General features: G+C 42.1%; 1 protein-coding gene across 2 annotated transcripts; it reads right to left on the minus strand.

The window, feature by feature from the left end:
* Nucleotides 1-27,079: 27,079 nt before the first annotated feature.
* Nucleotides 27,080-107,009, minus strand: gabrg2 (gamma-aminobutyric acid type A receptor subunit gamma2). Of its 2 annotated transcripts, none has more exons than XM_056284441.1 (10): nt 106,892-107,009; nt 92,489-92,628; nt 84,076-84,143; nt 80,602-80,822; nt 78,491-78,573; nt 73,558-73,695; nt 40,045-40,197; nt 36,345-36,550; nt 30,566-30,589; nt 27,080-27,358 (listed from the first exon to the last, which is right to left on the minus strand). In XM_056284441.1, exons 1-10 carry the CDS (start codon nt 107,005-107,007, stop codon nt 27,080-27,082), a joined length of 1,428 nt encoding a protein of 475 aa, XP_056140416.1. In that variant the 5' UTR covers nt 107,008-107,009. The 2 variants fall into 2 exon arrangements, with proteins under 2 accessions (XP_056140416.1, XP_056140415.1); XM_056284440.1 differs by having other exon boundaries at nt 27,080-27,361.
* Nucleotides 107,010-144,179: the final 37,170 nt, after the last annotated feature.

Genomic DNA, 144,179 nt, shown 5'->3' on the forward strand with positions numbered 1-144,179 from the left:
GGAAGAGTGGGGTAATTGGCCAAATACATCTGGGGAGAAAAGGGAGGAAAAATCAAAAACAAAAAAAAAAGTGGTCTCTAAACCTTTTAACATATCTAGAGTTTGCCTGCAAGGAAGTCCTTTACCAACATTGCTATTTATTCTTGCAATAGAAACATTTTCTATAGTGGTGAGGATGCATAGTGACATTTATGGAATTCGAGAAGGTCGTTTAGAACATAGAATTGCACTCTTTGTCGATGATGTAATCTTGCTGCTAAAATATCTAAACAGTGCTATCCCTGCACTCCTAGATTTTATTACAATTTTTCGGAAAGATATCTGGATACAAAGTTAATCATTCAATATCATCTACAATGTTATTTAATGACTTAGAGAGAAAAAATAGCCATGTTTATGCTTCTATTTTCAACCCAACAGATAATTTCACATCTAAGTAGAAAAATTGTCCCTGAGGTGATAAGATCACTTAGATAAATGATGACCCAATTCTGGAAGCTACTACCTCATCAGTAGAACGTTGGACATCTTTACCTATCTCTGGTTCTATCGCTTCTTCTCCTTCAACCAACAGTAACATAGTTTCCATGGCACCTTGCTGGCTAACAGTACCGGTGGCGGGCCTTGACTGATCTGGTATGGAAATCTGATTTATGATCTGCATATTTGATTTGACAAAGGTTTTACGCTTGATGCCCTTCCTGATGCAACCCTCCCCATTTATCCGGGCTTGGGACCGGCACTAAAAATGCATTGGCTTGTGTATTCTCAGTGGTTGGTTTCTTTAATATTTTATAATTAAACTATTAAATTTGATGGAATAATCAGCCTCATTAAATCATTCTCAAAAAACAGTCTCATGAATCAGTCTCATAAAATTATTAACTTATTATTATTAAATTATTAATTGTTATTATTATTGGTTTTCAATAGGTAAAATTGAACCATTCAAGTTGATGGAATAATCAGTATTGCACCAACTGGAGTACTTTACTTGGCAGAGGATGGCTTCAATGAATATTGCAGCAAAAACAGGTAGGACAACAACTTTTTTCCAATGAAACAATTTATTAAAACAGTCAACACTAACCAACACTAATGATTTAACTAATACTGATCAAGTACAGTCAATGATCAGCAGCAACATAACAGACAAGGCACAAAGTGTGGGTGATATTATGAGGTAGCGAGGCTCTGCAAATATTGTATGGCTGTGTGTGTGTGTGTGTGTGTGTGTGTGTGTGTGTTATTGTGTTATTGTTATTATACAAACAGAGGTGCATGTGCACACCGAAATGAGGAGGTGTTTGTGAGAGAATGGCCCTGTGAAACCATGCAGACTATTTGCTATTACTGGTTGTGGATCAGCGTGAAAGGATTTTTGAAATATACATTATCTAAAAATAATTATTGAGGAAAAAAGGTGTTATGACATCTGTAGCGTTGGACTCGTATTATCATAGCTACATTCAGTTTGCTAACACTATATATCAACAATTTTCAACTATGAGATTTGAAAAAACTTGGAGATAGTGTGTCATATCGTTGAAATGCTCACCTTCTTAATCACATGTGACCAAACACCTGATTTTGAGGTGACAGATGGGCCATTCCGGAGTTCATCCTGAACACACTGCTCCACAGTGGCCAAAATCGTGCACACATGGCTACACACCTCTCCATTGCTGCATGGATCCAGATAGACATTCCATTATCAACCAGATAAATGCCGGCTGTGAAACGCTCCAGAGGAAATATTACTTTGAAAGCATCTGACCTGCCTTGAATTCCCCGTTAGCGACACATGTATTTCCATTCTTGTGGGTTAGGATAATTTTAACTTTTCTGGAATGAAAATAGTTAGAGGCATCAAGCTGTGATATGGCTTAAATGCCTCCCTTGTATATACACGTTCCCTCTCGACTACTGTAGGTATTCAAAGATGTGTATCTGACTGACCTCTGGTAAATTAGACAGGTCCATAGAAAAACATTCTTGTCTCAACATCAGGTAGCGTAACATTATCGCATTTTAGTTTGGCCAAGTAATTGTTCTTTTCTTCGACTGGTAACCCCAAATAATACTGACTAGACAGTTTTAATTTGCTAGCTAATGTAATTTACTCGTTATTTATTTTGCAAAATAAAATGAATAAAATAAACAATTATTTTGTTACCGTTGGGATAGGCCCCAGCATCCCGCGACCCTGACAACAAGATTCGGATAATGGATGGATGGATGAAAGTGTCAGCATCCGGGTAGTGTAGCAGTCTATTCCACTGCCTACCAGCACGGGGATCACCAGTTCGAATCCCCGTGTTACCTCCGGCTTGGTCGGGCGTCCCTACAGACACAATTGGTCGTGTCTACGGGTGGAAAGCCGGATGTGGGTATGTGTCCTGGTCGCTGCACTAGCACCTCCTCTGGTCGGTCGGGGCACCTATTCAGGGGGGGGGGACTAGGGGGAATAGCATGATCCTCCCACGCGCTATGAACCCTTAGTGAAACTCCTCACTGTCAGGTGAAAAGAAGCGTCTGGCGACTCCACTTGTATCAGAGGAGACATGGTAGTCTGCAGCCTTCAAGGCACAGCCAAGGTGAGGCGTGTGTCCATTTTGGGAACCTCAGAATTGCACCTCTGCTCTTTGCAGATGGTGGGTTTTTTTTTTTGGCTTCATAGAACATGATCTCCAGTGCGCACTGGGATGAGAGTCAACGCCTCCAAGTCTGAGGCCATGGTTCTCTACCAGAAAATGGTCGATTGCTCCCTCCGGGTTGGGGATGAGTTTTGCCTCAAGTGAAGGACATCAAGTATCTTGGGGGTCTTGTTCACAAGTGAGGGTAGGATGGAGCGGGAGATTGACAGGCAGATTGGTGCAGCATTAGCATTAATGTGGACGTTTTTCCGGACCGTTGTGGTGAAGTGGGAGCTGAGCTGGGTGGCAAAGCTCTCAATTACCAGTCAGTCTTCATTCCAAACCTCATTTATGGTCATGAGCTTTGGGTAGTGACCGAAAGGGTGAGATCTCAGATACAAGCGTCTGAAATGAGTTTCCTCCATAGGGTGTCTGAGCTCAGCCTCAGAGTTAGGGTGAGGAGCTTGGACATCCGGAGGGAGCTCGGAGTAGAGCCTCTGCTCCTTCGCGTCGAAAGGAGCCAGTTGAGCTTGTTCGGGCATCTGATTAGGATGCGTCCTGGGTGCCTTGCTTTGGAGGTTTTCTGGACACAGCCAACTGGGAGGAGACCCCGGGAAAGACCCAGAACTCACTGGAGGGACTACATGTCCAATCTGGCCTGTAAACGGCTTGGGATCCCTCAGGAGGAGTTGGAGGGTGTTGCTGGGGAGAGGGACGTCTGGAGTGCCCTACTTAGCTTGCTGCCACCGCGACTCGGCCCCGGAGAAGCAGCTGAAGATGAATGAATGAATGAATGAATTTCAGTCCTGTTTAATGTTATTGCCACATCATCTTTGCTGGAAAGAAGTAGTTTATGTGATCTCAGAGAATAGAGTTTTTAAGAACCCCTCCCTTACTTGATACCCCAACCAACATAAATAGGGATGAATGCATACAAATGGAGATCAATATTGTACATGTGTATACGGCTGCATAGTTCCAGGAAAAATGTAATACATATAAAAGTACTACAGTAGGGAAGTTAAGTGTGGTGAACATCTGTAAATCCAGTAATTGCTGATAATGCAAAAAAAAACAAAAAAACAACAACATTGTGCTAGTGCAGTATGTAATCAGCTCAAATCAACTGCATGTCACCTTGATTTCATCTGTCATTATATTCCTTTATTATGTGCCACTCAAATCACATCTTTTTAAAGTGTTACTACCTGATCCTGGCTTGAATGGGGTTGAGAAAATGTGTATTGCACTTTCAGTTACAAATAAAGTGAAACACAAGTGCAATTTGCAGCTGACATTGACCTGGATGTTGTGTTATTTTGTTGTATGAGCATGGATTAGACGGCAAGCAAAAGTGGTATGCTAACTTACAAACTGTGCTCAGCTGTCATTATTGGTATGATATAAATACACATGAACAGGACACCGTGAAATCCTATTTAAACTTTATCACAAGCAGGCAGCCAGTCAGCCATGATTTATTTTGCATTGAAAATGTGTCTATTTGGCATGCAAATGTAAAAATAAATGAGGTGAAAACTTTGCCTTTCACACCCAGGTGTTGTCCCGGGCAGAAAGCTACAGCTGAGGTTTTTTTAAGCATATTTTTTGACCCTATGGGATTTGTGTAGGTTTGGGCCTTAAAGCTACAATTCTGAGGAATTACATGCAAGCGGATGTATTTTTTAAAACATTATATCAAGAGTATATATAAGCAAAAAGCTACTTCACAAATATTCAACTCATAAATGCTTTTGTAGTAAGTCATTGTAATTGTTGATGTCTGGTGCTGCTTTATCTGGAAAAATGATACAAAGCAGAGCATTCAGTTTGTCCTTGTTATTGTAGTTAAATGCAGGAGAATAACATAGATAGTGTAAAGAAGGGATATTGTGGTAAGCAAGTAAGTAGTATGGCAGACCAAGCTCAAAAAAGACCTTTACCACGAAATGGATGTATCTCTGAGATTTGCACTTCTCAAAGACAATTGTAATTATCACATGTCTCCATAGATATGTTAAATCAACATTCTACAGGAATGTAGTTTAAAAAAAAAAAGACCCATTGGTTTTGCTTTGAAAACATGTCTGGGGGTTCAAAGACTGACTTACAATCTGAGCAAAGTTAGTTCAAATTTTAGAACGCTGAATGGTTATCTATGCAAATTACTGCAGTGTTATTCATTTACATACCCACTGTAGATGATGAGCACTGCTGTTATTAGCACTGTTAATACTTCCTTTTGTACCTTTCATAAAGGAGGTAATGTACCAGCAGGCTGCTTTTAGCTTTACTGATTGGAAAGACACAACCAGCAGCTGCGTTCCTAGAAGGACTGGGTTGGATACAACAAATACAGGTTCTGGTTCACAGCAGAGCTCAGACAGCTTCGTTGGGCAAAGGAAGAAGTTTTCCAGAGTGGGGATGAAAAGCTTTTTAAGGTGTCTAGAATGGGGTCAGTGCTACCAAACATTGATTCCAGGAGAAGCTGAATCAACCCTGCATCCATCGACTTGCCTTCAGTGTGGGAAGGCTTTTAGAAATCACTAACTTCAACAACAGGACACCACTCAACTGCATGGGTGACTGAATTCATCATGAGTTCTATGGGGGAATTGAGGCTACCTTCAAGATAGGCTGTGTCCTGCCTCGCCACAGCCCACATCCCTCCCCCTCCCTCCTAGCCATCCCCCAAACACATCGATATACAAGCCCCTATCACACACCATAACACACATGGTTGAATTTTAACAACACTTTTGGAGATAGGAAGTTCCTGGCCCCAGCACTTTCTCTGTATCAATAGGCAGTCTTGGGCTTTGCAAACAGGTAGTGCAATGATTCATTCATTCATTTTCCAAGCCGCTTATCCTTACTCAGGGTCGTGGGGATGCTGGAGCCTATCCCAGCAGTCATTGGGCGGCAGATGAGGAGACACCCTGGGCAGGCCGCCAGGCCATCACAGGGCCGACACGCACACACACACACACACACACACACACACACACACACACACACACACACACACACACACACACACACACCTAGGGACAATTTAGTATGGCCGATTCACCTGACCTACATGTCTTTGGACTGTGGGAGGAAACCGGGAAATCATAGTGCAAGGACATGAGGGGAAAAAACAAGCAATATATCTTCTATATTCTTTAAAAGACTATGCAAATTACTTTTTAATTGTTTACTTGTCTTTTTAGCCATTGCAACCCTCCTGAACCTTGCTGGCTAATGTCGACATTATAGTTTGCATGGTGGGGGTAACTCAAATCAGTTAATCAAAATCGATGAAAATTAAAAAAAACAAAAAACAAACACAAAACCATAAAATATACATCCTAAACATCAGGAAGTATTTTAAAATGAAATATTTTCTTAAATATTATTAGATATTTACATTTGTTTCAAAATTCCAATGCTTAAATCCGCGGTCCACCCTCAAGTGCCTTGATCACTAACCAGCTCCTTTCTTCAAGGACATTTACTACAAGTTGCTGGACCTCTGCATTCTGCCAGTGTTCTTTAAAAGCTCTACAGAATACCAGTCCTTCAGTCTGCGATCACAGAACTGAATGACCACAGACTACTGCCCTGATATCTGTATTCATGAAGACCTTTGCAAGACAAGTGCTTGCTCACCTCAAATCAATCACATAACCCCTGAAAGATTTGTGGAGGATTCAGTCGACATGTGCAGACATTGGCCAGCATACTGATTTTGTTCAGCACCATCCTACCAGAGCTTCTATAGGCTAAGCTCTCCCGTCTGTCTGTGCCAGACCTCATCTCTCTGAGGTTCACCAACCTCTTGACAGACACAATGCATGATATAATGGTGAGTGAGACCATATCTGCATCACAGACACTCAGTACTTAAGTGCTACAAAGATGTTTGATATTTCCAATTTTCTCTTCTTTGTACACTGTGGTGGAGAAGCTTGTATGTTGCATGCACTAATGATCCCAAGAACTATGCTGTCCAGAGCTTGACTCCTGTTAGGGTCACCCAAGGTGGATAAGTCAAGGAGGAAGTTCTAGACGAAGCACAATCCAACAAAGACCTCAACGGCGGAACTGGTGGAAGATGTCTCCAGGTCACAACGGCAGCGAATGGTTAAAGGCTGCAACAGAGGGTTGTCCCCAATCGTCTTGGTTCTCCATGCCATTGGAGTCTGGCCACCCCCTGCCAAGGACGATGTGGGGGCTGTAGGCGCATCTGAAGTTTGCTGATGACACGACAGCATTGATCGGCTTCACACATTGGTGATGAGTCAGCATACAGACAAAAGGTCAAGCAGCTTGGCTACCTTGTATAGGAACAATAGCCTGGAGTTCAGTGCTTTAAAAACTGAGATGACGTTTGCTGAACTCAGAAGCGGCCTTCCTCCCCGGTTCTGTCATTTTTTAATGACTCAACGGTTACACTACAGAATCATTCAAGTCATTGGGAATAACAGTCTGCCAGGACATCAAGTGGGAATGTGGTGTAACCTCCATCAACAAAACAAGAGAGGTTTTTTTGAGTGGCAGCCAGGGAAATAGAAACTGCAATAGACTTTACTAGTCTTACAAAGCCACCAGTGAGTCCACCCTAACCCATTCCATCACTGTCTAACTGTCTGGTTCAGTTCAGCCTCCTCGCAGGACTAAAACCAGACAGCAGTGCATCACCCAGTCTGTGGAGAAGAACATTGGCTGAAGACTACCCCCCCTCCCTCCCCCCAATACCTCTACCACTTTAGGTTCAAGAGATACATGACATGGATACCATCACCACCGATATGTCCCACCCCGGCCACAACCTATTGCAGATATCAGAGTACAAAAACAAGTACAGCCAGGGAGAAAAACAGCTCTTGATAATCATGATCAACAATTATGATAATTATAACATAATTATAATCAACAATTGAGCTGCCCACCTACATTGAGCGCGCACACACACACACAAAAATGCAAATGTGCATGTAAAAAAGATAAATAACATTTCACTGTCTTGGGCAAAGTCATGAAAAAAGAAATACTTTGTGGTACTAAAGGTCTACGAGAGGCACAGAATTCACTTATCAGGGCCATTGAACTTTTGTTACCTATAAAGTGAAGCACTTGCTAAATGTACCTTGAAGACAACATTGCACACTTCTAAAGATGAAGAACTGAAGAATTTTACTGTGCAGTTCAGATTTGTGTGCACCTCATATCAAATGACACACTGGAAGGGTATTGTCATTGTTCAAAAAAAAATAATGCTGCATTTTTTTTTTTGTTAAATCAATTCATGTAATTTTAGTGGCATTTTGAAAGGTTCAAGTTTACCCAAACTGCATCAAGTGCTTTTTGCTTTTCTCTAACCTGGGTCACCAGAGGTTTAATTAGTAGTTTCAAACAGGCTTTTAATACCCAAGAGCATCAAGGTTGTTTCTCTTTGAACTTTCCAATTTGTTTGTATAAGAAAATGCAAATTATTATTATTATTTTTTACCTCAACATGCGAAACACATCTTTCTCGAGCATTATATCCGGCACATAGCATACAAAACATTGTTTTCATGCAATCAAAATAACAACACACAGATCAGAGATTAGAATAACTGTTGACTAGCAGTCATCAACATTGTATGAACCATACCATGGCATTCGGGGGAGGGGAGGGGGGGCCCTTATGCATGCCTCAGAGAGGTCTGACTGTGACTTATTGCAACGAAACATTCATAGCTGCAAGCGCTTAGGCCTACTTGCTTTATGTCAGCACATCTGATGAATTATAATTAGTTAATAACCACATCAAACGTCCACAAAGGTATTGAATCTAAACATCACAGTATGATACAATACGGCCAACTAAAGCAGAGCACAGTATACTCACAGTATACACGGCACCAAGTCCTCATCAACAATGGTTAAAGTTACCCATCACATACAGATGAACACAATAATTTCTCGGTACAATTAAGACATAAAATGTGAGGGTCACATATCAACAAACCAGCCTTTAACAACACACACATCCATGAGCATTGTAAATAGCAACAAAAATAGCCCAGGCTGACTACAAGTTTTCCAGTCCTCATCAACACCCATTACATACAATACAGTGCTAACAGTCAAGTCAAGTTAATTTTATTTGTAGAGCCCAATACCAAAAATAACAAATTTGCGTCAAAGGCCTTTACAGCAATATACGTACATCCTGTCCTTAGACCCTCGCATCGGATAAGGAACAACTGCCCCCAAAAGAAAACCCTTTAACAGGGAGAAAAAATAGGAAGGAACCTCAGGGAGAGCAACAGAGGAGGGATCTCTCTCCCAATAATACTATTAATTGGGAATAACCATTACCTTAAAATAGAAGTTACCACAGAGGCCTCTGGTAGCTTTTCAGAATCAATTGGTTAATTTTTTTTTTTTTTTGGTAAATCGAAAATTTGCAAGTAAGCTTCCTTGTTTTCTTTTTTACATGTCTGTATGCATACTACAAAACAGAGAAAACAATTTAAGCGCTGTTTATGAGTCGTTTCAGAGATGGAGATTTTATATTATTTGCTTTGGGTGATATTCATGAATTTTGCCTGGAGTCACCCACACTCCCAAACAATCCAGTACATTTGTGGGTTTCTCTTAAAATATACAATGGACTCGCCAGACCCTGGGTACTACACTTTCCTCATGGATCTCTGACATAAATCGGGAGATATTTAGTATTCTGGTGATTGCAAGAAATGACTTCAAGAAAGTGGCTTATATCAGGAAAAGAGGGAAGAAAGGTGACATGCATCGGCATTTATGGAAGCAACTGCAAAACAATCACATCCCCCTGCCTTCCATGATCCTGGCCAATGTCCAATTATTGAGGAATAAAATGGACAGACTACATGGGGATATCAGTCATCTATGTGAATACAGGTATACCTGTCTCATGGAATTCATGGAAACATGGCTTACAGACTTGGACTCTGATGCTTCCTTAGATATAAATGGCTTCTTGGCTCCCATATGGCTGGATCGGGATAGTGAGGTAACACAGAAATCACAGGGAGGGAGTGTGAGCCTGTACAACAATCGCCGATGGTGCAACAATTTTACTATGCGGAAGCAGTAGTGTTTACAGGATATTGAGCTCGTGTCCATGTCGGTGAGGTCCTTTTATCTCCTGGGGGAATACCCTCAGGTGTTTGTCCCCATTGTTTACATTCATCCTACAGCCAATGTAGAAGTTGCAGCGAACATCATTTTCAGAGTGGTACAGACACCTCAATCTATCTCCCCTGATGCCCCCAATATTATACTGGGAGACTTCAATCACTGTAACTTAAATAAAATTAACAGTTTTCATCAATATATCAGCTGTCCTACATGCCACAACAAAACTCTGGAGCTCTGACTGGGCTCCATAAGTGGAGCATAGTATAAGTCCGAGGTGGGGTCTGCCCTTAGATCCTCTGATCACAATTCTGTGAATCTTACACCCGTTTACAAGACTGTGTTTAGGAGAGAGAAGGTACGCAAAAGGCATGTGAAGGTCTCAAGTGATGATTCTTCTCTTGCCCTGCAGGGGTGCTTCGACTGCATGAACTGATTGGTGTTTAAATAATCCTCATACAGTATAGATGAGTTAACAGACATTGTGTGTAGCTACACCTCTTTTTGTAGAGACAATGTAATTCCCACCAAGGTTCCCAAACTAAGGTACAGAGATAAAATTGAATTGAAGTTGAGCTGGGCAGTAATTATTTATCTATTTATTTATTTATTTATTTATGGATTTTTCTCCCCAATTGTACTTGGCCATTTACCTTATTTCCCGAGCCGTCCTGGTCACTGCTCCACCCACTCTGCCGATTGGGGCAGGACTGCAGACTACCACATGCTTCCTCTGAAGCATGTGGTAGCCAGCCACTTCTTTTCACCTGACAGTGAGGAGTTTCGCCAGGGGGATGTAGTGCGTAGGAAGATCACACTATTCTCCCCAGCCCCCCCCCCCCCGAACAGTCGCCCCGACCAACCAGAGGAGGTGCTAGTGCAGCGACCAATACACATACCCTCATCCGGCTTCCCACCCGCAGACACGGCCAATCAGCTCTATGCATAACTTGTCCACTGACTTCTGGTTTCTACTGCAGGTAAGAAAATCAAAGAAGGTTGAACAGTTCATCTGGATACAACGTTTATGACAGATACGTTTCATCACTCAACTCAGCTTGAGTGATTAAACATATCTGACAGTAAACGATGTATCCAGATGAACTGATTCAACCTTCTTTGATTAAGGTTTGACGCTGTACCACCGAGCTGACAACATCCCCACTGTCACAGTGGCCGGGGAAGAGGAGAAAGCCCACTTTAAATGGGCCCTGGTTAAGTGTGGCTATCCTAACTGGGCGTTTTTCAAAGTCAGGAAGACGCCCAAACAGTGCACCACCAAATAGAGGAGAAGGACAACATCTGCCTAAGCGTAAACCAGTGGTGATTCCATATGTGGCGGGAGTGTCGGAAAAGTTGAGACGCGTATTTTCAAACACCACATCTCAGTTGCTTTCCAACCCCAAAACACACTGTGCCAGAAGTTTGTGCACCCCAAGGATTGGGTCCCCCGGCACAAACAGAACAATATTGTGTACACTGTTAAGTGCCAGGAGGATTGCCGTGATTTGTACATCGGGAAACTAAACAGATGCTGGCCAAGAGGATGGCACAACACAGACGAGCTAACACGTCAGGCCAGGACTCCACAGTCTACACCCATCTACAGGCCAGTGGCCACTCTTTCAAGGATGAGGATGCGCACATCCTTGATAGGGAGGAATGCTGGGGGGGGGGGGGGACTAAGAGTACATCTGTCGCCATCTTAACATGCTGTGATTGCAGCCATTCCCAAGTCCTCTGTCAATAGTGCACATTGCCATTGAAACTCTAATTAATAGTCACAGCAATTTGCATATGAAACTGATCGTTGGTTTCGGTCGTTATGCAACTGTATTGTTTAAAAGGGTGGGGATACCTGCAGTCTGAGACTGAAGAAGTCACTTAGATGAGTGATGAAACATTTCTCTCAATAAATGTTGTGTCCAGATGAACTGATTCACCCACCCCTCTGTGATTTTCTTACCTGGATTATTGAGCATGCGTCAAGACATTTCACAAATCCTGTTTTTAGGGAAGCTCAAGTCTTAAGAAGAGGAATCAAGCCCCCCCCCCCCCCCCCGGCTTCCCCTGGCTCCCCTGTAGTTCACACCCTGACTCTCACAGGAAGATTTCTTAGGTGTATTAAAGCTGATGCATTGCAAAATACTAAATAAATAGTCACATCCATCACCATTTAACATATACATAATAGATGCAGTGATGCATATCAATGTTTGATTCAGTCTCTGGGATTTCTAATTTGTCATAAGGAACCAAGCTGTGCATGAATCAGTTGGGAGAAAACAGTGTGGTTGAACACAGTAATACAAATTAAATTGGGTCCAAATTAAAAGCTCATGTATCAATGATCTTTTCAGGCATAAAAATTGCCACTAATTACCCTGCTGAAGTTAAAAAAAATATCAAATCTCCCCCCCTATTGTTTTTTTCCTGAGCAATCCCTCGACAGTTCCTACATTTGGCCTCTAAAGCTGGAGATGTTAAACTTCATTTTGAGATGAGATGACTTTACACTGGGGCAAGAATATTACAGCTGTCACGGTGTGTGTGTGTGTGTGTGTGTGTACCCTGTCTGTGGTCCCATAGGGTTTCAGTGTATATTTATATCATCTGCCTGCCTGTGATTGTGAATCAGGATATCTTGACAGCAAGCCCTGGTAATTAATCCCTTTTTATACAGATTGACTTGGCCCAAGGAAGAGGTTACGCAACCAGTCCTCTGCAGCCCCACTGTTACCAAACCCAAGCAGATAACATTTGAGCTGTTAATGAAGCGGAACAATGCGCATAGAAAAAAACACACGACATTTATTGAAGACACAGGCACGAACAGATGCATGCAAGAAGATGGAAAGCAAATGGTGAGAAACAGTCACCCCCCCCCCAAAAAAAAAAATCCTCACACATGTCAGCACAACTGGGTGAGATAACTCAAAGGGCTTGATCTTTGTTTGAGATTCAAGACTAAATGACAGTAAAAGGTCGTATCAATTAATGGATGACATTTTTTTTTGAATGCGTATCATGAGTTGAGCAGTTCAAATGTCATGTAATGACAAGGTCACGTCCTCCATGCCGGCGCTTTTGGAATGACCTACTGTCATTTGATTTTGAAAGCAGTCCCTTTAATAAGCAAGTCATATAATTCAGTAGGCTCGCAGCTATGTCTGACCAACAGTAAAGTGTCAGTGGAAGAAATGCCTCCCATGATGACTTACCATAAGCTCAGATGAACATTTCAATTTAATAGGACTCAAGTTTAGCAGACAGAGTGCAGAATCCTTTAATCTCCAACAAGGCCACAACACATTACTTCAGTTCGTTAACCATTAATAATTGAAGGGATAATCATCCCTTGTATGAACTCTCCTGATAATGTTCAGTTCATCCATCCATTATCCTGCTGTCAGGGTCACGGGGATGCTGGAGCCTATCCCAGCAGTCATTGGGCAGCAGGCAGGGAGACACCTTGGACAGGCTGCCAGGCCATCACAGGGTGTTAAGTTCAGTTTGATCCAATTTTGTGGTATGGTTGACCATGCGTGTGCTCATCTCGCTATCTATCTATCTATCTATCTATCTATCTATCTATCTATCTATCTATCTATCTATCTATCTATCTATCTAACTAAAATACAAACACATAATCCTTTGGTAATGTTGTGCCGCTAATACATAAGAAAGCCAACCCAAGTTTTACCTTGGAAAATGTTGTGTGCAAGTTAATGTATTAACATATATCTTTCAAATTAATACTATGGATTCAGAGGACAGTTTAAAAATAGTACACCAAATTAGTGTTACATGTATACCTTTTACCATAGTTTAAAATGAAATGCTGTCAATATGGTGTAGCGCTGATTATAACACATTCCATTTGGTGTACTGTTGTACATGTATTCATGTTCATATGCAATACCAATATAGCTCAAAAAGGACAGTCTCACATTTGACAAACAATTCTGGAGTAGCTGGTAGTTGTACCATAGATGCATAGCATAGGTAAAGGTTACATACATACCTATGCTAAGCATGCATCTATGTATATATACCTATGATATGCATCTAGATGGCTATTGGGAAAAAGTAGGAAAACACTATATAGGTAGCTATAAACACATGCATGTTCTCTACTACTACTTTCGGCTGCTCTCATTAGGGGTCACCACAGCAGATCAAACGTTTCCATCTCTTCCTGTCTTCTACATCTTCCACTGTCACGCCAGCCCACTGCATGTCCTCCCTCACCACATACATAAACCTCCTCTTTGGCCTTCCTCTTTTCCTCCTCCCTGGCAGCTCCATATTCAGCATCCTTCTCCCAATATGCCCAGCATCTCTCCTCCACACATGTCCAAGCCATCTCAATCTTGCCTCTCTTGCTTTGTCTCTAACCGTCCAACCTGAGCTGTCCCTCTAATATACTCATTCCTAATCCTGTCCTTCTCCATCACTCCCAATGAAAAGCTTACTATCTTTAACTCTGCCACCTCCAGCTCTGCCTCCTGTCTTTTCATCATTGCCACTGTCTCCAAACCATGTAACATAGCTGGTCTCACTACCATCTTGTAAACCTTCCCTTTCACTCTTGCTGGTACCCTTCTGTCGCAAATCACTCCTGACACTCTTCTCCACCCACTCCACCCTGCCTGCACTCTCTTCTTTACCTCTCTTCCGCACTCCCCATTACTTTGGACAGTTGGACAGTTGACCCCAAGTATTTAAACCCATATGCTTTTATCACCTCTACTCTTTGCATCCTCACCATTCCACTGTCCTCCCTCTCATTCACGTATATGTATTCTGTCTTGTTCCTATTGACTTTCATTCCTCTTCTCTCCAGTGCATACCTCCACCTCTCCAGGCTCTCCTCAACCTGCACCCTACTCGATACAGATCACAATGTCATCCACAAACATCATAGTTCACGGAGACTCCTGCCTGATCTCATCCATCAACCTGTCCATCACCATTGCAAACAAGAAAGGGCTCAGAGCCGATCCTTGATGTAATCCCACCTCCACCTTGAACTCATCTGTCTTTCCAACTGCACATCTCACTGCTGTCACACTGCCCTCATACATATCCTGCACCACTCCTACATACTTCCCTGCCATGCCTGACTTCCTTGTACAATACCACACCTCCTCACTTTATCCGGGCTTGCGACCGGCACTAAGAATGCACTGGCTTGTGCATCCTCAGTGGCTGGGTTATGCACATGCATGTTCTGACTAATGCATATGAGAAATGTTCTTAGAGCAGCATTTTACATCTTGACTTTTAACTCTAGCTTTGATCCCAACCCTGACCCCAGTCTTCACCATATTTCAAACGAGTCTGACTGAATACATAAAATATGACAGCTGAGGAATATCATGTAAGATGTCAATCTGAGAACATCTCTCACTTGTGGAAAAAATGTTTTTTTAATGTATTTTTTATTTCTTTATCAAAAGTAACCGAAAGCCATTTAGTTTCCACTGCTGAGTGTTCATGAACATGTCGATATATATTTCATGTTACAATGTTGTTATTTTATTTAGCAGACACTTTTATCCAAAACGACATACATCTGAGACTTAATATGACACAAGCAAGGATCTAGTCAGGGGACAGCAATGTAAGTAAGTGCCAATGAACTAGGTTCAAGTCCGATAGGACATAGGTGTCAACAGGCAGTGCACAAAGGCAATGCATAGGGTGCATAGAAGCGATTTTTTTTTAATCAGGTGTGGGGGTGTTTGTGAAAGAGCTGTGTCTTTTGCTTCATCTTTAAGATGGAGAGGGACTCAGCGGATCGAATGGAGTTTGGTAACTCGTTCCACCACCAGGGAACTACAAAAGAAGAGTCTGGCTAGTGACTTAGGTTCCCATTGTGGCAGAAGTGCCAGGTGTCTTTCATTGGCAGAGCATAGTGAGCGGGACTGAGTGTAGACCCGAATAATGGCATTTAGGTAGGCGGGAGCCATTCTAGTTTCTGTTTTGTACATGAGCACCAAGGTTTTGAGTTTTATGCGGGCAGCTACTGAGAGCCAGTGGAGAGATATGAATAGCAGAGTGGCATGGGCTGTTTTGTATTGGTTGAAGACCAGATGCACCACTGCATTCTGAATCATTTGCAGAGGTTTGAAAGTGCATTCAGGAAGACCTGCCAGTAGTAGTCAATGCGTGATATTACAAGATTCTGTACCAGGATTTGTGCTGCATGCTCAGACAGGTAGCATGTATTTTCCTGATGTTGTACAAGGCAAATCAGCATGACCGAGCAATCGAGGCCACGTGAACCTTAAAGGATAGTTGGTCATCAATCCTGACACCCACATTTCGGGCAGACTTTGTGGGCATGAGCTGAGTTGATCCGAGCTAGATATTGATCTGTTGTTGTAACGATGGACTGGCTGGGATGACAAGGAGCTCAGTCTTAGATAGATTAAGCCGAAGGTGGCGTTCTTTTATCCATGCAACAGTATAAGCAAGGCATGATGATATCTGCACCGAGACTGTGAGGCCATCTGGCGGGAATGATAGGAAGAGCTGGGTATCGTCAGCATAGCAATGGTATGAGAAACCATGGGAGCGAATGATTGCACAGAGTGAGGTGGTGTATATTAGGAAAAGATGGGGAATGAGCACTGACCCTTGAGGCACCCCTGTGGATAAGCCATGCGGTTTGGACACTTCTCCTCTCCGAGATACTCTAAAAGGTCTCCCTGAGAGGTAGGACATGAACCAGTGGAGGGCAGATCCTGCGATACCAAGCTCAGTGAATGTGGAGAGGAGGATTTGGCAGTTAACTGTGTCAAAGGCAGCTGACAGATCTAGCAGCAATAAAGCTGAGGACTGACCAGCAGCTCTAGTCAAACAGTGATTCTATTACCGATAGCAATGTCTGTATGGTTATCCAAAGGAGTTGAATCAAGTGCAACTGGACTTGGTATATATCCGTGAAGACGTTTCGCCTCTCATCCAAGAGGCTTCCTCAGTTCGTGCCTTTCTGACTAGACCAAGCTAGTCTGACTGGCTGGTGATGAGACTCAGAATGTATCCTCTAGGAGTCGTTGTCAGAGCTATTGATATGCGTGGCTCTTAGTGATCCGATGTTTACCAACGCCCGTCGCTAACGGAGCCATAGATATGAGTGGCTCTTTTGTGTACCGACGTTATGGCCGCGCCCATCGTTATCGGAGCTATTGATATGCGTGGCTCTCCTGTGATCCAATGTCCAGCCGCGCCCGTCGCCATCGGAGCTATGGATTTGCATTTGTTTAGCAGCAATGGTCGTTGGGGGTGTTAGTTTCGACTTCATTGTTCAGTGGTCATGAGAGTCGTTGGAGCCGTTAGTGACCGACTGTTGTTCTTGGAGGCTAGGCTTCTTGAGTCTCCTGGGTAGAGATGAAAAGACGGCATTGTAAGTGGGAGATAGGTGGTGTCGCAGATCTCCTCCTCTGTTGAGGGATGGTTTTTCCAGTTTCGCATAGATGGCTTCCTTCACCCCTCTTTCAAACCATCTATCTTCTCTGTCCAAAATGTGTACGTTGCTGTCCTCGAAGGAGTGTGTCTTCTCCTTTAGGTGTAGATAGACTGCTGAGTCTTGTCCTGAGGAGTTTGGCCTTCTGTGTTGGGCCATCCGCTGTGTAGTGGTTGTTTGGTTTCTCCTATGTATAGGTCAGTGCAATCCTCATTGCATTGTACGGCATACACCAGATTGCGTTTCCGGGTGTGTGGTACACGGTCTTTGGGATGAACCAGTCTTTGTCGGAGTGTGTTGCTGGGTTTGAAGTATACCGGGATGCGGTGTTTGTTGAAAATTCTCCTGAGTTTCTCGGAGACCCCAGAAACATACGGGATGACTGTGCTATTCCTTCTGTTCCTTTTCTCCTTGTCGCTCACCTGGTTGGTCTTTTTGGAACATGTTGCAGTTTTCACAAAGGTCCAACTGGGGTAGCCGTAGGTTTTTAAAGCTCCCCTCAGGTGTTTGTGTTCTTCTCGTTGGGCCTGAGTGCTGCTGGGCACATTGTCAGCTCTGTGTTGCAAAGTTCTGATGACGCTCAGTTTGTGTTCCAGCGGGTGGTGTGAGTCGAAAAGTAGATATTGGTCTGTGTGTGTAGGTTTCCTGTAAACCCCAATGTGGAGGCTCCTGTCTTCCCCGATGTGGACGTCACAGTCCAAGAAGGGCAAACTGTTGTTCTTTACGTCTTCCCTTGTGAACTTAATGTTCTTGTCCACTGAGTTGATGTGTTTGGTAAATGCTTGCACCTCTCATGTTTGGATTTTGACCCATGTGTCATCCACATATCTGAACCAGTGGCTCGGAGGTGTTCCTCTGAAGGAGTTCAGGGCCCTGAGTTCTACCTCTTCCATATATAAGTTGGCCACAATGGGCGATACTGGTGAGCCCATTGCTCAGCCGTGTTTCTGTCTGTAAAACTGGCCCCTGAATTGGAAATATGTAGTGTTCAGGCAAAGGTCCAGTAGTTGGCAAATCTTGTCTGGGCTGAGGTTGGTCCTATTGTGGAGGGTGTCGTCCCGTAGCAAACGTTGCCTCACAGTTTCCAAAGCCTCCATGGTTGGGATGCAGGTGAATAACGAGGTCATGTCGTAGGATACCATGGTTTCATCCGGGCGTTGGTAAACATCGGCTCACTAAGAGCCACGCATATCAATAGCTCTGACAACGACTCCTAGAGGATAAATTCTGAGTCTCATCCCCAGCCAGTCAGACTAGCTTGGTCTAGTCAGAAAGGCACGAACTGAGAAAGCCTCTTGGATGAGAGGCGAAACGTCTTCACGGATATATACCAAGTCCAGTTGCACTTGATTCAACTTCTTTGGATTACCGATAGCAATACAACCTTAGTAGAGTGACCCTGCTTAAAGCCAGACTGATTTGGATCGTACAAATTTTTCTCACAAAGGAATTCAGAGACTTTGTTAAAGACTGTGCTCAAGTATTTTTGATAGAAAGGGTAGGAGTGAAACCGGTCTGTAGTTTTCAACTGGGCTGAGTTGAGTGTAGGTTTTTTTTAGCAGCCAGGTGACCTGAGCTTGCTTAAATGCAGTGGGGAACACACCCATTGTAAGTGAGGAGTTGATGATGTGTCTGACTGCGGGGCTAAGTGTGGGGGAAATGATCTGTAGGACGTTGGATGGTATTTGGTCCAGCGGACAGGTAGTGGGACAAGAGTCCAGCAGAAACTTTGGAGACTTACTCCTTGGTCAGGGGGGAGAGTGAGGTGAGTGAGGCACTGTTAGCTAGCAGCGGCAGGCAGAGTTGGTCAGGCTCAGATAACTGATGGCAGAAACCTTATCCGTGAAGTATGAGGCGAACATGTCTGGAGTGAGCAGAGCGGAGGTCAGAGGAGGAGGTGGATTGGGGAGTGAGTTAAAAGCAAAAAAAGTTTTTCGAGCATCATTGGCGCCACAGACCTTGTTCTGATAGTAAGCGGTCTTAGCTGTTTTTAAGCTGGAGGAGAATGGCGCTAGGATACACTGATAGTCACTGATGTCAGTGGACTCTAGTTTTACACAATTTTCTGTCTGCCACTACGAGCCCCATCCTTTGCTCTCTGATGACCTCGGTGAGTCATGGACTACGGGGGGTGTTATGAGCAGGTTTGGATGCTAGAGGGCAGATATTGTTAAGAGGAGGCTAGTGAGGAACAGAGTGTGTCTGTAGCCTCTTTGATAGGGAGTGAAGAGAATTCATTATGAGGAGTCATGGAAGCCAAGACCTCATTGGAAAGCCGGGTCGGTGTAAGGGACCGGGTGTTTCAGCAGAAAGGAGACCATTTGTGGATGAATGTAAGGATGTTCTACTAAGGAAGCCATGAATTGAATAAAGAAGTGGTCTGACAGATATATGTGTGTGTGTGTGGGGGGGGGGGTGAGTCAGATTTGCTGTGGAGCAGTTCCAATTGAAAATCACATCAAGAGGATTGCCCGTGGATATTCGGGTGGTGTGGCAGTCTATTCTGTTGCCTACCAACACGGGGATCAGTGGTTCGAATCCCCGTGTTACCGCCGGCTTGGTTGGGCGTCCCTACGGACACAATTGACTGTGTCTGTGGGTGGGAAGCCAGATGTGGGTATGTGTTCTGATCGCTGCACTAGCGCCTCCTCTGGTCGGTCAGGGCGCCTGTTCAGGGGGGAGGGGGAACTGGGGAGAATAGCGTGATCCTCCCACGTGCTACATCCCCTTGGTGAAACTCCTCACTGTCAGGTGAAAAGAAGTGGCTGGCGACTCCACATGTATCAGAGGAGGCGTGTGGTAGTTTGTAGCCCTCCCCGGATCGGAGGAGAGGGTGTAGCAGCGACCGGCACAGCTCGGAAAATAGGGTAATTGGCCGAGTACAATTGGGAGGAAAGGGGGGGGGTAGTATTGCCTGCTTTTTGTGTGGGAGGGGTGGGGACCCCCTTTGAGGTCAAAAGAGGACAGAAGAGACAGGAAGTCAGTCGCTTGAGTTTTGTCAGTAAGGATATTCGTGTATCCCGTGACAATCAGTGTTTTGTCATCATCAGGAATGGCTGAGAGTAACCTGTCTTGTTCAACTACAATGTTCCTCAGTTGACAACCTGGTGGGCGGTATATGACAACCACAAATAGCTTAATAGGAGCAGTAACCATGATTGCATGGTATTCAAAGGAGGAGTTGTTGCTTAGCGGAGAAAGCTTGGTGAATTTCCAGTCTTTGGAAATGAGGACACTCATACCACCTTCCAGGCCTAACAGAATGGGGTGTGTTTGAGAAAGCAGAGTCAACAGAGAGTGCGGCTGGTGTGAGAGTTTTCTGGAAGTATCCAGGTTTTGGTAAGGGCTAGTACCTGAATGTCTGACAGATTAGTAAGGGCTTGGATAAATTCTGTTTTATTTACAGCCGATTGGCAATTCCATAAACCAAAAGTAAAGGAGGAGTGAGTGTAACTGTGAGTATAACTGTTTCATTTCAATGTTACTTTAAACTAAGGTCGGCCAACGTTTAAAGGTGCTGTGTGTAATCTTTTTTACTTGAATCCTGACCTCCATTGTCCAGTGATGAAAACCGCAACAACACACTGAAGCAAGACAAACAGATTCAAACATAAACGGGCAGAAAAAACAGTATGATTGCAGGCATCAGCAAATTTTTTGAATCACCTTGAGTAGTAATCTTTACTGTAATTGCTGCATAGCTTGGTGAGGAATGCAAATTCACATAACGTCTTTTGAAGATGGGAAGTAGCAAAAACAACTGCGCTGACCCAGATCTTGTGATTTTGAATGCAGTTAACTGGGGCGGGGTGGCAGAGAGCCATTCACTTTGTTTCAATTGGTACCGCTTAGCAACCCCTGCTGATGTTTACGAGTCATGCTTATGCTTCAGGAAACCCAAAATATTACACAATTCAAAAAAAAATGTACAGATGATTCTACTTGGATTTCAGCAGCCGCTTGGGGAATTAATCGAATGAATGCATCACTATGTTTCATTGGTTGACAACTAATTGCGGAGGGACTAAAAACTTAGGAAGTTCTAAATCACCTTTTATGTACAAATAAACAGAGCAAAGAGTATATTGGGGCTCGAGGCATGCACAAGCTGCATTATTAATACAGCTCGCCACTTACTGAAGAGCTCGTACTTCAGTGGATGAAAGGGTGAGCTATGATGTTGCATCGCTGCGGTGCATTGCAGGGAGTTGTGTAATAATCAGAGAGATTCACTTCTTTTTCTGTCCCAGGCAGCTGCCACCCTGCCCAGTGGAGGGAGAGGTGCCAGAGCAGGCGGTCTGTGGCAGCCAACTGCTGCACTAGACCCAAGTTTACTTTACTGACTGGAATGCAGAAATCCACTGAACCAAAATCACACTGCAGCAGGCTGGATTACGCTGTTCCCACAGTCGTTGACCCATCAAATGAGGGAAATCTGGAAAATAGTTCTGTGGCAAAGATGAAGGTTTATCATAACTAAAATGCTGGCTTTCTCAAAACGTCTTACTGTAGTTGTGTGTGTGTGTGTGTGTGTGTGTGTGTGTGTGTGTGTGTGTGTGTGTGTGTGTGTGTGTGTGTGTGTGTGTGTGTGTGTGTGTGTGTGTGTGTGTGTGTGTGTGTGTGCAAATTTATGCGTGTCAAATTCTTCCACCCTATTAACATGTCCAATTTACTGGTGAGGTTTACCATAATTTGCCTAATTCTTATACAGTAACATTTATGAAAAGTGGACATTTAAATTAAAAACAGGATATGACCATGTGGGCATAAACAATACAATTATCTTACCAATTCTCCTGCAGCTTACATTTACTGATACATAGTATAATGTGATGCTCCTTGTGACATACTGCAGAGTGAACCTTTATACTGAAGACCAATTCACCCAACCACCACCAGTGCCATAGAGGACATCAGGGTGTACTTTCATGAATCTTGTGGCCATTTTAAAGATATGTCCTAAACCACAAATGTTAGATTCATTCAACCCTTAGTAGTGTATGTTTTTTTAGAGGTTATTCCCATCCATCCATCCTGTATACCCACTTAATCCGATTCAGGGTCGTAGGGGCTGGTGTCTGTCCCAGCATGCATTGGGCAGATGGAAGGGAGACACCCTGGACAGGTCACCAGTCCATCATAGGGCCAACACGCACAGACATTCACACCTATGGGCAATTCAGGGACAAATTATTAATTTGGTTATGTATAATTGCTGTATTATAATTACTGTAGCTAACACTGGAATTCAGAAGAGCGATACACATCTGTAAATGCAACCATTTTATTGTAAAATTCCACATCTGTGTGCAACTCCCTTATGAAAAGGATTTTTTTTCAGTACATGTATAGTATATTATGCAGACCCTAACAGAATTCATCAGTGCCCCTTTTATACAATATCAAGAAATATACGTAGATGACAAACAACCACCCTATCTATGGGAATCAGATGGATTTTCTTCTTCTTTTGTTGTGGAGAACAGTTCATTGGCTCTGTTGTTACAGTGTGGTAAGTTGTTTTGTTTTCTGCAGTCTGACAAAATATATATATATATGTATATATATTTATATATATATATCCATAGAAATTATTTACATGTGCTCTTCACATATAGGTCTCATTTGTGGGTCCTAACGTAAATTAAAACCACTTTCTGGAAAATAAATACAGTGCAATAAATATTCATGTCAGTGGAGGCAAAGGCCTGAGGCCAGATGGAATAAAGCTTAGATTAGGTCCTGATTCCTTACAATATCAGATCTTTTGTGTGACTGACCCATATTCTCTTTGCGCACAAAAGTGTTTTTTTTTTCCCAACAGTTCATTTTATCACCCTTTATAAAATCTTTTTTTTTGTTCATGTTTGAAGTTACAGCAGTTTGTCAAATGAACACAAAACAATACAGTAATAAGACAGGTTTTTTGTCATCGTAAAAAAAAAAAATGAAACACTGAAAGATGTGACTTGTTTTCCCCTCAATGTTTTTGAAGATATGACATGACAGACTCTCAGCACAATACAAAAAACCCCAAAAAAACTAATACATCCTGATATATTAGTCTTTAGCATTCTTTGCAGTAGTTCAAGGGATCCAAGGTCAGATTAAATATAGTGGAATGCCAGAATAACTGTCCTTTAACTTTGCTCTGTTGATTTTTGTTTTTCTAATATAGGATATAGCTACTAAAGGTATAGTAGCATGCTCAGCATTTGCAAATAATAAGTACCTCCATACGTATGTTGATTCCAGCAGTGAAACTACCACTTATGCAGGTAATGCAGCTGCATTGGGGCCCGCAACAATTTGGGGCCCGCACGCATGGTCTCGCCACTATCATATCAAAGATCTCAAGCACTAAGACTACGGTGTACTGTATGTTCGAAAATGTGCAAAGTGTGCTCACACGTAATTATGGACATACGTACTACTGTATAGCAAAATCCACACAAAAGAGTTAGCTAGCTGGCGAAGTGTCAAGACGGCGAGAGAGTGAGTGAGAAACTCACAAAATAAAAATAAAATAAAAAATCGAGCAATGGAGTACAAACACAAAAGTTGGTTTCAGTAGTGAAATTGAAAGAAGCAGACGAAAAAGCTTCCAAAAAAAGCTAATTTCTTTAAAAAGAAAGATGAGATAGCAAGCACTCGTTCCACTGAGCAAGCGCCAACATGAATAATGTTGTCAATGTGCGGGTGCGCTGTCACCAATTATGTTTACATCTGTTATGGTGCTCCGACACCAGATTTTGTTAAGTAGGCTAGTCTATCAAGTCTTGGCCTTGCTATTATGGCTCCACTTCTATAGCATGGCGGTCTGTTTTCCTAGCAATCGTTTCATTAGGCGCCAACTGTGTAGTGCATTTCACTGTTGCTGGTTGTTTTAAAGCTGCATGGTTTCACTTATCTTCACTACTGACATGACGCTATGTTATGTCTGATTGTGATGGGAAGGCCCCGGGGCCCGATTTGACCATCTTGCATTGGCCTGGCACTGACTCGTTACACCGCTGGTTACTTCTATCATCTGAATGCCATTTCTTTGAGTGTCATTTGCCTCAAAGTGGGTCTCCAGCATAATTGCTATTACATGTTTATATTGATATTCTCTGTTGTATGTGTGTCATTTTGGCACTATACAATGCTACTGTTACATACAACTACTATATGTAACATTGAGGATGACCAGTGTACATGACTACCATCACATCTGTTTTTTTCGAGATGTGAAAGATATGTGAATGGGTAAAACAAGTCAAGATTACTGAGCGGTACCTTTGAACACAAGACCACCCTGAAATACCTAAGAGGGGGAACTGTAGGACACATAAGAGCGCGATGAATAAAGTTAGGCAAGTATCAACACTCAAATCACAGGGATGAATTGCAATGGCAGTGGAAAACTTGACATAAATTAATGTTCACTTGGAAAACCAAAATTACTTTTCGGTTGCTCAGAAATTAACAACAATTTTGATTTTTTTCAGAGTATATTTAAGTCTGCAACTTAGAAGCTCCACAAATAGATTATGCTGCAACTTTTATCCCCACACTATTTTACTGTAAAAGTTTATTTTCAAGGCCTTTTTTTTTAGACTGTTTAGTTCATCACAACATAGAAAACACGAGATAAACAAGCTCAAACTCCATTACTACATAGAACAAAAATGTGTCTCTGATATAATGACAACATTCTGCATTTCTTTCCAAGGGGCTATGTGAACATAAATTGAATTTTTTCCCCCTAAAATAATTAGATAAATAATTCCACCCCCCCAACCCACAGTATCCTACATAGTTAGTCCAGCATAATACAATAAATCTAATATATGACGATATATACTGTAACAATGCTGAGATTACAAAATATATACCCATATACAAAAATTCCAAGGGTTTGATGTGTTGACTCACCTTTATACTTTTTATACATGAACAACGTGATTTGCACCTATTCGTCATGAGTTTCCGAGTCATATTGAAGCATATCTCAGGTTACAATTGCTGACCTATATATCAAAACTGAACTGTGAGAGGTCATGGTTCATGTGTGGATATGTACAACATTCGCTTCTCTCTTGTGCTGCTCTGCAGTCTTCACACAATGAGACTGCCTTGAAATCATCCTAGAATGAACAAATGAAAAACCTGCATGGGAATCAAACCAGAAAATAACGGAAATAAAGTAATCATTAACGTCTGCCCAGCTCATTCAGTGTATTTTCAAGGCTCGGCTGTGTTCAGTGTCAGTTTATTAAGGTGTACAGTTTATCAAGGCTTGTTCACCAATTTCAGTCACAAGCGCTTAATGAGGCATTCAAGTTCATCAATATTTTAAGCACTAAATAGCATTTTTTTATGGTTTTCTTAGTCTTAAAAAAAATGACAAACTGAATGAGTCCTGTTCTGCTGCACTGATTTCAGTGTGTACCTTTAACAGAGTAACATTCTGAGAAAACAATAAGAACATTTCAATTTTTGTTCTTAGCAGGGCAAAGGGACCTTCGACTGTTTGTCTACAACACTTATAATGCACTGATTTGTAATAAGAAACTGACTCGTTATTTATTTGAGACATTAAAAGTTGCCTATGCACCATTTCTCCTGTATGGTTCATGTTACCGAAAGATGCAATATCTTTGCCTTGTTATGTAAATGACTGATTTTAAAAGAGTAATGAACCTGTAGCAGATTTTGCCATCTTTACAGTTTGCTTAAAGCTGATGGGAGAATGGTTTTGCATTCTCGGTTGATCTTTCCATCTGTGAGCCCAGACACTTTTTTTTTAAAAACTTAAATAGATAAAGATGGGTACTTTTTTTATGCTTCCATTTTCAAAATTTTCCTAGAAAAAAAAAAGGATAATATTAATCCTGAATGAAAACCAACATCACTGAATTTCATGGCCAATGGTAGAAGACCTTAAAATATGTTCATTTTTTGGCCTGAAAGGTGCATGCAATAAATGTAAACCACTTTGTGACTTTAAAATATATACAGTGTCTGTACAGTTGACCATTGCTAATAAATAGCATCATCTAGCTTTCTGACCACACATGATAAATGTGATGTTTAACATTGATAGCCTGCTAAATAAAACCTACCCAAGTGAATCTTGGATCCATTCTTACTGTTAAACATAGCTCTATTAAAGTGCTTCAGATTTTGCTTGCTCGTTATGTCAGACGAATTTAAATAATACAACATTAAATAATGAATAACAGTGTGTGATGTTTTGTGATATGCTTGCTTTTGGGTTATCGGGATCTGATTTTAATATGTGTTCTTTTTTTTCTTTTTTTTCCTTGTCACCATAAAAACATGAAATTAAATGTGTTAAGACTTTATAATAGGATTTCTTCTGTGTAATGAAATCAGTGTTCAAAGCAATCACCAAATAGCCCATTGAAAAAAACAAACAAACAAACAAACAAAAGAGGAAGGAATTCCAGGAAGAAATCCCTGCATGGCAGAAGAGAATCTGTTATGCATTGATTCATGCAAAATAACTTAAATAAGTTTCTTGTTAATCCGAGCACAATGGTTATTTTCACTTAACACCCACAAGATCCTGTCATGACAGTTAAGATGCTACACCTGCCGCATTGTCCACAAAATAACCTAACTAAATCTGGAAAGAGATAACCGAAAGACCATATTTCCTAATTAAAAAAAAAGGGGGGGGGTTAACTAAAATCAAAACTTTAGGTGTGTCAGTGGGATGGTCCGCTCCCTCCAAATGTTCCTTTCTGTATCGGATTATGTATACAATGTGGTGACCTGTGTGATAAGGCTGGCTACACAACTGAACCTAGAGATAGAGATAAGAGACCCAGTAGACCAAGTTGAAGAGACCAAATGCGGTGGGGAAAAAAATGCGTGCATACGAGTCTATCTTGGCAATGCGAATGTGCAGCCTGCCGTGCCGCCAGGCTCCTGAGCGGCAGTCTTCAAAACAGCAGAAGAAGCTGGTGCAGTCCTTCCCATCCAGACACTCGTAGCCGTACTCCTCATCCCTCTCCTGCATGTGTGTGGCGTTGTTCATCTGGATAGCCGTGGCGGAGCGTGGGCGGATGTCCACTGTGGGTGTCTGCTTTTAACAGTAACAAAATAATACAGTTAGCCACCAGCGGTGTCAGTTTGAACGACTTCACCTCCACCACCAATAACGACAACAACGAGACCTAGTTTGAACCACAATGTTCCTTCGCGCTCAATTTTCTGTCATTAGTCAGTAAAATTTAATTTTCACCTTCGACTTGCCAATGGACCGTTTTACAGGAGATGTCAGGGAAATACATGTAGGTCCATAACTACCACCTGTGGTTGTAATTAGGGGGGCTTATAGCTGACAATGGGTAAATCCCTGTGGAACTGAGGATGCAAATTACACCTTTAGGTAAAGGCTGGGGTAAAGCTGGTTACTGAGGCAATGCTGTGATAATTAATTTTTAATATTCTGTTTGGCTTTATTAAGCAACAATATGATGCTAGTGCTGGGCAATTCAATTCAATTATTATACTTGTGATGCCGCTAGACAGCCATTTAAAACACTGTGAGGACAGAAAATATGGCAACAGCTGACCCAAATTTAAAGCATGATTTATTGTTCCCTTCGTTTATGCTTTGCAGACAATGACTTATTGGAATTACATAATTCTGGTCCTGTATCCAGAGATTCAGGATGTGTTGTAAGTGGCTTTGGAGGCATCAGAGATGTAAGCTTAGCAGTAAGGAGCGTTGGTTGTCAGACATACAGAGCACAGCTCAGTGTTTGTCTAGCCTACTCTTCCTGTCATTAAATGGGTTAAAACAAACTTTCCTTTCAAGCTCTGCTCACCACTGAAGGGCACATGCCTTTCATTTGTGAAGCGTCCTAAAATAGGACGGTGACTTCAGCGAGTCCTTTGGCTGTCATTCTGAGAGGAGACAATTAGTATTCAAATACGGCATTTTTCATCAGCTTTTTATCTCGAAATGCCACGCCACCTTTTGCACAAATTGGAATTCCAGCTGTTTGCGAGATTAACTGCCCCCCCCCGCCCCCCAACTGAAGTTTCCCTGACCTTGCAGGGAAAAAAAATCAGTGTTAACCCCAACATTTAGAAACTGTGGGTCTGGCATACTACGAAAGCAGACTCCCAAGAACTCTCAACATCATTAGTCTTTCATTCACAGATGAGGCCAACGGCACTTATTTAACAGTTTTGTATTGTGTTTGCCCTTTCACCGCAAGCTAACTCAAAAATGACTGTTAACAATTTGGACATTATAGATGCAAGTTTTATTTGTTGGGATTGCTAATGTGAAATTCAACTCTTGTAACTATTTATCAGATTCTTTGTTTGACCATAAATATTTCCAAACAGTAACCTTTTAATATGACATTAATTTTGCCTCATCACATTATTTTCTTATTTATTGATTTAACCACAAGCATTGTCGCTTGTACGTACATTTACGCAGTTGCAGCTTAAGTTGGAACATATGGCTCAGTGTGTAAGCATGCATCCTCAAACAAACTTAAGAAAAACAGTTGAACTCAATTGAACTGCACAGCACTTCATTTACTTCATTGCTTTGCATTTGCCCACCACTGGTACATGAGAGGGGGGGTTGGGAGGGGGGTTGTGGTCCCTTTGAAAATGACACATAACCAGGAGTGATGGCAAAAAAAAAAGGCAAAACATTTTTGCTCTTCATTAACTGCGGCCATTTAGACTGATGAGAGGATTAGCAAAGCAGGTTATGTGCCTCAGTTCTCAAAGGGGTCAGTGGCACTAGAGGAAGCGTTAGTGGAAGCTCAAACAGAAGGAGCACAAACTGCATACTGCCGTGTGGCCCGCTCAGGCCACGCTTTGCAAAGTCAGTGTTAGCAAAAAACAAAAAAACAAAACAAGAAATAGAGAAAAAAATAAACAATAAGAGAGAAAAAAAAACAACATAGTGGCACTAGCAACTTTAACTAGCTGAAAGTAGACAACCTCTCAGAGGAGACAAACAAATGCAAACAGTCATGAACCACGGTGTTGGGGTTCTTAATGCTCTGGTTCAAGCTCATTCAGGTTATTGTTCAAAGTGGTGTTTCCACTGATATAAAAAATTATACGCGTTACAAAGTCATTAGTTAAGTAAAAATGCATGTATGGCTCAAAAATGAACTTTAGCTAATGTTAAACAAACTAACATTTTTTTATTTTTTTATTCATTTCTTTTTGAAAGCAGATTATTATGTCTTGTGTGTAAGGTTGAATTTAGCTTTACCTAGCGCCCAACTACCATGTATGTTTGTCTGTTCTGGTTGTTTAAAGATTACCGTGTGCTAATCTTTTGAGTGGGGGGAGGCTGGAGGACGACCGCTAACTCTAATTAGACTTAACACAGCACAGAGGTTGTCTAATTCAGTCTGTTAAGGCTCTGCTGACTCTGTAAGAAGTGTCAGGTTGACAAGCCCCACAAACACACAGGTAAAGGCTTTCACTTGCGAGAGAAGAGGGAGAGGGTGGAGGAAGCTGTTGCATCAGCCGCTAGTTCACCAGAGGTTACCACAGTAGCAGAGAGTGAGACAGGACAGAGGGGGCCAGGACGAGTTCATACGAATACTTGACTATGGAAATGGGGAAGTGGTGTGTTTTATTTGAAATATAAAAAAGAAAGCATCAATAAGTCTGGCTGGCTTCCTCCACACTGCACTGCAGAGAGACCCTTTCCTCTTCAAATATCTCTGTTAACTCGTTAGTGACTGAGGCGGGATTACAATAATGTCTGCTTGTCTGTCTGTCTGTCTGTCTGTCTATCTATCTATCTATCTATCTATCTATCTATCTATCTATCTATCTATCTATCTATCTATCTATCTATCTATCTATCTATCTATCTATCTATCTATCTATCTATCTATCTATCTATCCATCCATCCATCCATCCATCCACCCCCTCTCTATCCATCCATCCATCCCACTCTCTATCTATCTATCTATCTATCTATCTATCTATCTATCTATCTATCTATCTATCTATCTATCTATCTATCTATCTATTATCCATCAATCCCACTCTATCTATCTATCTATCTATCTATCTATCTATCTATCTATCTATCTATCTATCTATTATCCATCAATCCCACTCTATCTATCTATCTATCTATCTATCTATCTATCTATCTATCTATCTATCTATCTATCTATCTATCTATCAATAGAAGCAGAAGCAGTGTAGTGTTGGAGGCCCATAGAGCCAAATGCAGCAGACACATGCAGTCAGTAGAGTGAAACTCAGACACAGGCAGTATACCTTTGAGGAAAAGAGCCGGAGGAGCTTTTGTCCAGACAGGAAACAAAGAAATATGTGGAATTAAAAAGAGAACAGCACACAACAAGGAAGGAATAAATGATTACAAAAAGACACACAGAGAGAATGTCAAAAATAACCACAGTGTTAAACTGTCTTACACAAAGTGGGACGAGTAGAATACTGTATAGAGACGTACATGTTACGAACACACCGAGGGGGGTTGGGATGCAAAGTTGGGAAGGTCGTACATGCTCTTTTAACTCAGCACAACCCTGGAAAATCCACAACTGATACAGAGTTGGAAAGGTTACGTTTATCCTCAACACACCTTTAAGTAAGACCTGTGAACCGGTTTTTGATTTATTTCTTTTTTTAACTGAAGTCACCGTACATCAGTAGGAGATGGAGAGATACATCTTGTTACATCACATTTTGCTTAAACAGACAGTGCTTATCAAGTTATTTGCATTATCACAACAAAATACTGTATTTCGACACTCACGGGATCTGTAAAAAATGTTCTGTTAATCTCAAACAATATGAATGTGTTTTGTTAATGCATAATGCAGTTTTTAGGGAAAAAATATATAGTTGCAAGACATCCCATTAGCGTCCTCAGGGTAAAAATGATCAAAAGAAATTCATTGAAATCAAATGAACATTTGAAATGTCTCTTTCGTCTCCAGTTTCCTATTCTTTCATGTTTTTACCTATTCCTGAAGATGAAAATGATTTACATCAAGGGCTTCCTTTCACTACTTGTAACCTGCTTTTCAGTATCTTTGCAGGCCAAACAGAGGAACAAGCCCTCTGAGATAACAAAACTGAACTCATCTTTCCAGTTCATTATTCATTCATTTATCTAGCGAGACAGTGTCTGCAAACCCGGCAGCAGTGCCTCACTTACAATGTAGGAAGCCCTCTACGCACTATATTCCAGGTGAAGGGTTCATCTAAAAAAGATAAAATACTGCACACTATCTGCACTTTATAGCGCTGAAGGATATCGAAAAAAAAATCAACAATGCAGCATTTTTTGTTTTTGGCGATACTTATTGTAATATTTTTTTAAACTTATATTTATTAGATTTTGCATTTTACAAATTACAGAATCAACATATTAAATAAATCCAGTATTATTCCCATCCCTCACCTGCTCCCCAGCATGTCTCCAACCTCCCCTCCCCCAACATCCTCCGAAATGATATCAAGTCAAATAAATATACGACAGATATAGAACGACCTCATTCACATAAACACAGACAAGGGAGAAAAGAAAAAAAAATACACTAATTTTTATCTTTTTTAAATTATTCTTAAATAGACTGCTACAGTTCTGCTACAACCAATAAATGCTTAGGTTATGAACTAGCCCAGTGTGTTATTTGGGTTAGGTTATCATAGTAGGTAAGAAAAGGCCTCCAGACTCTTTCAAATATTCCCCATTAATGTAATCTTTTTTTTTTCAAGCTTCAGGTAAAACATAATCTCTTTAAGCCATCTTGTATGGGATGGTGGCACCGCTCTCTTCCAATTGAGGAGGATGAGACGTTGAGCTAACAGAGTAGTAAAGGCAACCACATTGCACATTTCAGTCGACCACACTGCATCCTCTGGCCTCAATCCAAACAGGGCAATAATGGGCTGAAGTACAATTGTCATGTTATACATGTCACTAAGGGATTCAAAGACCTTTTCTGAAAAAGACTGAAGGCTTGAGCATGACCAAAACATGTGCAACCAGTTTGCAGTGGTAGTCTTACATCGATCACAGGTGGGGTCAATGTTTGGGTATATCCTTGCCAGTTTCTATCTTAGTGAGATGAAGACAATGAACTATCTTGAATTGTATTAGACCCTGTCTAGCACAAGGAGATGAGGAGTGTATTAGGCTGAGAATTGAAGTCCACTGGCACTCTGCAAACGACAGGCCTAGGTCTTGTTCCCAAATTGTCATTAGGTTGTATAGAGATTGTGGGTTAATAGTGTTAGTTACATCATATATCCAGGAGATGGCCCCTTTGAGACTAGTATTAAATCCTACAAGAGCATCTAAGGGGGTGCTTGGAGGTTGCTCTGGGAAAGGGTGATAGCCTTTTTGTACAAAGTGCCTAATCTGAAGTTATCGAAAAGAATGGGAGCAGGGCATACTTTTATGACAATTGTTCAAATGGTGCAAGTACTCCGTTTATATATATATATATATATATATATATATATATATATATATAAAAACAACTCTTAACAACTTTAACAGATTTTACTAAATTAACAATTTTACTTTTTTCTAAGTTCAACTTGTAACCTGAGAACCTTCCAAAATAGACAGGGCATGTGGTTGCAAAGATGATGGGTTGGCAATATATGAAAGGAGGTCATCAGCATAAAGCTGATGTTCCCACTCCACCCGATCAAAAGCCTTCTCGGCATCTAAGGATATCACAAGCTCAGGAACATTCAACCGAGTGTGAGTGTAGATAATATCAAAAAGCCTACGGATATTAAAGGAGGAATGCCTGTTTCTAATAAAGCCATTCTGGTCAGGCAGTATCAGATCAGGAAGAACATTTTCAAGCCACCTAGCAAGGGCCTTAGCAAGGGCTTTATAATCCACATTTAGAAGAGAAATTGGTCTATATGATTCAGACAGCAGAGGGTCCTTGCCCTTTTTATGCAGGAGACAAATAGAGGATTCAGGATTTCGGGGAGATTCCCATTTGAAAAGGATTCATTAAACATAGACAATAATAATGGAGATATTGCCTTGGTGAATTTCTTGAAAAATTCCACTGGGAATCCATCTGGTCCTGGGGATTTTCCAGATTGCATACTTTTGATGGATTCTGAGACCTCCTCCAATGTCAAGGGGCTATCAAGATCACCTTTCTGAGAGTCATTAAGGGTTGGTAAAATTAACTTCTCAAAAAAAGACTGATTTAGAAATATCATTGTCATATTCAGATTAATATAAATTAGCACTGAACGCCACTAAGGCATCATTAATCCCCTTGTGGTCTGTAGTAACAAGAGCCCAAGGTGGTCTTAATTTGGGATATTTGGCATAAAGCTTCCATTTGGCTTGGCTTGTGGAGCAAGAAACCTGCCTGCTTTGTCACCGAATTCATAAAATGTATGCTTAGATTTTAATAGTAATTGTTCCTCTGTTGAGGTAGAGGCCAAATCAAATTCTGTCTGCAGACGAATTCACTTTTGGTATAATTCTGGGGAAGGAGTCAAGGCATATTGGCTGTCTAGTTGCGAAATTTCAGCTGTGAGCCCTTTTAATTTGGCCACTTTTTTTTCTTTTTTTTTTGTTTTGGTATTTGATGCATAACCGATATTGCAATATTAAAGAATAAAAATGTGTTACATCATTTCACCACATACACAGCTTTCATATATACTGCTTTTAACTTTCAAAACTCAATTTTCAAAAAAATTATCACTCCAGTAATTACGTGTGATTAAAGATGGGGAAATCAGGCAGCTGTCCGAGAAGTCATTTAAATCAGATTCAGTTGTTATTTGTCATATGGGCATCAATATTTTTTTTCAAGAGTGGTTCTAAAAATGTGGATGTTGCTCAATTTTAGTTTCTGTCAAGCAATAAGAGTTTTGGTCTAATATTGCGCAGCCCTAGTACTTTGTGTGCGCATGAATTTATATATATATAGCGTTTTTTTGTTTTTGTATTTCCAGAATCCGTCAATGGTGTTGATTGAAGTGCTCAACTAATGGGGAGCGGACTATCAGTATAGATGTAGGGGAAAAAAAACAAAAAACAAACTTTGAATACATAGCAGCACAAGCTTGTTTCGTGAGTCGCTTACTCATCAGCTGCTAATGTGATTCAACAAAGAAAACTCACAGTTTACGTTTCCCCACATCACACCCCTAATTTCGGTGGACAGCAACCAATCAGAGGAGAAAACATTTAAACTATAACAACCAATGGGGTAGGTAGGTAGTTATGGTGCACAACAACCAATGGTGGGGTAGGAAACATTACAGCCAATGGGGTAAGGGGCTGGGGCTTGTTTTGAAAAAGCATTTAAAGGACTAGGGCACTGTTGAAATAGCATACATTTAGAATATAACGAGGTAATGTCAAATGGGGTAATTTATGTAAATCATATAGTGGGGTGGTGTTGGGGCACAGTTGGAAAGGCAGGCAGTTAAAATGTAAAAAAAAAAACATTTAATAAATGTCACATATGTCATATATATATAATATAACTTTGTTAAAAGAAGCACTCAACAGTAGGGAAAGTGCTCAACAAATGAGCAAATTAATCCAGTGAATCAAGTAAATTGTTTATGAGACAGTACAAGCCTGTTTCATGATTGCTTATAGCATGAAACAGGCTTGTACTGTCTCAATTTACTTGACTCACTGGATTATATGGCAGCTGATGAGTGCACGATGTATGAAACATCGGAAAAAAACTATATAATCCAGTGAGATTATTTTGCTCCTTATTTGTTGAGCCCTTTCCCTACCGTTGAGTGTTTGTTTTAACAAAGTAGATAGATAGATAGATCGATTGATAGATGTAGGGAAAAAAAACTTTAATACATAGCAGAACAAGATTGTTGAGTGCGTGATGCACTCAACACACTCAAGTTTTTTTTTCCCTACATCTCTCTTAATATTCCGCTCCTCATTTGTTGAGCACTTTTATCAACACCATTGACAGTTTCTGAAAAAAAAAACACCCTATATATATATATATATATATATATATATATATATGTGTGTGTGTGTGTGTGTGTGTGTGTGCGCGCACATATGGCCAAAAGTATGTGGACACCTGAGCATCACATCCATATGTGCTTGTTCAGCAACTCATTCCGAAACCATGGGCATTAATATGGAGTTGGTCCTGCTTTGCTGCCATAACACCACCACTCTTCTGGGAAGGCTTTCCATCACATTTTGAAACATGGCTGTGGGGATTCGCTCCCATTCAGCATAAATATCCCTGTTTGAATTCTATATCCCAGTATCCCTTAAGTAAAAGAAAGTCCATAAAAGGCTAAATTACTTCTAGTTTGGGAAATATAAAACATATTACTGTACTGGAAGAAAAAGAGAGGCAGAGATTCAGACAAGCGTCTACTTCAACTACAAGCCTCCATAGTGGAAACCATTATGGTGTGTAGGGTTGTAAGGACTCCCGTAGGACCACACTCGTCTATCATATGATGCTGTTCTAAATTACAGCTGTGACAGATGTGTGATGTGGATTAAGGACAGGTTCGGGCTGGATGCCTAATGCAGTAAGTGTCACAATGTGGTGTCCTCTTGGAAGATGCTCCCTGAGGGTGTGCTGAGCAGAGTTATAGCTTACCCTGAGGCTTAACCCTATACTGTAATACAGAGAGAGAGAGAGAGAGAGAGAGAGAGAGAGAGAGAGAGAGAGAGAGAGAGAGAGAGAGAGAGAGAGAGAGCGAGTGAGAGAGAGAGAAGGGGATGCATGGTTTCACATTGGGGGAAGGAATTTCAAGTGGTGACCTTTCACCTAAATACATTTTATGTTATAGGCATAAATAATGTTGACCCTTTAAAATTCTGTCAACTGTTTTCTGATGCATTATTTTGGTATCCTGCACAGTCAGTAATGCTAATGTACTACTGTGAGACACAGCCAGACTTGAATGCTTTGAATGTCAGGGTGAAAGCCTTCCTTAGTCAGGAAAAAAAAAAGAGAAAGAAAGTGATTTGTTTTTATTACTGTATTTTTCTTCAATAATTTTGTCAATTTAGAAAGATACTCACAGGATTTTTCTTCTTCTTGTCCTTTTTTGCACTGGGCTTCCTGTTGCTGACAAAGTAGTGCAGTGTGCCGTACTCTATCAGTGCGGCGAAGACGAAGATGAAGCAAACAGAGACGAACAGGTCCATGGCGGTCACGTAGGAGACTTTTGGAAGAGATTTCCTAGCGATGGTGCTCAGCGTGGTCATGGTCAGCACAGTGGTAATACCTGGTAACAGGAAGCAAATCACATTAAATAATAATGTAAAGTTATGCAGTGCCTGTGTGGCACAAAACAACAACAGCATCTGATGGAAATGCATGCCTCCGTGGTGGAGAGGGCAACTCGTTTATTTTCCGAATACGCAATCCAAGGTCTATGAACGCTGTTTCTCTACAGTCCACACAACACAATCCATTTTATTGGCTATTCCTTCATTAGAGTGACTTTTAAAGCACAGATGGCCTAATTAATTTTAGGTTGGCATTTTGGTCAAATTCCGTCTTCTAAATCTTGAACTACGCAAGCATATGTGCATCTAACATTTTCAGTAAACAAGCAAACATAGTGTTCTTTGGGAAAAACAAAATGTCACTGAAGTACCTTCTATCCTAAGATCAAACCAAGGTGGTGATCCAAGTGTATTTTTTAAATGAGCTCCCATGTTGATGTAAAAGCAAAGGGTGACAGATGTTCAACTTTTTGCAGTTAACAAAATGCTAACAGATACTGTACTTAAATGAAACACATGCAACCACCATTATTTCTCATAGATATCTGGGAGTGCATGAGACAGAACAAGGAAGTCAACTTATATTAGATCAGTGATCCTCTACAAATTAAAATTATCATAATTTTGCAGAACAGATGAGTGTATGCAACAGAAGTGATGACACAACCGGTTCTCATTCCCAGGCCGTCAAATACCGACACTTTGCCATGCCCCTCGGCGTCCGATACCGACGCACAAGGCATCCGTTTAGCATCTGTATGAGATGCACCGGGCTTTCAATGTAAATCCATCCACATAAATGTCTTCAATGTAAATCCATCCGCGGCCACATTTGACTCTGAGCAACTGCTCCGGCCATGCATTCACTCCAATATTAACCCAACCATGGCAATATAAGACGTTTTACTACCCAGAAGTATATTCCTCACTGTCAGTTCCCATTTTTAGGTTTTATTTTAATGATATGCTCAACATTTCTCAACACAAAAACACGAAAGTGTCCTTGCTAATTCAAATCCTCCATTCATAGTGCTTGCTTTTGTTAATTTGCACACAATTATAAAATATGGCATCAAATACGGCCGTGGATGGGTTTACATTGAAGTTAGTAAAGTGTACTATATGCGTCGGTATATGATGCCGAGGGGCGTGCCAGTGTGTCATAATTTGACAACATGGGAATGAGAACGGGTTGGATGACATTGTCTCCATTTTTTTTTCTCATATCTTCCAGTAACTCTTGTGCGTCTACTATCTGCTATAAAGTGCTATGTATATATCCAACGAGATTGTTGAGTATGTGTTTATAAGGACACAGCTGATCTAGTTACATGAGTATTATCCCTCAAATGCATTACTCACAGAAACCAATGGAAATCACATTAGACAGTCATAATAATGGCCAAACATTACTCTGGACGTGGACCAATGGAGTGCACCATGGATTAGCGCTGAGACGAGAGGATCATAGAATGTGTAGAAAGACACTTTTTTAATTGCAAACACTTGGTGGCTTGATGTTTTACCATCCCCTTGATTCGCATATTGTCCTGCTTTAAAGTTCAAGGGACGGTGAGCACCACACTGACATACTACATTTCCATATCCACCATCTGTTCATCTCTCTCCCTCTCTTTCTTTCTCTCGCTCTCTCTTTGTCTTTGTCTCTCTCAATTTCTTCTCTCATAATGATGCAAAGGGGTCAATGGCACATGATGAGGAAATGCTCTACTAAGCACACTGATACACCAGCAGATTAGCACTACCAACAGTAGCATCACAGCCGCCTAACACCAACAAAAGATCACTGCTCATCAAGCAAGCAAGCAACCAACCACATTGCAGTCATGTCATTTTGAGGACTCGTCCACAAAGTCTGTGTGTGTGTGTGTGTGGGGGGGGGGGTTGCTTACTCTGTGGGCTAATAAACAATACAGGGGGAGATTTGTGTCTGAGTTTAACATGCAGTGAGACAAACGCTGTGCCTCACATCTAAAGCTGCAGCATGCCAAGTGATTTGGATATTTTGCTGGATGGCATTGAAAGATTAAGAATTATGTCATCTGTGTTAATCTCTTCCCTTGCCAACTGGCTATGTGTGTTATCTTTCAGAGAGGAAATAAAGATATTTGACTCTGATTAAAAAGAAAAAAAGATGGCAGGCGACTGATTGTGCTGTTATATAGTATATGGAGAATCGCTTCTGTAGCTGGATTAAACTCACGCAGAAGAAACCAAAACAAACTAAATTTAGTGCTTAATAACTGACAATGTAATGATAGAGGTAAGGTTAAAAAAAGCCTTCTACCTGACGTGGCATTAAAGTCCACGAGTGTTGAGAGTCCGGGATTGTTTTATACATTCAGTGATGTTCACTAATGATCACCCCAGGAGGATGTGAGGTTAGGGTTTAGAGTCGTAAGAGGCTTAGAAGAAGCTGACTAAGGAATATGTAACCACATCACGGAAGAGCACCACATCCTCTGAAGAAGTCCTCCCCTAAGGGTACCAAGGGCAAGGTCAAAATCTGACAAAATTCCTCGAAATTTTAAGCTTTCAACCCCCCCCCCCTTTTCTTTTTAACTCCCCAGCTCGTTTTTGCCTTCAGTGAAGTGGCCACCTGTGTCATTATTTTGCTGAGGCTGCATCTGTGCATCTCCCCTGCTGTATTGCATAATTAATGCCTCATTAAAGCATGCATAAAAAACATATGTGCCCGGATAGGCCCTTCTAATCAAGATGGACTAGATTCCTCAGCAGCTGCCCTGTCTCTGAGGCACGGGGAGAGGAAGGCGAAGAAGAGGTGAGGATGAGAAAGGAGGGCAGTGATGGAGCGGAGAGCAGAGGAGAGGAGAAAGTGAAAGAGAAAGATAAAGGAGTAGAGAGATGATGATGAAGATGAGGGCTATGGGGGGGGAAGGCCATTATTGACCACCGCAGATTTCCTGTTGTGTTTAGAGTAGTGGAGAGTAATTTAAGACGGTATGAACAATAAACTGCACTGGTAAGGTTGCAGCAAGTGTGCATTTGGGTGAGGTGGGCGGTTTATGAAAACCAATTAAAACAGAAGCTTTTTCATTGGCTCAGTGGACAGTTACATAGGAACAGGATGGAAATGCAACAAAAAGCACAATTTGCACCTTATATTCTTGTTTAGCTACTGCAGCATTTAAGACAGAAAATAACCTGTCCCTTTTTCTACTTGGCAAAATAAGTATTTTGACAATTTTGTAAAAAATAAAAATAAAAGAAACGGTAACTATGTTTCAGTTCAGTAATGAGAATTTTAAGACTTGTAGCTGCTGTTTTTTCAGGTTTGAAAATGACATCATCTTGGAATTCATATTACCAGATGATCATTAGAAGCCATTCAAAGCCTAGAATAGACTATTTATAATCCAAATGGTCATACAATTTCTGGATGGAGATTACAAGAAAACCACATGGCTTCTAGGCATGACACAATTTCAACTAATAATGTTCCTGTTACCTAAGGAGGTCCTGGCAGGTACAGCATCCTTGTTAATCCAGAAAGAGACCCAGGAGAGGACAACGATCAGGGTGCAGGGGATGTAGGTCTGGATTGTGAAGTAGCCCATTCTCCTGCTCAGGTCAAAGAAGACAGTCAGCACCACATAGTCTCCTGTAAAAGCAAGAAAGGTGGGAAGGAAGAAAGAGAAGATCAGTATTAAATTTGAGCAAAAAGATACCGACCGGTAGTTCGTATTTTAAATTGAAATGTCTTCCATACTGTATTTGGTCTAATCCTTCCATGATTTTTCTTTTCTATCTAAGCTTTAAAGGCAAAAGGTTTTAATGCAAATAATTATAATAATAATAATTAGAAAGCTAGTGCAGACATTTTTTGTGATATTCTCACACAAAAAATATGTCATATTCACCTGAAAATGCATCATTAAGTGCTGGTAGTCATGTGTGAAAGTATCTCCCTCTTTTCTTTTGCACTATTCAAAACCTCAACGGATGCTGCGTTCAACTGATCAGGTGAGCACCATCCAACTCACTAAATTCACACATGGTTAACCACACACCCTTAGCTATAACAGTCAAATTATGGCTTTATCGCCTGGATGACTATGTAGGCGATACATACTGACGCTGATTTGATTGTGATAGTTTTATAAAAAAAATGAAAGTTTACAGCATTATAGTTTGACAAAATTTAGTTTTATATACTTTGTATTTGAGGTTATTATATATTGTTGTGGTTGAAGATATTTGACGTACATTACATTTGCATTTACTCATTTAGCAGAACTTTTTTTTTTTTTTAATTTTCCCCTTTTTTCTTCCCAATTGTATCTGGCCAATTACCACTCTTCCGAGCTGTCCCGGTTGCTGCTCCACCCCAGGGAGGGCTGCAGACTACCACATGCCTCCTCCGATACATGTGGAGTCACCAGCCACTTCTTTTCACCTGACAGTGAGGAGTTTCACCCAGGGGGACGTAGTACGTGAGAGGATCACGCTATTCCTCCCCAGTTCCCCCTCCCCCCTGAACAGGTGCCCCGACTGACCAGAGGAGGCGCTAGTGTAGCGACCAGGACACATACCCACATCCGGCTCCCCTACCGCAGACACGGCCAATTGTGTCTGTAGGGACGCCCAACCAAGCCGGCGGTAACAGGGGGATTCGAACCGGTGATTCCCATGTTCGTAAGCAACGGAATAGACCACCATGCTAACCGGATGCCCCCATTTAGCAGACACTTTTCGCCGAAATGACTCAAAGAGAGTCAGCAATTAGTGGATACCAACAGCCATCATAGGACGCTACACAGTAATCATATCATAGCCAAGCGTGTATGTTATGGTATGTATGTTATGTCAAGTGCATTTAGTCAATGCACCTTAGATTAAGATGGTGTAATTGCAAGATCGAGTTACAAAGTAGATGGATAATGTCACATGTCAGGATCACAGCCATATTGCTACAAGTGCACATCAGGTCAAGTGCAGGTATAGTAGTACAGGAGCACAATAGCAGACGCTGATAATACTGCCCAAGTAAACAAGGTCACAATAATAATAGCAGACACCCGTAATAGGTTTAACATTGTGATGCTGAATAATGCTGATTTGATGTGGAAGGTGTTTCAAGTGTGAACCTTTTCAACAATAAATCATTGTTTAAAATAATTTTAACAGGCATGTTGGCTTGGTGGCAATGGTGCACAGACACATTGACAGTTTCCCAGTGAGGTCTGTCAATCAGATAGATGGCTTCATTATCTTAACTGCATTGATTACATTGAAGCATGCTGACAACAACATAAATAAGACGTAAGGACAAGCTTTAAGAAAAAACGGAGTAAGAAAGAAAACAGGCTTTTATGTGCACAAGCGGTCAGTGTGTGCAGTACCATGATAATAACATGAAGTAGGACTGACCTCCTCTTAATTAATGCTGAGTTTCTCATTTTAACAGGCAAAACTCAGCAGATGTTTGTGTGATGTAGCTGCTCTTCTAATTGTATAAGAGCAGCTACAGCCCCCTTATAATTACCAATGGATCTCAATTATTACTATGTGAGATTCCTCAACAGCCTGAACACTTAGACCTTACACAAAATGACTTTACTCACTGTCCTTGTCAGGTGTACTTGTGATGTTTAGGTCTGTGAAGTAATTGTTTTAATGCACTTTTTGTTTTTAATATTTATTGTGTTTTTTTTTTTATGTGGCACTGAGGTCCTTGTGAAACGTAATTTTATTCCCTTGTATGTATGAGACATGCATATAAGGCAATGACAAATAAAAGCAGTCTTAAGTCTAAACATAAAACTCATGATATGAAGTCTTTCATGTGTTAAGTACATACCTTTCTGACCCCCCCCCCCAAAACCATCAACATTATATTCACTTATTTACAGACTTGAATACTTTCAAGACTGTAGAAAAGGTATCTATTCTCCAATCAAGGCGTCGGTTACTTGCAATTTTTGAAAATCACCACGGTAAGCTATGACTTGTGCTATCAATCATTCTGTAAGACCAGAAGTAATCCTATATATCTGTAAACCACATGATTCATCACATGGTCCTCTTATTTATGACGGCTGCCATGGGTGGGCATGGCTCAGGAGGTAGAGCGAGTCTAGTAATTGGAAGGTCGCTGGTTCGATCCCCGGCTCCTCAGGAGGGCATCTCTAAGTGTCCTTGGGCAAGACACTGAACCCTTAACTGCTCCTGATGAGCAGGTTGGTGCCTTACATGGCAGCCTCCTCCATCAGTGTATGAATGTGTGTGGCAACGGGTGAATTATGAAGCATACTTTGTAAAGTGCTATGAGTGGTCGGTAGACTAGAATAGCGCTATATACATAAATGCAATTCATTTACCATTTAAAAAAAAACAACAGCAGTAAATGGAGAGTTCCTATTTTTTCTCCCTGTTAAAGGGTTTTTTTTTTTTTAGGGAGTTGTTCCTTATCTGATGAGAGGGTCTAAGGACAGGATGTTGTGTTGCTGTAAAGCCCCTTGACGCAAATTTGTAATTTGTGATATTGGGCTATACAAATAAAATTGACTTGACTTGACTTGACTTGACCCAAACTAGCTAAGAGATACACATCCTTCCGTACTGCTGGTAGTTAGCATGAATGTTAAAGCCAGCGTTCAGCCCGTGATGAGCCACCTGTGGTCAAACTCTCTGACCCCAGCAGATGTTCGGGGTTAGGAGGATGAGGTTAGCCGAGTCCAGATAGACTTGACCCTGACATCCTGGTCAGCCGGTCTGCCTCTTCATGAAATACAAGCCAAGCACAAACACACACACACACACACACACACACACATAATTAAAAAAAACACACACGCATGGACACGTGTGTACATGTGTGTACATGTCCATATGTGTACATGCACTTACAAATAGATCTAAACCCAAAGCAGGTAGAACCAAATGTAATAAAGTACATATACACAAACCCACATCTAGAAAAACCCTACACTTATAAGCAAGCGTGAGCAAAATCAAAGTTAATACACACACACACACACACACTCTAGTGTTCTGCCGGCCTGCTATACATTGCTGTGATGTTCGGGCTGCAGCCAAAAACCCTTGTCTCTTCTGGTCATCTGCCGATGTGCCTGTCTGTCTTCCTCTGTAGGCTTAATGGCAGTTCACTCCTGGCCTCCAGCACAGCATGTGTTGTCTGCTAACTGATTAACACGAAACTGTTAGCGATGTCAGAATCCCCTCATAACCTTCTGCTATGGCACTCTGCTTATAGCCTGAAGGGCACTTACTTATTCTCTCTGCCCCGTGTTTGTGTGTGCATGTGCATGTGTGTTGGCTCTGCGTGTGTGTGTGTGTGTGTGTGTGTGTGTGTGTGTGTGTGCAAGTGTGTTTGTACAAGTGTAAATATGTACATATATGCACACACGTGTGTGTGTATATATGTACATTTGTTTGTGTGGTGTTAAGGAGCCCTTCGCAGTCGGTGAAAGAACAGCTGGGTTCTGTTAATGAAGCATGGAGAGCAATTTGGCAACCTGGCAATTTACCTCCCGAAAAACACATGCTGCACGTAGCTCACTGCAAAACAACAAACATCTGTATATTGGTTTATTACGGTGAGACAGGAGAGCGCGAGAGAGAGACAGTCTGTGTGTGTGTGTGTGTCCCTCTGGGTGTGTGACAGAGACCAAATCTTATGGGATCCATTCCAGCATGCACCTCTGTTCAACCAGCCATTGATAGCAGCATTACTGAACTAAGTTCGTTGATACCAGCAGCTCAACTCTCGCTGCTCACACCTTCTTTCTGCTGATGCAGGCAGGTGTGGGCTATATCACAACACACTGCCTCCATTAGTAGGGAAATCAGGAAGACACATTATGGCTGTTCTGAGTGGTCTCGTGGCCCACTGTTTTGTTTCCATAAAACATCACATTAACCAGGGCCAGAGGGTCCCACAGCCACACACCCCTGACAGCTGACTAACTGCGAGTTAATACAGTTATTTCAGCTTAGTCAGCAGCAGCACAAACCCTCGGCTGCCTCCTTCGAATTTCCTTATGCTCTTAATGATAATGGGCTTTCGACCACAAGGGCAAGGTTATTGGCTGGTGTTAGACGCTTTCACTATAAGCCTCGTCTGGTTTGTTCGCCAGTTTCAATATGAGGATAAAAAGCTCGGCAGGAGGGTGCTGTGTAAAGGCATTATCGACCGACGGCCTCCATCCTGACAAAGTGATACATCTGTATCAGTTACTTCGCCATTACCATTCTGTACTAATGTGTCCCTTCACTAATGACTTCCTGAACCCACTCGGAACAAAATATTTTACTTTTTTCTTACCGGTTTAACTGTTTGGCTTGGATTTTCTTGGTGTGGCCTTTCCCTAGAGGAAATATTTTTTTTCCTCTCGAAGCACAGTAGAAACACAGTAAAAACATCTAACAGATTATCTATGGCTAACCAGTTAGTCCATTCTATTACACAGCTGTACCCTTTGATAAATGTGTACCTACAACTGACTGCACGGTATTGATTTTAGGGGAAATTTAACACATTCATCAACAGTTACTATTGAAAACGTTAAAATTGATTCTTCCAGTAACAAATTAAGGTGTTCTTCTAATTAGCATAACTCAGTAAGGGACATAAAAAACATCTTTGGTAGAGTCAAAGAAGGTTGAATCAGTTCATCTGGATACAATGTTTATAAATGTTGTATCCAGATGAACTCATTCAACCTTCTTTGATTTTCTTATCTGGATTATTGAACATGTATCAAGACATCTTTGGTAGAGATGCACATCTAAATATTGCATGCATTTGTTTAGCAATACACACAATCTCAGTAATTATTCTGAGTCTCCTTCTGTAGGAATGGAGGTGTATCTTTGAAGAAATACTTAATTTCATGAACAAAATGCAGTAAATGGTTTGACAGATCGATTGAACTCTCGCTTAGCTGAAAACAATGGGATAGTTTAAGAGCAGCTATTTTATTTGGGGTTTCAGGTGAATACTTCCCACACACTACAGAGTCATTGAATTGGGTCCACGACACTTCCAAAGGGCTCAAGAATGAGATGCGTCAGACAACAGCTTCCCAACTCCACTCCTGCTCGCTGATTTCTGCTCTCTTTTTTCCACTTCGGGTGTGGGAAGATGGCGGTGCGAATTCACGTTTGTGGTGGCCTCAACCAATACCATCCATGTAGTGTCTTTGTCCACAACTGCGTCTAAGTTTTGTCTTTGTTTGATGGCTAGGAGAGCTGCTGGTCTGCTGTGTCCTGTGGGCTCAGGGATCACGGTCCTGCCTGGACCTGTGCCCAAGGAGGTAACACTGAGGGTGGTCTGACAGGACGTGGAAGCAGGGCAGGCTAAGATAACTGCTAGCCCATGCAGACTGGCAGTTCTGATAACACCAAGGGTGGTCTGGCGGCAGCCTCGCCTGGCGTTGACTGTGGTGTTTTTGGCAATATTGTGTGGAGTGTAGGGAGGTGTGTTGAGGGTGTCTGGCTGGGAGAGCTGGCATTGGATTGGCTGAGGGAGCCTGGTCTGCTGCGTCCGGTGGGCGCAAGGACCACAGCCCTGCCTGGAGCTGCGCCCAAAGAGGAAACACCGAGGGTGGTCTGACAGGATGCGGAAGTGGGGCAGGCTAAGCTAACTGCTAGCCCATGCTGACCGGCAGTTCTGACAGTCATCCTGGCTGGCGTTCGTTCCCTTGGACAGTGTTTTTTTTGTTGTTGTTGTTTTTTTTTTTTTTTTAGTTTGGGTATTATGTGTTAGTTTGGATATGTTTGTTAGTTTGGACATGTGTGTTCTTGTAGTTCTTGTAGTTTTGTTTATGTGTTTTTGTCTTTGTTTTGCACTGCTGTGGGCTGGGGGAAATAATATTTTATTTCATTTCATGTACTTGCGTACATGAAATGAAATGAAAAAATGTTACTGATTAATGATTCCTGATCAGAATCACAAACATCACACTTGGTGATTTATGACTTTGAGTCTTAACATCAAGCTGACCAAAGCTGCTTGAAAAGGCTCACTGAGCAGCCTTGGTGCAGAAGTGTACTGAGAAACATAAGGAACGGCACCCCATGTGGATTGTAATGACAGACTGATCAGCTAGGAAATTGAACAGCATCTACAAATGTGAAAAAGCCCACTCAACAGTACAAAAAAACTAAACTGAATCATCAGTGAAACAGTGTATGTTACACAATTACACCACTGACATCTGCTGCCACAGCTATGCCATAATTAGACATCTTATGACTCATGTCTTAGTCATGGGATGGATTTTCATACTTTGGGCCCCGACGGGTGTCCTTCCTTTCCAGCCAGCTGGATGCTCATCTCAGCTGCCTCAAAGGCTTCCCTTGCACCCTTTTGTATTGTGGACCATTAAATAACAATGACTGTCTTCCACCCTTTGTTGCGTCATGCCCAGCCTCCCTTTTTGTTGTGTTGTGCAACTCAAAAAGAAGTTTCGGATCCTGGGTTTTCATCAAAACAGTGTTACTGTTTTGCTCATTATATAGCACTCCTTGCTGCTAATAAAGAAGTGAAGCATTGCTGTCTTTCTAAAGTTGCCAGTTTTTTGACTGCCTCATGGCTACGGCCCTGTTAAGACAAAAAAAAGAAGAAAGAAAGAATGAATAAATAAAGATGGCAGCATTTTTAAAGTGGCCAGGAAGAGTGAAGACTCCTCAAAAGACCAAATGGCAAAGGCTTTGAAGCAGGGATACTATTGACTTCCCTCTGCATGGCAGGAGTGAGACTCTGTGATGCAGAGGATGGATGAGTGATGACAAGGTGTGAAACAAAAGCATAGAGCGATAGACCATACATTTTAATGACTTGGCTTCTTTTGCAAAGTTGGATGAACAGGGGGAAGTGATTTTCTGCTTGCAAAGCCATTATATGTGGATCAGAGATGCATCATATTGACTCTTTGCTACCATTGCTGCTAAATGCTGAAATCTCTGGGGATGATCTGAGACACAGCGGTTAGGACACTGGGTGTTCAGTGCATCTCACTGCATATAATTCTGGTCTGACGTATGAAAGGACAGGACAAAGGTGGTAACGTAGTGGCAAATGAAAGTTAAAACAGAGATGAGGTAAAACATGTGCATGTAACCAGGCCAGTTAATATTCACCATCAGGCAAACAACACAAATCAATGAAATCTGATTATTTTCAATGAGTTTTTATAGTTCGCTTGTATAGATGGTCCCTCTTATTTAGGTAACTTACACCAGTATAATATTCTTTATTATTTTGCTTTACATGAAGTAGTAGTATCATAGCTGTTCAAAAATATATATACTCTTTGTTTAAAAAGAAGGCAAAACATTTGATTATTCAAAAAATATGTGTTTAAACTAAAGCTTTGCCATTCTTACATTTACTTTTAATTGACTTATTATTTTTGATGCAGTTTGTTTGTTGTTTTATTTTATTTTATCTTTTTATTTTTATTTTTTTGCTTCATGGAAACATGGGTGTAGTAACTGACACTACATTTTCAGGAAATGTGGACATTAGGCCCTACATTATCCAGTGTAATTTGGGAGGTAAGAGGATCGAGGTACAAGTCAAGGTCACTATAATGGCCAAAATTGTTAATTCTCGATGACCTTGCCCAAATTGCCTTGATTTATTTCGGACCGACAACAACGTGTTTGATTATCCATTCCTAATTTATATTCCTATGTATTGATCTGGTGATACTGGGAAATGTGATGTTTTGGAGATTGATAGTGGTCAAAGTTCAGGGGCTCAAGAGGCGATGATGTTTTGTGCCTGGTACCACTTGTTTCATATCGTCCAGCCATCCATTATCCAAACTGCTTATCCTATTCTCTGGGTCATGGGGATGTTGGAGCCTATCCCAGCAGTAATAGGGCGGCAGGTGGGGAGACACCCTGGACAGACCACCAGTCCATCACAGAGCGCGCACGCACAGACACACACACACACACACACACACACACACACACACACACACACACACACACACAACTAGGGACAATTTAGTATGGCCAATTCACCTGACCTACGTGTCTTTGGACTGTGGGAGGAAACCAGCGCTCCTGGAGGAAACCCACACAGACACAGGGAGAACATGGAAATTCCACACAGAGGACAACCTGGGACGACCCCCAAGGTTGGACTACCCCAGGGCTCGAACCCAGGACCTTCTTGCTGTGAGGCGACTGTGCTCACCACTACACCACTGTGCCGCCTGTTTCATATTATATTGGATAAAGAAGCCCTGATACATTCACCATGTTGGTTTTATTTCACTGCACTCAACTTAATCTGTGGCTTTCTGTGTATCACACAAGAAAAATAATGATAAACAACAACAAAAAATGTAATAATAATAATAATAATAATGAAAATAATGACAATGATGAGAAAAAAATCGACATGTAAACAACATCTTGAAACCTGCCAATTGTGTCTGTATTGTATCTCTATTGTTTAGGGTTTTTTTTGTTTGTTTTTTGTTTTTTTTAGGATTGAAGGTATTTTATTGTGACCAGTATTTGCCTGGCAGGGCAATTTATGCTTCCAGCACACAGCCAAAGTAATACAACATGTCCCCTGCCATGGGCATTAGTGAGCAGGCCAGGCCGCCAATACTTGTGAACACCCACTTACTAATCCCCCGTCAGCAAAATGTGAATATAATATTGTCTAGTGAAAAGGGAAGCACATATGGCCAACAAAAAAACAATTTTGATGTATCATAAAATTACAGGTTTTCAAAAAAATCTTTATCTCTCTGTTTATTTTGGATAAATCAAAACTTAGTGCACCTTCATCTAAAGCTGGAAACTACCACACAATACCTGCGTCTGCACAAATACATGGTCTGACCAGGCGGAGATGCGTGTAATATTTGGTTTTATTTGACACCAAACTAGCACTGCAGCACCTGATATTGACTGACACACCCTCTACTGCGCCCCCATGCCCACTTCAGCTCAAGCCATGTCATGGCCAGCCCGGAAATTAGCAAACCATCTTGCGCCCAACGAAATTGTCAATACACCTGCATCAGCATTACCGCCAGCCTTGCATCGTCCGGAAACTAAAGCCCATCGTCTGATATATGTTGGTGTGGACCAGACCGTGGTGGAGTCCTTAACGGGACTCAAACATGTCACATTTCAGACTTGGAATTTGTTTTCTCTTTTAAGACTGGTTTGCATTCAACATGGGTGTAAGTTTCACCGAATTGAAAGGTGACTCATTGCGCGAAAAGACGAATTGAATTTTCATATCACGGGCTTTTTTCTCCAGACCTTAACGTTGCTGTCAGGTGAAAACCATCCCAGGTGACAACTACACCTCACCACCCTGGCCCACTCATAGAACATTTCTGGGGGAAACACTGGATTTAATAAATGGAAAGCAATAACAACTTGACAGGGGTGACTATTTATTAGCAAACTGTATAGGTTTGTTCTTTTAGTTACTGATTTACACCTCTTCCTAACACACACAGAGCCGAGTGCACTCCAGCGGATGGAGCGCGGACATTTGTCCACATATTCTTGAGACCCAGTAATTCGTTTTTGTCCACTACAGTGGACATAGCATTTTTGCTATGTCCTAGCATTTTTGCTCATATCTCTCATACTGTACATGCCACCTTGTTCAGTCCTGTTTTCCCTTAAAGAGGACAACTGTGCCTTTAAAATTATGTCAGATGTGTGGGGGGGGGGGGGTTGTCCTCTACAGTGGACATGTTATAAAATTTGAACAAAATTAAGTTTTAACATGTTTTTCTTTGCAATATGTGTTTTACCACCCCAACACTTAATTTATGTACAACAAATAGAAATTAAACAACATTATATTTCCTGGGTCTCAGGAGGCTACAGCATGAGCGATGGAGGGGATGTTTTGTTTTTTTTCTCGCTGCTTGTGATTTCACCCTCTGCAAATGAGTAAGTGTCTAAGTTATTTATTCATAACTAACGTAAATGTCTCAAGTTTTAATCATTTTCTCAATCATTTAATGTCCTTTAATTAATTAATGGCTGGAGTTTCTAATGACAGGAGGGGGAACGGAAACATCAAGGTCGTCAGCGTCAATGTTGACCAATGAAAATAGGTTGGAGGTGGAGCAAGTGTGTGACACTTTGCAAGACTAGAACCAGGGTGAGCGACGCTGCTCGCTTGTTCACTGATGCACACAGCAGCTTAAGACATCTTCATGGGGGAAAAACTGAAACAATATGGTTTGCTCGTTTGCATCGCATCCAGTTAGGAACTGCTGTTACACTCGCAGCACACAAGAGAAGCCTTTTTTGCTGACAGATATGGATTCTGCCATGCCAGCTATAAGACTGGGCAGCAAATAACTTCGGAGATGTTTCTAAATAAATAACTAAAAGTAATCAATTTTTTTTGAATTGTCAGAAAAAAGAAAATTCCAGAAAATGTTCTAAAGTTGATGGGCAGAATGCTGAAACAAGACAGAGCTGCAGGAATGTTGATGGCGGCACAGCTCTACATTATGTCAGAATAGCCGTGGGGGATGTTCATGACGGAGGATTCATCTTGAACCAGGATTGCTGACCAAGAGAGAGATAGAGATAGAGAGAGAGAGAGAGAGAGAGAGAGAGAGAGAGAGAGAGAGAGAGAGAGAGAGAGAGAGAGAGAGAGAGAGAGAGAGAGAAAGCTGTCACATGGGAAAATCATTCTGCTGGCAGCTAGGCTGCAAATTGGTGTGGATGTGGATAGGTCGGAAGTGACCTGAGGCACATGTTGGCCATCCAACTGCACGGGTAAAGCCAGACATGTTGCAGATCTGCTGACAGGCTGTCTCACTGAGCTCCATCGTTCCCGTAGAGGGTCATCAACTGTATATAAGAGGTGACAGTGGACGCTAACGAGTGTGTGTGTGTGTGTGTGTGTGTGTGTTGCCCTGAGACAGGCTCTGCTAATCATCAGGGTTACACCATTGGCGAGTTTCCAGGGTCAACTTATAAGTGCAGAAAATGTTAAATTGCCATTTTCAGTGACATGACCAGAGGCTATTTAAGTGATTAACTAGTTACTATGGCAGGGCACTCGCTTCCACAGGCGACCACATCTATTTCTACCCAGACAGTGGGTGGCAGTAAAATGACGCCACATCTGAAAATATGGCACTGTCATGATGAGTAACTGCAGCAAACAGTATCACGTTATCAAGAACACCAGCCAGGAAGCACAGAGTTGGGTTAGTTTTGTTTCAAACACAGTTTTTGGTTTTTTTTAACTCAGAAAAAATGATTATCCCTCTCTCAGACATGTTAATGGCTCTGAAATACTGAGGAAGATAGGATCAGTAGTTTTCAAAGTGGGGGCCAGGGATGCCAGAGGGGCCTCAGCAAATTAGAGGGAAGGTTAGGGAAAATTCTAAAAAAAAGAAAAAAAAAGAAATATAATATTGAATTATTATTATTATTCTTATAAAATCCACTTCAACCACTACTTTCGGCTGCTCCCGTTAGGGGTCGCCACAGCAGATCCTCCATTTCCATATCTTCCTGTCCTCTGCATCTTCCTGTCACGCAAGCCACCTGCATGTCCTCTCTCACCACATCCATAAACCTCCTTTTTGGCCTCCCTCTTTTCCGCTTCCCTGGCAGTTCCATATTCAGCATCCTTCTCCCAAAAAACTCAGAATCTCTCCTCCACACATGTCCAAGCCATCTCAATCTTGCCTGTCTTGCTTTGTCTCCAAACTGTCCAACTTGAGCTGTCCCTCTAATATAATCGTTCCTAATCCTGTCCTTCTTCGTCACTCCCAATGAGTATACTTTATAATATCTTCTTCTTTTGGCTTGTTCCCTGTTTCTCAGGGGTCACCACAGCAGATTTTACAGTTGCCATGAGTACCCTGTGAGGGCACAGCACCAATGGTGGTTGTTGTTAACCTGGGCCTCAACCGATCCGGTATGGTCTTGTCAATCCGCATACTGATTTGGCAACATTTTAAGTCAGATGCCCTTCCTGATACAACCACTAACCCTATGGACGGGGGCCCAGGTAAAGCACTGGATGCCATCCCAGTATTCATGGAGTTGCACCCATGCCTGTCGCAAAATTATGTAATTTATAATAATATATATATCATTGTTATATATGTTATATAAGCCCGCCCCTCCCACTAGCATGCTCTCTCTCTCTCTCTCTCTCTCTCTCTCTCTCTCTCTCTCTCTCTCTCACACACACACACACAAACACACACTTCCAGACACACACATGCACACACACACACACACACACACTGCTTATAATGGAAAACAAAAATATAGAATCTAATGGAACGACTGAAGATTTGAAATATGAATTTAATTATTATTGTTGCTTTAATAAAATGAAATTTATTCAGATTTTTTTGGGTTTTTTTTTTACATTTACCATAGTACTGTCAATGGGTTTTTGCAAAAGGGGGGGGCATCTAGGAGCCATTGCTATTTGGGGGTCTTGGCAGGGAAAACTTTGGGAACCCCTGCCTTAGATCATTTGAAGAGTTCATTGCCAACTTATCAAATATCTGTTATATTGGAGAAATCATTATCTGAAGATCATTATGTGCTTCTTCATGTTAAAGAACGCAGTGTCCAACTGATGATGCAAGTTAATCACTATCCCTAAAAAAAAATGTGGCACAAATTGGTTTTCCTTTCGCACAATAAAACACATTCATCCCCACAAGGGTGGAGATGGTTGTTAATTTGAAAATGTGAATGCAAAGCTCCACTTTTTTTTTGTCTTTTCTCTTCTTTATTTGCCTTTATTCGTGCATCTTATTGAACCCAAATCATAGCATTTCCCAGCAAATCTCCAGAGAAATCCAAAATGCATTCATAAATATGCTTTAGTCACTAAAGAGAATAAAAAAGCTTCCTTCCACACCTCCTTTTTCCCTGTTTTGCCTACACTCTTTCTCATCTCTACATGTTCTAGGATACCCTTAAAATAGGATCATTATTTTGTATTCATGCACCCAGACACGCATTTCACACTCATTATGTAACCACTGCATTATGAAATTCCACCTTAAGTCTCTCCTTCCTCTTCTCTTGACGTTTATTGCATTGCCTCGAGTTGTCTTTACTTGGGATTAACCCACATGGACCTGTTTTGGGACAGGAGCATGTGGAAGACTTATCTACCCTGAACAATGACAGGGGCGATGAGCAAGCTAGCTTATCCCAGATGTGCCACTGTAAGAAAAAAAAAGGGGGGATGAGAACGAAAGAAAGAGAGGGAAAGAGAAAAGATAGAATGAAGGAGAGAAAATCTGTGATTCAAATATACAGAAGATCTAATTGGCGAAGCGTCACAGGACTACAGCAGATGAGAAAATCAGGGGATTTGGCAATGAGAGAACGGCATAGAGCCACACTCCTATTCTGGAACAGCAGCTCGGAGAGCGAGGCTTTCCAGAGGCTTCTAAAACAGACGGCAAGCAGTCTGCCTGGGTATCATCTGTGCATACACGCGATCAAAGAAATACAAGATGAACAGATGAGTGGATAAAAAGATGCACATAGAACTGACAGACAGTTGACAAAACAAGCAGACAGAGGATGGATATAGGTAGACAGACCAAAAGACAGACAGACAGATAAATAGATACTAATGCTGATCAATCATTAAAATCATGGTTGAATTTTGATGATAGAAAAACTTACTGACCCACATTGGTTTAATTGGTAGAAACCCCACAGCTATGTTCACGTTCTTTTTTTTCCCGTTATTCTGAGCAGAAAGAAAATGACCTGCAGTGTGTACTATTGACTGTGAAGCACAGCAACATGCCTTCTAGCATTTAGCCTGCAGGAAACCGTAAGGCAGTAGTCAACACAGTTCAGCATCACAATAACATCAATGACCATAATCCACTGCAGACACCTACGTTTTACCCACTTTTTGCAAAGTGCTACTGCAGCAGGTCGCAGACATGTTGTGGCGGGAGGGAGAAGGAAAGAGATAATCCCAAAAAGTTTGGTTTACATTCATAGAGGTTGCTGGCTGGTATTTGTAATTTTAAAAGGCATTTTCAGTTGAACCCTGACAGCAGGAGAAGCAGTTCGGATAATGGATGGATGGATATTCAGTTGAATGATGGATATCTTAGAGACAGTTTTGATGGTGTATGGAAGCCATGAAAGGCAAGCAGAGATTCTTTTTTTTTTGTTTCCGAAAAATCCAACCAAACTAATATATGATTTTTTAATCTATTCTAACACACACACACGCACACACACACACACACACACACGAGTTGTTTGGGTGATTTTTTTTTAAACTGGCAGATTGGCAGATTAAAAAAAGAAGCTATGTATGCTAAAGTTAGCATGCTATATGCACTTCTGCCACAAGGAGTCAGAAGTTCAACACCAGCCTTTCAATATACTGTAATTGACTGATCCATCTGAGATACACATATTTATGAGATTGTAATATCTACAAAATCAGACAAGACCTTTAATTATTCAGCATTCATCTCATCTTTGCTTATAATTACTGGAGATACCAGGCAATGTACATTAAATTATAAATGCATGTGGAAATGAAATGAATAAAAACATCATCCTTCATCTAAATGGAGTTCCGCCTATATTAATTTCTGATTTATAGATAATATAGTGATACAAATAAAGAACATTATAAGTATTTGATATGTCATTAATAACCCATGAACTAAATTGGTCTTTATTATAAAAAAGAGTCAAGTAATCACGCATATATGTACACACACACACACACACACACATATATATATATATATATATATATATATATATATATATATATATATATATATATATATATATCAACACAAATACAGGAATATATTCCGCTCCTCATAAGTTGAGCACTTGACACCATTGACGGTTTCAGAAAAAGAAAAAAAAACGTTTTATATATATATATATATATATATATATATATATATATATATATATATATATATAAACCTCTTTTTAGGCTATTTAACACAAATAAGTGTAGATAGGAGACAGACAATATGGCAGTTAATTTAGCTATTCATGTTTCACCAAATTATAGCGTTTGTCAGGTAGAGGTTGTGGCAGTTTATCGTCAGGACAAATCAAGCAGGAGAGTTGAAATCAAGTAGTGACAACGCACTAGGCCTACTCTAAATATCACACAAACGCCAAAAAATTACAATCATAAAACCTAAAGCTATGTTGTAAAACTAGCTAATCTCAAAACATGCTCATTCTATTTAATGGTTTTTAATGCAACCTGGAAGACCGTCCTTACTTTGCTCACCTTTCTTTCACCGCCCTTCACCGGCAATCTCTTTCTCCTCACACACAATTCTTCAATCAGCCACTGGCCTCATTACTATTGTTTACACACAACCTGCCTATCTTGTCATTTCCATGTTATTCGCAACCCTACCTTGCCACTGCCCCACCCCACCTCCACCAACAGCAGCAGGGTTCAACCCCGGTGTGACTGATGCAGCACTAAAGATTGGCATGTCAATCCATTTTTATTTTTGAATTATATTGTTGCTGATCAGGTTGAGTCTCTCGGACGTGAATTGGAATTATACATACAGTCTTTTCTCTTACAAACCAGATGCTGAAAGTCCTTCGATCAATTACCTCCTTATTTCAATGAGCTTTAAGCTCTGAGACCCTGGTTGGTTGATTCGATAGTAGAAAGGACACCAGGGACTCTCGTGTGGAATCTGATACCAATTTTCTGAGCCACAAGGAGCCTGGCCATGGTAACATCACCCTAAAGAGCAGTATTAACCTTTAGACTCACCTCAGCCTTAGACATAGTCTGTCTGTCTCAACAGGGTAGCCAGTGGAGACACAATTAGGGGCAATTACAATGTGTGTGTGTGTGTGTGTGTGTGTGTGTGTGTGTGTGTGTGTGTGTGTGTGTGTGTGTGTGTGTGTGTGTGTGTGTGTGTGTGTGTGTGTGTGCTTATGTAAATAAGTGAGTGAGAGAAAGAGAAAGAGAGAGATTGTACTCTAGGTGTTGCAGGGGCTACATTTGATCTGACTGCATGTGTTTATCAATCCCTTTTTCAGTATATACCTAAAAAAAAAACAGTGACTGAGACTTTCAAAACACTGCCTGGCTCAAAAGTGGTACATATAAGCAGATGGCACACACTTGTGTTAATGTATAGCGAAAGTCATTAATCAAACTAATGCTGTGTGACTCTTAACAGATTTTAGAACCATTAAAGACAATTTAGGTATCTTTAAGCTGCAGATAACCCACTAGTAATGTCATGTTTTTCCTTCTATAATCGACAACTATCAGGTCTTAGCTTTTTGTGAGCTAATAACCGTAGACAAAGCCACATCTGTACCTAAAACTCTGCATAGAGGATATGACTATAGACTATCAAAAATGATCAAATAAAATCCAAGTTTTGATTTCTTGTTGACATTCAATAGGTTTGTCGCATTGTGCTCCAGGTGTCGGGGGTGAAATGCGTCATTATTTAGTCTTGCAGAGCTCAAGGAGACTTGGCCAAGACAGCGGCATCACATTAACTGCAGACAACTGCATAACATTAAAAAAGGCAGTATAAGTTAAAAAATATATAAGCACACTCTGCATGTGTGATTGTGTCATTGATAGCAATTGTAATCAGCTTTAACTTGACCAATTCCTGTCCAGACACAAAGCGGCCTCAGTGCCCAGTTGGGTTCCCAATTGTTTTATAATGTTATGGTGGGAACAATACTGCAGCCCCGCTGCACCAGCAGGTGTCACAGCTAACAAAATCCCCCAAGAAGGACATTTTGGCAGCCTTGGCCTGTTTCTGAATTGACCAAGCACCCTTGCCTCTCTTCTCTCCCTCTCTTTTCTGTCTTCCTCTTTTCTTACCTGTCTCACTCCTTCAGTCTGACCCTTCATCCCTATTGGGCATCCCAACCAGCACCAACTGTCACACTTATGGATTCCCATCATCTTTCTCTATCTGTTTGTCTGTCTATTTATCTATCTATGTGTCTATAGCTTTCTTACTCTCACGAATGAGGTGACTTTTGTTTTACTTCCGATATATTCCAGTACCCTAGTTTATGTGTCTGATATTTGGCGCACTGCAATTATTGCCTGTGCTGCATTCAGAGTATGCAGGCATTGAACATAACCAACAAAAGAAAGTCTTGATGATAGATGCAATGCAGTACCAGCGTAAAGAGTTGTGGAGATTTTAAGATTTGGGGGAGTGTAGGAAGAGGGAAATGCAAGCACTGAGAGAAATAGTCTGTTGCAATGATACAGCAGATATATACTACATATACATATAGACATAACATTATGAAGCCAAATCCGGTTGTGCTTGTTTGTCTGTCTGTCCGTCTCTCTCTCTCATTTCCTTCATTGCTCCCTCTCGCTGTTCTCCCTGTCCCTCCCTGTACTCCTTTAGGTTCCCTGCTGTGCACCGCAGGAGCTTTTTAATATGCAGGTGGTGGTCGATGGGGAGGAAAACAAGAGGCTGGCTTTCCCCAAAGCAATCTCTTTTCCTATGTCCTATCACCATCCCCAGGTTTCCAGGTGTTAATTACTGGCTTATTAGACTGTCAACTGAGCGAGCGAGAGAGAGAGAGAGAGAGAGAGAGAGAGAGAGAGAGAGAGAGAGAGAGAGACAAAGAGGTTGTGAAAAAACTGGGGCATAGGAGTAAAAACAAAAAAAATCTGTTTTGCAAGAGCGAGCAGGAGAAAAAAGAAATAGAGAAACAGCAAAAAACAGACATGGGAAAAAAAAGAAAGATGAGAAGAGGGGGAAGTAAAGAGGGCATTAGCTTCTTACGGGAGCGATGACAAAAGAGAGAAAGGCATGGTGGATGAAACTGAGAGAGACCAAACACTTGTGAGTGTTAAGACTCGGCCCGTATGTCATTTCGTGATGTGTGTGGATTTAAGGGCAGAGGGTGAGGATGGGTGCAAATTGGTACTTTACTTTGCACACGGCAGTTCTGGCTGAGTCCGAGTGTTTTCTCTTTCCTTCCGCCCCTGCCCATCATGACTATCACGCAAAAGCAAAAGAAAGAGAGAAAAGTGGAGACAGGGCGATTACAGAAAGCTACTGTTGCAGCTGCAGCGCTGCACCATGGGTTATGAAATATTTTACACCTTTTCACTTACTATTTCCAGCCATGTTGTGTCGTCCACCTTGTCGAGTTAAGATGTCCCACGTGTCAGTGCTTTGACTAAACTGTTTCTCCATTTCTAATATGAGGCCAGTCGATTGTTTTCATGTTTTTGCTACATTTCTAAATACCAATAACTTTTTTCTCTTCTTTTCTCCTCTGTTGTTGTGACTTTTTTTTTTATGTGTGAAATCCACAATATATAAGTACCTATACAGGTGTTGACAGAGATAGAGATCATCTATAAGCTTGGTTAGCCATGGCACAATCACTTCTTCATCAAGCTCATCACTGGGCATCCTGGTGGCGTAGCAGTCTATTCCATTGCCTACCAACATGGGAATCACCGGTTCGAATCCCCGTGTTACATCCAGTTTGGTCAGGCATCCCTACAGACACAATCGGCCGTGTGTGCGGGTGGATGCCGGATGTGGGTATGCGTCCTGGTCACTGCACTAGCGCCTCCTCTGGTCAGTCGGGGCACCTGTTCGGGAGGGGGGGGACTAGGGGGAATAGTGTGATCCTCCCATGCGCTACATCCCCCTGGCGAAACTCTTCACTGTCAGGTCAAAATTGGCAACTCCACATGTATCGGAGGAGGCATGTAGTAGTCTGCAGCCTTTCCCGGATCGGCAGAGGAGGTGGAGCAGCGACTGCGACAGCCTGGAAGAGTAGGGTAATTGGCCAAGTACAATTCGGAGAAAAAGGGAAAAAATCCACAAAAAAAAAAAAACATCACTACGACTTTGTTTTTCTGATTTGGCCTCTAGCATGAATATATAAAGACACTACGTATGTATATATGCACCATCATTTATCCTGACAAGTCCTGCCCAACAATACAAATTAAAATGAGCAGCAACAAACGGTCCATAATTTGGATATTTATGTATTGGCAATTTTCTGAATACACCAGTGATAAGTATCACTGTTTGCATAAATACTTTCAGGACTGCAATCTTCAGAAACAAGCTTTTTGATCAACAAGTCTGTAGGGCCTTTTTTCCACAGAAGTCGACCTTTCTATTCCAAGCACAGGGTACCTTATACAAGCCAGCTTTTGACCTTCTACAGCTGCACCACCATTTTATAGCATACAAAAACTTGTAATTTAGGTGAAATGTTGCCAAATAATTACCATTTTAGGCTTTAAAACAGCATATGGTGGTGACTAAGAGCTTATTTTGTTCCTAAGGTAACTGCTTCTTGGTTTCACTGAATCCAACTTAGTTGGACTTTCTGAACCTTCACCCATGAATATTGGTAGCATGCCGTACCTCTGTACATAATTACATAGCGTGCGCCACCATTTTGGAGATGATGCAAAACTACAACCAAACTTCTTCTCATATTACAATGTTTTGTTTTGGGGGTTTTTTAATTCTTAAAAAAAAAACTTCATACTTTAGGTCCATCCATGTGCCACTTCAGTTTAGTTCCGGGTTTAGTTTCATCACTCTAATTGAAATTGTTTTGAGAATCCATAGGTTCCTGTCTTAAATACCAGGCAATTGTCAATTGAAAAGCAATATTAATAATTCCTGTCTGACTCATAATGCACGTGTTGTCACTGGTGTTTCATTTGGCTAGGGATGTATTGCCTCTGATGAGGAAGAACAAAAAAAACGCATTTGACATTTTGGGTTTTATTGCTTCTCTGTCTCTCGCCAACTTTTCTTGATTAAAGCAGTCAGACAGTGACGAGACTTGCTGTCTCCTTGGCATGATTTTCTCAAAGAATTTGATAACACCATCCCCTAATTTGCTTTGGTTCTTCTTCCATCAAATCAATGAGTACCGTGCCCCCAATGCCACACGTTTGTTGGAAGATTTCACAATCCTCCAGACACTAAGACAATAATGCCACATGCCTGTTCTCCCCCTTCATAAGTGGATTTTCTACAGAGAATGGCCTCGCTGGTTGATATTGCTACTACACTGTGACGCAGCCTTGATGGAAAGCGAGTTCTGGATGTATCAAGCCAAACAATGGCCTTCATCTGTCAAATGAACACTCACCAGACATCAGAGCAATTCTGAAATTAGAAGGAAATAAAACAAGGAAGAGAAGGGAAAACAAAATAAATGCTTCTGTCCATTCAATGAAAATGGCAAATAATAATAGTTATAATGATGCTTCATTCATTCATTCTCTATGCCAGTGCAATCCTGTTATCAGGGTTACCGGTGTGTGGGGTGAGGGATGAGGGGGAGTGGAGCATTTGCTTGCAGGCAGTTGGTGAAAGGCAGAGACACCCTGGAAAAGATCACCGGTCCATCACAGGGGCTACACATGCATACAATCACTCAAGCACTATTTACGCCTATGAAGAACTTATTCTTATATGTGTGTCTTTGAACCGTGGAAGGAAAGTAGAGAACTGGGAGGGGGGGGGGGGGGGAGTGTAGAAAACATCCAAAGGGTTGTCATCAAACCCAGCTGTCTCACTGTGAGGAGACAATACCAATACGCTACACTACGGTGAAGCCTGATGATATTTATGATGATGACATCATAAACATGTTCTGGACAGTATTGCTTGGTACTGAGAGTAAGTAATGTACTAATATACTGTTTTGTAAAATTACTCTTGTCTTAAAGGACAATTCAGATTTTCTTTCCCCACATGGGTCTTATTTTCATTGTTTTTGCCTTAGTGTAAACCGATTATTATAACATTTTAGTCACCGGCTTCATTTTGAAGATCTTGGATGAGGGCCAGCACAACTGAAAATCATAGATAATGGGAAATTGAGTACACAATCTAATTGCAGACTTTTTTTGTTTTTTTTGAAGGGAAAGGTAAAAAAGAAAACCGTACATTGTGGCACCATAAGATGCCGTTGTGACGTTGTGGTCCTGTGTCCAGGATCCCCACAATGAATCCAGGGAGAAAACAATATCATGACCAATATGCACAATGGCAAAAACTGCAAAAAATATGACCTCAGTTGTAATCACGGAGTGATCCGTTAAAGTTACAGCTGAGTAGTGTCTTGGTTTGTTGGGCAGTTTTTGATGGAGGTTTATTTTATTTTTATTTTTTTTTTCAGTGCTCTGGGTCCCCATGTGCAGCACCGGAGGGCTAAAGTAAAGAGGATGATAATGCACTCTTCACTGCTATATGGAGAACCCTCTGCTAATGCCCTCAATGTAAGAGTGAATTTATATGGCTATATATACGTATATGCGCGTGTGTATATGTGTGTGTATATTTGTTTAGCTTGCTATTTCCCTTGCTCAGCCACTTCCCTTTCCACAATGCCTCCAAGATTTGTCCCGTCAAGGAATCCTCTGCAAACTGTGGAGTTCCATAATCGGGAAGGGGCTACTGATGTGTCCCTGGGCTTTCTGGACTCAAACTGAATCACACAGGCCGGCGCACATGGACAAAAAGAGCTGCACGCTACAGCATCTAGAAGGTCACTCCAAGAATAGCTTTCGAAACGAAAAAAAAACAAAGCAAAACAAAAAAAGAAAACAGATTATTCATCCAAAGAGGGGCACACTCAGGCAAATGGACAGAGCTACACAGTTCGTGCAGAAACACATGCAAGCAGGCACATACCAGAGCATTCTTGCAGATGTACTACTTGTGCACACACATACGCGCGCACACACACACACACACAAACACTCAGTTGAAGAGCTACTTAATCTTCCAATGTTGTGCTCAAATCACCCTGTGATTCACCAGGGGTGTGGGGGCCATAGTCACAGATCAAGACAGAAAGATAGCAAACCACATTGATTTTCTTTACGCTTGATGGGAAAGCCTCTTGCCCTTCTAAATGATGCTTTTTCAACTCGTTTATCCAATTAATGTGCCGGGGAGAAGGGAGACGCAAGCAGAGAGATCCCTGGAATAACATTCAATGGTTATTGTGCATAAATCTCAGCAGCATTGGCCAGGGTAGAGAGATGGATTCGGACCAAAATAATGCTTTCTTAATCAGTAAAATCCTCCCATTTACCCTCCTCTCTTATCATGCTGCTGCAATGCTTATCGTGTACCCTGATCTTTTCCTGAACCACTATTCCTCCCCCTCTATCTTTCCCTGTATCTGGCTTGTGTTTTAGTGTGAATGAATTTCCCATCCATGGAAGGAAAAATAAATTGTTTCTGTATTTTCTATCATGACTTTACCATCTCACAGCTTCATTTCCTTTTAATAACTCTACTGTTCCCTTCCGTGCTTTTCCCTTGCTCGCTCGCTCTCTCTCTCTCTCTCTCTCTCTCTCTCTCTCTCTCTCTCTCTCTCTCTCCTACTGATACAGAGCTGCATGCCCATCTTACCTCAGTCATTAAGGGGTTAACTTTGTCATAGCGTTACTGTATTATGTTTTCTCATTCCATCTCTTCCTCTCTCTTCCTCTCTCTCTCTCTTTATGTATCTGTTTCATTTGATCAGACTACTTTATAGGTTCCTCTCTTGCCAACGGTATCAGGGTGTGAGGGCGAGATAGGGATGCTGGAATAGATGCACCTAAGCATGTGTGTGTGTGTGTGTGTGTGTGTGTGTTTTCCTTTACTGGAGTGCATGTGGAAGTAAGTGTGTGTATGTGTGTGTGTGCGTGTGGCTGTCTTTGCTTGTGTGCTTAAGTCTGTGTGCGTGAGTATTTGTGAATGCAGGTATCAGCTTGCGGGCTCTCAGGGTAGATCTGATGTGAACTGACAAGGGACCAAGCCTTTGGACACTGGCTGAAGGAAAGAGAGAGAGCGAGACAGAGAGTGGAGGGGTAGAGATAACCAAATAAAAACAGACATAGCCTGCATTGAAAAAAAGAATAAAAAAACTTTAAACATAACTGCAGCACAGCGGCAGATGGCATGTCAACCCCACCCCCCTTTCATTTCAATATACACGGATGAGCCCAAACATTATGACCACCTGCCTAACATGCTGTTGGTCCTTCACATGCTGCCAAAACAGCACCGACACACTGAGGCATGGACTCTACAACACTCCTGAAGGTGTCCTGTGGTATCTGGCACCACAGCATTAGCAGCAGATCCTTCAAGTCCTGAAAGTTGCAAGGTGGAGCCACCGTGGATCAGATTTGTTGGTCCAGCACATCCCACAGATGCTCTATCGGATTGATATCTGGAGAATTTGAAGGCAAGGGCGATACCTAGAACACTCCCATCATGTCTGTCAAACCATTCCCAAACCATGTGTGCAGTGTGGCAGGGCACATTATTCTGCTGAACGAGGCCACTGCCATCAGGGAATACCATTGCCATGAAGGGGTGTACCTGATCTGCAACGATGTTTAGGCAGGTGGCACATGTCAAACTGACGTCCACATGAAAAGCTGGGCCCAGGGTTTCCCAGCAGAATAATGCCCAGAGCATCACACTCCCTTCACCCGCTTGTTGTCTCCCCACAGTGCATCCTGGTGCCATCACTTCCCCAGGTAAACAGTGCACACATACATGGCCATCCATGCAATCTAAAAAAAAACGAGACTCATCGGACAAGGCGACCTTCTTCCACTGCTCCAAGGTCCAGTTCTTATGCTCACGTGCTCATTGTGTGTGCTTTTGACAGTGGACAGGGGTCATCATGGGCACTCTGACCGGTTTGCAGCTACACAGCCCTATACGATGCTTTGTGTGTTGTGACACATTCCTCCCGTAAACGTCATTAAAATGTTCTGTGACTTGTGTAGCACAGTAGAACTCCTGTCAGTTTGGAGCAGACTGGATAGCCTTCGTTGCCCTCATGCATGGATGAGTCTTGGGTGCCCAGCACCCTGTCCCCGGTTTGTGCCTCCTCAGACCACTGTCGCCAGGTACTCACCACTGCTGACCGGCAGCACCTCACAAGCCTTGCTATTTCAGAGATGCTCTGACCCAGTTGTCTGGCCATAACAAATTGGCCCTTGTAAAATTTGCTCAGGTGTTTACTCTTGTCCACGTCTCCTGCATCCAACATGTTGACTGTGAGAACTGACTGTTTACTTACCATCTAATCTACCCAGACCTTGACATGTTCCCTTGTTTGGAGACGATCAACGTTATTTGGGTCACCTGTGAGTGGTCATAATGTTTTGGCTCATCACTGTATATTTCCTCTGTCACATAACATTACATTTAATTTTTCTGTTTTTATTGGAGGGAAAAAAAGAGAGAATAGTCCTGCTGCAAAATACATGAGAGCTGCAGTCTGACAGATTGAACCTTGAAAAGGTCGACTTATCGCACGGAAAATCTGACCCTGCGGTCATTCACCAGAGTCATCGCTGTCTGCATCAGATCGCCACACCTTCATGCCTGTCTGCCTACATGACTGTCTTACATTAACTACCCCAACTTTATGACCCATCTGTTACCTTACTTGACCCACTTCAGCACAGCTAGAGGAGACCGATAAACATACCAGTAAAGACTGATGGCGTTCCCTTTTAAAACTTTCTTGACTGTTACCAATTTTTGTTTTCTTCATAAATGATGCAGGAAAGAATCACGATGGTGTTAATGAGCAAACATGGTATGTTTTGTTTTTTTGCTTTGTTTTTTTTAAATCAAAGTGTTAACAAACCAAAAAAACAAGACATGCTCTGTAGCGGAGCGAGCAGGGGGGTGGCAACCCCAGGCTCATGGTTCTCTCCAGTTACAAAGGGGCCCACCTTGGGCCCAATCTACCTGACTGACATGCATTCTTTGTTGTTTAGTTGAATATCTTGAATGAAGCTTTCTTGTGTGTCTTGATTACGGCAAAAAATAAAAAGTCAGAGTCAGACCCAGACCATGTTTGTGTCTTCTGCAGAGCAGACGAGCCCCCACTGCTGCCAAGGGGTTCTCATCTTATGCAGAAAACAGCACCAGCAGGGGCACTGTGGCCTGTTTGTATTGTCATTGATTCCACCCCATTAGTACCCCTTAATTGGACCCCCCGCCACTCTGAGTCAATTTGGCTGCTGGGAGTTTCAAAGCTAGCAGCCTGTCCTGCTGTATATCTGTTTCCCTTGCTGTTTTTCATAACAATAAGTGCCTTCTTCTTCTTCTTCTTCTTTTGGCTTATTCCCTGTTCTCAGGGGTCGTCACAGTGAATTTTACAGTTTCCATCGGTACCCTGTGAAGGCACAGCACCAATGGCAGCCATTCTTAACCCAGACCTTGACCGATCCAGTATGGAGCCTTGACAGATCTGGTATGGTTTTGTCAATCCGCATACTCATTGGGCAAAATTTTACGTTGGATGCCCTCCCTAACACAACCGCTAACCCTTTGGACAGGGGCACAGGTAAAGCGTTGGATGCCATCCCAGTATTCATGGACTTGTGCCATGCCCGTGCCGTTACTATAATACACCATAAAAGTGTAAAAAAAAATAAATAAATAAAAAAATCCAGATCAGAGCATTTCTGAAAATAATTTTAAATCAAGAGGTGAAGTGACATCATCATTACCAGGGTCAGTGTTCGGGTGATTCTGTGCAGTAATTCTGCACCACTGTCCTGTTCTGGGAACTTTTCATCATCTGTAAACCCTTCAACTCTCCCTGTGAATTGGCTTCATACACTCTGGCCGGTGTTTAAATTCCACCGCAGGCTGACATGCAGGAGGCACAGTGCATGCTTGCCAGCCAGATACTGTGTGTTTGGCGGACAAACCCGGACTCTTTCGTGATTGTCCTTGGCGGCTTAAGCAAAGGAAATCTCAGCCATGAACTACCTAAATACCGTCAGCTGATTAAATGCCCGACCAGGGAGCAGAACACTTTAGACCACTGTTACACTTCAATCAACAGTGCCTACCACGCGGTCCCCCACGCTGCACTGGGACACCCTTACCATATCATGGTCCACCTGATTCCTGCATGTAGGCAAGAATTAAAACTCTCAAAACCTGTTGTTAGGACATCTAAGAAGTGAACCAGTGAAGCTATGGAGGATGTCCGCACATGCTTGGATTGTACAAACTGGGATGTTTTCAGCTGCTGGATAAAACATCATTGGTAAGTTCATAGTCATTATTTGTGATGGCATAGGCTTATCATAGATGCCAGCTATTTGGCCTTATTCAAAAATAGCATTGTTTGTCGCTGCTTGTGTTTTAGACCACCGTGTCTGCTTGGTTATTGTATTAACAGCAGGCCACACACATTGCTTAAACACTTGTAGGTTGTTGTCATGTGTGGGTTGATTGTGTAGGCTATATGGCTGTGTGGGCATTCAATATCACTGAATGTCAAATTGTGTATTCATTGACCTTCTATCCACGGTTGCCTGCCCTGCTAGTTTAGTCTGCCTTACTTTATCTATATCTGGCTGATGTTTGAGTAAATTATTGGTAAAATCCATAGCGCCAACCATGGTTCTGAAATAGCCTCTCAACAGTTGTGCTGCTTAAATAGCAACAGGTCACTGTTTAATGATAAATCCATGACACTGTTCATTTCTCTCCATTCTGCCCTTCCGTCTCTAAGTTTACCCTTGGATCTGTCTTGCATCTCCATACAGGCTGGATAAGGGCCCTCCACAGGTCCTCGCCTCCTCTACAATGAGCCATCAGCTTCGTGCCTGGACATACTAATTAGTAGTAAGATAGTAAATGTATGTTTTTTTAAATAAATGTTTTTTTTTCTTCTTCTTCTTCTTCTTTTGCACACTTGAAATTTCTGATACTAAGTGGGAGAACTCCCCTGGCAACATTTAATAGTTAAAAATCAAATGACGTTGAGCACAATAACTACTTTATAACTGTTTTTTCTATACTTTTGGATATATATGTTTGATACCCCAATGTGGTGGTGGGGGGATATAGAAAATATTATCATTTATCTCAATAATCATAGGGGACTTTACACCCTATGCGTCCAACTGTAGTTCCTCATATTGAACTGTAATAATTTCAAGTATAATATCAAACCAAAACGTTTTCCCGTAACCCTCTCAAATATTGCAGACCTCATTTTGTGAGAAATTTGAGGTGATGAATTATTATAATCATAGTTTTAGACAACAAAATGGTGCATCACATTATGACAATATCTGCATTTTCATTCCAATTCCATACCACTGAAAGATGATAAATAATATTCAATTATTGTCCAGCCCTACACAAAGGGGAGACTTTCTGCTCTGAACAGCAAGTGTGTGCAGCACCCTGCGATCATACAGGGTCAAATAGCTGTATAGGTATAGATCTATGGCATTACAGAAATTGAACCTGGACCCTGGAGTCAAGGAACAAACTTACCATTAATATCACACACACACATACACACACACACACATACACGCACACACACACACACACACAGAAAAGGACATTGTCTTCTAGCAGCCAGCTATCAATGCAGCCAAACCAGTGTGTATTTTCATGAGCACTGCCAACAAAAAGCCGAGCAGTTAAACGACTAGGTGTTAAGCAGGCAGCCTCTCCTCTGTCTGGTAGTTCTCCAGACAGATGATGTATTCCTAAATCTTCTAGGAAGGCAGATAGATGCCCAAATGGAGTCAAAGATAACAGGAGAGATCTCCCAGCCACAGTCAAGGTTCCCTAATCTGACAAGAGAGCAGACAGTTGTTTATATAAATAACAGACCAAAGAAAAAAAGAAAAAAAAAACGAGAGCAGGGGTGGGGGGTCAGTGAAACAGAGTAAATTAGCTCACATTCAGATCATTTTCCTGCCTGGTTTGAAGATTACAGATTGAGGTCAAAACAAAGCGAAAATCTTCACCGTCCTGTTTCTATCACCAAGGTCCCATTATCAGGTTGTGAGACTGTTTTACTGATGGTTGTTCGTTCTATCTCCCTTCTCGTCTTTTTCTCTCTGTCACACACTCTCTCTCTGTTTCTCCATCCGTGCGTGTGTATGTGTGTGTGTGTCTGCGTGGACATGTCGTTTGTGTGCATGGCAGCTGTAAGTGGTAAATGTTCATGTATTTGTGCCTGAGCCTGCAAGACAACACAAAGACTAAACAGCTGTCAGAGCAGCCATGCGAGCAGAGCAGACATAGCCGGGGTTTGTCAGCTGACACTGACGATAAACAGAGTGTTTTTCTCTGTCAGGGATCTAACTCCAGCGGAGAAAAATAAATAAGTCCATAAATGAGAATAACGCCTTTTTATGAAATAGCTAATTGAAACCCAGCTCAGACAAGCAGGCAGAACATTGAGAGGGCTGTTTGTTGTTTGCATCTCATCAATCTTTGCATTCAGAGCTTAAAAGCAGTAGCTTGCATAATTGGGGTCGATTAATTATTTGACTGAATCATGCAACTCGACTCAAAAGTGCTCTTTCAAACTTTTTTTTTTCTGATGAGGCACAGGTTTCCTGTAAATTTAAAGGACTCCGTGTTACTTTACTGCATGTAGTCCAAATGATGAGTACCACCTTCACAAAGCACCGAGTGATTTCACCCCGATAATACCCATTATACCTTTGTCATACAACTTTGAGTGTGAAAACACTATCAGGTTAAACCAGTCATTTGTACAGGACACTGGTAATTCAGTTTAACTGCCATGTCAACTACGGACATAAAAATATTAATATTATTAATGATATTATTATAATATTAAATATTAATATTGATATTATTATTACTACTTCTGTGGGATTTAAGTCCAAATCCTCATTTAACACACCAATTGACCCAAATACATGATTGACTTTATATCGAAAATACATATACACACACACACTGAGACAGTCATGCACAAAAACCAAACCTGACTCACACCATTTCTCTCCATATGAAACTTTGTTTTCTCTTATTGTTTTTCATTACAAAAAAAAATCAATTGAAGCGTTTTATTTCTAAAACAATATTTTTATCTTTAAAATGTTATCTGAAGTTCTCATTTTTATCATCACCCACCCATTTTTTTTTATTCTGTCATCTCAGAATTTTGTTAACCTACAGATATTACAAAATTGACCAAAAAACGTTTTCATCTATTGTTATCAATTATCAGTCAAGCAAAATTAGGTTTTGTTCTCATAAAATGGTTGATATATCATTTTTGAAAGAAACCCTTCAGTTTTATTGAAAATTATTGAATTTTTATTCAGTTATAATTATTATGTTACTGGGTTTGCAATGACTTGATGAACAATTCATTCCAACATATCTTTTTTTAATTCAAGCTCTTTCTCTGAGAGTTGACCAGTCAAGCCCTATAGTATAGTATAGTATAGTATAGTATAGTATAGTACAGTACAGTACAGTATAGTACAGTATAAAAAATATGTTACTGGGTTTGCAATGACTGGATGAACTATTCATTCCAGCATGCTTTTTTAATTAACTCAAGCTCTTTCTCTGAGAGTTGATACTATACTGTACTATAGTATAGTACAGTATAGTATAGTATAGCATGCTACCAGAACATCCATGCTGCCTCCACCAGACTATGCATGAAACATGCATATAAGGCAATGACAAATAAAAACAGTCTAAGCCTAAGTCTATAGTATAGTATAGTATAGTATAGTAGTATAGCATATCATATCATAGGATAGTATATAGTATAGTAATAGGCATTCTGACCTGAAGATAATTGCAAAAATAATGAGCCCACTACCACATTTTATACAATTACATCTACTCTGTCTAGTCTCCCAGCCTGTGCCCTAAATGGGTGAGGTACAGCAAAGAAAGATTGATTTCCTATGACCTAAGGTGAAGTTCTGTATCTGTTCCATTTTATGTGAATAATGGAGTTTGGCAGGGTGGTATTTTTTTCTCCTTTTCTTTTTAACGTCTTTAAGGATGATCTGTTAGTGTGAGTTAAGAGGCTCTGGAACAGGGTGCATGATTGGTAATTCTATCATTAACCACCTTATGTATGCAGATGATTTGGTGATTTTCTGTCCATGTCGTGCTGGTCTTCAGCAGTTATTGAGGGTATTTTCACAATATTTTACAGATTTTGGTATCAAATACAATGCAAAAAAAAAAAAGTCATATTATGATTGTCAGAAGTAGGGAAGGCAGACAATTAGTATTTCCTGATTTCTCTCTGTCTGGCATTTCCCTTAAAGTGTAATGAGACCAAATAATAACTGATGATCTATCAGATGGTAAGGAAATTTACAAACAGTGTCAAAAGTTGTACACACAAGCAAACTTGTTGACTTGTAAATTTAGTTTAGTGACTGTAAATACCTCTCTTCTTTTTAAAGCTTTTTTTTTTTTGCCTTTTTTCTCCTCTTTTTCTCCCCGATTGTACTTGCCCAATTGTCCTTTTCCAAGCCGTCCCGGTCCCTGCTCCACCCCCTCTGCGGACTACCACATGTCTCCTCTGATAAATGTGGAGTCACCAGCCGCTTCTTTTCACCTGACAGTGAGGAGTTTCGTCAGGGGGACATAGCGCGTGGGAGGATCACGCTATTCCCCCCCCCCCCTGAACAGGCACCCCGACCGACCAGAGGAGGTGCTAGTGCAGCGACCAAAAAACATACCCACATCTGGCTTCCCACCCGCAGACACAGCCAATTGTGTCTGTAGGGATGCCCGACCAAGCTGGCGGTAACACGAGGATTTGAACCGGCAATCCTTGTGTTGACAGGCAACAGAATAGCCTGCCACACTACCTGGACGCCCTTTTTAAATCTTTTTGTACCTTATTATATACTGCCCAGCTGTGGTGTTGCTACAGAAAAGGCAGCATGCAGACTCACAGTGGCTTGTAATGACAGTATGAGGTTGCTGGTTAAAGCTCTAAGAAGATGCAGCACAAGTCAAATTTTTGTTAATGTTGGCGTACCCACCTGCTCTGCTGTAATGCAAAATCTTATTTATAGATGTATGTGTAGGTTATTTGGTTCTGCAAATGGTATTATTTCAACCTGAACCAACCCTGAACTGAGATCCATCAGATTCTCATCTAGAAAGTGGAACCATTTGTGTTTCAGCCTGTATGCAAATGTCTGACCCTTGTGGAATGTCTTTTCTTTTATTTGTGGATTTTTCCTTTGATTTATTTTCTTCTTCTTCTTTGTGTTTTATTACGCTATGAAACCCCATGAGCCGTGTCCTTAATAATGTCTGAATTGAATTGAACTGATCGATGCTCACTTAAGGGAATAGACTGAATAAATTGAATACCTCTTTAAAAAAAATACAATCTCTGGCACTTGGAGCAAAAAAAAATAAAAAGTTCACTGCAACATCTATGATGGTAAAGAGAGACATATTATGATAGATTTTCTCATTTAATAATTTCTCATTCTGCAGAAGCTGCCAGTTTGGAAAAATAAATGCTGACACATCAGCCGATGTTTCCAAGTCATTAAACAGTAGGATTTATAAGGGGATCTTTGGTTCTGCAAACATAAAAATGCACTCGGTTGAGCTTTTTAGTCAGCTGGCCCTGGCAAACACAACTGATCTGATGAGGATAAATTTTACATTGGCCAAAGGGTAAGCTCTACGGCAAGTTTCCTTGATGTAAGTAGCAAATACAACTCTAGTCTGCATAAACAGTACATTCATTTCCATGTGCTGCGCAGCGTTACATATATTACTTACAACCTTCCCATGAAAATAAATAGATGCAAACCTACACATGCATGCATGACATATAGTTGGCCCCATTGTCTTTAGATATGATACTGTGAGAGCCGTCATTTTCTCCTCAAGCAAATATCCATATTCCTACTTCATTTTAAAAAATGGAATCAGCCATTAAACAACAAATGCATGACTAATGCAGCTAATTTATTTACTGGGCACCAATTTTTTTTTTTAAATTCATGCTAACCTTCCAAGGCAGTGGAATTGGTAGCAGTACTTCAGTTTAATCAGAGTGAGGGCAAAAGAAATGGATAGAATGGACCAGTAGAGCAGAACAGAGAAGAAAAGAGGAGAGGGGAGAAGATGTGGCTGCACAAATATATTGTACTTCACAGTTGGTGTCAGAGTATAAGATGAACACAATGCACAAGCTTTTAATTTCCTACTTCTGTCCTTGTTCTGTTGAAAACTTGTTGGGATGTTTCATGTTGTAAAGGAAGGAAGGACGTTTTCACACCTATAGTCCGTTTGCTTTGTTCCGAATCAGTGACTAATTTGTTACACTGTTGCACTCGCACCCTGATTCGGTTTTTTTCTTCACACGGCAACATTTAAAAACGGCCCAGAATTGTTAAACAAACGCCATGTGTGAGCAAACTTCCCTCATTGGTCAGAATTTTTTGCGTAGGAATTTCATCACTATCTTCTGAAGAGAAAAACATGGGAACAATGCACCGAAAATGGAGCAAACTCACGAGCTCCTCATTGCAGTTGTCACGATGCTCTGGCTGTTATACCAGTGTTATATCAGTATGAGTATCACATTCACTTTGAACGTCAATGTAGACTTCGTTTTGAAAATAACGTGTTGATGCGTTTCGTAGGAAGTCACACTTTTTCGAGAGAAGGAGAAGGCACACTTTTAAATAACACATACAGTGACATTCGCCCAACAATTTTTATTCCGAGGACACATCAGGTAAGCTTATTTTGGGCCATTGGGTCGGACTGCATTCTCACTGTAAACAAACCGCTCCAGGGTTCGATTGGAAGGAAGCTGAGACCACCCTTTTCTTGGCGATCTCGGCCCGTTGTTTTGTCCCACATCTGAGTGTGATTGCTGTGTCCAAATATTCCCAAATGAGCCGATCTTTGGGAGGAAATTCTCCTGGTTTTGAGACAACTGCTCCAAATGAGCTAGGTGTGAAAACACTATTGCATGGTGGGTGGAGCTGGGTTTTGTCAACTCAGATATTGTGGTCAATTCAACTTAATTGTTCAAACATAGGTATGTATACCAACTTGGCTTTCCTGTCATTTGGTCTGGATATAAGCAGAAGAGTTGCAGCCCTTACCTGAGACAGTCCTGACAATCTCAGACGTGTTCCTCAGGCCTACAAAAGAGAACTGGTAGAGCCTCCAGGAACGGATGTCCCCAACTTCCACTGAACTCCTCTTCCACTTGTACACAATCTCTTCCCTGGGATAGCCGTCTGGATGGAGCAAAAAGGAGATAAAGAGAATTAGATCATCACAGAACAGAATAGAGGGGTGGCAACATGGTTTAATGGTTACTGTTGTTGCCCCACAGCAATGGGGTCCTAGATTTGATCCTGGCCCTTTTGTGTGGAGTTTGCATGTTCTCCCCATGTTTGCAAGTGCTTCCTCAAGGTACTCTAACTTCCTCTCGCTGCCCAAAGATGGGCATATTAGACCAGTGATTCTCAATCTGGTTACTCTATAGGGAGTAACAAGTAATAAATGGAGATTTTGGACACAGTCATTATTTTGCGGCTTCTTCTTGTCCCATCACAAGATATTTGACAGTAAAAAGAGTGCACGTACAGAGAAGAGAAGAGGTGAAGAGTGGTATTTTTAGCATAAACTACATGTGTTGGACACTACATTTTCAGTTTCATTGTGGGAATTTGTTAGGGCAATACACAGTAAATCAATTTTACAGTTACAATTCAGACACTCAAACAAAATGGAGGGAGTTGAATATAGTTCACTATATAGCAAATAGGGAGTGATTTCAGGCAAAGCTCTGGTTTTCTATTCTACCAAGTAGTACATTCACCTGTGCTCCAATTTTTCCAGCCTCTAATCAGTGAGGTTTTAGACCTGGAACACAAGGTGAATGGCAGAATAGAAAACCAGCAGTACTGGCGATACCCGAGGACTAGATTGAGAACCACTTGGTCAGATGAACTGGAGAATCTGACCTGTCCATAGGTAAAAAAAAAAATGTATGTGATCGTCTGTGTGTTAGTCCTGTGGTGGACTGGTGATGTGTGCAAGGTGTCTTTCTGCCTCCCACCCTTGACTGGATTAGGCAGGTGTGGACAAAATGAGTGACTACAGAATACAAGTGGACAGAACAGAGCTGAATAGAAAGATTTGACCATTAAGCATGGCAAGATCTTTTGTTTGTTTTCCACCTGTTTTTGATATGCGCTCTCTTTCCTATTCTAACTTGCTCTGCATGCAATTTGCCTTTGATATTTATGTTTAATGTGTTGACTTTATGCTTGTGAATGTGTTTGATTTATGCTTGTGTATTTTGCAATTGTAATGGTGATTCACTGAAAGTAAAACCTTCTTGTAATGTTTAACAAAATATTAAGGGACATAGATCACAATATGTTATCTGTCAAAGAGGAAGAACATAATGAATAGCTTTGTATTTTCAAAGTATTTTACTTCCATTTTATTCACTTTCAACAGCACAACGTAACATGAAGACAAAGAAAGTTATGAACCAATGACACAGGTAAGACATAGGGTACTATCTTCTTTTTAACTAAATTTCTATGTGCAATCTTCACATTTTGTGGTTAGCTGACCATAACCATAACCCCCCCCATTCCAAAAAAAGATTCAACCTTAATCTTCTTACGACATTCCTTTTGACATTTCATTGGAAGTTAAATAAAATCATGGGTTGTGGAGGAAAACCCCATGAACAGTGGGATAAAAAAGATGTTGTTTTTAATGCTGTGCATTTTTCCCCAAGCACAGCAAGGATTTTGGATTTTAACTAAAATTTAGATGTTGAAGTTGGACCAAAACCAGTTGCCAGAAAGGTTCCTTTGAATGTGTTAATACTTCTCCAACTGAGAAATGAATAAATTCTGGTTTGGCTTGCTGTGCCATTGTTGCAAGCATTTCTGTGAATAAGTGTATGCTGCCCCGCAGTACATCCGCGTCCCCCCCACTTTTTTCTACCCAATTGTATCCAGCCAAATACCCCACTCTTCCAAGTCATCCCGGTGGCTGCTCCACCCGCAGGGGCAAGTTGCAGACTACCACATGCCTCCTCCGATACATGTGGAGTCACCAGCCGCTTCTTTTCACCTGACAATAAGGAGTTTCACCAGGGGGATGTAGCACATGGGAGGATCACGCTATTTCCCCCAGTCCCCCCCCCCCCGGGCAGTCACCCCAGTGGACCAGAGGAGGCGCTAGTGCAGCGACCAAGACACATACCCTCATCCGGCTTCCCACCCGCAGACACAGCCAATTGTGTCTGTAGGGACGCTCGACCAAGCCGGAGGTAACACGGGGATTCAAACCTGAGATCCCCGTGTTGGTAGGCAACGGAATACACCGATAGTCTACCCGGACGTTGCCTTGCAGTACATTATGAAGCCAAATGCATTGATACAATACATCATGAAACAATGCATGCATAACATACATGCTAATTTAATTAGCCCCCCTGTCTTTTCAGAGCAATTAAATGATTCACAAAGACATACTCATAAGAGATGTCTGGTCCTACATGAAACTATAATGTAGCTTACAAAAGAAAACTTTCATAAAAGTATCTCACCCTCCTAAGACCCAGCACCCCGATTTATAAAAAAAGGGGTTCCATAATTGACAGCAAGTTCTGGAGAAAATCACCACATATTGCACATTGGGAACTCCAATGTTCAAGCCTAACCAATGTGATTTTCTGTATTTAAGCTTCTTTTTTGTCACTAGATTAAAAAAGATAATTTCAGGTTGCCAAAAAAAAAAGTGTACATAATATCATGTGGTGCACAATCACGTGTCTCTGCCATTCTCTCATAGTTTATGAAATTCAAATTTTACTGTTACTAGACCTTAGTAAATGTGGACCCTAAGTCCCTGCCCCAGCATTCGTTGGAAATTGGACTGAATGTTAATGATCTCTATCTCGAGTCGCTTTCAGATTTCCGTCTCGTGGACAGGACATCAAAGGAAAGCCAGCGAGCGAAGTAAATGTGCTTGCATAATGCACATGAACTTCCCTCTATGCAAACTTTAATGGGCTTTTTGATTGAAGTGCTCTCGGACATCCGGTAATGTTGGACTTCAGAGGCACAAGGGATGGAAGGTTCTCTCATTCCCCACATTAATGCCAGCACAGCAAGCCAGGCAGTCTGCCCCCCTTCTGGCAACGAATCATAGATACATATATATATATATAATTGATTTAATTTTCTCTCGGAAAGTTCAGTGAAGAACACTCTGGCAGCTGGCTTTGAAAACCTACTTTTGTGTACTAACTGTTTGGTTAACTGTATTGCACATTATTAGAAACTGTGGCTCAAAATCATCTTTCAGCATCATCAAAAGATAAAAAAAAGACATTTTGATGAACAGTGGAATACTATATATAATTTCGGGGAAACACATGACAACTAGAAATTATGATTTTTATTATTTTATAGCTGATGATTATGATAATGGGAAACACAAATTGTCTGTCGCAACAAACCATTACACGGATGTTTAAAAATGCGTCCCGTTTTTCAGGCGTAGTGGGCACAGTTCTTGGCACGTGCTAGGAAAATATGCAGCGTGATGAATCGCTGGTTGCTGCGGCGCCTGCTGCTTTTCTGAGATGGAGCTCGTGTGCCTCACCCAGTCTCAGAGAGCTGGAAACATCCACAGCTTTCAGCAGTGTTAAATGGTTTATTTTATTTGGATTTTTTTTCCCATTTATAAGTCTTTGACCCCTCTGCTTTATGTTCTTGTTGTCCTGGAACTATTCAGGAAGCATTCTCTGGAGAACATCCTGTGGTGAATCTCTTTGTAGCTCCTCGACAGGCTCATTAGCATTATCTACCCTGCATTTACTCCTCGCATGGAAGACTGACTCTCTCTTTGGGAACCATATACTTGAAATGGCTTCAAACATGTATTGGCAAAATGGTGGAATGATTGATTTTAATTGTGAGAAGACTGAATAGCTTCAGACATCACTCCTTTGATTTTTGAGCTGTTCCATATAAATTATCCTAATCATGTACGTCTGGAATAATATGAAATATGTTTACTGTGTACTGAATGTCAGGTTTGCTTTGGGGATATAATGAATGAACAGAACAGCATATATAGATAGATATTTTAAACATGCAATGATGGGCTCATGTATTACCAGTTATCACACTATTATTCTGATTTAACTATAGGCAAAAGTAATACCATCATATATATATATATATATATATATATATATATATATATATATAATACACTATCAAATTCAAATAAAAAGCAAAAATGATTTCTAAGTGGCTAAAGCAAGCAATGAGGATGGCTATTTGTTAGGCTACCTCTGATATCACCAAACTAGCTGTTCTGACAACAGCCTGCATGCTGCCTGCCTGCAGCTGACCTGTCATTACAAATTGGTATGCGTTATTATCATCTGTTGTACATGGCAATGACATTAAAATGGCCAAAATACACGTAAAATTGTTCATCTATTTAAACAAGCAAATAAGCAAGCAAACACCAATCAAGAACTAAGAATAAATGGATATGAAATTCAGCTTGTGCCTTAAATTATGTGAATACATTATGAGTATATAATGTATTTGTGTGTAGCTAGCTAGCTAGCTAGATAGATAGATAGATAGATAGATAGATAGATAGATAGATAGATAGATAGATAGATAGATAGATAGATAGATAGATAGATAGATAGATAGATAGATATAATGAAAAGTGTGTTCAATGACATAATTTGAATTGCCTTTATTGGACACAAAAACAACACATTAGGTTTTGCATACTGAGGGAACTAATGATGTCTTTGTTGCCCTCAATCTGAGCTGCCTCATGGGCACAGTATAGGCGTTAACACCTATAAATATCAGTGTGTGTGAAAGATAGTGTTTGTGTGTGATTGATGAACTAGAAATATAGGTGGAAACAGAGAAAGGGTGAGAGCGATGGAGAGAGAGAGCGAGAGAGCGTGAGAGGGAGGGAGGGAGGGGGGATGAGACAGCAGCATATGGCCAGACTTACAGCTTGAGAACTCCAGGGGACAGGAGTGTTCATCCATTGGGAAGTTGTTCAGTTTAAGCTGGCACTCAGCATCTATAGTCAGCCTGACAACACAGAGACAATTTGTTTGTATCCATTGTGCAATTCAGTATTGTCAAATCAAGTTAACCAACAAACTAAATAACTTAATAGAACAATAAATAAAATAGTTAATGACATAGAAACAGTGCCTGGAATGCTACAAATATAACACAATGAAAACATTGATTGACCTATATCTTGCCAGTGGAGCTAAGTACTAAACTTAAAATGTCATATAAGTAGATTTTTGTTTTACACAACTTGTCTTCAAGTATTCACACCTGAGGGAGTTCGAAGCCAAATCCATTAAACTTTGTTTTAATGAAAGAGCGACCTTAAACGACTTCACCCATCCATGCACTCACTATTGTCATGTATCATCGTGCCTGGAATTGGAGCGGTCGGCCTAATTAGCCGTTAAAGTCTGAGTTCCTAAACGAATTAATGAAGTGAAGAGGTTGTGTTCTGCGTAAGAGAACATCCATCATGACTTGATTGAGTCCAGTAGAGTTCACCGTCTCTCCTATTATCATCAGTAATACAGGGACGCATCAGTACAACATGCTACTGTAGTAATAATGATCAATTAAACATAACAAACTGCGCAATTTATAACCCCCTCCCGGCCCACATACACGCTTTTCCCCGATAACTAATTCTCCCTTGCTGTCTTGGGTAAGACTTTATCTTTGTGCCTCAAACCAAGAGAATCCAGAGGAGCCCAGTTATAATAACCCAGCTCCAGTGGTCAGACGAGAGAGAACTGCCTGTCTCCTCATAGCACAAAATAATCCTGGTCTGCTTATTATTTCACATTCTAAAAATTGTAAAGCTAAAATTGATTTAGCAGTTGTTCGGAGAAGTCAATGAAATGAAACATTTAAGTGGACATGGAGTGACTTTGTGGGTTCTTCAGATGTCTTTCTTCAGGCTACTACTTCAAGGTTGTTGTGTTGCCCGGGAAGATTTATGGTCCCTTGGTGATAGGTCATATAGATCCTTGTAAAACTACATTTATAGAATGACATTTTTATCTAGCAACTATAAAGCAAATGTTAGCCTAGCTCACAGTAGCTTGTCAACGCCAGTTGTTCTGAACTGTTTACAGGCATTTTCTATAATGCTGTATATAAGTGTGGCCATCATATGGCCCTTTACATACACCCTTCAATGTGAAGCGCTTGGGTGTCTAGAAAAGCACTATATAAATGTATATATTATTATTATTATTATTATTATTGTTATTTTTATTGAAATTGTGTTATTTGTAGAGCTTGACACTAATTCAATATTATCATTTAACATTTTTTCAAGAGAATAGTTTTGGGATGAAATTCTGATATTGTCATATTGTGAAACACAATTTTGTTGTCTAAATTAATGTTAACAAGAATATATCACCTAACATTTCTCACAAAATGAGCTTTGAAACATCAGAGTGAGTGTTATTTGAAAACTAGTTTTGATTTGTTTTACTATGAAACATGAATGAATCAGTTTAATGTGATCAACTTCAGTTGGATTCCTAAATCTTGTATTTATGCATATGTAATACACATCATGGTATATATTGATGCTGTGTAAGATTTCCTATGATTATTGTGATAATAATATTTTCTATATCGCCCAGAACTTATTTGTTAATTTGTCAGTTGGCTGTGTCATTCCAGAATACTAATAAACGAACGTGATAGAAGAAATGTACTATTTCTTTTATGTCATATTGGTATTCATAAATGTACTGCTAGGTGAAAAAAAAATGCTTCAAGACATTTGAATTCTTCACTCAACATCCTTGTAAGGGCTCTGTTCTTTATTGCTGGGTTTATGGATACCAGTTATTATGTGAAATCAACCAGACACCTGGACATAACACGCAGAGATGACTGAAAATCAAAGTTTTCAGAGCTACCAACATTGTTCACAAAAGAGTTGAGTGATCCTTCAACGCAACCCTGTGGACTGCTGATGAATAAAACATTGGTATCACTGCTGCTAATGCTATTTTTCTACAACACTGCTGGCATCATCCATCCCTGACTTTTCAGCACCTTAGCGTGTAGAGAATTCTTCCATCGTTCCAAATGCGAAGCATGCGATTTGGAGTGGTGATCCAGTGTGCATCTGCTTTCTTCGAGTTTCGGAAGAAGGTATCTGGGATCCAGATCTTCCCAACCATGTTGCTGTTGAGACGCAGCACCTTCATTGTGCTGTTGAACTTTAATCTTCTGTCGTACCAGGTCTGGGCAAAAAAGATGTCGATGGTGTACTCCTAGTAGACGAAAAGAAACAGTTTAGGAAGCTGATGCGTACATCTAGGGAGGTAAACATAGCTGTTTGGGTATAGCGCAATATAGTTTGGGTTTTTTTTCTCGTCAACTGTATCCGGCCAATTACCCCAATCTTCCAAGCCATCTCGGTCACTGCTCCACCCCCTGTGCCGATCCGGGGAGGGCTGCAGACTACCACATGCCTCCTTGGATACACATTGAGTCGCCAGCCACTTGTTTTCACCTGACAGTGAAGAGTTTCACCAGGGGGACATAGCATGTGGGAGGATCACGCCCTTCCCCCCGAACAGGCGCCCCGACCGACCACATACCCACATCTGACTTCCCACCCTCAGATACGGCCAATTGTGTCTGTAGGGACGCCCGGCCAAGTCAGAAGTAACACGGGGATTCGAACCGGCAATCCCCATGTTGGTAGGCAACGGAATAGACCGCCACACCACCCGGACGCCCCAGCTCAATATAGTTTTAACCACATGCAAGATGAAAGTGTGCGGTATTCAGCACACACTGTGACAGCACACATAAACACACTGTGTTTACTCTGTGATGTCAGTGCTACATGAACTAGTAGACTGAGATTAAAATACTGGCTGCTTGAAAGAAAAAAAATATTTCAAAACTCAGTTTTAAATTCTCCATTCCCTGCCAAAAATTCTTCATCTGAGCCCCTTCTTTACCCCGGACATCAAACTATGAGCAACCCTTTGAACCGTCTCTAGTTTCATTTTGAGGTATCCAACTCAAATACACTGCCTGGCTATGTGAGCCCATTCACTGCATAAAGGTCTCAAGTCTAAGCCCCTATAAAGGCACAGCCTTTATGGAAATAGAATTTAATAAAAATTTAAATGTGCCCTGTAAAGCAGCCACCCAAAAAGCCCTCTTCAGGTTTCACAAAGTCACATGGTTCTGAGATAAATTATCTACTACGACGGAGACTTAATGCTGAGGCACAATCACTGCTGCCTCTTCTCATTCAAGATGGCCGTCTATTCAGGCCGTGAAATCCTTTTGTCTCCGTTAAAGAGCACTGTTTAACAAAACCATCTTGACGCCCTCAACCTTAAAATTAAATGTTCAACGGGGCAATTAATGGTTTCCCTTGTTTGGGTAGAGTACTACTGTATCTAACCTCATAACCTGCCTCGGCGAGGCTTTGTCCCCAGCCAGACAGTGTTTTCTGTCTCCGATTCGGTTCTCATGAGAGACGTGTGAGAGGATACATATGAGGAATGAAAGTGCAGTCGACGGAGGCATGGACATGCAGGAAAGGCTGAGGAGATGGATGCAGAGTGGTGTGGGTGGTGGAGGAGATGGGTGGGGGTGGAGGGGTGATCGTGAGCACGAACAAAAGAGAGCGAACGAGACAGGGAGAGGGAGAGGTCTCAGTCTTCCTTATTTATTTTGTTATATTTATGGAATGGTTGAGCCCCGAGGTTCAAAGCAAAAGAACAGGGGCACGAGAGAGAAGAAGAAGAAAAAATATGGGGGATTTGTGTGCAAGAGGGCATGGACACATTAACTTCCTGACAAAGCTTAGACCAACAATAAAGCCCAAATCCATGCCAAAGAGTTGTAAACGAGATTTGAAGCCCAACACGTTCATCCACGAACATTCCTGTCCTTTCAGCAAGCCGTTTTCTTTTAACGCCCTCTTTTCACTGAGGAGAGTCGGTAGTTCAAATCCTGTGGTGAGGATAGATAAGTGTTTGCAACTCTTCATTTGGGTCCCAGTGAGTTAAACTGATACATGCAATGTAACATTACCAATCTATCTATCTATCTATCTATCTATCTATCTATCTATCTATCTATCTATCTATCTATCTATCTATCTATCTATCTATCTATATATCTATCTATCTATCTATCTATCCATCCATCTAAAGCATTACTGCTCTGCAATTGTCTCTGACTTCCTGCCCACCTCTGCAATGTTGCCACATTTGATAAATTCCTTATGTAAAATTAAGAATTTAAATTTTACTGGTTGCACACCCCTGTGCCGACAGTGTATGCCAATATAATCCTCTCTTCTTCAGAAAATCTACCATCCCCACCAGATTTATCATGCGATTTAGTGTGTACACACTAGACCAACTCCACTGATTAGGTCTGAAAGCGAGGCAATCAATCAACTTTTCTTGTGAGCAAACAGAAGACGCTACAAAAACTCATGCTTGTGTGTATTCAGCATGCACGCCCACCAAGACATGTGATGTGACATGCACTTGATTGTGCACATGCATGTGCTTTCCAACTGTACGCGGGTTGCTTGGAACTAATAGTGAGCAAATTGTACCGGGCGCGCTCTTCAGGCTCTGCTCTGACTGTAGTTATTGACAGTAGCGGAGACTGACTCTAGGTGCTCAAATGGCACCGTGTAATCACACGGAGCCCTCTGTTCTGATGAATTACGATGGATTTGGAATCTCAAAAGGGTTTCTGAGATGGAACACAATAGAACACAACTGCTTGGATAACGCTCTCTCTCGCTCCCCCTCCCTCTCTCGCTTCCTCGCTTGCTAATCTTACTCCCCACTGCCACCGCCCTCTGTTCTGCCCTATTTTTACAGTTGCCTCAGCTTAACTTCCATGTTATAGGCTGCACTGTGTATAAATCTACAAATAGCATTGGGTTCGATAGTGTTAGAACCCATGTCTCTCTCCCTCCCTCTCTCTCTGTCTCTCTCTCTCTCTCTCTCTATCTCTCTCTCTCTCTTGCTCTCACACACACACACACACACACACACACACACACTGTGTGTGTATGTATATATATATATATATATATATATACAGCTATAGATGTGTGTGTGCGTGTGTGTGCGTGCATGTGTTTTGAATCATACAGCTACTTCAGGAGATGTATGAATGTATTCAACTTTTTAAAAGTGTCTATAATTTTTTGAGATATATAGATAGATGTAAAGCTGTATCGCAAAGATTGATGCGATTGAGCCAGCCTTTCAATCTACAGCAGAATGGGTCCGATATTATCTTTGATTACTGAGACCATCCTTTAACCAGGGGGACAGCAAGCATCAGGCCTACTCTTGAGCAAGAGACACTCATTCATTACTAGTGCCAGGGGCATTCGTTTAGCTGACTACTGTGCTTTGAACCATGTGAAAGGGGGCAAGCCAAAATATCAATGTCTTTTCAGGGATGAGATGACTGCCACAGAGCAGAATAATATATAATAATGTGACGATGATATGTGTTACTCACCATGTTGATGGCATTTACTGGCCCAATGCTGTTCACAAACATGTCTGTGTGGATCACTGTTGGTTTGACTGCAAAGAAGAGCAGAAAAAAGTCGTTTTAGAAATGAGTAATAACTGAAGAAACCCACTGTCGTGATTGCAGGAAACTGCAGTGTGGAACAAAACTCAGTCATGCTGACTATAAATTGGTATAATCTTCGTCACGAGAGCTGAGAATCACAGAGTGACTCACGATATGATACTATCATGATGCGTTGCCCATGATAACGATGGCATCACGATGCAGCGATTCTGTGATACTCAATACATTGCAAGACAATCATGTACGACACATCACGATACATATCTGTGTAATCGAAGAAGAAAAGATACCCCTAAAGAGGCAAAAAGCAGGAATTATGTATTTATTCACTGCACTGTGGTGTCAGTTTCACAGGATTTGACAACTGAGATGAAGCAGTGTACAGCGAAGTGCATAGTCTTAGCTACCTCTTTAACACGCACACACACATACACACACACACACACACACACACACACACACACACACATACACATACACATACACACACACACACACTACAACTTGTCCAATTGATATCTGGCATCAGTGTCGCGATACCGTATTGCAAGAGGAAGCATTACGATATATTCCAGCATTGATATTTTGCCCACCCCTAACAATCATCATGATTGTAATCATCATCATCATCATCATCATCTTCTTCTTCTTCTTCTTATCAGTTTGTTTCTTGTTTCTCAGGGGTTGCCACAGCGGCTTGTGCAGTTTCCATCCGTACCCTGTGAGTGCACAGCACCAATGGTGGCCTTTGTTAACCTGGGCTTCAGCCAATCCCGTATGGAGCCTCAGCTGATCCGGTATGGTCTTGTCAATCCTCATAATGATTTGGCAAAATGTAATGTCGGATGCCCTTCCTGACACAACCACTAACCCTATGGACAGGGGCACAGGTAAAGCGCTGGATGCCATCCCAGTATTCATGGACTTGCACCCATGCCTGTTGCTATAATTGTAATCATCATAATAACGAATGAATATGAAGGTGAGAGAGAGGAAGAAAAAGAAGAGGACAATGGTCGACTTAATTCTTTTTAGACTTAACCCCAAATAGACCGTCCCATTGGCATACAGACTATAAGCTTGACTAACTAACTAAATAAATAAATCCAAAAGGTTACTTTTTCTCCCAGAGTGTCATAAGAAATCTGATAGGAATGAAAGGCAGCCAAACCTCCTCCAGCGGGACTACAGTCTCTTCAGAATAAGCGTCAGTCACTGTACAGCATTGTGGACTGGGCTCCAGACCCACTCACCACAATACCATTCAGCTCTGTAATGTTACAACACTACAGGCATTCACTTTCCACCCCCGGCTTTTCTCTCCACAGACTGCTGATTACTTCCTGTCCCAGCAGACTGCCCTGCTGTTGTCGGCCCTGAGCTCGCACACACACACACACACACACACACACACACACACACACACACACACACACACACAGTGTGTGTGTACTTTCTGGACTCTGGCCCCGAAGTCCGAGCTAAACATGGGGCGGCAGCTCTCAGTTTTTACGCACCACATGTATGTGGAACAAACTGCCAGAAACCTGCAGGGCTGCTGTGTGAAAGAAAGTTGGTATGAAATGAACGATCATTTATTCATCAAATATTTGTTTCTTTATGCCTGCGTTGCTGTGTGGGCTAGATGCCTGCTAAAGGAGGTTGTGTCAGGAGATAGACACGGGCTGTCATACGACACATCATGCATAGACATCTTCCGGAGGCCCCGAGTCTTGTGTTTCTGAACAACGTGAGGCGAGTGTTGACTGTTGTTAAGACGTAGTTCTCCCTATTGCATGCAGGAGTGTGTCTATAGGCTGACTGTCTTTAAACAGCAAGGGGCCAAACACGCAAGACTGCTTTGTTTCGCTGTACCATAAGACACTCAGCTCCTCTCTCTATGGGGGGAGACGGATCCCTTTGACTTCTATGTCGGTGTGTTTCTCTCATATATATTGTGTAACATGTATTCTAATCCTCAGCCCGTCAATGTTTTGTGTGTTATTTCATGACTCCTGAGTGATTACCGGCAATGCAAAAAGTGTCTATGTGATGGTTAAAAACTCTCTCTCTCTCTCACACACACACACACACACACACACACACACACAAAGACCCTATAAGAATTTGAATTGACTTGAGGAAACTTGAAACTTTAGAATGTTTTAGCTCAAATGGAAAGAGTAGAGGAAGGCAAAGCAATGCCACCAAATAAAGGGGCTGTATCTTCTGAGCAGCAGGCTCATGGGAGACTAGACAGGAAGGAGCTTAAATCGAAATCTTCCCTTTAGAAAAGATACTCTTCGAGAAGGCAAGACACCAGTTACACATGCAAGTGTTTGCAACAGAAGACCACGGCAGCGGCGGTGTGATCACGTGGGCATGCTGCACATGTGCATGTGTGCATCTTCGGATAAACACATGCAGTTTACGCATGCAGGCTTTCACGTGTGTCTGTGAATTTTTGACGGAGCATCTGTACGCTCATCTGTCTCTGCGCGAGACAGCACCTTGTGTCTCCCTCATCCCACGGGCCCCGATGCGGTTGAGAAAGGGTGGGGTGAGATGGGCCGGTAGATGTCAGGCAAAGTATGGCTGAGGAAAGTGGACAGCTTGATGTCAAAAGGAGAGCCATGCTCTGTCACAGCCCCGTGGGTCAGTGTGGATCAACCTCCACAGTCTGCCGTCGTCTAATGGGCATGTTTATGGATGACTGGAGAGTACGTCTGAGAGGAGACGCTGGCTGAAGACTTGTCCGGCGCAATAGATCTGTGATTGTGGGGTCATGTGGATGCGAGGTATGGAGAACGGGAGTGAGGAGAGGGAGTGATAGAGAGAAAGAGAATGAGTGAAAGGGAGCAATACAGATAGCAAAAGAGAATATGTGCAAGTGAAGGAGACAAAGCAGAAGGTTTGCATCCATTTTTCATGTCATTGAGAGATGTACAAGATGCCACTGCCTACATGCACCTCTCTCTCTCTCTCTCTCTCTCTCTCTCTCTCTCTCTCTCTCTCTCTCTCTCTCTCTCTCTCTCTCTCTCTCTCTCTCTCTCTCTCTCTCTCTCTCTCTCTCTCTCTCTCTCTCTCTCTCTCTCTCTCTCTCTCTCTCTCTCACACACACACACACACATAAACATGCTCAGACTCATTTACAGTGTCCAGAGGCACAAACACAGACCCAAATAGCCTGTAATCCTAAACCATGAGGCTTCCATCATAAAAAAAAAAAGTTTTGAAACACTATTACTATTACACTAGTAAATTACTTTTATTTTACTGGGGATTTCTTTGAGTGAGCTGCCCATTAAGATAAATAGGAAGTCATTAGATTAATATTAACTGCTTCAACAGCAAAACCAGTTATGGCGTTGTATGCCAAAAAACAACAACTATAATAATAATAAAATAGTAATAATAATAACAATAATAATAATAATACTTAGACAAAAAAAATTAATAATACATTATGATAAATTATGCTTCATTGATCCCTCTTTGATCAATGCACAACATGATGTGTACAAAACAAAGTGTCAAGATGTCACTTGAGGGGCATCCAGGTAGCATGGTGGTCTTTTCCGTTGCCTACCAACATGGGGATCGGTGGTTTCAATCCCTGTGTTACCTCTGGCTTGGTCGGGCGCCCCTACAGACACAATTGGCTGTGTCTGCGGGTGGGAAGCTGAATGTGGGTATGTGTCCCGGTCGCTGCACTAGCGCCTCCTTTGGTTGCACGGGGGGCCTGTTCGGGGGGGGGGGGGGAATGGTGTGATCCTTCCATGTGTTACATCCCTCTGGCGAAACTCCTGACTTCCAGGTGAAAAGAAGTGGCTGGAGACTCCACATGTATTGGAGGAGGCATGTGGTAGTCTGCGGCCCTCCCCGGATCAGCACAGGGTGTGGAGCAGCGACCGGGACGGCTCGGAGGAGTGGGGTAATTGGGCAGATGCAATTGGTGAGAAAAAGGGAAAAAAAAAAAGATTGGCACTCGACATTATGGACAATGCTGAACATCCCTGTGGAGGAGTCCATGAAATAACCGTTGTGGGCATGTTGGTTGAAGGCATATGATAAATTGACCAAACACATTTATCATCATTTGTAACTGACAAAATCTGGCGATCTTCTTTTTTGCTGATCACTGTTATTTTTCTGCTACCCGTCTGTAAATCCCACATAGAAATGTCTCTCATCCCTGCAAGACAGTGTGACGCTGATGGATGAAATCAAAAAAATCACCATCTTTAAATTTTTCTCTTATTTACTTCACAGAGGCTGGTGTAGGAGTGTTGAATTGAACAAGCCTCACAATAGACTTCAAAGCCAGAGCGGTGCGACAGTGGCCAATGGCTCGTCTGGTTGTTTCCAATTTCAAGGCCATGTGGAGGTGGAGAGACGGGGGCTTTGCCTCGGCGTGGTTGGTTAGTGCACTACATCCGGCTAATTATAACCCCTCTGTATCTGTGTAACTTGCCAGCTGCTGGGAGGCTTACCCTGACAGAGGAAGATCACAGCACGTTTGAAGATGATGGCTGAGACGGTTGCAACCAGTAGCCCAGTTATACGCCCAGCTATGCACTTCATACGTGACCTTCATTTCACAGAGTAAGCCACTGCTCTAAGTCTCAAACATTTATACATAACAGGGTACATTGTTGGATGTAATTTCATCACAAATTCCCAAAATTATGATATTTAAAAAAGTGGACTTTACAATTTGATTGATATGATAATATAATAATTTCACGTTTGCGTGGGTCTTCCCTGCCAGGGAAGAGGAAAGGAGGAAGACCAAAGAGGAGGTTTATGGATGTGGTGAGGGAGGACATGCAGGTGGCTGGTGTGACAGAGGAAGATGCAGAGGACAGGAAGGGATGGAAACGGATGATCCGCTGTGATGACCCCTAACGGGAGCAGCCGAAAGTAGTAGTAGTAGTAGTAGTATTAGTAGTAATAGTAGTGTGTCAGCCCTGTGATGGCCTGGCAGCCTGTCCAGTGTGTCTCCCTGCCTGTCGCCCAATGACTGCTGGGATAGGCTCCAGCATCCCCATGACCCTGACAGCAGGATAAGCGGTTTGGATAATGGATGGATGGACTTTGTATGCATGCGTGTGTGTGTGTGTGTGTGTGTGTGTGTGTGTGTGTGTGTGTGTGTGTGTATATATGTATATATATATATATCCCACACATTGCAACTTAACTTTATATCCTACAAAACAGCATGCATGATTGATCACTGACTGATGATTGTTGTATATTAACCAAGTTTAACATATTATATTTAAGCAATATCACACAAGGCGTAGTGACATCATATTCACTATATATTCATAAGTAGCGTGCAAACAGAACATACACCTGCATTACTGCTGTGCTGATTTAACTTGATATTTTGATATTTACATGCCTACATACATAATTACATCTGATATTTTGCTTTCACATACATAGTAGGTGAACATATGAGGGAATATGCATTTTGCATGACATTTCGGTCAATTCCGACTTTTGCCAGCTGGGGGGAAGAGGAGCCCCTTCACTGCATACTGTGTTAAAAGATTACAAACAACTTCACTTGGGGCGTTGTGCAAAAATGCAGCAGTGCCAGCAACCAGCATCTTAAGTAAAGTGATAAGCCCCTATTGATGCCAATTTCACTTTGTGGCAGTTTGAACCACAGCCACTTTCTGTGGTTGCTCACCTAAATGTAAGCATAGGCCTAACTGATGATTTTCAGTGAGTGTCTTATTCTCTACACAGACATAAGCTGGTATGGTGTATGTGATCATTTCATTGTTTTTTTGGCAGCTTCCCATGTGTTTCAGTTAAACAGATCCAGTTTTGGGCGTTCGGGTAGTGTAGCGGTCTATTCTGTTGCCTACCAACATGGGGATCCTGGTTCCAATCCTTGTGTTACCTCTGGCTTGGTCGGGCGTCCCTGCAGACACAATTGGCCGTGTCTGCGGGTGGGAAGCCAAATGTGGGTATGTCTCTTGGTCGCTGCACTAGCGCCTCCTCTGGTCGGTTGGGGCGCCTGTTTTGGGGGGGGGCATGGGGGAATAGCGTGATCCTCCCATGCGCTACATCCCCCTGGTGAAACTCCTCACTGTCAGGTGAAAAGAAGCAGCTGGTGACTCCACATGTATCAGAGGAGGCATGTGGTAGTCTGTAGCCCTTCCCAGATTGGCAGAGGGGGTGGAGCAGCAACCGGGACAGCTCGGAAGAGTGGGGTGGTTAGCCAAGTATAATTGGGGAGAAAAGGGGGGGGAACACCCCCAAAAAAGATCCATTTTAATATAGGATTCAGCCAATCAGATCGAGCCTGGCGTGTAACTGGGTCAGTCACAATTGTAGACCAACGTGATGTCTGCATTCATGTCTGCTTTACTCACCCTGAAGACTGAGCATGATAGGCTGTGATTTGAACTGTTTTTTTTAATATTTCTTATTATTACTGTGTTATATTGAGCCACGAATCAAGTATTAATGGCAAGCCAGTTTTCCCTTTTTTCTTTCTCCTCTGCTGGAGGTGGCTGACAACAGGAGGACATGCACTGACATAGACATGGGAGCCCCAGCTAGCTGCCCGTTCAAGTCAGCGGAGAAAACCACTCCTCTGCTCGTCATGCATATAGACGCTGCCAACAGGACGATGATGGATTACTTGCCTGTCCTCACTGAGCACAAACACAAACGCATGTACCTACTTAAACTCACACACACATACGTGCATACATAAGCAGAGACACCCACACAGAGCCTGACTTAAACAGACTCCTCCTGCTGTCAAGCATGAAATACCAATGGACAGCACACACACACACACACACCGTGTCTAACGCTGTATTCTGAATACATGTGCAAAGTCATTCAGGTAACCTGACGGTGCTGCTACGGTACCAGTCTTTCTTCTACACCAATACAATGTCATATGATCCCCGCCTTTTCCAGCAAAATCCGACTGGCGAGCTTGACGGCGGCAACATAAGTAGTTAACAGGCTTAAAATAGATTTAGAATAAAAACAGATTTCGTTTACTGTCGATAAATGAAGAATGAAGCTCCATGTACAGAGTCATAGGGGAAGCTTACTTTCATTTCATGCCTTTCCCAAAGTTCATTAGCGATCATCCGGTCATCACAGAGCAATAACTTCCCCCTACCTCGTGATTAGTTAACCTATATGTCCTCTCTTCTGTCTGTTTAAACCTGACAACTAAACTACTCAGTGCTCCCTGCAGTTCCACTGTACCATGCTTCTTTGTCCCACCGCCACCCTGCCACCCCCAGCGTCACGGCCCCATCCATTTCACAATACACATGTCAGCATGTGTGCCTTAGGCTTATCTTATAGGTGGCCTCTGGAAATTAATTCCTAATATAATGTGGTCAACGTCAACACTTGGAATATCCAACATTTACTTCCTAAATAAATATTTCAGTACAAATCACTTCGTGTCTTTCTCGATTGAAATGAAGTTTGCAAGTAATCGGCATGTGCCTCACTGGATTTTTTTTTTTCTTTTACCTTCACATCCATATCTGTACAGACAGAATAGGCTACTGTGTAATGCAGCTTTAACAATATGCTCTGATTGCAGAGCATATGAATAAATATTTTTCATAATATTATTACTTATTTTTGGATGTTTATGATATTTTAATGTGGTGTTTTTTGGTTTTTGATATTTTTCTCCCCAATTGTATTTGGCCAATTACCCCTCTCTTCTGAGCCAGCCCGGTCACTGCTCCACCCCCTGTGCTGATCCCGGGAGGGCTGCAGACTACCACATGTCTCCTCCGATACATGTTGAGTCACCAGCCACTTCTTTTCACCTGACAGTGAGGAGTTTCACAAGGGGAAAATAGCATGTGGGAAGATCATGCCATTCCCCCCAGTTACCCCTCCCCCCTGAACAGGTGCCCCGACTGACTAGAGAAGGCGCTAGTACAGCGACCAGGACACATACCCACATCCGGCTTCCCACCCGCAGACACGGCCAATTGTGTCTGTGGGGATGCCAGACCAAGCCGGAGGTAACACATGGATTCGAACCAGAGATACCCATGTTGATAGGCAACAATGTGGTGTTTTGTGTGTGTCTTTACATGTTTGTGTTTTTGGTCGTGCACATTTGTAAGTGTGTGTCTGAATGTGTGTGCCTGTGTATGGCATTGTTTGTACACTATGTTTGTAAGCAAATCTTTGTGCATTTTACAGTTTGCACATTTATGTGTGTATGCGTGCATGTTGACTTGCTCTAGAAAGTGGGTATAATTCTACTTTATGATTCTGGGACTCAGTAGATCATCTGTGAGAAATCAATGCCCACCTCCGATGTCAGGCCTGAGTTTGTTGTCGTAGCCATCCAGTAGGCTGTTCAGGATGTGTGTGACATCACTCTCATACACTTTGGGGGTCAGCACCCACGTCTTGTTTGACACCTCATCGTCGTCATCAGTCTGAAAGGACCTGTGAGCAAGGGAGAACACAAGACATTCATTAAATCTCCCTTCTTTTGTGTTTATTTGTTCAAAGAGAACAACCATGCATGTTTTATCCTTCTTCCCAAAGTAATAACAGGAAGCAAGAGACAGAGTCAACATTACACGGGGTAGAATACCCTTTATGGATATAATCCAAAGAGACAAGGCTACATGTACTATAGGTCCAGATGTAGGCATTATACCAACATAAGTGTAACGACCATGGAAGACTAGACTTGCTAGCCCTTGGCTAACGGGTCAGAACCTTTAGTTGACTGATTAGCACAGTCGCCAGTGGTCCGGGCTAGCCGGGTTCGATTCCCGGCTGCCCCTGAATTCACTACATTGGTGTCAGCAGTGGGATGATGCGACCATGAGGCCATTAGAAGCGCATGTGCCCAGAGGCTTGAGGGAGCAGATATGTTGAAGCACAGGGATGTGCTTCCCGAAGGAGGGGGGTAGTGTAACGAACACGGATGACTAGACTCGCTAGCCCTTGGCTAACGGGTTGGACCCTTTAGTTGGCTGGTTAGTGTAGTGGCCCGGGATCTGGGCTATCCGGGTTCGATACCCAGCTGCGACAGATTCCCAGCTGCCCCTGAATTCGCTACATTGCAATGGGCGACTGTGCTAACCAGTCAACTATAGGGTCCGGTTCCCCTCCTTCAGGGGGCACGTCCCCACACTTCAGCATATCAACTCCCTCACACCTCTGGGCGCACGCGCTTCCGATGGCCTCACGGTCTCACCATCCCACTTCTGACACCAATGTAGCAAATTCAGGGGCAGCCGGGAATCGAACCTGGATAGCCCGCACCACAGACTACTGCACTAACCGGTCAACTAAAGGGTCCAATCTGTTAGCCAAGGGCTAGCGAGTCTAGTCATCCATGGTCGTTCCATAAGGCACACTTGACATAATGTTAAACTGTGTGCTGTTGTGGTGATGGGAAGACTGTGACTTTACTATGATTGGGGACACTAATCTGATGGTAATAATGCTCTAGCATGACTCCTCGGTCCTTTATGCTGGATGTATACATTCTATCGTTGATTTGTATGTTTGTTTTTTGTTTTTTTATCTATCAACCATATCAGTCTTCCCTTGTTTTGTTTAAATTTCTACTCGTAGAGCGAACTGACCCACAAAGATCTACCACCACTGCAGCTAGCACCACCACCACTGTCACAACTAAATGAATTGCAGCGATGCATCATACATACAAAATGTAATTACTGGAGCAGATTAAAATGTAAATCAAGCAAGCTGCAAACCAAATGTCCAGCTAGCTGTCCTTATTGGATTAATTTAGGGTCCCTTAGGGAAAAAAACAAAAAACAAAAAACAAGTTGAACAAAGCCCACTGACAAATCTTACATACCATGCATTTTTCCCCATTATCTCCTTGCATCAAAACATTAAAAGTGCACACTTTCAGCTGTGTGTTTTGCATTGTCTGTTTGCATTGTCCTTGTAATATGTGGGCCATCACACACTCGTATCATTGTGTTGCGCTGGCTGAGTGTCTGTGTAGCAGTGTCACCATGACAAACACCCAGTGCATTTATAGATGGAGCAAAATGAACAGGACTCACATAGAATTATGGATTGCATTTTTCCACACCTATAATACTAGAAGGGACCGAAAGCCTGGCGGCCTGTCCAGCGTGTCTCCCCACCCGCCGCCCAATGACTGCTGGGATAGGCTCCAGCATCCCCATGACCCTGGGAGCAGGATCAACGGTTTGGATAATGAATGGACGGATGGGACCGATGGCCACACAAAAACACTCATCGACAATGTCAACTGTAATCATAGGTACAGGACATAAAATATGTTTCTTTTCTTTTTATATTTTTACAAAAGCAAAAGAAAAACAAAAAAATGAAATCAATTATAAACCTAGACCGTTTACTGCAATGCCACTCCTAAAATAAAGCTGAAAGAGACTGGTTGTATATTGATAACGAGGATGCAAATTAAAATTACAACAGTAGTATATAAATAGCCTTTTAACTTTATGAGCAATGATGAGCAGTGATGAGAATTAAGAGTAACAGTTCTCAAACTTCTCTGTTTTCCTCTTTGTTTTTGTTTTTTTATCTTACCTGTACAAATGTCTTTTGCATAAATTATTTGTAGTTATTTTCGCGTAAGGTCTTATTTGCTCACCAAGCTGGGCTGTCCAGCTGCAGAAGTTCATGTGTGAACATAATCAAAAGCACACTAGAAATAGGACGCATTTGAGAATATCTATACAAAATAGCTGTCAGTGGAAGCAAAGGGAATTATGTATGAGAGAAATAAGTATTTTTGTAGAGTCCTATGTTGTCCTATGATTAGATAACAAACCATTATTATTTATCAATAATTTTCATTGTTCCACTTGATGAGTGAATTTCTACTTGGGATGGAAAATGGCTCGGTTTTAGTGAGACTCGTCATCCACAATACCCTAATAAAACACACTTTCAAGTACTTGATCATGATCACATTACGAATTTCCTCAGTTGAAGAACTACAAATCCGGACCTCAAAGGAGATTAATGCCAACTGTTTGTGAATAAAATTCCAACCCAGATTTGAGCGACATTTTTACGCTCCAACAACACCACAAACAAAATCAACATTAAGGACAACAAACACATCAGAAATATGTCCCCCCTTCCCTTCCCTTCCCTTCCCTTCCCTATTTTTTTCTCCCCAATTGTATCTGGCTAATTACCCCACTCTTCTGAGTAGTCCCGGTCACTGCTCCACCCCCTCTGCTGATCTGGGGAGGGCTGCAGACTACCACATGCCTCCTCTGATACATATGGAGTCGCCAGCCGCTTCTTTTCACCTGACAGTGAGGAGTTTTGCCAGGGGGGCATAGTGCGTGGGAGGATCACGCTACTCCCCATGTTCCCCTTCCCCTCTGAACAGGCACCCTGACCGACCAGAGGAGGCACTAGTGCAGCGACGAGGACACATACCTACATCCGGCTTCCTGCCAGCAGACACGGCCAATTGTGTCTGTAGGGACGCCCGACCAAGCCGGAGGTAACATGGGGATTCGAACCGGTGATCCTCGTGTTGATAGGCAACCCAATTGACCGCTATGCTACCCGGACGCCCAAGTTTTTCTTTCAATCCACAAACCCTCTGGAAATAATGAATAACTTACAAAATGTGAAAGCTAAGTGGAAAACTGCTGAGATGTTTCTTTTGTGTTGTGTTTCGTGGGGGGGGGGTATTTTTTTAGTGTTGATGTGATAATTTCCCCAGAAACTGGAGAACATGGTGAATATTTAAAGAACCCCCCCAAAAAACAAAAAGATGAATAAATAAAAAAATAAAATAATTTAAAAAAGGCACCTGGGAAGACGAGTGAGCGAGGCGTGCTTTACTCATTGATGAGACATTAGTGTGCAGAGGAGCACTTCAATGTGCTGAAAGCAACTTGCTGCTGTGGCGTTGGAGGATGTGAGTAGACTGAGAAAGAATGGAATGATGGTTGCCATGACTTCAGCGGAAAATCCTTTTAACTGCAACTGACCAGGACGTGTGTGTGTGTGTGAGTGTGAGAGAGTGAACGAGAGATGTGTAATGCATGAGTGAGAGAAAGACATGAAAAGACAAAAAGAAAAGAAGACCTTCATACTAGGTCAAACCTAGTATATGGCTGGACCGTGTATGGTGTTCGGAACTGTGGCCGGTTTGTTACAGGCATAGTTAGTGGTAGTTTCTATAACGTGAATTACTGGATATTAAATGTTCATCTGCAATTTTCTGTAGAGGCCCTAGTAATATTTGTTGTAAAAGTAATTATAACTGTTCTAATTATCTGTTAACTCCCCCTTTCATCTGTTACTATATTCGGATGTCTCTTGTTTTTCTAAGACTCACTCTGTATTGAGTGTTTTGTCAGAGTGATTATCATTTAGGGTGCTTATTCCGTTTTTAGCATTTCAGTAGGATCCACGAGCGGCAATATACTGTAACGTGCATGGATAAGTAGACACGTTGGTCCTTGGCTAACAAGTCGGGCTCTTCAGTCGACTGGTTAACGTTGTCGCTTACGGAGTCGGACACACGGGTTCGCGTCCCGGCTGTGGCGAAGGTCTCCCAGACTGCCCCCCGATATTCGCTACAATACTGTTTATTAGCGTGTGATACATCTGGAATGAGCTGGAACCGCTGTGCCGATTCATTTTGAAAGAGCAACGGCCAATAGGGAAGCGCCCACTTCCGCGTTTACCAGCGACGTCGTTGGTCGGCCGACCAATCGTGTAACTTCAGTGACGTCGTCCAGGTAGCGTAGCGGTCTATTCCGTTGTCTACCAACACAGGATCGCCAATTCGAATCCCCGTCCTGCAGGTGGGGAGTCGGATGTGGTTATTTGTCCTGGTAGCTGCACTAGCGCCTCCTCTGGTCGATCAGGGCAGAGAGGGGGTGGACTAGCGACCGGGACGGCTCAAAAACGGCGAGATAATTGGCCAGATACAATTGTGGAGAAAAGGGGGGGAGGAGGAAATTAAAAAAAAACCTTCAGTGACATCATTGGTCACCTGATTCCAGCGGCCCAATCGTGTAACTTGTTCACCCAGTCACTCTAACATATACAGAGACATTCGCGGTTGCAGGGATGGCCCCACTGGCTGGGTCCAGCCGAAAAAGGCGAAAAGGAAGGTCGCAAAGAAATGGAGAGAGAGAGAGAGAGAGAGAGAGAGAGAGAGAGAGAGAGAGAGAGAGAGAGAGAGAGAGAGAGAGAGAGAGAGAGAGAGAGAGAGAATGAATGTGATGAAGAAATGGGAAAGAGAGAGAGAGCATGGGTTTGGGTTAGTTTCAGGGTTGTTTTTCTTGAGCAACCATGACTCTGAATCGTTTGTGTAACCTTGAAACAATCCTGTAACCTTGCAGTGAGACCAAAGGATGGGCAAGACAACAACAGAGCGACCTTGGATAAGTTTGGAGTTTTCAGCACACATTCAAAAACAGCAAGGGGAGCAAAAACACTACCAAGTGCCTGAGTAAAAAAGGGGAAAACGGAATCAGATAGAGACTGAAAAATAGATTCAATGGTATGAAAAAAGACAGAGGGCCCTAATAGCTTTCTTATGCTCTCAGATTTGGGTTTCAGACATCATATTTTGACAGTAGTCTTCCCCAGTCTGCATTAAGTGCTATTAAGAGCCATCTACCCTCTGCCTAAAATCTGGGCCGAGCACATTAATTCTTCATTGTATTATTCTGATGGACTCCCCTTATATCTGCATTGCTGGATTCTGTGTGAAAGAAGAGGGTCTGGACAAAAACAGGTCATGAGAACAACTTTCTATGGACTCCTGTTTACATTTAACTCGACTTTGAGAAGAGGGAGAGGAAGAGTTATGTGATAGCCATCTAAATGGTGATCTATATCTATCTAGATAGATAGATAAATTATGCGATGTACCGTCATCATCTGTATTTATCTCTCTAAGCATTTCTGTAAATGTAAAACACTATAGAGACAGAAAGGCAGATAAAAGGGAAATGCTTTTGTTTTCTGTCGCAGATAGATCTGATGCTTTGCCAGCTAATTCTGTACCTGGGGTCTGCAGAGAGGCATGTGCCAGTAAACGTGCACATGTGGGTGTGTGCAAGGATATTAATGCATGTGTGCATGCATAACTGTGTGTGTGATGTGAATGTGTGCGCATGCACATTTCTATGTGTACATAGGGAAATGGAGAGCTCTGGAGTGAAGTAATGCACTCACAGCAAGCTCCATTAAGGGAGATCTGATGGTGTTGGTGCACCATATTCTTCACATTTAAACCTCATCAATAAGAAAACCTTTAACCCTCCCATCATATCCATTTGCAGTGTGAATATGGTAGCCATTTCATCGTAAGATAAATCCAAAAACCAAGTCTCTGCAAAATCTCATTTAAGATTTGATCACCAGTTTGTAAACCTTTTGGTAGCCCTGTTTTGTGTCTTGTCTCATCCTCTGCTGTTTTATCCACTCATAACTAGTTTAACAATATCATCAATATCAGTGATGAAAAGTGCCGTTTGTCTACCATCAGCATCCCCTTCAGGTTCCTTTAAGCTATCATCTCCCCATGTTTGTAATTGCAGCTAATGAAGGAAAAGAAACTAATGAAGCCTTTTGCTTATTGCTCAAAATTAGATAGGCCCTGTGCCCCCCATAAGCAAACATCACACCCTTCTCTGCACTGCACAATACATTTACACCAAAATCAGCCCTAAATACTGTTAAGAACAAAGAAATAACACAATATCTGCTTCAACAGAAATTCCTAATACATATGTATACTAATACAGCGTTCTGAGATGATTTATATTGAGTCTGAACGCTGTTGTAAAGTCGAGGCTATTTTTTAACATTGCCTTTGACATTACGGGTGCTAGATCTAAACAACCTACCAGAGGATTTTCAGCTGGCCACTTCACATTTAAATCGCTACTGAAAACTCATCTTCTTAATCTGACTTTGTCATAGGAAATTGTTTTTTTTTCAACTTTCCTGATTTCCCTTTTGTATTATTTATGTTCTTGTATTTGCAAAGATGCATTGTAAACTATTTTTAAAAAAGCAATACGTAAATATTTAAAAATTTGAATGCAAATGAGAAAATGAGATAGTTAGGTTACCACGTTACTAAATGGTCATCTATAATTGAGGCTGCACTAATCTTTTGGTAACAGCTCGCTTGACCTCCGGTGGCCCATGTGGCTCTTATCAACTGACCTCTGACAGTACAGACTGCTGGTCTGTTTAAAGACTGCTCTCAGTCTAATCTAACAGGATCACATAGATTAGAAACTTAAGCCCAATTTGGACAGACAAAACCAGCTCATTTCTGATGGCATTTAAAGCTTCAATACGTACACTACCGTTCAAAAGTTTGGGATCACCCAAACAATTTTGTGTTTTCCATGAAAAGTCACACTTATTCACCACCATATGTTGTGAAATGAATAGAAAATAGAGTCAAGACATTGACAAGGTTAGAAATAATGATTTGTATTTGAAATAAGATTTTTTTTACATCAAACTTTGCTTTCGTCAAAGAATCCTCCATTTGCAGCAATTACAGCATTGCAGACCTTTGGCATTCTAGCTGTTAATTTGTTGAGGTAATCTGGAGAAATTGCACCCCACGCTTCCAGAAGCAGCTCCCACAAGTTGGATTGGTTGGATGGGCACTTCTTTGAGCAGATTGAGTTTCTGGAGCATCACATTTGTGGGGTCAATTAAACGCTCAAAATGGCCTGAAAAAGAGAACTTTCATCTGAAAGTCGACAGTCTATTCTTGTTCTTAGAAATGAAGGCTATTCCATGCGAGAAATTGCTAAGAAATTGAAGATTTCCTACACCGGTGTGTACTACTCCCTTCAGAGGACAGCACAAACAGGCTCTAACCAGAGTAGAAAAAGAAGTGGGAGGCCGCGTTGCACAACTGAGCAAGAAGATAAGTACATTAGAGTCTCTAGTTTGAGAAACAGACGCCTCACAGGTCCCCAACTGGCATCTTCATTAAATAGTACCTGTTAGAGCCTGTTTGTGCTGTACTCTGAAGGGAGTAGTACACACCGGTGTAGGAAATCTTCAATTTCTTAGCAATTTCTCGCATGGAATAGCCTTCATTTCTAAGAACAAGAATAGACTGTCGAGTTTCAGATGAAAGTTCTCTTTTTCTGGCCATTTTGAGCGTTTAATTGACCCCACAAATGTGATGCTCCAGAAACTCAATCTGCTCAAAGAAGTGCCCATCCAACCAATCCAACTTGTGGGAGCTGCTTCTGGAAGCGTGGGGTGCAATTTCTCCAGATTACCTCAACAAATTAACAGCTAGAATGCCAAAGGTCTGCAATGCTGTAATTGCTGCAAATGGAGGATTCTTTGACGAAAGCAAAGTTTGATGTAAAAAAAATCTTATTTCAAATACAAATCATTATTTCTAACCTTGTCAATGTCTTGACTCTATTTTCTATTCATTTCACAACATATGGTGGTGAATAAGTGTGACTTTTCATGGAAAACACAAAATTGTTTGGGTGATCCCAAACTTTTGAACGGTAGTGTACGTCAATTTGGAGAAATGAGCAAGAGTGAGCTAGATTTTGAAAGACACAAACAAAAAAGAAAAAAAAAGGTCTTCACCAGACAACTGCCAAGCATTGGAGGTGCAAAACTAGGTCCAGAAAGAAAAAGTCCGAACCGCGTATTTCCTCCACCCATGTATTAAATCAGCTGATTTCTTTAAGTAGTAACTCTACCTAGCTGAAGGATGGTGCTGATTAGAATAAGCTAATTGAGTGCATTGGTGGAGCAAAATCATCACTCACCTCAGTGACTTTGTCAAGTCTCAGCGGACTGCAGGTATCCCCAACCTCATATACCGCACAGTTGTGTCACAACCGAAGTCAGCGATCGTTTCATATGCAAATTGCCAAGACAATTAGAGTTAAAGAGTTTGCTGGTTTCAGTGGTGATGTAACTGTGCCAGTTTTGGTCATTATGCAACTGTGCTTTTTATGAGGTTGGAGATACCTGCAGTCATCTGCGACTGACGAAGCCACTCAGCTGAGTGATGAAACGTTTCTCCCACTAAACGTTGTGTCCAGATGAACCGATTAAACTTTCTGGGATTCCTTGCCTGGATTATTGAGCACGCATCAAGACGTTTGGACTTTTACTTTCTGCAACTGCTTTTGCCATCTCTACCGAGCATGCATGTTGATTTGCATGAAAAAAGTTGATCAAGAGCCAGAAGTTTCACCCCTTCCATCTGAGATAATCTGATTGGTTAGAGGGGGCGAAGTAAGCTGTTAAACTTTAAATTGGAATGACTGCACTGCTGCTGCACTTGTCTATGAAACCTGCGCACAGTAGACTGTCAGTTTGTCCACTTTAAGATATATTCTGGAATAAAAGAAAAAAATCTTACTTTCTGCTGCTGTGAAATAAGGCAAGTTAGACTGATTTGACAAGGCAGCAGAAAGCTGAATCCAAATGAAATGTGTAGTCAGTGGGGGTTTGGGTGGATGGGAGCTCTGACCTGCTCAAGACGCCAGTGAATTAGGAGAAGAATCCTAATCGAATTGAACAGGAAACCTTCGTGATTGTAATACGCCCTTTCTTATGGGAGAAAGCAGACACTCCACAGGTCAGATCAGGGGCATCAACAAGGCGTTTGAGCAGAGTAATTTTAAACTTTAAAGCTACACATTACCCTCAGCTCGACCACTCCGTCCATACCTGAACCCTTTCAAAAGAAATGCAGGTATGAACACTGTTTGTTTTTTTGTTTTGTTTTTTGCAAACATGGTTTATTTGTAGATATTGCACATTCCCTCCGAAGAAAAATGCATACAAAACTTGTCAAGTAAAAACAAAACGAAGTATCTTCTTAGAAATCCATCCTAAAAAGGATGAAATTGGAGGGTGGCATGTTTCAGAATGGAGCTTGGTGACCCAAATGAACAGACTTCCAGAATGCACCACCACTTTGATTCATCTGCTTAGCTTTTCCTCAACATAAAAAAAAAAATCAAGGTTGGTCGTTTCAGCAAATACTGCTCACGCCCCGTATCATTCGATTTAAAAAGGGGAAAAAAAACAAACATGAGGGGTTGTGGGGGGGGGGGTTGGCGAAGGGGTGGGGTTATAGAATGACATGGCCACCAAGCAGATTTTTCCCCATTCATTTCTTTCAAAGGGTGTTCCACCCCCCACCCCTCCCCCCAGGTGGGTGAGTTTGCTAATGCGGGGGGGGGGGCATCGGCCCAGCCCCCCTCTGTTAAGGGTTAAGGAGAGCTTCAACACGTTATATATATATATATATATAGAGAGAGAGAGAGAGAGAGAGAGAGAGAGAGAGAGAGAGAGAGAGAGAGAGAGAGAGAGAGAGAGAGAGAGAGACTATATATATATATATATATATATATATATATATATACACACTATGTGAGTCTCTTCTTAGAATAAAGACACCTGTAGGGCTGAACAGCAGTAGCCAATGAAAGACCTTGCTGAGTATGCAGCCTTAGCTAATGGGAAAGAAATAAAGAATAGATAGATAGAGGTAGCTGTAACTGAGATCTACTTCCCTCCTGTCAAGTTATTTTCCACCAGGCAAACAACATTTGATGTCTGATTGTTGTCACCGCCATGTTGAAAGAGGAAAACAACTATCTTGGATGTACATCAAGATTTACACTATGACAGCCTGTCAGTTTGTCTGGGATATGCCAACAGCAGCATAGTCCTTAACTCTTCCAGATGAGCACAAGAGGCACGTACAAGAAGGTGAATTCAAGGGAGGATGTGGTGCAGGCTCCCCTTTTTTGGGGATTTTGAAATAAGGGTTAATACCGTTTTTATTTTTCTCTTTCCTATTCACTATCCAATTGTAAACCTTTTCCGGAGTTGGCCATGATAAACATTGTGGGCGAGTGGTAAGAAAACAGGAGCTGGGAAGAAATGTGGATGCAATGCAATGTGGTGCAAACTTCTTTTTCTGTGTTATTTTTTATGGTGTTAGTTAATAATATATGTGCTGTTTCAATCTGTGTATTATTTAATAGAAAATAACGTGAATGTTTGGGTAAAGGACTGTTAGCATATCCATCCATCCACTATCCAAACCGCTTATCCTGCTCTCAGGGTCACGGGGATGCTGGACCCTATCCCAGCAGTCATTGGGCGGCAGGTGGGAGACGCCCTGGACAGGCCACCAAGGCCATCACAGGGCATACCCACTTCACAAATCCTGCAGTATAATATTTGGAGCACCAACTACAAAAAGAAAATTGGTCTGATTAATCTCAATTTGCCTTTTTAGTATTGCAACAACATGCAATAAAACAAGAGTTCTTGCAGAGCAAAATTCTACCCCATGGCTCAACAGTTTACTCATAACATCCAACACAGACACCTTTTAGTTATTACCTCTTTGGCAGAGGTAACAATTAAAGGACACATGAAATGAGGAAATTGTGTTGGCTAGGTAAACGTGATGGCAAGGTTGCTACCAGATGGTTTTTTAAACTGATTTTATGAATTGGATGCTGACATTATCAGTTCTTTCCATTTCAGAAGATTTAAAACATTCTGCTATTCATTTCTATGGTGATTTTTTTCACCCTTCCCTCTGGAAAGAAGGTAAATGGTAAATTGACTGTGTTTATAAAGCGCTTTTCTAGTCTACTGACCACGCAAAGCACTTTACAATGTTTACCCCACATTCACCCATTCTCGCACACATTCACACACTGATGGAGAATGCTGACATGCAAGGCACCAACTTGCTCATCAGGAGCAGTTAGGGGTTCAGTGTCTTGCTCAAGGACACTCTGGCACACTCTCTGGAAGATCTGGGGATCGAACCAGTGACCTTCCGATTACTGGGCAACCCACTCGATCTCCTGAGCCATGCTGTGCCAAGGTAATTATCTCAGTTTGCAGCATTTCAACAACAAAGTTGTTCCTCTACTCAAGGCCCACTTGCTCACAAAAAAGCAGCTGGGTGATGAGAATCCATTATTATGAGAACCTGTCCATCTGTTCATTAGATGTCTTGTCAAACAGCATGGTATAAAAAAAAGCAACTCTCTTTTGGAGGAGGTAATTGCTGGTGATTAAGTAGTGTTTGCAAAAGATCAGCTTTGTTTAACCAGGGAATGTTCCATGTTAGGTTGCTGTGACACATTTTGCAATATTGTGATATGTGCAGGTTGCTGTTGAGGATAGCTGGCAAGCCGCCCAACATGGATAAACATCTGGTATTAAATAACAGGGAGATGCTAAACATCAGAGCATAGGCCTGCCACTCAAATTCAACTAGAGTGATGAGTGCAATGTGTTGATAATGTTGTAATTATCATAAGAGGTCCCGATCTAGAACTTGAGGTAGCTTTGCTGACAGTTACACAAATTCAACATTTCCCATCAAACTATCAGAACCATATCTGGCTATCTTGCCGTAAACGTTTGGGGGAGGCCTTCTTAAAGACACATGGGAAATTATTGTTTTGCAATTTAAGGCTATAGCTGACAATTTTCATATTCAAGATGAAAAACGTTTCGTTTTGTAGATAGAATTATGGTTTAAAAAAAAAACAAAATCCCAGCATGATTTAACCTCATGTCCTTGAACTACATCACAAACTACAAATGTGCTTGCTTCTGGCAGTCCCCATGAATATTTAGGATGATGATAAAGGCCCATGGGGAAATGGTGGCTAACTGCTATGAGAATGAATCAAATATGCAACAAAGCAAATTTCACCTGACAGCAGTTGAGCAACATCCAACCCTCCTTGCCATGACATCATCACCAGCTGACATGGCCTCCTTAACCTACTGGCTTTACAAACTTACTTAGTCATTATTCTGTGTAGATTTGAAGTGCAACATTTCATCGGTGAAGACTTTCCTCTGAAAAGTATGCAATTTAGTTGTGCAGTATTCACCAGAAAGACTGGTTACAGCATGTATATGTTTAAAAGCGTCGCAAAAGAGACACCAATAGACTATTTGATCTCACACAGTATGTTACTACTGTACAATACAAGGCTGAAGGTAATAATGTGTATGTCAAACAGGAAATCACACATCTGTATATCTGGTGTGACATACAAGTTTTATATCAACGCACTAGGTATATTAGCATTCTCATAAGGCTTCATCCAGTATGTCCCATACAATAATGACGCATGGTTTACCTACTCTGCTCACTGATTAAGTCAGTTCATTCGTTTATTCATTCATCGAACCTGGGGGCCAGTCCTTCACAGGGCCCATCAATGACATCCTATTCCCCCCTACAGTGCAACTTATAACATCAAAATCACCAAACATGCATGTCTCTGGACTGCATAAATGAAAACACTATAACTCTACAAATCATTTAGGGATACCAATGTGTTATCAGGCAAAGCAAAGGCCTAGGTGTATGACCTTCATGCCCAAATGTTGGCGCTGATGGGAAAAGGGTAAAAACAAACAACCTAATAAACACCAATGAAATTGCAATTTCCTTATTAATAGATAGTGTGTGTGTGTGTGTTGGGGGGGGGGGCAGGTGAACCTTTTGGTAAATCGACCCACAGGTAAAACGGCCCATGGTATAGAGTCCATCCTAGCCCTGGCAGGATCTGATTTATCAGCCTCCATTTCTTTTAACCCTCCAGCAGCAGCACCAGAAGTAAACGACGTGGAAACACAACCCCCCCCCCCCATTTGCTCTGAACTACTCCTGTTACCTGGGTAATAGGAAGGCGAATGATAACAGGTGGTGACAAAAGCACTTAATAGTTTCCTTCAACTAACTGTTTTGTTGTTGTTTTTTTTTTTGTTTTCGACTTCCGTGAAGTAACAACTGACACGGCAGCCCGCTGCGTGTCGTGTACATGCGCAGAGCTTCGGAACAAGTGCATATGTGTAACCCTGATCCTTATTGTGGCTTTACAGTTGTATTTTCTCGCGGATAGTCTGCCATTTTGACTCGTTCTTTGAGACGTGAACACGTCTTTATTTCAGCAGGGCTTGCTCACTAGGTCGCTCGGTAGTCGCACCGAGGACTCGACTTGATCTCATGATCTCGACTCCCCACAACAGAAAACAAATCCGACACATTCAGGAGAAGAAGAAGAAGAAAGATAAAGGGGGGGGGCTTTTGACTCTCAGAATAGACTTGATCCTTGAAGACGGTTTAAGCTAAATGTAGCTTTAGCCTCATTCATCCCGCTATGCTACAGGGGCATGACGGACAGGCTACCTCATGCTACGCAGGTTTTGCAATACACTGGAAGTAGGCTGACACCCAGATGGCCTCTTTACATAAATGATGAGGAGACTTGGTATTAAAAATGCACGGGATTCAGCCTCGTCTAACTGTTTGCATAGCGCCGTGTGTCCGTACGCCTGCCTCCGGTCTGACCAATCTACCCATTCCGATGTACATGACGATGCGGCTCACCGACTAAGACACAATCAACCGTCAAATCAGACAAATTAAGATTCAAAGCTGCGGTATATGTGACAACCCCCCCCCCGCTCCCAACACAAACGGTGACGCTCAAAACGGGACGAGAAATTCGTATCGTGCCGGTTTTTAACATACATCCTTTTCCTCTCTCTGTTGTTTTATTGTCGCCCCTCTTCCCGAGCGAATCCACACACACAAAAATGGCCACAAAGTGACGTGATTTGGGACTAAAGGCATCCTCGTGCGTAGTCTTCTTACCTTGCAGGAAGATTAGCGAATATAAACACCGTGAGAAGCAGCTTCAGCGGTAGGGAAGGCTTCGCCATTGCTGCCGAGCGTTCGGAGGCTAAATTTAGTGAAGCCGTCGTCATCATCTTCGTTTCCTCTTTATGGCAGGTGGACGTGTCCCGTTTTATTTACTGTGCTCCCTGCCTATGATACATAACGCACGCGGCGGCGGCGGCGCGGGTCTGAAAAACCAAGACCCGGGCGGAGAGCGGCGGAGCGACTGGCCCGGACACAATGGATGCCGGAGTCTGAAAGCGAGCTTGCTTCAAAATCACCCGTTTTGTTTTGCTCCGATGAAGCGATCGAACGGGCCCTAAAATGCCGCGATACACGTTATATCTAGGGACTAACACACTGGATCCCTGTGATGGGATCCTCTAACATCCAGCAGCTGGGGAAAGCATCGGAGCCTCGGTCTGCATGCAGATTGCCACTAGGGTCAGAGAGAGGAACTGATGCACGTTGCTGCAGCAAGGATCAACACATGCGTGGTTTCGTCAAGCGGAAGCGTGCATAGAGGGAATAGGAGGGAAGAAAATAATAATGTTGAGCTTGATGTTATAGCGATAGGTGCTTTTTTGTGCCGTTATTTAGTATTTCCGCTACGTCTGCATGCTATCTGAGGGGATTGAGATAATAGGGTGTATCGTATGAAAATACAGATGTTCTAGCCTACGTGAGACTTTTTGATACCGGCAGCTTTGTGTTCACCTATTCTGCTCGAAATAACGTCACACGGCACCTGCGAGACAGCCCGAACCGCCCACTCCGCCTTCAGCACCGTGGACAGCTCTGAACTCAGCCGGATTACACAGCGCTTTGCAGTACCGGAGACAGAGACCAGGGCAGCCCAGTTTCGGTTTTGCACCGGAGGGAGGGAGGAAAAAAAGAAAATTGGTTCTCACGGCCCATTTTGAAGTGACGGAAATAAATGCACCCATCCCTAAAAAACAAAAGCAAGGGATGTGATGGGGTTCTAAGCCACCATTTGTACAGTAGTAATGGATTGGTTTAGCCTATTGAAGGAGGTTAAATACTAATCCAGGCTCTGACAGCGGTTGCATATAGATAGAAATATGTTCTCTCTCTCTCTCTCTCTCTCTCTCTCTCTCTCGCTCTCTCTCTCTCTCTCTCTCTCTCTCATAACCGGCCCGAGTACCCTGACAGCGTTTGAAAGGGGATTCAAGCGCAGTATAGTCTGAGTCACACATAATGTGTTCTAGCAGCCATTTCAATATTCTTACATAACTGCCAATTACCCCGCCTTTTGGAACTTTTTTATTGCTTTATGTATTTATTATTTTATTCCGAAATAAGAGAAATATAAATAAAGTGCAATTCAGAAGAATCGCATGCAGATACGGATGGTACTGTCTCACGAACGTACCCCCACAATGTTGGGGTACAATGTGGGGGTGCGTTCACTTGAAGGGAAGCTGCTATTTAAATGTTACCCTCGGAGAGGAGGAGATCAGGGAACACGATAACACACGCAAACACACCTGGAGACGTGCGCGGTTTCGGTTTGTGTGTTTACGCTGTGCGCACATGGCTAACACGCCAACCCCCCCCAAAAAAAGTACCCCATTAAACTTCAATTGTGCTCGCCCTCTTTTCTTTCTTTTTTTTCAATTTTCTCCCTTTTTCCTCCCCAGTTGTATCTGGCCAATTACCCCGCTCTTTTGAGCCGTCCCGGTCGCTGCTCCACCCCCTCTCTGCCGATCCGGGGGGCGCCCCGACCGACCAGAGGAGGCGCTAGTACAGCGACCAGGACAAATACCCACATCCGGCCTTTCGCCCGCAGATGCGTGATTTTTTTTCGTACCCGTTTTCCGGGAACTCTGCCTCTGATTGGCTAGTACACGTTGCCTCCGTTGGTTAGGTTGGTTAAGGTTAGGGTTAGGGCTAGGGTGGGGTTAGGGATAGGGTTAGCTAATCAGAGATAGAGTAGGGGCGGGTCTTCCCGGAATCCTGGTGGGAAAAATAATAACGCGCTCGAAAAAAAATCACGCCCCGCAGACACGGCCAATCGTGTCTGTAGGGACGCCCGACCAAGCCGGAGGTAACACGGGGATTCGACCCGGCGATCCCGTGTTGGTAAGCAACGGAATAGACCGCCACGCTACCCGGAAGCCCCTTGCGCTTGTCCTCCTTAAAAAAAGGGACCTCCTCTGACGTAACTCATGACAAACAACGAGTCATCGCAGAGGAAGAGGGGCAAGAGAACAACGGAGGCTACATACAACTGTGCGTCTCTGGTGAAAAGAAGACAGGAGAGCAGCCAAGGCACCTTCTCAGCCCCTCTGAGCTGGAGGATGCACACTTTGTCTTCTCATGCAGTCAGTCCATTTACTGGTACTTTCAGTCCACTTACAGACTAAAACACTGATGGAGAGATCTAGAGACATTAGTTCAACTATATATACACTACCGTTCAAAAGTTTGGGATCACCCAAACAATTTCGTGTTTTCCATGAAAAGTCACACTTATTCACCACCATATGTTGTGAAATGAATAGAAAATAGAGTCAAGACATTGACAAGGTTAGAAATAATGATTTGTATTTGAAATACGATTTTTTTTACATCAAACTTTGCTTTCGTCAAAGAATCCTCCATTTGCAGCAATTACAGCATTGCAGACCTTTGGCATTCTAGCTGTTAATTTGTTGAGGTAATCTGGAGAAATTGCACCCCACGCTTCCAGAAGCAGCTCCCACAAGTTGGATTGGTTGGATGGGCACTTCTTTGAGCAGATTGAGTTTCTGGAGCATCACATTTGTGGGGTCAATTAAACGCTCAAAATGGCCAGAAAAAGAGAACTTTCATCTGAAACTCGACAGTCTATTCTTGTTCTTAGAAATGAAGGCTATTCCATGCGAGAAATTGCTAAGAAATTGAAGATTTCCTACACCGGTGTGTACTACTCCCTTCAGAGGACAGCACAAACAGGCTCTAACAGGTACTATTTAATGAAGATGCCAGTTGGGGACCTGTGAGGCGTCTGTTTCTCAAACTAGAGACTCTAATGTACTTATCTTCTTGCTCAGTTGTGCAACGCGGCCTCCCACTTCTTTTTCTACTCTGGTTAGAGCCTGTTTGTGCTGTCCTCTGAAGGGAGTAGTACACACCGGTGTAGGAAATCTTCAATTTCTTAGCAACTTCTCGCATGGAATAGCCTTCATTTCTAAGAACAAGAATAGACTGTCGAGTTTCAGATGAAAGTTCTCTTTTTCTGGCCATTTTGAGCGTTTAATTGACCCCACAAATGTGATGCTCCAGAAACTCAATCTGCTCAAAGAAGTGCCCATCCAACCAATCCAACTTGTGGGAGCTGCTTCTGGAAGCGTGGGGTGCAATTTCTCCAGATTACCTCAACAAATTAACAGCTAGAATGCCAAAGGTCTGCAATGCTGTAATTGCTGCAAATGGAGGATTCTTTGACGAAAGCAAAGTTTGATGTAAAAAAAATCTTATTTCAAATACAAATCATTATTTCTAACCTTGTCAATGTCTTGACTCTATTTTCTATTCATTTCACAACATATGGTGGTGAATAAGTGTGACTTTTCATGGAAAACACAAAATTGTTTGGGTGATCCCAAACTTTTGAACGGTAGTGTATATATATATATATATATATATATATATATATATATATATATATATATATATATATATATATATATATATATTAGGCTCCAGCATCCCCGCAACCCTGAGAGCAGGATAAGCAGTTTGAATGGATGGATGCATTGATATATACACTACCGTTCAAAAGTTTGGGATCACATTGAAATGTCCATATTTTTGAAGGAAAAGCACTGTACTTTTCAATGAAGATAACTTTAAACTAGTCTTAACTTTAAAGAAATACACTCTATACATTGCTAATGTGGTAAATGACTATTCTAGCTGCAAATGTCTGGTTTTTGGTGCAATATCTACATAGGTGTATAGAGGCCCATTTCAAGCAACTATCACTCCAGTGTTCTAATGGTACAATGTGTTTGCTCATTGGCTCAGAAGGCTAATTGATGATTAGAAAACCCTTGTGCAATCATGTTCACACATCTGAAAACAGTTTAGCTCGTTACAGAAGCTACAAAACTGACCTTCCTTTGAGCAGATTGAGTTTCTGGAGCATCACATTTGTGGGGTCAATTAAACGCTCAAAATGGCCAGAAAAAGAGAACTTTCATCTGAAACTCAACAGTCTATTCTTGTTCTTAGAAATGAAGGCTATTCCATGCGAGAAATTGCTAAGAAATTGAAGATTTCCTACACCGGTGTGTACTACTCCCTTCAGAGGACAGCACAAACAGGCTCTAACCAGAGTAGAAGAAGAAGTGGGAGGCCGCGTTGCACAACTGAGCAAGAAGATAAGTACATTAGAGTCTCTAGTTTGAGAAACAGACGCCTCACAGGTCCCCAACTAGCATCTTCATGAAATAGTACCCGCAAAACACCAGTGTCAACATCTACAGTGAAGAGGCGGCTGCGGAATTCTGGGCTTCAGGGCAGAGTGGCAAAGAAAAAGCCATATCTGAGACTGACCAATAAAAGAAAAAGATTAAGATGGGCAAAAGAACACAGACATTGGACAGAGGAAGACTGGAAAAAAGTGTTGTGGACGGATGAATCCAAGTTTGAGGTGTTTGGATCACAAAGAAGAACGTTTGTGAGACGCAGAACAAATGAAAAGATGCTGGAAGAATGCCTGACGCCATCTGTTAAGCATGGTGGAGGTAATGTGATGGTCTGGGGTTGCTTTGGTGCTGGTAAGGTGGGAGATTTGTACAGGGTAAAAGGGATTCTGAATAAGGAAGGCTATCACTCCATTTTGCAACGCCATGCCATACCCAGTGGACAGCGCTTGATTGGAGCCAATTTCATCCTACAACAGGACAATGACCCTAAACACACCTCCAAATTGTGCAAGAACTATTTAGAGCAGAAGCAGGCAGCTGGTATTCTATCGGTAATGGAGTGGCCAGCGCAGTCACCAGATCTGAACCCCATTGAGCTGTTGTGGGAGCAGCTTGACCGTATGGTACGCAAGAAGTGCCCATCCAACCAATCCAACTTGTGGGAGCTGCTTCTGGAAGCGTGGGGTGCAATTTCTCCAGATTACCTCAACAAATTAACAGCTAGAATGCCAAAGGTCTGCAATGCTGTAATTGCTGCAAATGGAGGATTCTTTGACGAAAGCAAAGTTTGATGTAAAAAAAATCTTATTTCAAATACAAATCATTATTTCTAACCTTGTCAATGTCTTGACTCTATTTTCTATTCATTTCACAACATATGGTGGTGAATAAGTGTGACTTTTCATGGAAAACACAAAATTGTTTGGGTGATCCCAAACTTTTGGACGGTAGTGTACGTATATACTACATACACACATATACATATACATATACACATACATATACATACATACATACATACATACATATAATATACATACACACATATAATATATATACACATATAATATATATATATATATATATATATAAACTGAAGCACTAAATTGCACTTTCACTATTTTATCAATGTGTCTTATAGTATGTGACTATAGGAGTGATTGGGAGCATATGAACAGACAAGGAATGAGATTGGTATTACATGTAGAAATGTACATGTATTACAGCTGAACGTTGACATGAATATATTACTTTCACCGTGCAGTTGTATTGTAGTATATCCGTGTCGGTTTTCCTTTGCACCACCTGTCAGAGCATTATATATGCGCGTTAGACCCATTTGCAGAAGGGGGGGTAAAAAGGGATTAAGAGGGAGAAAAGACCTTTCTTAACACGTTTGCTGCTATGGCATCACACTTTCTAACTGGCAGCCATGTTTGAGCCAGTCATTTTGCAGAGTCACCCCTTGATTCCAGTACGAGGCATTTCAGCCTGGATGGGTTTCGCCCACTTTAGTGTTGAATGGCCGATGCTTATCAGGGGACAGTGGACGCCGTCCCATCCGCCAAGATCAGACTCTGTCGAAGATAGTGAACATGTTCTCGGGTTTGAACATTTACCCTGTTTGTGATGAATTTTGTCTTGCAGATCCATTTAACACCAGGACACTTGGATTTCACAGTTCACATTTCAATGATCAATAGCTTATCTGAAATAAACACACACAGCTCATTTATCTATGCAATAGTAAATCATTACACTAAGCTGTTTCCGTGAAATGTTAAATGTGTTTTTTAATGAAGTACCCCCCCAAACACACACACACACACAAATACAAATTAAAGACAATACAAACTGATAGGGCATCTCAATAAACACTACCATAAATTAGGGGGGGGGGAAAGGTGAAGGTTAATGAGTGGATATATTTGTGAATGAATGGATTCATGAAGCTTAGAGAAAAGTGTGGACCAACAAGCTAACAGTGCATACACTGGACCGCTAAAGGGACACTGTGGTATGGTCCCTGGCTGTGGGCCTGCAAAAGGGACTGATTTAGAATGATTTAATTTCAGTAAATACCCAGCAAAGATGAAGAAACTGCACGTCTACCTCATCACATGGCATCTGGGGTCCGGTGGTATTTACCCCAAAATTCAAACAAACATCCCACACTGTCACTGTCAGCTACACCGTTAGCTTGTTGCTTCATACATTTTCTTTGCCTCCTTAACACACATCATTCATTCAAAAACATATCCACTCGTTAACCTTACACCCCCCCCAAATTAGCTCCAGCATCTGTTTGGTTTTGCTATGTTGCTTATAGAAATCTAATCTGATGGCATGGAAGACGAGGTAACCCTGATTTGTAAACACCCATCACGGGGTTATTAGTGGCAAGCGAGGCTTGGCGGGGTTTAATCATCTTTAGGAGAAGTGAGAAATGCTCTATCAGCAAAGCGTGCCCCCGTGGGGCAGACAAAACCACCCGGCATCCTGGAGAGAAGTGAAGAGACGACGCTTCTCTCAATAATTCATGTCAAAGTCTAAAAAGCAGTTTGGAGAAGGAAGCCCTCAGCCTCAAAACATCTTTCAATTACCCGTTTCACAAACACGGCTTGGAAGAGATTTAGGTCAGCCGTTGCCTCTCCCTTCATCGAGTGTGATGAATATTAGATTTAACCTGCTAATTATGAAACGTTGCTTATTGTTAGCCAGTATTAAGATAAAGTAGCTTAAGTGTTAACATAGCTTAGGTTTTGCTTAAACACTGACCCGTCCAAATCATGGACCCATTCAACGTAAGATACAGCGTCAGCAGTGTAGTAGTTCGTAACGTTGAAAGACTGACTTGTTTGGCATCCATCCATCTGTTTTAATGAGGGCTCGCCAGCCCATGTCTCCTTTCAGCTGCACCAACTGCAGAGGATTCCTAACTACTGAAAAGTAGGGGTTTAAGTCCCCATTGCCCTCTGGTCTGTTGAGAAGGTTACTGCCGTGCAAAACATGCATGCACACGTGCACACACACACACACACACACACACACACACACACACACACACACACACATCATGTCTCTCTATACTTGTGGGGACCCCTCACTGACTATATTCATTCCAGATATCAGGGGTCGGCAACCTGTGGCGGCTCTTCAGCCCCTCTCTAGTGGCTTCCTGTGGCTCTGACAAAAAATGATACAGAAATGAATAGGAGTTATTTTTTTAACATTTTCTTTTTCATTTATCATTGTTGTAGGACTAAAGTGATTCTTATTTTAATCCATTGTAAAAATGTGTAGCTTAATACACCAAATACAAAAAAAAAAATTCTTCAACTAAAATGTGCATCATAGACTATGTCTACAGCCCTGTGTGGACACCCATCCATCCATCCATCCATCCATTATCCAAACTGCTTATCCTACTCAGGGTCATGAGGATACTGGAGCCTATCCCAGCAGTCATTGGGCACCAGGTGGGGAGACACTGGGCAGGCCGCCAGGCCATCACAGGGACGACACACACACACACACACACACACACACACACACACACACACACACACACACACACACACACACACACACACACACACACACACACACACACACACCCAGGGACAATTTAGTATGGCTGATTCACCTGACCTACATGTCTTTGGACTTTGGGAGGAAACCGGAGCACCCGGAGGAAACCCACGAAGACATGGGGAGAACATCCAAACTCCACACAGAGGACGACCCAGGATGACCCCCAACGTTGGACTACCCCGGGGCTCGAACTCAGGACTTTCTTGCTGTGAGGCGACCATGCTAACCACTGCGCCACCATGCTGCTGCTGGTGCAGACATAGGCTCTAAATTTTGCCAAACGTCAGTGGCGGTGGCCTGTCTTGAGTCTCCCTGCCTCAAGCATGAACTACATAGTCCTAATATGGCTCCAGCCTTACAGATGAGAGGCTGCAGGACAGCCCTGATAGAGAAGATCTGCAGTGATGATCAGAAACAGAGATCTCGTGCGTCAGTAGGCTATTGTTTTGCAACAAAGTGTGTGTTTTAGCAAGTTGTGGTTTTGTCAGTGCATCGAATGATCCTTAGCTGTTGTGTTTTATGCTCAGGCCTGAGGGCTGGTTCCTGTACATGGCTGAGGAGAAAAGAAGAGGGTCACCTCGTACTGAACCGGACATCCCCCGATAACATAACAAAATGGTAAACAGTTTTCCTTATTGTAGTTCTATAATTTCTTAAATGTAAGAAAACATGGTATTATTGTAATGGAAATGTAAAGTTAAAGTACCAAATAATCATAGCCCACTAATGGATGCTCATTTAGCCCTATTAGTAATGGTGATAGCCTAATTAAGACTTAATAGGCTGTGTTATCTTCGTTATAAGGCTCAAATATGTTTTGCAGCTCCAGACAGATTGTTTTTAGTAAAGGTTGCTGACCCCTGCCCTCGCCCTTGACCCTAACCTTAACCATCACAACTACATGGCTAACCTTAATCCGTACCCTAACCTTAACCCTATCCTAATTCTAACCTTAACCCTAAACCCAAATCCTAACTCTAAATTAGACCCTTTTCCTCATGAGGAAAAGAGCCTGTCTACTTCCCATGCATGGGGACCCTTAAAATGTCCCCACAAGGTAGGTATGTTAGGTTTTTCTATCCTACAGGGCCCCGTGGTTAGCACTGTTGCCTCACAACAACAAGGTCCTGGGTTCGAACCCAAGGCTGTCCCAGGTCCTTTCTGTGTGGCGTTTGCAAGTTCTTCCCATGTCTGTGTAGCAAATTTGGGGGGGTATCCAGGAACCGCTGGAGCCAGGACGCAAACCTGGGTCTCCCACACCACGGGCGACTACGTTAACCAGTCGACTAAAGGGTCCAACCCATTAGCCAAGAGCTAGTGAGTCTAGTTATCCGTGATCTTTACACTACTCCCCTCCTTCAGGAAGCACGTCCCTGTGCTTCAACATATCAGCTCCCTCACACCTCTGGGCCACACGCTTCCAATGGCCTCGCGGTCTCACCATCCCACTTCTGACACCAATGTAGGGAATTTAGGGGGGCAGGCGGGAACCAACGCAGCTGGGATGCGAACCCAAATCTCCTGCACCATGGACGACGATGTTGACCAATTAACTAAAGGGTCCAACTCGTTAGCCAAGAGCTAGCAAGTCTAGTTATCCGTGATCTTACATCTGCATGGGTTTCCTCCAGACCCTCCGGTTTCCTCCCACCATCAAAAAAGACATGCATGTTAAGATTAATACTCCTGTCTGTGCCCCTGACCAAGGCAATGCGAAGAAGAACTGGGGTTGGTCGCCGGGCACTGCACGGCAGCTGCCCACCGCTCCTAGCTACACAGCTAGCATCGGTTAAATGCAGAGAGTAAATTTCATTTGTATTTCTATACAAAATGACTAATAAAGAGTATTCTATTCTATTCTATTCTATTCTATTTGGACCCCATTCAGACAGAAAATGTGGTGTACACACACACACACACACACACTATTTTCCCCAGTTTCAGCAGTATGTCTCTGTGCCTGATAAATATGTCATGGTAGGACTGAACCCAGCAATGCTTGTGGAGAAGCATTAGCATCTGATTTGGTTAGGATAAAGATCAGCTTACAATACAGTGATAAATGCTGATACACTCATCCAGGATGGAACAATAGAGTGGGATATTTCTGAAAGTCTATCGTCCACTGTAGAAAAATAAAAATACGTATTGGGGAATGGCTTTAATCTGCTTCAAGGTATAGGGCCTTGCACAGGGTCATACATCTATATGTCTGTTTCACCTTTTCATCCTCACCAACCATGATGGAAATATATCAAGGAAAGGAAAGAGGAGAGGTGGACACAGAATGACAAAAGGAGTGAAAAATGAAGAAAACAATAAGCCCAGAGAGGTAGAGATAAGAGGTAGAGAGAGAGAGAGAGAGAGAGAGAGAGAGAGAGAGAGAGAGAGAGAGAGAGAGAGAGAGAGAGAGAGAGAGAGAGAGAGAGAGAGAGAGAGAGAGAGAGAGAGAGAGAGAGAGAGAGAGAGAGATTTAAAACAGATGTGTGAGAGTGAAAGAGAGAAACAGAGGGAGTGGAAGTCCGGAGGATGATGAGAGAGAAAGAGAGAGGCAGAAAAAGGGGGAAACGTCATATTAAATATAATCGGTTCGATGGTCACAGCAGGCGGTCGAGCCAAATTGGTGCATCTCACCATCATGGCTGCACCTGGACTCATATGCATTGACCTACCTCCAGCCCGCCGCCTGTATGTTTTATAAAATGGAGGCCAATCTGGTTGGTATCATGTAAACAAGCTTCACCAAGAGCATTTTTTATTAATATATTGAGATAATTCAGTTAACTCAGATTATCTATTCTATATAGGCATTTCTGAGGAAACAGTGCACAAATCAAATCTATCTTTTAAGCACTCTCAGGCCACAGGAGGAGGATGGATTTGGTTTTTTTTTAATTCCAAGAGAAAATAATTGCACATTTGAGGTCATAAGAACCTCCATTTTTGACTTGGACCTATTAATATCCCAAAGATTAAAAAAAAATGCTTTGAACAATACAACCAATGCAAACCAACACCAGAGCATCATAGTAATTTGCATGCATTTAAATCATTTTAGATTATGTCTGAAACATTAGACAAAAAAACAAAAAAAAAACAAAACAAAACGGAAATTTGTTTTCATTCACATGCAATATCTGTCACTGTAATCAGATGCATTAGACTCCCTGTGTGCAGTGAGCATTGTAGCGTGTTACACCCCTGCAAGTGATGATCATTTTCTAACACACTATTAACATGATTATTATTTATTATGGTATGTTTTTCTGATCTTAAACCATTTTTTTGTATCATCTCCCAGTAAGGGTTAAGGGATGTATGGCATTGTATTGAAATCATTAGAAATATAGATGCGCTGTCAGGCTGTAATTATAGTTTTACAGCCCACATGTTTTCCCAGCATCACCCAGTTAACATTCAGCAGCATGCAATCAAGATGATATGTTTTATATTGCACTTTCAGCTCCACAACAATGCTTGGGGTGATATTACATGCACAGTATGCACCCGTATGTGTGTGTGTGTGTGTGTGTGTGTGTGTGTGTGTGTGTGTGTGTGTGTGTGTGTGTGTGTATACACATATATACATATATACATACATACACACACACGTGCACACACACATACACATACAGTGCTGCTTGAAAGTATGTGAACCCCTTGAGCAGTTTAGATGTTTCTGTTGTTTTACCATGATTTTCTTATTCTATCATCACCAGTTTTTATGTATGAAATGTCAGATATATGTTTATCAATTGCATGTTCTCGTTTAGTGGGACTTGTTTAAGTAGCCCAAAAACTACATGAAACATGGAATTAGTGTATGTGCAAAAGTAAGTGAACCCCCAGCTGCATTGGTTAAGTCAAGCAGGTAACAGACTGTGGTGAAACACATTTGGGTGCTTAATTAATCATTTAAGCAGACCAATGAAATGAGACATCCTTGGGAAAGGGTTTGGCCTGCACTAATTAAAAGAGAGAGGAAACCAACCAAACCACTGTGGTCCCATACAAATCAACAATGCCGAGAGCAAAGGAGATATCCGAGGACATGAAGAAGAGGGTAGTGATAGCCAATCAGTCTGGGGAGGGATATAAGACCATCTCCAAAAGATTCCAGCTCCATCCATCCACTGTAAGACAAATACTTTACAAATGAAGGGCCTTCAACATGACAGCAACTCTGCCTAGAAATGGACGCCCATCAAAACTATCACCCAGAAGCACCAGAAAAATAATAAATCAGGTAAAGGCCAACCCACACATCACCTCAAGAGAGTTGCAGACCTCTCTGGTAGCATCTGGGACAAATGTGCATGCGTCTACAGTCAGACGAAAATTGAATAGCCATGACATTCATGGGAGGGTTGCTAGAAGGAAGCCTCTGCTCTCAAAAAAGAACAAAGCTGCCCATTTCAACTTTGCCAGAGAGCACTTGGACAAACCAGAGACCTTCTGGAAGTCCATTTTCTGGACAGATGAGTCCAAAATAGAATTATTTGGTCACAATCAAAACCAACATGTTTGGAGAAAAGCCAACACTGCATATGAAGAAAAGAACCTCCTCCCAACAGTGAAGCATGGTGGTGGAAATGTGAAGGTCTGGGTCTGCTTTTCTGCTTCTGGACCTGGACGACTCCATATTATCCAAGGAACCATGAATTCTCCGGCATATCAACAAATTCTTGACCAGAATCTCCTGCCATCAGTCAGGGAGTTGAAGCTGGGACGAAAATGGATTATGCAACAAGACAATTATCCAAAGCATTCCAGCAAAACTACAAAGGGATGGCTTCAGAGAAAGAGGATTCGTACTCTGGATTGGCCCAGTCAAAGTCCGGACCTTAATCCAATTGAAATGTTGTGGCAAGATCTGAAGAAGTTGGTACATACCAGATGTCCCTCCGACCTCTCTCAACTGGCTGAGTTCTGCAAGGAGGAGTGGGCAAAAAGCCCCATAAGCAGATGCGAGAGACTGGTTAGTGGTTACAGAAGACGTTTGGTTGAAGTAATGGCTGCAAAAGGAGGAGCCACAAGCTACTAATACAAGAGTTCACATACTTTTGCACATGTTAAATTTTTAGTTTTTGTGAAATAAACCACCTTCGTTGAATTAAATAATGAAAATATATCTCTTTTTGTTCGTGTGTCCATTATTTGGAAGGTGTGCTTTACAAATTGGGATTTGGATGTATGTGTAATAAGCTTATTTTAATGTTTTTTTACAAAAACAGTGACCCTGTCTGGAGGGTTCACAAACTTTCAAGCAGCACTGTATACACACACACACACATATATATATATATATATATATATATAGAGAGAGAGAGAGAGAGAGAGAGAGAGAGAGAGAGAGAGAGAGAGAGAGATTAAATAAATTATAGTTTTCATGAATTTGACAAATTTTTTCCCCTTGCCTAATGTAGGTTAGCATGTTAAAATAAAGGTGAGGCAAAATTGTCATATGTAGGTTGAAATTACAGACTGAAACGCAACAATAAATATAAAAAATGTGAAAAGGTGTAAAGACTCTTGGGACACATATGCATATGTGGAAAAAATGAAACTAATTCACCCAGCCAAATTCTCATAGGTCTTTTGTGATGTTGGCTCCAAGACTATGCTGTAGAAAACTGCACCGAGATACTAAAGTTCCCAAGGCCTTGGCTATTGTGTCATGGCAACCTATAAAATGTGCAAACTTTCCTCCCTACCAAAGGCTTTTTTCTTAAACAGGTACACGAGAAAGCACTCTGTGGTCTGACAAGCTGAAAAACTTTAACATAGGTCACAGCTCAAAAAGTCACTGCACTGGGGGGCTTTCCATTTTTACATTTTTCTCGGACCACCTAAGCTGTAATTTTAGCAAACATTTTTTTTCGTTCAATTTGGAGCCCACGACAGTAATGAAGTCAGTCCAGTAGTGTTGGTTATACCCTAAAAGGGAGAATAAAAAGAAGAAAGAGATGTCTGCTCCAGTTTACTAACCAACTTGGTGATTATTTCTGGAACACTATATATACATTTCATAATGCGGCACTGTCAGGCTCTCTATTGAATGGACATGCACGCAAAAGGATTCAAAACTTGTGTAAAAGCAGAGCGTCCATACAATCCAAACTCCCAAATTCAGAAATAGCCCGGAGCTTTTACCAATCCCCTCATGAAGACCGAAAAGCTCAGGGGATAAAATGGGTCTCATGCATCAATGCATAACTCTCAGCCTGTCAGTGTTCCCCCCGGCTTCTCTCCGTGTGCATGTTGAACAACGATGCTGATGAACATCATCTTTGTTTTACCTATTGACACCTAATGTTAATACTGGGAGCTGCTTTGGTATTTGACCTCTCTAGATTCCAGAGATCGGCACTCCTTGTGCACTGCTGAGTGGAAAACAAATGGTTAAACCTGGGTTTTAGCAATACTAATGTTTCTGTTGGTGAAGGTCGTCTATGAGCTTAGTCTGCCGTATCTGTTTGTTTACCACCATAACTTTGCATCTTCTTCAAGCTTGCTGCCACATGCCTTAATTCCCCCAAATTTAGCTGATATGCTGGAGGCATAAAATGATTATGCATCACATTGTACCCTGACAGTGACCATTTAAATGAGCAACTACAGACGCATGTGCAATTTGGCTGTTCACAGTTGGGACAAAAATAACATTTGTTCCCACATAATCTTAAGGATCACAGCTTCAAACCCAAATCTACATGCACACAATGCAGTTATTCATGCACAAGCCCTTCTCCTTGCCCAGATGGGCCACTTCTAATTCCCCCTGTCTTCAAACCAGTGCTAAACCCACACTTGCCTGCCGTATCTACCTAAATAACAAAACCCAGCAACAAAGTATGATGTAGATCAGCAACGAAGGGATTCACACCCACATATAAAAGCTACGCTACTACTTTGGAATGTTATCAGCTAACGAGCTTGTATGTAGCAGATGTATTGTAGCGCCTTACTTAGGAGCACTGACGTGTCCGAATGACAAAGTGAAGGTTGAAGTGTTGAATCTCACACAATTCTGAACTTTCCCTCAAATGTTATGTAGATTGGATTTCTTTAGTGTGAACATGTAGGGGTGGAAATTCGGATGTGGTTCACTTCTATATGTGGTCCTAAACCAGATCCATATTTGAATGGTAACATTGGAAATCATGCGAACTGTGTGTCACAGATATACACTTTATTTTTGTCATTTTTACATACAATGAAATTCACTCTCTGCATTTAAGCCATCCTAGCCGTGTAGCTAGGAGCAGTGGGCAGCTGCAGCACCCAGGGACCAACTTCAGTCCTTCTTTCCATTGCCTTGCTCAGGGGCACAGACAGGAGTATTAAATCTAACATGCATGTCTTTTTGATAGTGGGATGATACCGGAGCACCCAGAGGAAACCCACGCAGACACGAGGAGAACCTGCAAACTCCACACAGAAAGGACCTGAGACAGCCTGTGGTTCGAACCCAGGACCTTCTTGCTGTGAGGCAACAGTGCTAACCACTGGGCCACCGTGCCACCCATTGACTGATGCCATCACTCTGTGTTGGTAGGCTTGTATAGTTGTACATATAATTCAGTGGTTTGACAAGACCAAAATGGAAAGCATTGCAGAATAGCAATGACGGAGATCAGTATGTAAACTGAAAAGTCACCAATTTAACATCTGTTTGGGGAGAAACTGCCCGGGAAATGGCTGACAGGGTCACAAAACACCATTTTGCTGTTGTTAATTTGCACATGGGAGTCATTTCAGCATGAAAGTCTGTGTACACTGATATCGATTTTGTGCACTTTCAAAAATGAATGTGAAGAGTAAAACAGGAAAAAAAGACCTAAACAAAAATAAGAATTGATAAATGTGTGACTGTCATCAGCCGTTTCCCCTTGCCAGTCTTTTCCAATCAGCCATGCTTCACACACTGCTCCCTCATAAACTCCAGATAAGCATGACAATACTACTAACACTACTACAATCTACCCATTACATGATACCCTAGATACATGGAGACAATCTTTAAAAAGTGCAGATTGGGTCTTTTTAGACGTTTTAATGTTGTATGCTTCTGGAAAACCTGCGCTAGAGCCCAGGGACACGTGGCTTTACAGCATTAAAATTATGTGGCTAATTGTGGGGACAGGGTTGACATGAAAGTCAATATGGAGAATTTAAGGTGATATGTGATTCCAAAATGAAATGAATAAATAAACGTGAAATGGTGCTAAGTACTAGTAAAATTGGAAAAAAAATGGACCAAAGTATCTCCAGAGAAGTGGTTCAGGAACTTTCAGGAACAACACAATGTGAACAAACAAACTGCAAAAACAAGTACAGCACTCGGTGTGCACGTTCATAAACCATTATAATTTTAGGACTCATTGTGCCATAGCTCTTACAAACCCCCTACTGTGTATTGGGAAGCTTGTCTGCCTGAGAAAACACACACAGACAAATATAAATCCCTGACGAGATCCCTGGCCGGGTCTTCAAATCCTGCGCTAACCAGCTAGCTGCAGTGTTTACATACATCTTTAACACATCCCTGGCCCATGTCGCCATCCCCTCATGCTTCAAGTAGTCCATTATTGTCCCTGTGCAAAAGAGCAACAGTCCATCATTCCTGAATGACTACTGACCAGTGGCCCTGACATCAGTAGTGATGAAGTGCTTTGAGAGGTTGGTGAAAGATTTCATTTGCTCATCCCTGCCCAGCTCATTCGACCCCCTCCAGTTTGCCTATAAAAACAACAGGTGCAGAGACGATGCAATCTCCAACCTCTTGCACACCACCTTAACCGACCTGGATGGGGGGAGAGGGAACTATGTACATATGCTGTTCATTGACTACAGTTCAGCGTTTAATACTATAGTCCCCCTCAATCTGGTCACGAAGATGAGGTCGTTAGGAATCAACACCCCGTTGTGCAATTGAGTGTACAACTTTCTCCCTGACTGTACCCAGGTGGTTAGGGTGGGCGAGCTAACCTCCGGAACATTGATCCTCAACACAGGTGTTCCTCAGGGTTGTGTGCTGAGCCCTCTGCTGTACAACATCTACACACATGACTGCAAAGCCACGGACAGTTCCACCTCCATCATCAAATTTGCAGACGACACAGTGGTAATAGGCCTGATTTCCAACAACAATGAACAGGCCTATCTGAACCAAGTAGACGAACTGGCACAGTGGTGCCAGTCCAACAACCTGACCCTGAACATTAGCAAGACCAAAGACACAGTGGTGGACTTCAGGAGACTGCAGGGGAAAGGATACAACCCACTAAAGATGAACATGGAACCTGTGGAGAGGGTCTCCAGCTTTAAATACCTCGGCGTACACATCGCTGAGGACCTCACCTGGACGCGTCACACTCAGCACACTCTAAAGAAGTCCAGACAGAGGCTCTACTTCCTCCGAAAGCTGAGGAAGTTCAAGGTCTCACTTTCCATCCTGAAGACATTCTATTCCTCGGCTGTGGAAAGCGTCCTAACAGGTTGTATCACCGCCTGGTATGGAAACTGTTCTGCCCGTGACCAAATTGACCTGCAGAGAGTGGTACGTTCAGCTGAATGCACCACCAGAACATCCCTCCCCATCCTGCAGGGCACTTACACCAGAAGTGTGAGGACAATAGCCAAGAAGAAGATGAGCGACACTTCTCACCCTAACAACGGATTGTTCAGGCTATTGGGGTCTGGTAGACGCCTCTGTAGTCTTAGGGCCAAAACAGAGAGACTGAAGAGAAGCTTCTATCCACAGGCCATAAGAACTGTCAACATATACGACCTTTCACATACTTGAGACAGCTAGTTTTTTTTTGTTTATTTTGACTTGTAAAAAAAAAGAGGAAAAAATGCACTGATCTTTTGTCTTTTATCTAGATCTATCTATTTTTTCACGCAATGAAAGATGGAGTACCCCTCTTCATTTCACTGCCTGATTTACTTTGCGTTTCTGTGCATGTGACAAATAAAGTACTTGAACTAGAACTTGATAAAGGGAGATTCATTCCACATTGGCAACTCTTGTTGTCTTCAGACCAAACCACACTTCACCTGCCCCTCACTGTGGGGCAGGCAACTGAAGAAGCAGCCCGGTCTCCTAGACAAAACATTTGTATACAATATACTACTTACTTGTATACAATATACAACTAAATTGGTTAATTGCCAATGCCAGTTAATGGGGCTGTAACTGAGGACATCTGCTGAGATCTACTTTTCACCTCAACTTACACTCGACACAAATCACACAGTGATGCTTAACAGCTGTCCTCCCAAATCCTTCCCCCGATCTTCACCACACCAAACCCATACCTACTGGACTTAACCGTATCTAACGCAGCACCAAAACATAACCATTTGTAACCAGACTGCTAAACTTTAATCAGCTGTAATCTCATTGCACGGAAATGGAGGATGTGAGATGATGTCCTGAATGACGTCGTCATTCGTCAGTTTGCTGAAATGCATCGCATGCATATGATCGAACGTGACTTGATACATTGACATGCTGTCTCATGAGGCCAGATGTGTATGTATAATCCTATTTATTCATATCACAAAGTGGCGTGGTCACGTCTGCATGACAAGGGACATGTACCACATACATGTGAGAAAACAATGGCAGTGTATTTTGGGAAAAGCAAATGCATGGCAAGATGGTGCAGTGGTTAGTACGGTCGCCTAACAGCAAGAAGTTTCTGGGTTCGAGCCCGGGGTAGTCTGATCTTGGAGGTCGTCCCGGGTCATCCTCTGTGCAGAGTTTGCATGTTCTCCCCATGTCTGTGTGGATTTCCTCTGGGTGCCCCGGTTTCCTCCCACAGTCCGAAGACATGTAGGTCAGGTGAATCGGCCGTACAAATTGTCCCTAGGTGTGAATGCATGTGTGTGTGTGTGTGTGTGTGTGTGTGTGTGTGTGTGTGTGTGTGTGTGTGTGTGTGTGTGTGTGTGGGCCCTGTGATGGCCTGGCGGCCTGTCCAGGGTGTCTCTCCACCTGCCGCCCAATGACTGCTGGGATAGGCTCCAACATCCCCGCGACCCTGAGAGCAGGATAAGCGGTTTGGATAATGGATGAACAAATGCATTGTGTACAAACAGCTTGTCTGCGAGACGGGGTTGTGTAGAAGACACGAGCTGTTTCAGACTCCCTGTGAGACACTGACATCTGTAAACCCAAGGATGGAGACACAAGGAAAAGTCTACAAGATTTCTCATGTTTAAGTCAGCCTTGGCCCTAGGCTGGCACCTCGATTTATAATGGCACCACATAATGTTATCACTACACTACACAATTTCCATCTTCTTGAATGTGTTGATTAAACTTAATTGTTTATGCATTTTTTTGTTTTTTTGTTTTGCTGTGTATCTATCCAGTAATGGATACACAGCACACAAAAAATCCAGTTTATCTAAGCATAAATACCCATCCATTAATTGACTTGCTCATGTTTGACTTTTGAAAACAGTCATCAAGGAATAATGAGGAAACCCACAAGTTGCAGAACTCATTTTCTTTCTGTTTTACTTTGTTAGGTTTGTTTTTTTTCCTGTTGCTTTGGATGTACATCAAATTTGACAAATAAGCTCGTAGTCACAGTGACTTTGGAAACAGCGATGACAGTACATTAGCTTTCCATAATGCACCACGTCACAAAGGGTTGGCTTCACAATCACCGGTGGCAGCAGGCGTGGAAATAGTGCATTTTAGGGTTGTAAACACAAATAACAAAGCCTTTTCTGACTCTAAAGGGCATTTGCAAATAATGCATATTGTGTCTGCCTTGAACTGCTTCAAGTACTTGGAAAGATGACATTTTCCAAATAGGATAGTAGAATGAATGCAGCGTAGAGTATTTGAAGTCATTTATCACTCTTTAGCAGCAAATCAGCATCCAGCTGCTCCTCTGTGTAGGTGAGGACCCCACAAACTGTTTTCAAATTACATTTGAGTCCCGACAGCGAGGATACACAGCAGCCGCACCTCCTGGGTTCTGCCAGGTTTGCAAGTCATCCTGCTCCACGGGTTTGTGAGTTGAGGGGCATCTGCCAGACTTGTAACTTTTAAACTCTTATTAGAGGAAACAGAGCCGCCTTTTTTTTTTGCCCCTTTTGATGCTATTTGGTCTGCGTAACCTTGAGCGCATATAATCCAACACCGCCCAGGGGGCGACAACATTGAGTTCCTCCTTTCAATGCCGATATTGTTTGTCAGGCATTTATGTCCTCTTTAGGGATAAGGCATTTCCAACTGATGCCACATTCACTCATGCAGATATTGCAGATTACATCCACTGAACAAATACTGAAAAATGAAGGAAGGACTGTCCCGACTTGCTGTAAACTGCAAAGCCACTGAAGCGAGAGGAATATTGAAATATACACACACACACACACACACACACACACACACACACACATTTCTACCCAGATACATTGCCTGTAATGTTCAGAGGAGGTTTTATTTTCTCAGGCCTTGCTCTGAGGAAAGCAAGCTTCCAGTATTCTCTCTCTCTCACACACACACACACACACACACACACACACACACACACACACACACACATACACACACACACACACACACACACACACACACACACACACACACACACACACACAGGGGGTATATGGATGCAGGTGTTTGGGATGTTGTGTGATCTGTGTGATCTGTTTTCCCATCGAAAGTAAACCTCCCAATCTTTCTAGAACAGTTAGCATCTAGATTAGCCTGTCCTCCGGCGCATCACTTATTCCTTACAAATCCCACACACCTTGTTTTCAAACCGCCCAACACATTCAAGAAAGATTAAGCAAGCACTTTTTTTTCTAATTATTATCTTTTTTTTATTTTTCAGCCTTTCATTGTCAAAGATTTGGTTATTGGAACGAAAGTGTCAAATACAAATTGATGTGATATGTTGTTTCCATCTCAGCAAGAACAATTAATTTATTAAATTGTCCACAATTAAAACCTCAAAATAGTTGCTTGATTATTCAAAGCAGTCGCACACATTTGCCCATCCAATAACATTACAGGCAATTTGATACTTAATGGACAACTCACTGTCAATTAAGCAACACAACGTACTGTAAATGCACATCTGTCATACTTGCATTCCACACGAAGAAGCATCCATGTAAGAAGATGTACTGCAACGACGCAAAAAACAAAAGAAAAAAAAAAGAAAACATTTATCTTGAAACGCCAGATTGACCAGTTTTCTTTAAAATCCTCCATGTAGCTGAACATGACAACAAAAGTGTGAGAAAAAAAGTGTAATTGTTGTTTCTACATGTACATTATTAGTTTCTGGGGCCCTTTTTGTAATTTTGGTTTTATTAAAAGCAGTTTTTTTTCTTTCTAAATTCACAGAGGCCTTATGCGAGTCATTAATCTTGGGGTGTTCCCTGTTCGGGGTCTCCATCGACAAAAAATGAAAAAAAAATCTATATTTGTTTACAAAATTAAGCTGTTTCTCTTCTGTGGTAGGTATCCCACTAACAGAGTATGTAAAGGTGGCCCAGGCATTACTCCGGAAATACCCATCCCTGAAGGATGTTCAAGGAAATGGCTATGTAAGTAGCTTTGCTCCAGTGACACAGTGATGATTATTTGGTCAAATATAAAGCCTGATTGTCATTGTTGTCTAGCTAGCTTGGTGGCTTGTTCATTCACAGTGACTGGTTTGTTAGAAACTAGTATCCTTTTGGTAGCTAATGCTTTTGTACAATGTTGTTGTTGAAATAAGCATACCTGGCACATGTCGCTGAAACGCAAGTTCAAGTCGGAACGTGCTCCACTTGTCCACAGCGTTGAAGTTAAGAGGCTCAAAGAAAAGTATGGACACGGAAAGAAGTCCAAGCAACCTGCGAGTCCAAACAACACCGGTCGGAGAACTGAGCAGCAATCAGTGAGTTGGATTTAAAATACATTAGTGTTGGACTAAGTCAGCTGCCAATTTAAGTGTTTAGTAAACTGAGGAATGATATTTTTCCATTCCATGAAACTGTTTTTGTCAATAGGAAATCGATCTTCTTGGGGAGGATGCATCCTCGATTGAGGGTCATGTCAAGGTCTTGCATACTCAATAGAACAAGACACAGCCAGATACAGTGATGGTACGTGACCTGATGCAGAGAACGTTTGCATGGAGGTGAAAGGAGATTGCAGAGGGAATGAGTGTCAAGGACACTGTGAAGAGGTATCCCTTCTTAAGGACACCCTCTGGGGTAAGTGTAAAAAAAAGGTATATGGCTGTTCATACCTTGAGCACATTATGCAATATCTATATAGGGAGTGTAGGTGTGATAATGCTTAATGTAATACATTTGCAGAATTGGTATTGAGTCAGCATGGCTAAAGTTGTACATTTTTTTGTCTGTCTTGTCTGTCTGCAGTTGTGCGAGGAGGTGGATAGGATCCATGCCACAGACGTCAGCATAAGCGGCAGCTTTACTGATTGCTTTGAGAAAATTGTTCCCAAAGTGCTTCCTCTGGCTCAAGGAAAATCCCCATTAGCAAAACTCTACTCTGAGGCAAGAGACGATGCACTCACTGAGGATCTACCAGGTACTTACAAAAGAGCTTATTCTCCCCCACCTTGCGAGGGGGGTGGGGGGGGCATTAAATTGACCGGAATAACGGTGCGTGCGTGCGTGCATCACATGCAGTACCAGAGCCCACCACCAAAGTGACGCTATTCCAATGCATTTTCCCATTGCAAAGTACATTTGGCTTTGCACATGTTAGGAGTCTCATAGGCTACTGTAGAGATTAGGTGCATTGTAGGTACAGTTATTATTAGTTATGGTCGCCACAAAGGGGCGATACAGCAGCGTCGAGGGACAACATGTTTTCTGTGCACTAAGGGTGTTTAATTACTCTTCAATAAAAATAAATGCATGTAAGGAAAAAGCAGCAGACTGCAAATCATGCGCATTCTACCTCTGAGACTTTGATTTTGTCTCTTGTAGGAATGGACTTCAGAGCGGGGCTCATCCTCCTGTCATCCATTTCTAAAGAGAGAGTGGACCATTGCAGCACCCTGGGAGACGTATGCATCTCTAGCATTTAGCGACACACATCATTGTCGATCAACTCTCCTGTCAAATGTTCTTGTTTTATTACCTCCGGCCACGGGCAGAATGCCTGGGCCAGAAGGTAACGTTTACGCCCCTGTCTGTGTGTGTGTGTGTGTGTGTGGGTGTGTGTGGGTGTGTCCGTTCGTCTGAAAGCAGGATTACGCAACAACTATCAGCCCGATTCGTATGAAACTCGGTGGAGGGGTGTAGCATGACCCAACTTCGAACCCATTGCATTTTGGAGTGGATCTGGTTAGGCCACGCCCCCTCAATGCCTATTGGTCCTCGGTTTTTGGTCAATAACTAAGGTGCCAGTACTACCAAAAAGGTGGGAGTGATGTAGGGGCGGGGTCCAGATCAAGCCCGTGGAACAGAGGCCACGCCCCCTCGATGCTGATTGGTCCATGTTTTTGGTCAATAACTTTGCTCTAAAGGTGCCAGATATACCAAACTTGGTGTGAGTAATGTAGGAGGCCTATATATCAAGTCCATTATATATAGGCCACGCCTCCTCGATGCTGATTGGTTCACGGCTTTTAGTCAATAACTTTGGGTCGAAAGGTGCCAGAGCTATCAAACTTGGTGGGAGTAATGTAGGGTACCTATAGATCAAGTACATGGTATAGAGGCCACACCCCCTTGATGCTGGAGCGCTACAGTAATCCGTTTTGAAAAACGGTAGCAGACGGGGGGGCAGATGGGAGGAGGGGGGGATGCAACAGGGCCAGAGGTCTGTACTCTGAGTACCGCTCTAGTTTGATGTAAGAATAGTGTTACGGATACCCTGATTACATTACTTGGTGCAGATTTTGTAAATGAAGTTGGAAATAAATTTCCTTTCTACAGCTGTTGGCTGCAAAACTCAAAACTATTTGTTGAATAATTTTTTGTTTTATTTTTTCAGGGTGAACACAGTACACCTTATCCAACTGTCCAGTTGACTGGCCATGAAGACTGGAAGACTGCGTTTGCTGGAAAAGGTTCCTGTGCGCTCAAGGTGGAAAATGTGGAGGCCTGTGCGGCTATTGGTGTACAAGAGGGATCATCTCAGCCTTGTTTTCTTATTTTGTTTTCAACATGGCATACCAGCTCAAAATCAAACACACTCTGACCTTCCTCCAACAGTGTGTTGCCAAAATCAACGAGAAGGGAGGCAAGCCTCTACTAACCACTGTGACCAGCGTAATCAACCTCCTGTAACGAATCAATCACAATGTCTCGTCTACATCAGTGTCCCAAGTGCCAAAGAAAAACATTCACTCTCATGAAGTTGGTCCAACATGTTGGACTTACTCATGCACATGAGGCGGACTTCTCAATTATATGTGGACTCAATGACTGCCAATCTACTTTTTTTCAAATATGAGTCTTTCAGAAGTCACATTTACAGAAAACACACACGGTGTATTTTACCTAATTCTGAAGATGAACCTGCTTTACCTGCTTCTGAAGATGAACATGATGAGTGTGATGATTGTGTCGAAAATACAGATGTCCAAAATCCTCCCAGTATGGATACACTTTTACAGAACTTTAAAGGTAATCTCTATAGCTTTATTTTGAAATGTAGAGAGAAAAAACATTTACCAGAAGCAGTTCAACAAGAAATACTTGAGGATGTAAATTTTTTGTTTTGCTTTTTTAAGGGTAACGATGATACCTTTATATCTTATCATCTTGAGAAAAATGGTTTTAATGTAGAAGGATGTCCTGAATTTAAGCAGGTTTTAGAGTCCTCTGACTTCTTCAACAAAGCATCAAAATAGTTCTCTTCTCTATTCAAACTCAAAGAATACTCTAAATCTATATTAAACTTGACTGAACTTGTGCAGTACATTTTAAGAGGTTCTTCAGGACATAAAATAGGCACCTACTCCTATGTCCCCATTACTTAAGTTTTAAAGAAATTTTATTCCCATGAGGATGTGTGGGATAATATACTCTCTGTAAATGAGCAAGATGAACAGGTTTTAACTGACTATAGTGATGTATTGTATTACAAGGAGCATTTTCTCTTTAGAGAATTTCCAAATGCTTTACAACTGAGGACGAATTTTAAGTGGTGAACCCTTTAGGTTCTAAGAAAAACAAACACAAGGTGTGCGCCTTCTACTATACTGTAGGTAATGTACATAGTAGGTATTGGTCTCACGTGACATTCATTTAGCTTTACTTGTGCGTTATTCATACTTAAAAGAGTGTGGTTTAGAAGTCATCTTAAAACCACTGCCAGTTGATCTTAAAGTGCTCTCAACAGATGGGTTCACTTTCAATGTTAGTGGGGTTGGCCATATAGTTCATGCAGCACTAGCAACAATTTCTGGGGATAACCTATCATCTCACATGGTTGGTGGGTTCAGCATGTCATTTAACTCTGGTAGAGTTTGTAGATATTGCATGGTGACTCATACAGACATCAAAGAAAATTTTCAGGAGGATAGATATGTTTTAAGAACATCTGAAGTTCATCGGTATCACCTGGAATGGATCCGACAAAATCCTGACAATAGAGCAATCTATGGGGTACAGCATAGTTGTCCATTTGACGAGCTTCCTTATTTGATGTTACGAAGTCTTTACCTCCTGACATAATGCACGATTTATTGGAGGGTGTAATTCCTTTAGTTATTAGACTTGTGTTGTGCCAAGCCCATAGAGAGGAACATATAAGCATATAAGAAGTAAATGAAGAGCTCCAGAAAATGACTATAGGCCAAAATGATAGAGCAAATAAACCAGTAGAGTTGTCTGAAAGGCTTTTACAAAAAGCAGGCGTTGTTGGTTCTGCATGTCAGAAGTGGTGCCTTTTCAGGTTGTTTCCTTTTCTGATTGCACATCGTGTTCCCCCAGATTGTAAATATTGGTCTGTATACCTGTTATGTCGAGAAATTGTAGATATTGTTATGGCTCCTAAGGTGAGAAGAGAGAACCTTCCACTTTTAGGCTTGCTCGTTCAAGAATTTTTGACAGGGTGGAAAGATGTATTTGGCAATGTTATTACACCAAAGTGCCATTACCTGATTCACTACTCTAGATTAATATCAATGTTTGGCCCTCTTCGTTCTCTCTGGTGTATGAGATTTGAAGGCAAGAACCACCATTTTAAAAATGTTGCCAGTAATTGCCGGAATTTTATCAATATAGCTTCCACTCTGAGCAACCGTCACCAGTTAAAACAATGCTGGGAATTTTCCTCAAGGAATTTTCCAGATGATTTTGAAAAGGTACCAGCACACCATTTATTTCCTTACCACTAAGTCTTAGGCGTGCCCTTAAATTATATTTTACAGATGTTATTTTTGAAGAGAAGGTACTTCAGCGTGTGTCAGAATTAACATTTAACAATGTGAAGTACAGCACACAAGATGTATTTGTAGAGGATGTCTTGCATGGTGTGAGAATCCTTTTGTTTTTTCAGGTTAAATACATTTTTAATTTTGACATTACATGGGTACTTGGTGGTAAACTTGTACTTCCTGAGCCTTTTAACCCTCACTTTCATGCATACTGTGTTAAGTTTGATCAGGAGTGGACTGTGATACAGCCAGGGGCAGAGCTGGACTTCAATGCTATAGACACATATTCAGTTGATGGTAATGTCTTTGTTCCAGTGAAATATGGTGTTTAAGAATATTGACTGCAATATAATGTTATTGATACTCAGTGTAAGAATATGAATATTGTATAGGAGCAGTGGGCAGCTGCAGCCCCCGGGGACCAACTCCAGTTCTTATTTCCATTGCCTTGCTCAGGGACACAGAAAGGAGTATTACGCTAACACGGACATCTTTTTGATGGTGGGAGGACACCGGAGCACCTGGAGGAAACCCACGCAGACATGGGGAGAACATGCAAACTCCACACAGAAAGAACATGGGACAGACTGGGGTTCGAACCAAGGACCTTCTTGCTGTGAGGCAACAGTTCTAACCACTGGGCCACCATGCCGCAGCTGTGGCTACTAAATGGATTGTTCTGTCCTCAAGGGGCATTTTCTATCACATCAACCATCAGCTATAAACTCTTGTATTCATGTCCGGTATTAATTGCATCCAAAGCACCACAGCAGACAAGGAGACTTTCAGGCCAGTTACATGACTGCACCACTACCTCTTTGATATCACCTTAAGTGTCTCGGGGTCTTAAGGCAAGGCTGTATGTCTCATATTGATTTTAATGGGACAGTTTAAAGACCAAAAGTTGTGATTTCAACTGGAAAGTTGAGAGGAACACCATCACGTTGGCAGCTCTGAATGAATAAGGTGGTCACTAGGGCAAAGCAATAGGCCAATATTAGAGATTGTTGGCTTTCAATGACATTGTGTTAGTATGACATTCAGATATTGTCATGTTGTCATCTATAGAGAGTGGTTAATTCTATGCAAAACCCGTAAGTCAGCCTTCTGTGAAATATGCAGATTTGTTGCTGTTAAGCAGCTTGTAACTTTCTCTAAGAGTGGGGATGACAGCTTTGTAGAGTTGAGAATTAACAATTGGAAAAGTGCCAAAGCCTCCTGGACCGCCATGAAAAGTCGCACTATCACTATTGTATTCATCAATACGGTATAACGAATGAGGCAGTTTACTCAAATTGTTTGTCTTTAATGAACTCGTCTCTGACGTCTCTGACCGCCAGTACTTCTGTACGTCCTATGTCATATCCTGTCGTATCAACTGTACGTCATATGTCATATCCTGTCGTATCAACTGTACGTCATATGTCATATCCTTTCGTATCAACTGTAACGTGATAGGTTACAGGAATACTACATCTCCCTTCTTAATATAAAATGCCTTAATAACATACAACACATTTGGCATCAATCAAATTTCTACTGCCCCAGTAAGTAAACCATGTTATGACATAAGTGCATTATTCTAAACGTGCACATTTTTTAAAACACTAAATATTTCAAGGCAACAGTGAAAACATAACAATGCTATTTTTTTATTTTTTTTATTTTTTAGCATATGATAAACAACACTCGAACGAGGTATACTCTTTAGGTAAGTAGGTAGGATAAAGAGGTAAGTATCATATTCATATCTTGCATTCAGTATGGTCAGTGCAATTCAAAATACAACATAAGCATGATAAGCAGGTAATAGTAAACTTTAACTCTTGTATTTGGCATGTTCAGTGCAATTCAGAACATGTAACGTTCAACATATGATTATTATTATTTGTTCTGTTCTTTTTTGTGATAAATGTCCATAGGGCAGCGATCTGCCTACACCCTTTACATTTACAGGTCAAGGACCTTTCTTGGTTTAACTGCATGTCCAAACCTGGTAGTGTGTGATGATGTAGTGTCCGGTGTTGACGTCCCTTGTTCTGTACCATCATTTGGTTGTAGTTGTACTTCACAGCTTGTGTGTGTAATGTTGTCCTTTGGCTATAGCAGGTGACGACGATTGTAACGATAGGCTTGACCCTCATCAGTGTGGACGTTGTAGGATCTCTCTGTGTCTGCAGGCTCTGTCACAGTGGCAGGTTTCCAACGTCCATTTGGCTGTTGGATGTGGGCTGTGTCACCACACTTTAGTGTTGACAGTGGTCTTGCACTGAGGTCATAGTATTGCTTCGGTCTGTGCTGAAACTGTACTCTCCTGGCATGCAAAGCCTTTTGACAGAACTTGTGGCTAGAGTTGTTTACCTGTGGTGGGAAGTACTGACCTCAGTCGTTGACTCATTAGCAGCTGGGCTGGTGATTTCAGGCCGTCGACTGGAGTGTTGCGGTACTCCAGCAAGCTGAGGTATGGATCTTTTCTTTCTGCTCTGGCTTTGTCCAGTATCATCTTGGCTGTCTGGATGGTTCTCTCTGCAAGGCCGTTACTCTGTGCATAGCGGGGGCTAGAAGTGATGTGGTTAAACTTCCATGCTTCTGCAAAGCTCTTGAAATCCCTGGAGCTATAACAAGGACCATTATCACTGATAACTCTCTCAGGTATTCCTTGTCTAGCAAATACGGCCTTCATTTTGTGGATGACTACAGACAAAGTAGTGTGATGTAGTCTTTCAATCTCAAAGTATCTACTGTAGTAATCTACATCTACTATGTAGTATTGCCCTTCAGAAGTAAACAAGTCTGTACCTACAACCTACTATGGCCTCTCAGGAATAGGATGTGAGATCATTAGTTCTTTCGTGTTTGAGCTGCAGCGCTCTATGCGTATGGGACATCTCTCCACTACATATTCTATCTGTGCATTCATGCCAGGCCAAAATAGAATGTCTCTAGCCCTTTGTTTACTCTTTTCTACTCCCATGTGTCCCGTGTGTATGCGTCTTAGCATTTCTTCTCGTAGTGTGTGCGGAACAATGATTTTCTCACCTTTGAATAACACTCCGTTGATTTCTGTGATCTTGTCCCTGTATTTCCAATATTCAGCAACACTGGGTGGTCACTTCTTTCTTGATTCAGGCCAGCCAGCCTGAATTACTTGTTTCAACATGGTGAGCTGCCCATCTCGGGATGTAGCTGTCTGGATTTCCATAAGCTTGCTGTCACTCACAGGTAGGTTACTCATGAGCATGTGTACTTGGGCATCCATGCCTTCACTCAGATTGGTCTCATCGGTGATGATTGACTTCCTGGACAACGTGTCTGTGACTGGAATGTCTTTTCTGGGGCGGTGCATGATAGTGATGTCATATCTTTGCAGTTGCAGTATCATGCGTTGAAGTCTGACTGGTGCTACTGCGAGGGGTTTCCACAGTATCAATTCGAGAGGCTTGTGGTCAGACTCGATGACTACGTGGCGACCATACACATATTGGTGAAAGCACTTACACCCAAAGAGGACTGCGTAGAGCTCCTTCTCAATTTGAGCGTAGTTTTCTTCAGACTGATTTAGTGACTTTGAGGTGTATGCAACTGGCCTACCTTCCTGTAGGAGCACTGCTCTGAGGCCACTCTTGGATGCATCAACCTGTAGTGTCAGTTCCTTTTCTGGATCAAAGTACGTGAGGACAGGACCTGGTTCCTGTACAATGAGATCTTTCATGTTCTGGAACGCCTTGTCTTGTGTTGCATCCCATCAGTAGTTAACGTAGTGGTGTATTCACCTCTGACAATCTGGGTGCAAATCTGGCTAGGTAGTTGGTCATCCCTAGTATTGCCTCAAGCTCTGCCTTGTTCTGAGGTCGCTCCATATCTCTGATGGCTTCCACCTTGCCTGGATCTGGTTTGATGCCTTCACGACTCAGCCTGTACCCGTAGTATTTGACCTCTGGAACACAGATGACACATTTATCTGGGTTTAACTTTCCCTCTCTTTCCTTCATCCTCTGCAGCATGGCCCGTAGGTTTGCGTCGCGCTCCTCTTTTGTGCTGCCATACACCAGAATGTTGTCAACGATGGCTGCAACGCCACTGAGGCCCTCGTAGGTCTCATTGATCCTCCTCTGGAACTCATCCTGTGCTGAAATGACACCAAAAGGAAGGCGGAGAAACCTGTACCGGCCAACCACAGTGTTAAAGGTTGTCAACATTGAAGACTCTTCTGTTAGTTTGATCGCCCAGTAGCCTGACCGTGCATCAAGCACACTGAAATATTGTGCTCCAGCCAGCTTTGGTGTCATGTCATCTAATGTAAGCATTGGGTAATGTGGTCTTTGTATTGCCTGATTCAGGTCTTTGGGCTCAAGGCATATTCTCAGTCTGCCAGTGCTGGGTTTTTCAACAACCATCAGTGCATTTACCCATTCTGTAGGTTCTGTTACCTTCCGGATGACTCCAGCTCTTTCCAACTCATCCAGCTCTTCTTTCAAACGGTTGCAGAGCTTGAGTGGAATCCATTGTGGAGGGTACACCACAGGGTACACCAGTTTTGAAATAACAGTTTCATACAGACAGTACTAGGTCTATAAGAAATAACAGTCTCGAAATAACAGTTTCATACCAACAATAGGCTACTCTTGTTTTAGTTTACCTTCCTCACATAACATAGTCCTGTGCCCAAGCGGGCGGCCTCCTGAATTCATCTGCAGACACAGCTGAGAAGCTGCCGATAAGTCCCACCGCCTCCAGCTCGTCCTCCTGTCCCTGATCAGCAGTTAGCAACGGAAGCATGGACAGTCAGCTGTGACATTTTCTGTGCCAGGTCTGTACTGCATGTCATAATTAAACGACAGCAACCTAGCCAAATACCTAGCTATAAGCATACCAGCTCTGTCCAGCCCCTTAGAGGAGAGTAGTGTAGTGAGGGGGCTGTGGTCTGTACGTAACGTGAAGTGTCTGCCCCACAGGTAGGTCCTCCATTTCTCTGTAGCCCAGACACACCCCAAAGCTTCTTTCTCCACCGTGGAGTACTTCCGCTCTGCTGATGAAAGTGTGCGTGACACGAACGCCACTGTTCTCTCGGAGTTGTCTGGCTGTATTTGAGTCAGCACAGCCCCAACCCCATAATCTGAAGTGTCAGTGGTTACGATGGTGGGCAGATCAGGGTCAAACAAGGTCAGCGCGGGACTGTGTACAATCAACCGTTTCACTGTTTCAAAGCTCTGCTGTGCACTTGCGGTCCAGACATATGCAGCATCTCCTTGCAACAGGCTGCGCATAGGCTCCATCACTGAGGCGTAGTTGGGGAATGAACTTTGCATACCATGAAGTGAGCCCCAGAAAGGAGCAGAGGCCAGAGGCATCCTTGGGGGCAGGTGCCTGCAACACTGCCTCCACATGACAGGGGCAGGGGTCTGGCTGTATCCCTTGGGCTGACACCCTGTGGCCCAGGAAGCCAAGCTCTTCCTGCCTGAATTTGCACTTTGCCATGTTCAGTTTCAGTCCTGATGCATTGATGGCCTGGAGTACTGCTCGGAGATGGGCATCATGTTGTTCCCTGGTTTTCCCATGGATGATCACATCATCCAAGTAGCATTGGCATCCGGGTAAGTCTTTCAGTATGGTTGTCATCATCTGCTGGAAGCAGCTAGGCCCTAAAGCCAGTCCATATGGGACACGTTTAAACCTGAAGAGACCCTCGTGTGTGATGAAAGCTGTGAGATTTCTGCTGTCCTCATGGAGCAGCACCTGATGATATGTGCTCTGCAGGTCCAGTGGGGAGAAAACAGTTCCCCCCACTGAGCTCTGAAAACATTTCCTCCATGTGTGGGAGAGGGTAGCTGTCCACCACTATAGCCTTATTAGGCTCCCTTAAGTCCACACATAACCTAATAGCTCCCTCTTTATTTGCGGTCACTACAATAGGTGAAACCCACTCTGATGACTTGATAGGCTCTATAATGTCCTGTCTTTGAAGCTTCTCAAGCTCCTGCGTAACTGCACCTCTCACTGCAAAAGGTAGGCGGCGCAGTCTTTGCTGAATTGGGGTCACATCTGTGCGCAATTTGATTTTGTGAACAAATCCTTTTGCATAGCTCAGTGTCTCCCCATTGCCCTGTTCTGAAATGGATGAAACAGCAACTGGGTGACGTGGGACTGGGGAGCAGGTTGGACTTGCCACCTGACCATTCACTAACTGCATATCAAGTCCCGCAAACAAGTCTCTGCCTAGAATGGCCGTGCCCAAGTGTGTAACATATATCTCACTCCTCATACTTTTACTGGCGTATGACACAGTGGCATGTAGAGTTCCACTCACAGGAATAGGATTGCCTCCGTAACTCACAAGTTTCAGTGTCGGTGTACTCAGTGGGGCGTTTGGGAAAAGTTGCATTAGCATTGCATTGGGAAGGATTGAAACAGCAGAGCCCGTGTCCAGCATAATTTCCACATTTTGTGTTGTCTGTCCCTCAACAGCCATCTGTACTGTGCACATTATTTTATTCCCAGTGCGAGCTACAGTGTCTACATTTAATATAGTCACTTCAGGCACAGTGCTCTCTACTTGTTCCACATCATCTGTAATTTCACTTACTCTCTTTGGCCCCCTACACACCTTTGCAAAATGCCCCTGTTTCCTGCAGTTATTACAGCAGGCCGTCCTAGCAGGGCAAGATGGGTGGGAAGCTTTATGGTCGCGTGCTCCACATCTGAAGCATGTTAGCCCTTGTCTCTTGGCGTTGTCTCTTGTGGACGCTGGCGGCCCCCTGGTTGTATCCACCGGCTGCACACCCACAGCTGCCGTGGGCGGCGCTGCAGCCGCAATTCCCCGGTCCATGATTTTAGCATTAGATGTGACGGATTCAATTAGTCCAGCAATAGTCACAGCCTTTTCCAGAGTTAGGGGCACCTCCAGCAGCAAACGATCTCTTATCCGATTGGAGTTAGTCTTTTCCGCCAACTGGTCCCATAGCATGTCATCCTCAAACATTTTAAAGTTGCACGTAGCAGCGAGTTCTCTCAGCACGGACACGTACTGTGCCACTGATTCTCCGTGATACTGACTCCGTTGTCTAAACTTGTATCTTTCAGGAGGAGGAGGAGGAAGAGCGTGATGGCCAAGAAACCCCACCAACAGAACATGAGGCAACTACCATCTATGCCAAACGTGTGAAGCAGAAGGCAAAGCACCATGGCCAGCAGCATCTGCAAAAAACCTGGGAGGACAAAGCAATGCATGGGAAATACCCACAAAGAATGAAAGAAGCAGACATGGACCAACAAAAGACACACCAGTGGCTGAGAAGCACCGGGCTGAAAGCAGAGATGGAGGGCGTGATAATTGCTGCACAAGACCAGAGCCTGGCAACCAGATCCTATCACCGTCGCATCGTCAAAGATCGAAAAGACCCAAAATGCAGAATCTGTGGAATGTACGAAGAAACCATTGACCACATTGTCTCAGGCTGCCCAGAACTGGCAAAGACCGAGTACATGTACAGGCACAACAAGGCAGCAGCATACCTGTACTGGAAGATCTGCAGGAGTTACAAGATCAACACGACTGAGAAGTGGTACGAACATCAGCCAAAAACAGTCACTGAAAACAATGATGTCACCATCCTCTTGGACATGCCCATCCAGACTGACAGAGCGATAAAAGCCAACAAGCCCAACATCGTTACCAAGAACAGGAAGCAAAAGAGGTGCAGCTCATCGACATGGCAATACCATCCGAAAAAAACACCTCAGTGAAAGTCACAGAGAAGCTGACCAAGTACAAAGACCTGGAGATTGAAATCAACAGGATGTGGGGAATGAAGACCAAAACAACGCCAGTGGTCAATGGAGCTCTAGGACTCATGAAGAAGGGAATGGAAAAGTTCACCAACCGTATGTCAGGAAACATCAACATCAATGCAGTCCAGAAGATCGCCCTACTTGGAACAGCCCACATATTACGACGAGTACTGTCAATCAAGTGACTTCTGCCCTATAGTTCCTCAGGTCCATAGTTTGGACCCGGCTCTACAGGATGTAAAACAGGAAACTTGAAAGAAATACTACTACTACTACTACTACTACTAACAATAATAAATTGTATTTGTGGCGCCTTTCAGAGCACTCAAGGACACCTTACAGAACACAGTAAAAACAAGCAGCACTGTATCAGACAACATAAAACCAAACCAAAGCAGGGTAGACAATAAAAAGTTAATAAAACAGATAAGTATAAAATCATCATCTGCACAATCAGAAGGGCCTGGACCGAACCCAGGAAAATATTCTTGTGAGGCAATTGTGCTAACCACAAAGCTGCTATGCTGCCATCCATTTGGCTTATCACTATTCTAACATATTCTTCCTCATCTTCTTATTGTAATGGTATATTACTGCATATAATGTATATCATATGTAGCTGATAACAGATGTCATAAAGTCCCTTAGACTTTAAAGATTTAACATAACTGCTTTGCCTCTTGTATTTATGGCACTGCAATGGCTGAACTTTTTTAGTCGGGAACTTTACAGATTGAATTGGCAGGCTGATCTAGGATAGCCAGTGCCCCTTCACCGTCACATACAGAATAACTTAAGAGGAAAGAAAACACTACTGTGAATCAGCATAACAGCATTAATAAGGGTTATGAATGCAGAAGTTAAAAGGCTTACTCCACCCAATCGATGCAGTACATCTTCATCCACCTCAGTGGAGTCTGACACCTTTGATGAAAATTCATTGCCCAGGAGGAGGCCTTACCCCAAGCCCAGCGCTCCTCTCTGCATTTTCATCAGAGCTTATGAAAGAAATTGTTTGTCCCAAAGACATACAGTAGTGCTCTATCCGGTTGTGAGAAAACAGATATGTTGATTACTCATGGCAACAGTTGTTTATTCACCTGGCCTTGATGTGTGCAGGGAGAGTGTCGGCAATTTTCTCTCTGAAACAGCCAACGATGGCATATTCACAGAGCGTGGGAACATAAGCCTTTGAAAACACTTAAACACTGAGCAACTAGATTTTAAACACATCCAATATCTTAGTCAAACAATGGACCATTTGGAGACTGCACAAACTATTAACATAGAATTCTATCAAATCATCTTGATCAAGCATGAAAACAAGCGTTACTACAAGTTGATTGAAAATACAGCATCATATTTATAGGTTGACCTCCTTACTAGTTTTTATTCACCTGTATATGACATAATATATTGTAATGCCGAGACAATTTCCATGCTATGTACTGGAATGTTAGCTGTAAACCTGGCTAAGAGTGCACAAGCTGAAAGTTCTCAATGTGAAGCTATTTCAACATTTACTTAGTTGAGATCACCAGTTAATTTTTGTTTTATCTTAAATCATTAATTACTTTAGTATTTATTTGTAGTTTTTTGGGGGGTAGGGGTTTAAGATCAGAATTCTAGGATTGGGAACTCAAACTCAGAACTCAAACTTTTTTTAATCAAAAATGTAGTTTAGATCTCTATAGTTTAAGGATTTCCTTTGTGGTTAAATGTTAATGCTCTAACATAGTCCGTCTGCTTTTTTTCATTTTCTTAGGCTGGAAAGCTTAGAAAAGGCTACACCTTTTTTTTTTAATGCCATTTTTATCACTTGGTCGCACTTTCCCCCTCACTTGTACTGATGTATGACTTGTGGGATTGCTTTGGACTACCTGTCCTGCCTACCAGTTTAGCTAGGCTTGTCTTTAGTCTGGCGTCTAAGCTAAACTACCTATGATGGTGTCAGCCACTGAACCCACCTGCATTAAAACCGAGCTACAATCCATAGAGAGCTTGGAGGTCTGGTTGACGGTCTTGGGTCCATTTCGTAGCAGGTCCTCAGTGGCAAAGGTTAAGAGACGGATCTCAATCCCCCTGTTTGATCCTGACTTTCATCTCACCCTGGAAAACTCATCCTCTCAATTGACAGAGCTTGCTGACAATACATTCCAGCTGGGTTTTTTTTTAAGCAATATATTTATTGAATTTTGTTTGCAAATTACATCAAAACAAGTAATAGCACAGTGCAGCAAACATTTTCACCTTACCCCCCCCCCCCATAACCCTGTCCCTATAACAAGTAATACAATTCAAAGCAGGGTTAAAGAAGATAATAAAGATAAAAATTCAATTAATAAAAATAATAAAATAAAATAATAATAACAATAATTTCTTTCACAGACTGATTAGAGGGTGTGGTTTTTTTCCAGTTGCTTTTACGCATATAAACAGTCAGATAGAGTTGTTCTACTCCCCCAGAGCTTGTTCTTGATGAAGCAAGTTACCAACATTAGTATTACGTCTTAGGAAGTACAGAAACAATCCCCAGATTTGATCAAAAACACTTTGTTTACGTCTAACAATATACATTATCTTTTCCATTGACATGTTTGAAGCCATTTCTTTAACCCACATACCAATTCTTGGTCCATCAACACTTTTCCAATTAAGAGCAATTACACGTTTTGCTTGTAATATACACATATCTATAAATCTGAACTCATTGCTATGTAAATGTGGGGTGGTAGGATATAAACCAAGAATAAAAAGCTTTGGACTCAATGGTAATTTCTTTGACAAAATTTGATCAATCATATCAACAACATCTTGCCAGAAGGTTTTCACTTCCACACATTCCCATATACAGTGAAACAGCGTCCCCCTTGCCTCACTACACTTAATACAGGTATCAGGAATATTGTCATTAAACTTGTGCAATTTAACAGGAGTTATATATGTACGCATCAGCCATTTATACTGTAGAAGCTTCAGTTTGCTGCTAACTATCTGTCTCTGGGCCTCTTTACATGCCTCACTCCATTCTTCTAAAGATATTTCCTCCTCTATATCTCC

This window comes from Lampris incognitus, chromosome 8, assembly GCF_029633865.1.
Source record: "Lampris incognitus isolate fLamInc1 chromosome 8, fLamInc1.hap2, whole genome shotgun sequence".
Taxonomy (NCBI): domain Eukaryota; kingdom Metazoa; phylum Chordata; class Actinopteri; order Lampriformes; family Lampridae; genus Lampris; species Lampris incognitus.

Coding starts and splice junctions, on each gene's coding strand:
- gabrg2 (XM_056284440.1), bottom strand. CDS start 107,007: ATGATGACGACGGCTTCACTAAATTTAGCCTCCGAACGCTCGGCAGCA. Junction 92,629..106,891: donor TTCGCTAATCTTCCTGCAAG/GTAAGAAGACTA, acceptor CCTTGCTCACAG/GTCCTTTCAGACTGATGACG. Junction 27,362..30,565: donor TCCGGCTCTTTTCCTCAAAG/GTATACTGCCTG, acceptor TACTGTTAAAAG/CAGACACCCACAGTGGACAT.